Below are 110,817 nucleotides of genomic sequence, written 5' to 3' on the forward strand. Positions count from 1 at the left end.
TGATTTCAATGGGACATAAGTGCCTAACCTGCTTCAGCACCTTTGAATGGGGGCGTCTAAAGACTTCTGAAAATCTGATCCAAAGTTATTAGGGGACGTGTGTGTGTGGTGGTGGTGGTGCTGTTTTTAGAATTTACAAATGCTAACACTAGAGATCTTTTCATGAAGTAAAAAGAAAAAACAGCAAAAACTGTTTTCATTCCACTCGCCAAAAAATTTCTCCTGCTGGGTTTGCAATCCAAATATTCCAGCATTGTGCCAGTGCTTCAGAACCAGACATCGAAAACTGTTGAGAAACAGAAGTGAAACGGACTAGTTGAATTGCTGAATGAATGTGTATAGATCAAGCACACAGCATAAACAGTGAAAACCGAGGGCTTGTCTACACTTAAAACACTGCAGTGGTGCAGCTACACCACTTCAGTGAAGACACTACTTACACTGACAGGAGGGGTTCTCCCATGGGCATAGGTACATAACCTTCCAGAGATGCGGTAGCTAAGTGACAGAATTCTCCCATCAACTAGTGCTGTCTACAAGTGTGGTTAGGTTGGTTTAATTGTGGGTACGTCTACACTACCCGCCGGATCAGCAGGTAGTGATCAATTTATCGAGGATCGATTTCATCACATCTAGTGTAGATGCGATAAAATCGATCCCCCATTGCTCTGCCATCGACTCCGGAACTCCACTGTGGCAAGAGGCAGAAGCGGAGTCAATGGGGGAGCGGCAGCGGTCGACTGGCTGCCATCCTCACGGCCAGATAAATCGACCTAAGATATGCTGACTTCAGCTACGTTATTTGTGTAGCTAAAGTTGCGTATCTTAGGTTGACCTCCCTCCCCCAGTGTAGACCTAGCCTGTATTGCTCAGCGTGTAGATTTTTCACACTCCTCAGCAACATAGTTACATTGACCTAATTTCCTAGTGTAGACCAGGCCTAAGGCTGTATCAGGGGTGTGACTGCAGAATGTGTAGACATACCGGAGCTAACTTTGAGCTCTGTATCTCAAGTAACAGTAGCAGCGAAGCTCAGGCTAGTTGATCCCAGGATCCTGGATGGGCTTGTACAGTCTGTGCTGTGTTGCTGTGGTTTCATTGCTATTGTTAGTCAAGATACCTAAGCAAGCCTTGGTGTAGACATAGCTAAATCATGCTGCAGTCATACTTCTGATTGCAGTGTAGACCTACCCTAAGTCAAACCTGTGGTGTTAGTGACCTAGGTAAGGAGAGAGTTTTTCACCTGAGTGCCCCTTTAAATATTTAAAGAACATAATGTTCAAAAAGTTAAGACTACAGTGACTGAATAAACCAAACCTAAATGACTGAGATAGGGAAGGAAGCACTGTTTGATCCTGGCTAAACAACAGTTCATAGGGCACAGCTAGTCTCAGAGGTGCTTCAGTCAGACTGACAGCTGCATCCGAGACAACAGAGATCAAATTAAAGCTATTTGCTATCTTAGCTTGTTTTCAACTAAGGTTTAGATGGAGGGCCTGATCCTGCATTCCTTGTGCACGTTGGGCCTTATTCTTCTCACTCACTGCAACGTACCTGCATAGATTGCCTAGGGAATTACTCCTGGTTTTCACCAGTGCCAGGGAGAAGACAGCTGGTCTCCTAGAACTCCCATTGATGACAGGATCAGGCCCAGTGTGTTATAAAAACTGCATGTGGAAGGCTCAACAAGTGATATGAAATAAAGGCCCCAGAGATTGATTTCAATCACCTTCCAGTATTACTAGACGAACAATCAACAATGAAAAAGTAATAAGGGCCAAATCCTGAAGTCTGTAACTTAGTCACAGTTCTCAGTGAAGCCAACAGGCATTTTGCCCAAGTAAAACCAGAGTAGTAAAGGGCTCAGGATGACAGCCCATGTAGAAACAGATGAACTGCTGTAACCAGCTGTCAACTGCTTATCAGCTGTTAATACAGTAACAAAACACACACCTAAACAGAAGTATACAGAAAAAATATTCTGAAGTACAATTCCCTCCTATCTGTCAACATACCAGGAAAGTAATCTCTAGGCATTCTCTATAGGAGTGACAAAGAATAACATCAATGAACGGGGCTGTATGCAAGATATTCATATTAACTCACTCAAATCCTAAAATGGTGTAAAGGGGCACAGCCTCTTTGATGTTAATGGATAGATCAAGCTCTGAGAAATCAGTGCAGGTCTGATGGAGCTATGGTGAATTGTACCAGCTTTTGTTTTGTTTAAAATGGCTGAAACCCTGGAGCTTGGCCGTACGCTTCCCACAGCAGTTTAACAGCAAAGCAGCAAGCATATGCTTTGCACAGGAGCCTTCACTATGAAGAACACATCCCTGGAGACCCATTTCCTGGTGTCTCTCTATAGTCCATACAGATGGCAGTGGGAGAGGGATTTCCTGTCTGGTGGTAGCTCCCTAGAGCTGTGAGCATCAGCATGAGGTTGCTAATGCTACAAGCCATCCAGAGGCAGCATTTCTAGCTCTCACTATTTCCAAGTGGTGTATCCAGGTCTCTCACATTTTAAACACATAGTTTAAGCCAGTGCATTTACAGACAACTTCTTGAAATGCTCTTGGGAAAATAACTGGTATGAAGCCAATTAATTTTCAGTTAGCATCTCTAAGACACAGACAGATTCTCAGGAGTAAATCCATCGATGCCAATGGTGTTAAACTGGTATGAGATCACAACCAGGTTTTTTCTCTCGTGGACACACAGAGGACACGGCTGTCAGTCTGTTCAGGGAAGGAAGTTTCATAATGGTTTTATACAAATATTCTTTTGTTTCTGCATAATATCAGACTAGGTACAGTATGTTGTTTCCAAATGTTTTTGCTCAGATCTATGACAGGTTTGGTAAACTCTTATTTTTAATGACTTTGGGCAATATCTGTTTTTAAACGTTTTTCAGTGTTTATCAATTTAAATTTGTACAGTTGCAGGAAATTATGGACTGGGGATCAGACAATAACTGACAGACACTGAGATTAAAAAATGTAACCTTTATAATCACTAAAACACAAATTGTCAGCATCACATGTCAAAATATCATCAGAGCAAACTAAGTTCTCAGGCAAAGAAAATTGCTGCTTATTTATAAATGTCAATTATTGATGGAAATATTTTTTCATCAAGGGTTGTGTGTGCATGGTGAAACTGACATCTGCCAATACACATCTAATCATTCCAAGCCTACACCCTTTGTAAAGATATCTGCCTAGGCTTGTGCACTCCATATCCTGTTTGTTACAGTAAATGGGACTTACAGGTATTGGCAAAAGTATAAAAGGGATAGGTCTCAGTGTGAGGACACTGTTCAGCTGTGCTGGGGGTGCAGGTAAGTTAGGCAGCCTTGGTTGCTGGCAATCTTAGATGATGCAGAGATAAGGGCTTGGTATCCAGATGGTGGCGGTGGTGGTAGAGAGCCTTGTCATGATAGGCCACGCTTACAAACTCTCATTGAATAGCATCACATTCCGTGAATAGCCCTATGGAAATAAATGGGAGCTACTTGAGTAGTAAGATTCACTGAATATGAAGGTAGCAGGATCTAGCTTTGTATAAGTCAGGGTCAGAGTATGGAGAGACCTTAAGGCAGGTTCGGAGAAGGGCATGGTCACAGGGTGAGCTTTAGGATAACAGCAACAGTTGGAACTGGAGAACAAGTCCACTAACCACCAGAGTCACCGCTCAGATGCTGGGAAGGAAGTTCAATACGTATGTGAAATTCATGCTGGAGTCCAAGGGCAGGAGAGAAGATGTAATGGGTGGTTTTGCAGTTTAAGTGGGAGGCTCAAGGAAGGATTGACCTTTCCTGAGGCAGAGCTGTCTCTACTCAGAGCAGGCGCTAAATGCTACATGGTGCCCTCTGCTAAAAGACACAGCAAAACCAAACAAACAGCTTGCTCACCCCTCCCTTAGCTCCAAATATCAGGCCCTATGATTTCATCACATTCTGTTTTAAGAGAAATTGGAGGACATCATCTGACAGTCCCGGTGTTCGCTTTCCTTCTTCCAGTGCAACTTCTCCATTAGCTGGTCCCGAGAAACAAGCTTTGCTGGAGTGGTTTGGAAAGACCTTACATCCATCTCTGTTCAAAACCATCTGGGCCATGTAGAGACTGCACAAGGAATATTTTCCTCCTTCCTTGTTTGCCAGGTCCTGAATTTTGAGAGAGAGCCATTCTGAAGCTGCATTGTATGTGGGATCCCCTCTGCTGGGCTGCTGCTGACAACATGTTTCATAGAAGCTGTCTAGAGACTTTCTAATGCTGATGTCTTCTGTACCCTCTTGCTCATATGTCCAAGAGAATGGAATCCCACTAGGTTCAGCAGGTTGAAATGGCTCTGCAGTTGGATGATGTCTAGGATTTGCTTCCTCACAGTGTCCATGCGAAACGCTCATGCTAGCTGCATGCTGAGCTTCTTCAGGATCTGGGCTACTAGCACCTGCAAGCAGAGAAACATTTTAATATGTTAGACCTTCAGGAAACAGAGAAACTAGCCACAGGCTGAAGCTGATTAATAGAATTGTCCTTGTGGCCTCAGATTCAAAGCCTCTCTGATTCACTGTTGTCAGCTAGTGATCTCAGAGCAAGGGCTCCCTAAGGCATGGCCCTATAGATCCTAAAATGGAATAGGTGCATACATCCCTGGGGGCAGGAAAGCGTTAAACACTGACCAGGCCTCCACAACAGGCTGACTGAACAGGTTCCTCAGGAGATTTGCTGAATTAGAACTCACAGGAGTCCTGGCCTCCCCCCATCTCCATCTGGCCCAGTCCACTTTATGGTCTATGCTGGCTGGATCTTGCCCCCTAATACTCCTAGAAAGATGAGGGTTGCAGGTAACTTGTGGACTTTCTGCTGCCAATGGCCATAGCCAGGACTGCCTCACTGGAAAGTGAGGGGAACTCAGGATTGCTGCCCTACGCACAGAGGTGCAGACTTTCTGATTTCCCAGGGGGTGCTTGACCCCCACTCTGCCTCTTCCCACCTCCAGTCCACCCCCTTCCCCCAAGTACCCTGCCCTTGCTCCATCTTTTTCTGCCCCATTCTACCCCTCCCCTCCCCCCAGTGCCTCCTGCCTGCTGCTGAACAGCTACCCTCCTTCGGTGGGCAGCACTGGTGGGGGGCTGGGGGGAGCTCACTGGCGGGACCCACTGTTTCCCCTTCTCTCCCTACCCCAGGTGCTCCAGCCCCGGAGCACCCATGGAGTCGGTGCCTATGCCTAGGCATCTTCATGGCCTAATCTTCTCCACAGCTCACTTTGTTTTTACTACCCCTTTCTGTTGTTAGCTTTAAAACCGTGTTCTTCATCTTACCGTTCCCACTTTGTGTAAAGAGTCCTCTTCCCCAGCCTTCTACCAGCACCTTATCCGAGTGTCTTACTACGGGGTTAGGCGGTGTGTAGGGTTACCATGCTCCTCCATCCCGAGCCCCATTTTTCCTGTTCGTTCAAACTAAATTCTCCCACACTGCCTTCATGTGTGACTTTTAATTTGCTTAAGCTCTTGATTAAGTCTAATCTAGCTCTTGCCACACTTCCTTACTGATCAACATTCCTGATGTCATTCAGTTACACGGATCCACTCCTCCTCCCACTGAAATCAATAGGAGTGATCTGCAACCAGGCACCTATTTATTAGTAATGCAGTGTTGACAGTGTTACAGGCACTCTGCAGTGTGTGTGAAAACAGGAGAGTTTACAACAGGGCAAATACATCTCACAGCCTAAATAGCCTTCACAGACACATGGAGACAACAGGCTCTTCTACTGACACCTCTAACTGCATTCTCCCCTCCATCCTTCCTTTAAGCTAAATGGCAGAACACCTAAGGCACTGAAAGGAAGGAATTTCTAAGGGCTGGCCTAGGTCAGCTGACTTGGGCTCACAGGGCTTGGGTGCTGGGACCAAAGAATTGCTGTGTAGATGTTTGGGCTCAGGCTGGAGCCTGAGTTCTAGGACCCCATGAGACTGAATGTTGACACAGCAATTTTTTAGCCCTGCAAGCTCAAGCCCCACTAGCGTGGGCCGGTCAGTGGTCTTTTATCCCTGTGTAGACATTAGCCTAAGGGCTCCTTTCTGCTCTCCACTCAGAGGCGGTGCCAGTGGCTTCAGATCACATGAACAGTGTGCAGAAAGTCAGCAAATATCTGGGCCTTTTATAATTCATTGGCATGTGAAGTGGCGCACAGCCCTTCATTTAAATTAGCAATCTTGTTCAAAGGGAACGTCAGCTCTAACCATAAAGAGCTTTCTTAATATGGGGACACAAAGCGTTGTATCCCCAGTTTGTGTTCAGAGATGCATTAAAATTAAGATGAGGGAGTATCTATACTGTATATTGCTTCAAGAGTGCTTCCTCCCCTTACGTTTCACCTTTTGATCTTTCCTTTCAAACTGACTTCACCCTCAATTCTGAGTTGAAATAACTTAGCCCTGTCCTGCACAAAGGCATTTCTAATACAGTACAAAGAGAAGCTTATGCGGCTTCCTTTTTACATCAATATATGCCATCACAGTAGCAAATCACAGCTAATCAAAGACAGCAGGTCCATTTTCCCTTAATAATCCATCAGCCTCGGTGTGCGTTAGGTCTGCATTGAATCAGGCATCTCCAGTAACTCAGTCAGATGTCACTGAACTCAGACTCCTGTGGCAGCCTGCAACTCCTCATGCTGCCATCCCCTCGCTACCTATTACATGTAGCTTGGAGTTACACTTTGTGAAAAAGCAACAGTTGTCACTACCTGCAAATATAGAAACCCTGCATGATCCTGTTGGTAAGAGCAAAGTCCCATTAGCTTCGCATGATCAGAAAAGACTTCTGCTGTTATTCCTCTCTCCTATTTCTAAACAAGCATGATCATATTTGCTGCCTCCTCTTCTTACTTACAACCCGGTGGAGAAGTGACCAGCAAATATTTAAAGGATTTTTTTTGACGGAGGCAGAAAAGACTCATATAGAGTTACAAGGAGTAACTATACTTTTAGTAGGAGGCCTCTATCCTCACAATAGTACTCAATGTTGGCCTGATCCAAAGCTCCCTACAGTCAGTGGGAATCACTTAATTGGCTTAAGTAGGAATCTTTCCATTGATTTCAATAGGCTTTGGAGCTGACCTTATGAGACCCCAGCTCAGCACTGGAGTTGCTGCTGACCATGAATGTACAGAATTGTCAACCATGATGTTAGCACTGAGCTGATGGTCACTAGCATGACTGTACCTACCACACATATGTGACATTACCAGTTAAGTACAGAAGTGACCTCTACATAATTGTGATTACCTCATTCAAGTCTCTGCTCCAGCCTATAGTGTCTTTTTGCACAACAGAAACCTCTACTCATACATAAGTCCCATCAAAATAACCTTTAGCATCTTCCCCCTTCTCTGGACCATTTCACTGCAAGGAGGTGATCACACTCGGAGACGGAACTCCAAGGGCCAGACCCAAACCTCAGCGAAGCTAACAAGAAATTTTTCCAAATGAGGATACATGGTTGCTGACTGTATCCATACCTTCCATGTTATCTTCTTAACTTTCTCTAGCGAGTCCCACCTCAAATTACAGCACAAATAATTCCCTTCCCTTAATGCACTGAACCAGCCTGAGTGCTATTGCTTTTCAGAATCCACACTGGACAAGTGTCTGCCTGAGCTCCCACAATCACTCTTAAGTACTCTCCTGACAGAGTCGCAGCTTAGACGATCTTTAACAATATGCCTGGGCCTTGCACGTCTCCAAAACTAAATTCAATCTGCTATTATGCCACACAACCCCCTCTGTGGGTTTAAATCCAGCTGGGCAAATGTTGCCCCCTTCCCTCCTGGGAAGCTCTAGTAAACTGGCTTCCGACAGGTGCCTTGCTTAGGAGGTGAGCGAAGGAGTCTCTCGGGTGAAAGGCACATGTGAACACTCTGCAATGGCTCATGAGCTGTATCAATTGCTGGGACTCCTGTGCCACCCCCCTCCCGGAGGGGGCGGGAGGGGAGGGTATGAGGCCCGTGGAACTGAGCCAGCATAAACCCATCCTCTGCCTTCCCTGATAAGTCACCCTCTCAGTGAGGCTCCAGAGATGAGAGTGCAGGGCTACAGAACCCCTGACAACACGGCTGTATCACAGTGGCTCTGTGGTGCCTAAGCCTCCCGGGGCTGCTCTTGGGGGCAAGGTTTCAACCACCTAGAGTTTCTCAGGTCTTCCACAGAGAAGCTCAATGATCATATGGATGTTACAAGGCTTCAAGGCAGTGGGGAGCAACCTGCAGCCCGTGGGCCACAGGCGGCCCATCAGGGTAATCTGCTGGCGGGCCACCAGACAGTTTGTTTACATCTGCAAGGCCACCCGCAGCTCCCAGTGGCCACAGTTCGGTGTTCCCGGCCAATGGGAGCTGCAGGAAGAGGCACAGGCTGCAGGGACATGCTGGCCACTGGGAACTACAAGCAACTGTGTAAATGTAAACAAACTGTCTGGCGGCCTGCCAGTGGATTACCCTGACGGGGCGCAGGTTGCCCACCACTGCTTCAAGGGATCTGACCCAAAGCCCACCAAAACCAATGGACAGGTCAGTCAGGTTTCAGCAGATATAGGAGGCTTGGTTCTCTGCTGGGGTAATCCCTGTATCTCCATTTGTCTTCAGCTGAGCTGCACAGACTTGCACTGCCTGAGGATCTTGCCCAAACTGTCTTTAAGTATCTTCACACTTCTATTTATACTGCAGACTGCATGTGAAAACCCATTCCATTACTCATTGTGCTTTCACCCTTGTGACAGATAATCATCAGTAAGAAAGTATATTACTTGTTCCGCCTCCACAGTAACTGGAGATGGGCCTTTGTAACTTATTTGCACAAAATGTGGGGGCTGATAACGGGATATTCTGTATGTTTATAAACCCAACTGATAATTTTAAGTCTTCATCTCTTACAACTGAGTCTCTGCATGTGAAAAATTGCTTTGGACTTGGGACTCCTTTCAGAGATACAACAGCACTTCATTATTTTCACTTCCCCAAATAAGCTTGTGCCACCATTTGAGAGTTTATAGCTGGGCTAATGGCTCTACTGAGTAAATATAGTTGGGGTGTAAAATTAGATATTCATCAACAGGGAACAGCAGCAGGAGACAGCTGAATTGCTGGAGAGAGAGCCTTTTCAGTTAGGGTCACCTGTGCCTCTTGCGGTTGCTGCTAAAATATCAGGGAAGCTGTAGAGTCTATTGCTGTGGTGTCCACGTTCTGTCGATGCAGAGTTTTGGCTGGTGGATCTATGTAGCTGCTGATGCTGCTATGCCTCTTCTGCAGCTCAGCCTCTCCCATTACTCTCCTTAATGCTAGTGCAGCTGGAACTCCCAGAGAACACAGCATGCCTGGCACATAGTTCCCCTGCAAGGGTCTTCCACGTTCTGTCTCCTTCCCTATGTAACAGAAATGTTTTCCAGTCCTACTGATGCAGGGCTTTCAATGGCCTGGAACAGGGGCAGACAATCTATGGCACGGGTGCCAAAGGTGGCACGCAAGCTGATTTTCAGTGGCACTCAAACTGCCCAGGTCCTGGCCACCAGTCCGGGGGGGGGGGTCTGCATTTTAATTTAATTTTAAAAGCAGCTTCTTAAACATTCTGAAACCTTCTTTACTTTACATACAACAATAGTTTAGTTGTATATTATAGACTTACAGAAAGAGACCTTCTAAAAAGGTTTAAAATACATTATTGGCATGTGAAACCTTAAATTAAAGTGAATAAACGAAGACTTGGCACACCGCTTCTGAAAGGTTGCTGACCCCTGGCCTGGAAGATGGTCCCATTGTTCTGAAAGTACCCAAAGTTAAATACTGTAGCAAGGTTTTTGTAAAGAACTGAGTAACGTTGTTATCATAAGAAGCATGTTACACATTCTATGATATAATCTCATGCTTCAGAATAGAAACTCTGAGCCTGGTGGCAATTAGAGAAATCTGCCTAGGAACAGCAGTGCAGAAATGGCCTGGTGCATTATGGGCCTATTCTAAAGTCCTTTGAAGTCAGTAGGGATCTTTTCACTGACATCTATGATCAAGCCCAAAAGGAGGTTTTAGATGCTAGTATAGTGTCCACTATTAGCGACTAATGGAGGAAGGATTCAGGACATGATGGAGCAGTGGTCCTAGATAATAGAGCAAATCTTGTGTTTCCAAACTATATAAACACAGGGAATTGCAACACTGCATGTGAATTCCAGGGCTAAATTTGAGTATAGCATCACTGAGCTCCATCTATGTATGCTTTCTTTTTGAGGGGAAGGGAGAAGGGGCAGGCTAGATGCATCAGCACAAGCTCAGGGCTAGCAAAGTGAACCCCCATTACACGTGCTATGGCAGTACGGCCCAGGAAGGATAACTTTAAAATCCAGCTAGGAACTGCACTGTCTGAGGTGCTGAATCAAGGTGGCCTCCTCCTCACCTCTATCTGGGGTAGGATTGACTGGATCCAAGTGCCCTGGCTCCGGTCTGAAGTGGGACTGTGGACAGCTCAGTGACTTTTCCCCTAGGACTGCTGGTAGATATTACTATTGCCAAGTGCCTGCTATAGTTAAAAACTGGTGCAGAGGATGTCATTTGCAATGCACAACTAGTTTTATTGGTCCTACAAAACCCAGGAATTATGCTATATATTCTTAAGTGCCCTCTACCAGCACTTTGTCTATGAACTGTTTACATTATCTATATAGAGACAGATAGACCGACCGACCCTAGGAATATGCTGAGTCCTCTTTCTTCATAAATATGTAAAAGCAGAGTGGAATGTACCTGCAAAGGATGATTTTCAAAGGCAGTGGGAGTTAGGTGCCCATGAAAATCTCCTCCTTGGTTATACCCCTTACCTCAGCCTCTGTCTAACTGTCTGCCTGCCCTTCAGTAGTCGGCTCTTCAGAGCAGGGACTGTCATTGATGGAGGGTTTGCAAAATGCAATGTGCATAATGTGTAAATAATCATTATGGGATTAAGATGTGTCAGAAAGACTAAAGTGCTAGACTACTGAGGGTAGGCTGTCCACTGAGGCAAGGTTTATCAGTAATGCAAATTGTATTTCACAAGCAATCTTTGCACTTTTCTCAATATAAAACAAGGACTGCAACATAGTCACAGTAGGCTCTTTTTCTGACCATCGTCCAGCAATTTTCCAAATAACTAGTCCTCTGCCCAGTAAGTCTGGACAAAACGTTTTCAAAAAAGACTGCATTTCTGCATCAAAAGGGAAATGGAAATTTCTCTCTGAATGCAGCAAATCTATCTTCTTGTTATCTGCCCTTAGTGTTTTGCTGCATTCCATTAGCCATTAATTTCAAAGCTGGAACTACAGAAAACCGCAAACAGTCCATCTTTAGCACAGGGAGATTTACAGTTTTCCTGCTGCTGACCCATTGGCCATAAGTGTTGATCAGCATGGCAGGCGAGTGCAACAATGTTCCAGCTGTCAAAGCATCTGAATAGGAAAGGTGTGCTGAAGATGTTATCTGGACCCATAGTTAAGATAGGGGGTAGGCTAGTTTCTCTGTATCACTCTAGAGGTCACTGCCCCATTGTTCCTATACAGCACATAGAAAGTGGTAACTGCTCTCTCTGGTTAAAGATACTAACTATACTGGAGGCAGACCGGGCATCCAAAGCACAGGTATGAATTTTAGAGGTTTTAAGGCACTTATTTGCAAACCATGTGCCACAAAACTCTATCGTTTTAAAAGCGGGGCCTTAAATTAGGAACAAGGAAAGAAAACTGCTGGAGAAACCGAGTTTGCTAGTTAAAGATTTTTTTTAATGTAATGAATCTGGAACCACAGAAACTGCCTCATCTTCAGTACGATGATATAAGGTAACTAGATGGCACAAGGGCGCACTCATATGTGGCTTTTGGATCATAAACGTCTTCATAGTTAGTGTGCTGGCATAAAAGACCATTTAGGCACACAGCAATGCTGTCGCTTGGTCCCGATGATGGTACTTAACATGGGGCTGTTTCAAATAGAAGCCTGCCTGTTTTGCACTATAACAAGCTTGTCTAGTCTTCATAGAGATTTAGACCAGAATGGACCATTAAGATCATCTAGTCTGACCTCTTGCCTAACACGTGACATAGCTGCTCAACTATTAAGTCAGGCTCTGTGTAACCATATGCTCCCTGACTGATGTGAGTGCTACACTAATGGATGAGGGTGCCAAGCTTTATTGCCCTTTAACCCTCCCAGCCTACTTAGCTGTTTCATGGCACTGGGGCCCGAGCCCTGCTCTGCCTTTTGTCAAGGGTGAGAGGAGTAACTGAGACATGCAATATGGTGGAATGAAGCAGTACAGGGAAAGGAAGGGATACTACTGCTGGAGAACAGTGAAGCCAGGAGGCGAGCATTTAGGTCGGGAGAGTGCAGGCTTTAGCTGGCCACGGTTGCCTCCTGGGTCTGAGTTCAGTACGCGGCTGTATTCGCTATGATCTGAGACACTGCCATGACGCTGCGCCAAATTCAAAAGCCAGAGGGACGGCAAACAGCGGGAGGGCGATGCATGTGTAGGGGCCATCAGCCCACTGCAGTACAATGCAGCAGTCTTTCCAAACTCCATCCGAGGAAAGAGAAGACCATCTATTGCTGCCCAGCTCCTAACAGTTGTGGTGGACAGTGACAGCAGGAGCCCCATGGCCCAGAGCACTCTGGAAGGTGGTTCTCTCCGGCTCTTGCCTCCCCAGTCTTAAACTACTCCCCATTTCCAGGCTTCCCTTTTCTCACTGAGCCCACCTCAAACTGTGGGTATTTTTGTTAGTCATAGCTTCACTAAACTAAAAATCCTCCCTGCACGAATTTCTGAGAACCCGTTCACAGTAGCGATCAAAAGGAACAAACAAGGAGAAGTTACGGGTCCCAAAAAGGATTCTTGGTTTCCCCATAAAGAATGATCCGACCCCTATTAGCTCTTCTACCCACATACAGAAATATGTACCTCTCCCTCCCATTTCTCTTTCTCACACACACCAACCCACCCCAGGGCCAGGCAATTTGGCATAGCTTCAAATTGACAATAGAGTTGTACCAAATTTCAGCAGCTGAGGATCTTGCTCTATTCCTACTAACACAAGAGGTAAGAACAGATCCCATAACCTACTGGAATTCCCAAGACAACTGTACAATTTATAGTTACGCATGTCAAACGCTTAAGACAAAGCTGCTTTTAATTCATTCCAATAGGTTGTTTTGACTTGCTCATTTCCAGGGGGGAAAATGTGGCAATGTGGTGGTGGTATTATTTTGGCACTGCTATGAGAAAATACAGCAAACTCGGTGCCAGAATTTAGCATGACAGGACTAGCTGAAGATACCCCTCTTATATTAAGCAGCACCTTGCTGTGTGAGTCGTCTCATTGATGAAGTGCTCCGCAACGTGTGTAAGAGCTACATAACTGGGCTCGCAGGGCCACATTTTTACTCACTTTGGCTGGTACTTTACTCCAGAGGGACCGCCATTGATTTTTAAACAGCTGAAAGTGTGTGCGATTTGAGCATCCCTTTAAAAAAAGCAAAGGCAGTGGTTCTAAACTTTTTGTATGGGCAACCCCTTTTATGCAGCAAGCCTCTGAGTGTGACCCCTCCCCGCCTTATAAATTAAAAATGGTTTTTAATGTAATTTTAATTTCATGAGTACTCAGGACTGTCAACTACTGGTAGCTTAGGTACAAGTAATTATGACTTGATTACATTTGGTATGTACAAAACAATAGATCCTAGACCAGTAATGTATATTCTTGCGGTGGGATCCATAAAGAGACTTAGGGGTTGCAATGCTATGTCACAGGACCTAACTCTTAGGTACTTAAAAAATAATGGGAACAACACTGCAATCCACAAAGCCTGACTTAGGTGCCTAGGCTCCCTATGCAATGAATGGGGAGAGAGGCACCTTAGACTCTGATACGCAGAGTCAGCGCACTAGCCACTGGGAGATGCCAACCAGAGCAGCATGTGCTAACCCTCACCCCCTCTGAGTTAGGCACTGAAGTCTGGGATGACGGGGCAGACACAACTCTGCAATCCATGAACCAGGGGAAGATAGGAACTCAGCCACCTAAGTTATATGTGGGGTCAAAATAAAATGCCGGGGGGGGGCCAGAAGGAGTGGGGAGGACCTTTATAAACCTTTAGCCTAGTGGTTAGGATACTCACCCAGTATGTAGGAGACCCCAGGTTTAAGTTCCTCTGCTGCTTGAGGTGGAGAAGGGACCTCAACAGCATGCAATTTAGGTGACTGTACACCTGTCCTTCCTGGCTTGTGAATCCCACTGGGGCTTACTCAGTAGATGGACATCCAGATGCCTATCGTGAGACAACAGTGTTCCTGATCAGGCAGGGCCTAGACTGAGGCAGCAGTGAGCATGCCTTGAGGCAAAAACTTAAGCACCAAGTGATTTTACGTGCCTACAGAGTTAGGCGGCAGTTGAGTGGCAGCTTTACAGATCACCAGGATGTACCATGGATTGCACCCTCAGTGCTTTTAAAGGGACAGAGACAGAGAAGTGGGAACCACCTAAGAACATTTTACTAGATGTCCAAAAAGCCATAACTGAGAGAAGGCCACACTGGCCAAAGAACAAACCTAGCTTACAGGGGAAGTGAAAAGAGCTATTTAAAAAAAAATCATATTGAATAGATGGAAGGAAGGGGCAGCTGATAGCAAGGAATATAAATCAGAAGTTAGATGCTGCAGAAAAATGATAATCATAGAACTGGAAAGGACCTCGAGAGGTCATCTAGTTCAGTCTCCTGCACTCATGGCAAGACTAATTATCTAGACCATCCCTGACAGGTGTTTGTCTAACCGGCTCTTAAAAATCTCCAATGATGGAGATTTCACAACCTCCCTAGGCAATTTATTCCAGTGCTTAACCACCCTGACGATTAGGAAGTTTTTCCTAATGTCCAACCTAAACCTTCCTTCCTGCAATTTAAGCCCATTGCTTCTTGTCCTATCCTCAGAGGTTAAGAAAAACAATTTTTCTTCCTCCTCCTTATAACAACCTTTTACATACTTGAAAACTGTTGTCTCCTTTGTCTTCTTCTATTTTCCAGACTAAACAAACCCGAGTTTTTCCAATCTTCTCTCATAGGTCATGTTTTCTAGACCTTTAAACATTTTTGTTGCTCTTCTTGGGACTGACTGTGATTTGTTCACATCCTTCCTGAAATGTGGTGCCCAGAACTGCACACACTACTCCAGTTGAATCCTAATCAGAGCAGAGAAGAGCAGAAGAATTACTTCTTGTGTCTTGCTTACAACACTCTTGCTAGTACATCCCAGAACAGGAGTTGGCAACCTTTGAGAAGCAGTGTGCCAAGTCTTCATTTATTTACTGTAATTTCAGGTTGTGTGTGCCAGTAATACATTTTACATATACAGGGGCCGGCGGATGGAACCTCGGGCCGGCAGCAGGGGCGGCAGCCAGGACCCCACACCGGCAGACGGGGCAGCAGATGGAACCCTAAACTGGAAGCAGGCTGAGCTGCTGCTGGTCTGGGGTTCCATCCGCCGGCCCCCGTCAGCCGGGGTGCTGGCTGCCGGCCCCGCTCAGCCTGCTACCGGCCCAGGGTTCTGTCCATCCAGGTCAGCAGTTTGCAGATGATACCAAACTGGGACTCAACTCGTTATGCCCTTCCAGCATGACTCTGAACCATCAATAACTACTCTCTGGGAACAGTTTTCAAACCACTTTTGCGCCCACCTTATAGTAGGTCCACCTAGGTTGCATTTCCCTAGTTTATTTATGAGAAGGTCATGCTGGACAGTATCAAAATGGAAACAAAGGGACACAAGGAGAAATCTATGGCTAGCACAGTTAGAGAATAAGATGTTTTTAAGTAGAGAAGGAACAGAAAGAAGGTACTGCTCCATTACTAGATGGAAATAGTTGAATTGTCAGTGCAGAAGTGTTCAATAAATATTTCTGTTGTGCATTTTGGGAAAAAGTCAGATGAGGCAGTCATAGGATGTGGAGGATATTTTCAGTTCAAATGGTAACTGAGGATGTTACATAACAGCTAATAAAGGTGAACACTTCAAAATCAGCAGGCCCGGATAACTTGAATCCACAAGTTTAAAAGAACTGCCAAAGAGCTTTCTGAACTATTAAAGCTACTTTTCAGGAATTCCTGAAGAGTGAAAGAAAGCGGAAGCAGGATGATCAGGGTAATTATAATCCTGTTAGCTTGACCCTGATGCTGGGCAAAATGGAATGACTGATACAGGACTCTATTAATAAAGAATTAAAGGAGGGTAACATAATATAATGCCAGTTAGCATGGGTTTATGTAAAATAGATCTTGCCAAACTACCTATCTTTTTTTAATGATACTGCAAGCTTGAGAAAGGTAACTACATATATGTAATATACTAGGACTTCTATAAGGCAATTAACTTGGTAACATATGACATTTTGATTGAGAAACTAGAAAGATACAAAATCAGCATGGTACTCATTAACTTGACTAAGATGGGCCAGCTGATATCCAAATGTAATTGCAAAGGGGGAATTACCATGTGGTTGTGTTTCTAGTGGGGTTCCAGAGGGACTGATTCTTGGCCCTATGCGATTTAACACTTATCAAAAACTGGGAAAAAACGCAATCATTACTTAAAATTTACCGAGGACATGCAAATTGGGGGAATGGTAAATAATTAAGAAGATAGGTCACTGATAGAGTGATCAAGATCATGTAGTAAACTGGGCACAAGCAAACATGAATGAATTTTAATATGGCCAAATATAAAGTCTTATATCTAAGAACAGAGAACGTAGGGGAGCTGTATCCTGGGAAGTAGTGACTCTGAAAAAGACTTTGAGGATAGAGGGGGGTGAACATGATAGACAGATGAACAGGTTGGATGTTAGGAAACACTACTGCAATAGGAGGGTGGTGAAGCACTGGAATGGATTACCTAGGGAGGTGGTGGAATCTCCATCGTTAGAGGGTTTTAAGGCCACACTTGACAAAGCCCTGGCTGGGATAATTTAGTAAGTGTTGGTCCTACTTTGAGCAGAGGGTTGGATTAGATGAACTTCTGAGGTCTCTTCCAACTCTGATCTTCTATGATTCTATGAGCTCCCAGTGAGATGATGTGGCCAAGAGGACTAATGCAATTCTTGGATGTATACAGGGAAAGATATAGAGTAGGAAGATTAGTACCTCTATATTTGGCACTGGTGAAACCACCTCTGGAATATTTCAAGAAGGATGTTGCTAGACTGGAGAGGGTTCAGAGGAGAGCCACAAGAATGATTAAAGGATTAGACAACTTGCCTTACAGCGATAAGCAGATTGAGCTCCTGGAGTCTAACTTAAAGAGACAGCTGAAAGATGTCTTGTAAGTTCCCACATGGGGAACAGAAATCTGATGATAAAAGATCTTCAACTTAAGAGACAAAGGTATAACACGATCCAATGGCTGGAAGTTAACAATGGCAATGGAAATTGAAGCTAGACAAATTCAGCCTATCAATAAGACACAAATTTTTAACTTGGGTAATTAACAATTGGAAAGGTGTTCTCATAAATCAGAAACTGATTAAAAGATAGGAAACAAAGAATAGTAAAAAAATGGTCAGTGCCCACAGTAGAGAGAGGCAAATAGCAGAGTCCCCCAAGGATCTGTATTGGGACCTGTGATGTTCAAAATATCCATAAATGATCTGGAAAAGAGGATTAACAGTGAGGTGGCAAAATTGGCAGGATACAAAATTACTCAATATAGCTAAATTCAAAGCTGACTGTGAAGAGTTACAAAAGCATCTCTTAGAAGTGTGTGACTGGGCAACAAAATGGCAGATGAAATACAATGTTGCTAAATGTGAAGTAATGCACATGGGGTCTAAATTAGCTGTTTTCACTCAAGAAAGATCTTGGAGTCATGAGGAATACTTCTTTGAAACATCTGCTCAATGTTCAGTGGCAGTCAAAAAAGCTACAAGAATGTTAGGAACCATTAGGAAAGGGATAAAGATATGACAGAAAATATCATAATGCCACTATGTCAGTGGTGGGCAACGGTCAGAGTAATCTGCTGGCTGGTCGCCAGACAGTTTGTTTACATTTGCATGGCCACCCGCAGCTCCCAGTGGCTGTAATTTGCTGTTCCCGGCCAATGGGAGCTGCGGGAAACGGCGTGGGCCACAGGGATGTTATGTGAAGCATCTGTCACTGGCCACTGTCAGAAGACAGGGTACTGGGCTAGAGGAACCGTTGGTCTGACCCAGTATGGCTGTTCTTATGTGTTAGATGATGTTAACAGCAAAAGAAGGCTGCTAGAATGCAAACTGTTGCAAATAAAGATCCCTCCTGGTTTTCTGAACTCCAGCACATTTATACCCATTTGGTCTCAAGAATCTGTCTCTAATGCACGTAACCATCATGGTATGTGATGATGGAGACATGCTGGAGTGGTGGTAACTGAGGTCTAAATGACCGTCTTTTTCCAATTATTTCCAAAATTAAAAACCCTGGAATTAGCATGTACCCAATCACCTACTACAGTGACAAGCATGGTATAAGAACCACTTAAAATAACTGCTTTAAATACAGAGGAAACTTACAAGTGAGTTTTCCTAGTGATGTTCCTGGTTTATTTTTAGTTGTATTGATGCTGTACATTATATTCACAGCTTGAAGGCGGCTGTTTGTATTTTAAAACATTTAAAAAGATTTAAAATGGTGCACTATACAGTTTGTGCATTTGCAGCCAATAAAAATAAAATTATGAAGGATTCTTTTAATCACATTCTTAAACCAGTAATTATTAAAAGCTACCAAGTATCAGATAGGGATTCTGTTATGAAACATAGGCTTTGTCTGAAACAAAAATAATAAAATGCAAATTGCCTGCTTCAAGCATTCACTGTAGATTAAAGTTATTGTGGCCTGGTATCATCTTAGCCAGCAGATGAGGTAATTTCAAAAGCTGTATTAAAACTATATCTATTTCTTTCATATTTAGATATAGTATCAATAACTGTGAGCTCCAATCACTTCCATCTACAAAATGCTGATGAAAGTAATAACTGTCGCAATAATTTACTCCTGATAAGACTGCTTCAGCTAATTATCTGGAGTCTAAGTGAAAACTGATGCTGATATTAAGAGGTCAGGGAAATGTTCCCAGTGACAACCAGGGGTAGTGTCACAAAAATATGTGCTTGGCAAAGTTTTCTATAAGACCAAATTCTTATTAGCCACAACTATATATCCTGATGCACTTTCATTCATGAACAGCCATAATCCAGGAAGAATTTCACAGCTACCCTTAAGTTTACCATTAGATCGTTTTATTGATTTTAGGTGACAGTTTATTCAATTTTTTTTCATTGCCATTTACTAAAATTCCATTTAATACATCCATCCCATACAGATGGGAACACGTTTATGTTTCATCCGCAAGGATTACAGAGCACTTCCTGAACTATTGGTTGAATGTTGTTTTGCATCGAAGTCAATAGCAAAACTCTCACTGACTTCCATGGGACTAGAATTTGCCCAGATATATGCAGGAATAATTTCAGCCACTGAAGAACCACCATCAAAACCAACTGAAATTGCAGGTGGGAATGTAGCTAGAAAGCTAAGCTGCCAACCTTGGAAACCAGGGACAAAATTCTATCCTGTTTTAGCGCCAGTGGGATTGCCTGGGGTGTACAAGAAAGCAGAATCTGGGTCATATTGGTGGTAGCATGTGGTGAAGGATAGATAGAGGAGTGTGTCATCTACCCCTCTGATACTAGATAGAGTTGTGTGTCATCTGCATATTGCTGGCAGTTGAGTCCATACTGTCTGACCAGTTCACCTACTGGGCTGTGTGTAGCTATTGAATAGGGCCAGAGAGATAATTGACCCTGGTGGGACTTCACAAATGAGGGGCCCAGTGGTGGAGGTGCACTGATCCCTTCCTGGGAGGATGTACCCAAACCATGTTAGTGCATTACCCTTAATCCCAGCCACTTCTCTCTGGTGAGACAGCAGTATCAGTAGCGTCAAATGCTGCGGAAAGGTCCAGCAGAGTGAGAATGCATGTCTATCCTCTACTGCGCTGAGAGGAAGAGATCATCCATCAGTACCACTAAGGCAGTTTCAGTTCTGTGGGTTGGTGTGAGTTCAGACTGTGCCAGGTCTAGGATATTGGCTTCAATTAGCTGAACTTGTAGCTGGCATTTAGCTAGCTTCACTCAGGGCTTGCTCTGGAATAGGAGGCTTGACATGGGCAGTAATTGTCTAAAACCTGCATATCCAGGCTAGAACCAATGTATCCAAGGTGTGTTTCTTCACTGTCAGTCACAATGCTCGAAGGAGAAAGTGAAGATTCCTTCCCTGATAAGGCATTTGTTATCTTGATCATGAGTGGCAACAGTTACTCGTGACTGTCTTTCACCATCCAGGAAAGCCATGGGGTGGAGTCAGAGGTTGTTGGGCAGTGCCAACTAAGGAATGTGCTTCCAGGACGGGAGGTGGGCTGTTTGGTGGATGTCATGGGGGAATGGACTGATGCAGTTTGGGACGCCTTCCCAAATGTGCATGAACTCTTCAGCAAAGTAGGAAGTAGCTCTTCACAACACTTCAGTCTAGGTTGAGGCCTTTTGCTGCTACTGTGATACAAATAAGAACCACCTCTGGATATTTAACATCTCAGTACTGACCAAGTTTGATTTTTTTCTCTTGCAGACCTTCTTTTAAAAAAAAATAATTAAATATTAACGTCTGGATTTTTTTTTATTGTTTTTGGTAAATAGCTTTAAATTTTGCTTTCTCAGATAGAAATTTCCAACACATCCATACATTTTTTTGAACAGACAGTGAAGTTTATAGCTAGACCCTCTTAGACTTCAAGCTACCTGTATTTTATAATAAAAATAAAAGCTGAGCTCCAGACAGTTTAGCATAAGAGCTGGGTTCCTGGCTTTTACTGCATAAATGTAAAGGTGGCCTGTAAAGTAAAATTTGTGTGTATCTTTTATGATGCATAAAGAAGCCCTTTTGCTTAGCTACGTTGCACAGAAAAGGCTGAAGAGATTTAAGGTTTTTGAAGCATTTCTTCTGCTTGTTTTTACAATTAGAAATTCAGGTCTTGCCTAGTCTCATTTTCCCAGCAGATTCCACAGGCAGTTGATGAACTAGCAGGGTTCTGACATAAAAGAAATCTTGACCCTGAACCCCAATTAACTGAAAGGAAAAGGAATTTTTATTCTGACTCTTTTAAAAACTCTGAATTTGGTTAATACCTATTTAACTTAGGCAGTTGGGAGAAAAAATAAATATTCAGCATGCCCACGCTTTCAGCTAAGAGGTGAGAAAGTTTGCAGGGATATCTCCAAGTCAACTATGGTGTCGTCTAACACCCTTCCCCCTCCAAAAAAAAATAGTCGAAAGACTTTCTTGATACTCAAGTTAAAAAGACATGCAGCAGAGAAAAGGACACCCCTCCTTTTTTTCCCTTTTGCCAAGTCAGTTTGCACTCCTGTGATACAAAAGCAAAGAGACAGTCAATGAAATTAAAAGTTGGCAAACTCAAAGCTGATTTAAAAACAATATTTTTTCACAAAACATGGAGTTAGACTGTGGAACTCACTGCCACAGGAAGTCATTGAATCCAGGAGCTTAGCAAGATTCATAAAGGGGATTGGACATTTATGAAGACAGCAAGAATATCCAGTGTGATCATAGTTAATAACAGTTGTGAAAGGGATATGAAACCTCATGCTTCAGGGTTTAAGCCAATCTCTAACTAGTCGATCATTATGAATCCCAATGTGAGGGTCAGATTATCCCATATCTACCTGATGAGGGTTCTTACACCTTTCTTTGCAGCATCTGAGGCTGGCCACTGTCAGAGACAGAACACTGGATGAGATGGTCCTTTGATCCTGTTTGGCACCTCCTATGTACTCAAAGATACTTAAAAAATAAAGCAGCCACCAATGCATTTTACTAGGCAGCTCAAATTCCCAGACATGCACCAAAATTTGCCCACTTTCCAATATTCCAAAAGAAGCCGACAGTTCTTCCTGGAGGCATCCTACTGAATGTGATAAGCAGCCACACCACGTGCTAGCAATCAGTTATTCAGGTTTGTATTCTTGTTCCGTGTACTTCCGTATCAATCTCAGATGACAAAAGCTGCAGATCGCTGCACAAATGAGATTTCTGTGACATTTGGTCCAGAAGAACAAGGCATGTCATATTGTTCAGAAGTCAGAACTGTCACAAGACAAGAACTGAGCACCTAGAGATTTTTTCCAATGAAACATGAGAAGCCAAAGAGGGAAAGGTTCACTCTGAAGTACCTCAATAATGCATAAAATTCAGCAAGGGATTCTTAATACCAGCTAGCTCTGTGACCTTGAGGAAGTCGTTCAGCAGTGACCTGTAAAGGAGACAAATGGATTTGTGACCTCTTTTGCTTGCTTTTGATGTATAAAGAGCTCATTCATCTCAGTGCTGACCCCCACATTTCTGTGCCAGTGGGCGATGGGGTGTGTACCCTGCACAGGCAATGAAAGGGACTAATTATGCCCCTGGCTGTACCTGGAGAGCACATCAGGCTTAATTAAAGGTGAAGCCCAGCTGGGGAAGGAACTGGGTGATGACTACAAGGAAAGGAAGCCCAGATTAGAAGGAGCCTGAAGTAGAGGAACACTGCAGTGCCTCTCTTGAGTAAAGAGCAGGGGAGTTTCAGCAGGAAGCTTATGATTTGTGACTGGCCCTCATGAGACAGAGCAGCAGGGATGAAGGAGCCTCTTGGAGTGGGCCTGAGAAGGCCAACCCACAGGCAGCTACCTTGGCGGTAGATCAGAGCTGAGGATCCAGTCTCTCTCTGGAAGGGGAGAGACTTCAAAATGAGCTGGCTGGAGGGCTGAGAAGAGGCAGCTGTTCCTAGGCTATTGGCAGGGGGCACTAGAGCAGGAGCACTTGCTACACCATGACCAGCCACAGGGGGGCATGCCAGAGGTGAGTCTACCCTTCCGAACTGTAGATGCATAGAAGTTACACATCTAACACTATCTAACTTGCATGTTCAGACGTGGACACTCAATCAGTGTCCACAAACTACACCTGTTGGCAGAGAAGCAGTCTCCACCTGCCTGACAACACTTCCCTAAGAATGTAGGCTGATCGAGGAGAACATCCAGACAGTTTTTTGGGTTGCTGCTACGGTTCAGGGTTCCCTAGCATGGTACATCTTAATTTCAACCAGAGCTGGTACAAAATATTTTCCCTGCTCTTAATAACTGGCTAGTGCATTAGGGATGGACATATGGCTCTGCTCCCTTCCTCCCCCCTCCCCCCCCCCCCCCCGCCCCAGCGTGTTTTGGAGACAAGACACAATAGCAGACCCAAGGTTCAGTGAGGCCCTACAAGGGTGCGTGTGAGAGTCTGGGGATTCACTCTTCCTTATATTCCCATGTGGGCATGTAAGCAAGTTGGTGATCCAGCTTTATGATAGCTTTTATATCTGCACACAGGGGTGCTAGATGATGTCCCAGGAGCAGAACAAAATCAGCGAGAGGCACTCTCTTTTGTGCGAGTATTAAGAAGAGGAAGGATGACCCAGTGGTTGGGGCTGAGACTCAGGAAACCTAGATTAAATTCCCTGCTCCACCACAGACTTCCTGCATGACCTTGAGCAAGTCACTTAGTCTGTCTGCCTGCCTCAGGTCCCTACCTGTAAAATGGGGATAGCTACACTTCAGTGCCTTACAGGGGTGTTGAGAGGATAAAAACATGAGATTATGAGGGGTTCAGATACACTGATAACAGCGGCCTTAGAAAGATTAAACTTTCAAATGAGTGACTTGTCATCTTTTAATCTTTTTTTAAACTCCCCAAAGTCATGGGAGGGTAGGAATCACTTTTTTGGCTTGCTTTTTATCTGTGCGCCAAGAGAAAAATTGTGTCATTCCTTCCTCTCAATCACAGCAGTTGATCAAGAAATGAGATACCAACCATAGACAAGAACTGGAGGCCCTCTGTATATAACAGAGATAGCTATCTGTCTTTGTTCCAGCCAATGAAGGGAACACCTTGTTACTAAAGAAAGTGAAGGCTCAAATATTATTAAACAGTTGTCAAGGAAACTTCTGAAAAACTGAGAGAAAAAAATCCATCTTCCATATAGGACAATGAAAAGCCAGACAGATATAAAAGTTTACTGTCTAGGAGATGTTTGTCACTTTTTAAACTCCTTGTCATTTTTGGTTTGCTTATTTCAATGAATTTTTAACAAGCATTTGATTCCAATAAGCTCTGGTACAGTATTACATTAAGGTAAGTAATGACTAGAAAAATTATTGGAGCAGAGTGATGGACAAATTTACAGATGATACTCATACCTTGGAGGCTTAGGAACAGCTACAATTTGTTTGTTATTTTTACTCATGTTTAGGACTGACATTTTCCACAGATACTTCTTAAATGTAAAACTGGATGTCCACTTAAATTAAATGAAATCTTTCATGTAAACTGTCTGCTTTCTGCAGAAAATTCTGACTCTTCGTTGAAAAAACAAATACTCCCAAAACCAACTGTTTTATTTGGAAATACAGAGGCTCCCCAGGCTATGCAAACCTGATTTACGGAAATCCGCACTTATGGAAAAAGTTCTGTAAGCTTTTTTTTGGGGGGGAGGGGCGCGGGGGAGCGGGGGGAGAGGCATAATTGTCAGGTATACGTTCCTGACTTATGCAAAATTCGATTTACACAAGGCATTCTGGTACGGAACACTTGCATAAATCGAGGAGCGTCTGTGCAGCCACAGTGCCTCATGGGAGTTGTAGTTTGGGGCCTTCAACTCTCTGCCCTATAGGGACCCATCTCCTGAGCTGCACTACATCTCCAATGATGCACTTTGGCCATGGGACTCTACAGCGTCTCAGCAAGAGGGGAAAACATGGGGCATCCTTAGTATGATTCGGACATGGGCAGCAGCAAGGCCTCATCCTTGACCTGAAGGGACCGCTTCTTGGGTAAGAGATGAGTTTAGTCTCCTTGCCTATTCAGTCCTTGGTCCCTCAGCTAGGTGCCAATACATATGAAAGTTGCTGGGGTGGTTTGTCTTCTGTAGACACTTATGCAGCATGAATGGAACTGAGATCCAACTTATTTCACCAAGTGCAAACAGTAACAGCTTTTGGTCCCTACCAATCTGGTATGCTAGGTGTTACAGATTGCATCTTGTTACCGATGTCCTTAGCCCTGCATTTTTAAACAGAATCAGCCATGAGTGGAGTCAGATGCACTAATCATAGCAAACAACTTACAGGAAGAATTCTCTGTTTGACTATCCATGAAGATGACTTTGGGTGAAATTCTGATCCCACTTAAGTAAACGGGACTTCTGTCAGTGACTTCAGTGGAGCCAGGATTTCACCTTTTGAATTAATATTTTTTTTAATAAATCTGATTTATTCAGAAATTGTTTAGTGAATGTTTTGGACAGAGGTGTTACAATTGTGGTTTTAAAACTTTTTCTTTTTCGTTTGCGAACCCCTAAAATTTTTCAAATGTAAGTGCAGACCGCTTTCGGTGGTCTGTGGAAGTCTTAGACTGAAAATTGACTGAATTCAAATATAAATGTTGCACATGCTCAGTCCGCATTTGATGCAGAGTGAGAGAGCACTAAACTATGGGTGTCTATGGTAACGACAACACATCCCAATTTAGACCAGTACATGGTACTCACATACTTTTGATTGATCAGAAAAACAGAATGCCTCTTCTGGGATCTGAAACTGTTTTCATAGTCATCTTTCGTGGACCCCTTAGACATAGTGTGTAGACTTCCAAGGGTCCGTGGACCACAGGTTGAAAACCACTGTGCTATACTAACTTACTCCAGCTAAGGATTTAACCCTTTCTGTGAATCTATTAACCTGTAAGCGAATTGGACAATTAACTTCAATTACCTCTGACATTCACTATTTCAGTAGATAGCCATGGGGTAAATTGTGAGGAAAGCCTATAAGTCTGTCGATTACAGGGCAGATTTTCAGAAGTGGGTAGCTCTTGCTTAGCATCTAGCAACTCCCGTTGTTCTCACTTGGTAACTAAATGGGAACGTAGTTCTTCTGAAATCCACCCACTCACCCCTGCTTACCTGAGAAATATAAGAAGAGAACTAAGACTTTGTCTACACTACCACTTTTGTTGGTAAAACTTTCTTCACACCCCAAACAACAAAACACCCTCTTCCCGACTAACGTAAGTTTCACTGGCAAAAGCGCTGGTGTGGACAACGTTATGTCAGCAGGAAGAACAGGAGTACTTGTGGCACCTTAGAGACTAACAAATTTATTTGAGCATAAGCCCACGAAAGCTTATGCTCAAATAAATTTGTTAGTCTCTAATGTGCTACAAGTACTCCTGTTCTTTTTGTGGATACAGACTAACACGGCTGCTACTCTGAAACATGTTAGCAGGAGAGGCTCTCCTGGTGACATAGCTAACACCACTTTTTGGGGGTGGTTTAATTATACTGGCAGGAGAGTTCTTTCCTGCCAGCAAAGAGCGGCTGTACAGGAGACCTTACAATGGCACAGCTGTAGTGATACAGCTGCACTGCTCTAAGGTCCATAGTGTAGACAAAGCCTAAGGAATGAAAGTCACAGTATAGACAAAAAAGAGAGAAAATATAACAAAGCTATATAAACAGCTAGCACCCATTTACAGAGGGAAACATGTAGTCAAACAGGTGCGGTGCTTACAAGAGTAGACCCCTATTTAGGACAGATTAGTGGCCAGAATGTAAATGCAAATTCATCAAAAGGAAGTTTCTGCAACCTTGCACTGAGCTGGAGGAATTCTGTTCTCTGCCAGCAACAGGCTGAGCTGATGTCTCTGGCCTGGCCAACCAAAGAGCCAAGGCTTTCTGCAGGAGGCATGCTGTATTAGCTGGGCCAGTAGGGACCCTTTGGAAAAGTTGAAGGAGCCAGGTAGTAGGTTGTTTGTTTGTTTTTTAAAGGGGCAAAAAGTTCCTCTTAACAGAGTGGTATAGCTTACAGTTCTTTTCCTCTCTGCACTTGCAACCCACCAGATCTACTCCAGTATCTTGCTAGTTGAACGCATGCTTTTATGGACAAATTTTTTTGAACGGGAAGATGGGGAAGCATATGTGGATACTGCTCTGCTTACTTAAGAAGATGTGTTGGTGGAAGTAATTAAAGACGTGTGAGGAGATTTTTTTTTCAGAATTGCTGTAAGTTGAAATGGGAATGAAAAGCTCATTTAAATCAAACCATCAAGATGAAATTCAGTTACTTTTAGCACTCTGGGAGCCAATTAAGTAGACAAGACGAAAGGCAAAAAGCTATTATAATGTGGAATGTCTGTTTCCCAGATATGGAGCTTCTGAACACAGCATCATTATTCACTGAAACATGGGGTCTTATGGTTACATAACACTAGGAACTTGATTTAATTAACAAAATAGCTTCAAAACATGACACTCACCATTCCTAGGTAAGCAACGCCAAGTCTGTCCTTAAGATGGGTGTATGTGACTTTCAGTGGGAGGGGTGCCTGCGGAGCCAAGTGCCCAGCTACACAATGTGTATTTATAGGTAGAGGTGATGAGCCAGATTCTCAGCTTGTATAAATCTATAGAGCTAGGAGGATTTTCATCAGTTGAGGATCTGGCCTGATGTGTTTATGGTTTTCTATGGCCACTCCTATCTGCAGCACACAGGAAATTAGATGTGGCTGTAACTAGAGGGCCTGTGCACTGTGCAGAATGCTGGTGCTGCTCCTTCTCCAACATAAATGACAGATAGGCTTGTTAAACTAAAAGTTGGGCTGCTGCCGCTGTTTCCTGTTGCTCCAGACCCCATTTCACATCCTCCCCTGCTTTGTGAAAAGGGTTTTCAATCCTATTGTGACACCGTGTTAGCAGGCGGTGTACTGACCCGCTCCTAACACAGCACACGCACACATGGGCTAGGATATAAACATTTCCCCCTTCCTGGTGCTTCCTTCACCATGACTTTGTGGGGGACTTTTCTGCAGAGGCTGCACTAATATCAACGCATTCCCCACCCCTCTGCTGTTCCAGGCAAGCACCACTCACTCACTTGGTCTGAGCTGGCCCACAACCTCTGCTCACCGCCAGTGGTCTGCACCTGGGTTTCCAACGGCAGAATCTCAGGCTTTGTCTGGTCCTGTGACTGAACTGCCCAATTTATGTATATTAGGCTCATATTTTCAAAGGGGCTTCAGGGAGTTAGGCACCCGGAGCACACTGGGAGCAGCCTCGCTAACCTGTAACATCAGATGTTAATGTGTGAATTATATAACTGCATCCATCTACATGACACACTGAAGGAAACCCACCATAGGATTTTCAAGAGTGCCCAGGTGATTTAGGAGCACAGACCAGGATTTTCAAAGGGGCTACCAGGAGATAGGTGTTTACCTCTCCAGGCATTTCACTGATATTTGGATCCCTAGTTCCCTTATGCGCCTTTGAAAATCCCACCTCTACCTTGTCGGTCACTATGAAACCTCCCTGGCCACACAACAGCAGATCTTAAGGTGGCCATACCGCAGCAAAAAAACTTCAGGATCAGATTTCAAAGAAAAACTGCTGAGCTTCAGTTCATCTGCAAATTTGACACCATCAGCTCAGGATTAAACAAAGACTGTGAATGGCTAGCCAACTACAAAATCAGTTTCTCCTCCCTTGGTTTTCATACCTCAACTGCTAGAAGAGGGCCGCATCCTCCCTGATTGAACTAACCTCGTTATCTCTAGCTTGCTTCTTGCTTGCATATATATATATACACACACACACACACACACACACCTGCCCCTGGAAATTTCCACTACATGCATCCGACGAAGTGGGTATTCACCCACGAAAACTCATGCTCCAAAACGTCTGTTAGTCTATAAGGTGCCACAGGATTCTTTGCTGCTTTTACAGATCCAGACTAACATGACTACCCCTCTGATACTGGTCACTATGAAGTGCTCAATCCCTACACACATGAGGATGCTTGTCTTTTACCCTATTCGACACAGCGAAATCCCAATTTACATCTGCCCCAGTTGACACAACATATACATGTGGGCATATTTCATAACAGCTTTGCAGCTTCATGACAGAATTTGCTCCAATCTAGTGCATTTACCTTCCCAATTATTTTTATAATAGACAGCAAAGCACTCAAGAATGTGTTTAAGTCCTTCCCTAGTCAACAAAACACTGAAGTCGACAGGACTTAAATGCAAGCTTAGTTTTTAGCATGTGTTTTAGTGGTTTGCTGAATCAGGGCCAATGGCAATTCTTTGTTTGCTTTAAAATCACTTACACAAAGTTGTTTGTTTCTTTTAAAAGGAGAAAAAGACATTGTACTCTTCAACAAAAACAGCCCAAGGAACTGAAAGAAGGTGATTGAAAATAAAATTACATTCTAGATACAGGTAAATTATGTTAGAGAGAGCATGTTTAACAAGAACACTTTGGACTATAATACACATCAAACTAAAATTAAATTACTCTCAAAAGCAGAGCACCTGTAAATTTATCAAAAAAATAAAAATAGGAGTGTTGAGCTTTTAATTGTTTTTACTGCAGACACAAACCAAAAACACTGATTAACCTAATGGGCAAAAGAGGTAATTAGTCTGCAGCAGATGTACCCGTAAAAGCAATGCTGTGACTGTGCTCCCGATTTAATCTGCCTTCGTTTTATGAAGACAACTGGCACATTAATTTTTTTCCCCCTCTAGGGTTTAGGTCTTGAGAACTGCTCAGGCCACTCAACCTAATTACCCAGATATCAGTACTGCCTGCTGTATAGTGTATGCCGCTAAGCCTAATCAAAGCTCCCTATCTGAAAAGAGAGTTTAATTTCCTTTTTAAAAAGTTTTGTGAAAATATTAAAGATTAGGAAAATTGAGATGAACAGATTACTGAGCAATATGAATGGAATCATATCAAAGAGGTGTTTACATGGAGGGGAGCCAGCATGTATTTGCATAAAATAATCTTTCACAGTTTTTGTGGTGTTTCAGTCATTTTCTATAGGAAATTACCTACAGAGTTTCAGATATGGGCAGAATATTGCTATAAGATTGTGACTCCACACCCTTTATAAAATGCTTAATAGGAGAAGGTCACAGCCACACACACCAAGTTTCCAAAGATATGAGAGAGAGCGATTTCTTACCGTCATTTACTGTAGTGCCTAGATGTCCTAACTGAGATTGGGGACCCATTGTGCTAGGGTTGGGCATACATAGTCAGAGATGTCCCAGCTCCAAAGAACTCACAATCTAAACCGGGGGTGGACAAACCATGGCTCGCGAACTGCATGCAGCTTTTTTACACTTAAAGGGCGGCTCGTTGAGCCTCCCATGATCCCACCCCCACATTCTGAACCTACCAGATGGAGCGAGGGAAGCTCAGGACTTCTGCCTTGCAGCAGAGTGCAGGGGTAGGGGCTTCCACCTAGCAAGGAAAGCGGTCTCAGGCTTCAGCCCCACAGGGTGCACCTGCCGGGGCTTGGGACTTCAGCAGCAGTGAGGCTAAAGCCCCAAGTCCTGGCAGGTGCCTCTCACACGGCAGAAGCTCTGAGTCCTGGCTCTCAAACTTCTGAAGATTGTTGTCTGCGGCTCGGAGAGTCAATATGTTTGGCCACCCTGATCTAAATGGAAGAGGAGAAAGGGAAATAGAGAGGAAGTGAGTTGGCGAAGATCACCCAACAGGTTGGTGTCAGAACAGGAGCAGAACCCAGCTCTCCTGAGCCCCAGTCCATAACCTCACCATGCTTACACAAGTTTTTTTTTTGTTCTGGTGCACACTGCTGCTGGTGCATTTCTGCTGGCTGGGACAGTGTCGACTGCCCACGCCTGGCTGTATTTCAACCACTAGGTAGGCTAGAGATGCTTGGATGCCGGTCTGATGAGAGTGGCTAAAACAGCTGAATAGCCAGTGGTGCTCCCATATAATGAGGGGCTGGGCTGGTATCAGTTTGAAGGAAAATGCCAGGCTTACTGCAGAGAATAGCAGCAACCTCAAAAGGAAGTGGGAGAATTCATTATTGGGGTAGTGATTTGAAGAAGTAAAGCACTAAATGTTTTCTGCCCCCATCTGAACATGCTGATAATCATTCTCAACCCAATGGTGAATGCTACAGTAATAGTTATTCATAGAATCACACCCTTAAAGCCACAAGGGACCATCAGATCATCTACTATGAACTCCCCTTGATCACAAGCAGCAGAGTTCCACCTGTTTACTCCTGTATTGAGCCCGATAACTCACTGATAAGGTCAATATAGCTGCCATCCAGCCATTAGTATAAAACTCTCTGAATATGATGTCCATTAAACCCTGGAGATGTTCGCAGGGCCAGATACAGGCAGATCATGTGCTGTGAGTTGGGCCTGCAAGATCTACGTTATGTCCAAAGTAGAGGTAGGAAAAGGATTTTTTACCTTCCAACAATACTACATAAAATATGGAGTCCAAGTCAAACCTTTTTGCAGCGACAATGAGTAATCCCTTATGTTGTGAGTAAACCCATTGATTTTAATGGGATTATTCACAAGCAAGGCACTGCTTACCCTGAGTAAGGGTGGCAAAATCTGAGACTAAGTGATCAAAGGTTGCTTCCACCCTCTACTTCGACTGAACGTGCTCTGCAGATTAAAAGTCACCTCCTGTATTTCTTATATTTCCCGAGTGCTTTTGTTACAAGGATAATACCGTTGTACTAAGGATGGTTTAGTGTACTGCTCGCTTCTCGTTTAATTTTTTGCCTGTAACCAAGAGCGCTGAGGCACATTTGTGGCACTGACATTTTTCCAATCCTGCATGGAGCTTTTGGGAATATTCACACTGAACATTAAACAGAGCACTGACATTCCTGCAGCCATTGCCCAAAGCCAGCAAAGTACTTCTACGAAAAAGTCCTATAAAAAGAACTTACGGATGAAACCAACAGTGTTCTATAGATATCACTCCAAAAGACTACGAGAGAGAGAGAATGATATCCTTCTATAGGTTATTTAAGCCAATCTGTAGAACAGCAGGGATGTAACTATTAAATTCTGCAGGGGCCTACGGAACAGTTTTCACTTTCTATTACATTCTGCAGAGCTTTTCCTTAAGGATGCACACTACATGCAATGACTTCATCCTTCGTAGAGGCTCGTTCAAACTCTTGGTGGCCCTCCCCTAATTCACTAATGCTAATATGACAGCTAGCATGGAATGCAAGCCTAGAGGTCCACAACTGCAACCCAGGGTTCACTGTGTAAATAGAGAGGTGAAAAAGATCCTTAGTCAGCTGCCTCCTTTCTTTTTTTGTTGCTAATCCTACTGTCACAGCTTTAGGACTGGATCACGGGCATGCCAAAACATGCCAATATTATGGGAAGGTGTACTTGGAGCATCAGAATGTGCATATATGTATGGCCTGGCAGGCACATTCAACATTGAATGCTGGGACGAAATTGTCCTTAAAGTAAAGATGGACCCCAACTAAATCTCCAGATCTCAGCTACCCTGAACTTTCTAGCCTATGGTACTTATTTGGCCCTCCATGACTGTAGTATCTAAGCACCAGACAGTCTTTAATGTATTTGTCCTCACAACAACCTTGTGAGATAGGACAGTGCCGTTATCCCCATTTTACAGATAAGAAACTGAGGCATAGAGAAACTAAGTGATTTGCTGAAAGTCTAGCCACTGGGCCATCCTTCCTTTCGTTGGACAACCCTTCTACTCTTGAGGGAGTTTAGAGCTGGTTCTGATCCTTGCTGCTGACCCCTGTCACTAAAATGGGTTTAATCAAAATCTCGGAACTAACCAAACTTTGGGGAAATGAAGATCCAGATCCAAGCATTGTAGCTCATGTTTCTCTCTACCTGAAAGTGACCAGATTCTGCCAAGTCCACTGGCCACATCTGCTGTTGCTTCAGCTGCTGGTGGACAAGCCCTGTGACACTATTAATACCACGAAGAGAGTGAAGCAAAGGGATACACGCTGGTTCCACCAAAGCTAAACCGAGAAGCGCTAGTTTTCTCATCAGTTTTCAAATAGAGGACACTTCTGGTGGGGGGAAAAGCTGGAGGTGGTATTTGAGTGGTATGGGAGAGGTGTGTGTGTGTGTACTGGGAGGGGTGTGTAAGGGGGCATTTGAGGGATGCTGGAGGGGTGTACGTGTACTGGACAGGGTGTTTGGGGGAGGTGGAGGGGTGAGTGTGTATTGAGACAGGGTATTTGGGATTGTACCTGTTTGGAGTGGGTACCTGCGGCCTCATACTTGAGGTGGGGGCAGAGACATGCTCCCTGTCACGGTGGCAGCGTGGCTGGTACAGGCCTGGGACACTGCGCCAGCCTGTCAGTCAGCGCCTCCCTGTGGGTCTCTCCCTCTCCCCAGGGCAGGGAGCCAGGGCCTGGCCCTGTCACTCCTCCTGGCTGGGCTTTGAGGCCCTGCAGAGGGGTGGGCGGGCGGCCGGCCCAGCCAGGAGGCACTTGCCAACTCTGCTTATCTGGCAGGTCAGGCTTGGCAGGATTTGGCAGCTGTGGATGCAGGGAAGGGATCAATCAGGGCACAGAGACGGTTTTCCTGGACATTTCCTCTTATTTGAAAATTCCTCCCAGCTGGAGGATTGAAAAAGAGGTTATGTCTGGTAACCCTACCCATCCCTGTTCTGTCTGACACAGCATTTACTGAAGTCAATGCAAAGATTCCTACTGACTTCAAGGGGAGTTGGAGTGGCCTCTTGATGCATGCTGAATTAATCTATTTCCAAGGGGCCAAATTCTCCCAGCTCCACTAGTGCAACTCAATTCTATTTCATTGACTTCCAAGTTGCAAGCCCACTGACTTCACAGGTGTAGCTCCAAGAACTTGGCCTTAGCAGTTTAATTATTGTGTACCAAGTTGGTATTGCTGCTGGAGGGCAAGTTCTGTTTTGATTGCATAGGGGATTCCTACAGGAAATATCAACAATTTCTTCATGGTTTAAAGAAATGAATTTGGTACAAAGACTCAGATCAGCTGATCTCAGAAAGAAAATTACCATGGTCTCAAGAGAGCTTGCAAACACAAGAGGCTCCGTCTGTTACATCAACTTCAAGTTTTAAACCAGACCCAATAAAGATTTTTTGGGGAAACTAGCTACATATTTTCTGAATCATAACCAGGCATCTGTTAAAGGCCAGCAGTGGGCAAATCAGTATGAGAGAGTGTTTTCTGTGGACCCCCAAAAAGCAGACTTTTACTTTTAAAAAAAGCCATTGAAGCAGCATGATGCCCTCAATGCTTTTAGGCAAGTTACCAGCCTGGAGTGGTCAAAACTATCCATATGCTTTTGCGGCTATAATCAGTTACAAATGGATGATGCATGAGTGACAGAAAACATGCCATTTTAAATTTGTTTGTTGCAGTGGGGGGAAGTATTTAGCTTTCCCTATGTAGGACCAAATCTTTTACTGAGAACTCAGGGCCAGATCCTTAGCTGGTATCTCTCCATCCACAGCAATGGAGAGATGCACTTTAACACCAGCCCATGATCTTCCCTGTGCTCAAGTATCCCAGCTTCATAGTTGAAACTGCTGGAGCTGAAGAGCAGATTGTGGCCAATTTAAATTTTCCCCGATATTTCCTTCCACTCTGTTGTAACATAGGAATGAAATCCATTAGCACGAGCTCACAGGCAGCAACATTCCCCATTGAATTGAACTTTGTTTCTGGAATGCTGCCACTGACTCTATGCATGACTCACTCATATTATTAAACAAGCAGCAATACCAAATCTCCTCCTCCAAAGCCTTGGTGCAGTACGAAATGGATTCGCTCGCACTGTTTATGCTTCACGTCTCATGCTATCTTTATTATCTTTAATTAACACTGCATCAGGAGAAAAATTTAACTACCGATAACCCCATTTGGCAGCCACAGAGGAAGCCAAGCAGTCATTTATTTTTGTGTGTTTAGTTTTGTATTAATATTCATCGAGAGACATAACATACAAAAAGGTAAACAACGTAGAGTTTGTCTATGTCACCGAATACTGCACATTTCACGTGATATGGTGCATAATTGCATTGGCTATTATATATATAAAATCAGAACATTACATAGACATCACTTGTTAGGGTGGGAGTAACAACAAAAAAAGGCAGTGGAGAGGGACAGGATGACATTCACAATTAAGCAAAAAAGGGGGGAAGGGAGTGGAAAGGTGAAGAGTTCAGGGGTAATGGAAGACTAACGTTATTTGAGCTATCTCAGGCCAGGGCTACACTAAAAAGTTAAGTAAACCCAGCTATGTCGCCCAAAGGTGTCAAAAATCCACCTGACGTTGTTAAGCCAGCATAGCCTGCAGTGTAGACAGATTTATGTCAACAGAAGAGTTCTTCTGCCTCTCAGGGAGGTAATAATGGATACATAGCTGACTGGGACCTGGGGAGTTTATGAAGCATTTTCAAGGTTTCCAGTAACTCTAGGGCCTCTGGCAGTCCTAGGGCATCTGGACCAAACAGATACATTAGCAAGTGTTTTCGTTGTTAAGTATTGCCACTCCGCTGTCACAGCACTACTTTAGTGTTAGAAAGAGACAAAGCTCTCATCCCTGACTAATTGGAAAATCCATATGATGTCTTTGCTCAGCTAGTTCTTCCAAATTATAGTTCCCCTCCGCCCCGTTTGCTAGTCTGGGTTACCCCAGCTAGGAGCATTTTCCATGACAGCGAGGATGAAATTGGTATCTCTTCGCTAGGCTACCCCAAACCCTTTGCGGAGAAGCATTGTAATATTGATTTCAACAGGGAGTACAGATTTGATAATCATGTTTTGTTCCAATTTAGCACTTTAAAAGAAAGGAGTTTGAGGTGTCAAGAAATTACTGCTAAATTGCACGGCAGCAGTGAACAAATCCCACTTGTTTCACACCTTAAACTAGAAAAAATAAACCAGTTATATGCTCTAAAGGCTAAATGAAAAATTTCATCAGCAGTTTTCTATAAATTGCTATAAAATTGTTTCAAATACAGGTAGGCACTGGATTAGGACTCAGAAGATCTGGGTTCAATACTTAGGTCTATCACAAATCACAATTTCTCTGTTCTTTAGTTTCTCATTTGTAAAAATGGGAATAATACTGCTTCCTTTTGGCCCAGAAAACATAGGAATTGTCAGACTTGATCAGATCTGAAGTCCATGATCTAGTCCAGTGTTTTGTCTCTAACAGTGGCCAGAACCAGATACTTCAGAGAAAGTACAAGAATCCCACAGTAGGTAGATGTCAGGTAATCTACCCAACACAATAGGTCTCATCTTGATCTCTAATAGTCAGAGACTGGCTTAAACCATGAAGCTTAATACTTCAAACTTTTTGTTACCATTAACTATTAGCACCCTGGATATTCTTTTAGCCATCTGTCCAAACCCTTTTTTAATTTCGCTAAATTGTAAACCTCAATAACTTCTCGTGGAAGGGAGTTCCACAGTCTAATTATACATTCTTTGAAAAAGTATTTCCCATTATTGGTTTTCAATTTGCCACCTTTTAATGTGGATAGTTGTCCTCGTGTTCTTATGCTATGAGACAGGAAGAACAGTAGCTCCTGATATACCGTCTTTAGACCATTCACCATGTTTTACACTTTTATCATGGACCTTTTCCTTGATCTCTTTTCTAAAGGTAAACAGTCCCACCCATTTCAACCTCTCTTCATATGAGGGTATTTCCCTGCCCCCAATCATGTTTACTGCCCTTCTTGGAGCCCCCTCGAGTTCTGCAATACTCTTTGAGATTGGGTACTAGTACTGCACAGATTCTATAAATCACTGGCTTCATTTGAAATAAAGGGATTGTAATATTTTCTGCTTTATTCTCCATCCCGCATTTCCACCTTTACCCTGTCTTGTCTACTTAGATTGTAAATTCTTCTGGACAGGGACAATGTGTATGGACAGTGTAGCCCAATGGGGCCCTGATTTCAGCAGGGGTCTCTAGGTGGTAAAATAATACACAAACTAATAGCACAGAAACATCCCTGCAGAGATTTCTGGGAGTGAGACTGTCAGGGGCTTGTCTTCAGGTGTACCCCAGAGATTATTGGCACAGTAAGAAGCACCGTCTCATGGATGTTAATTTTAAAAGAGACAATCGGTTAATGTATTGCCCGCATGGGAACAAAAGCCAAAGTCTACTGTGCAAAGCAAAATGACAACCCCACTCAGCGAACATAAATAATGGAACCCAGCAAGAAATCCCTCAACGTGCTGAAAAGAACAGCGCAGAGCAGAAAACACTGTCATTTGCTTGCCAGTGCTTATTACAGCAATAAATAACCAGCTGCCAGTTATCGTTAGTGGGTAACCGTAGAGCGAAGGCTCAGTGTCAACACAGAAGCACTGCTCAGCCTGGCAGATTTCCATCCATCTCCGGAGATTTTTTTTTTTTTAAGGTAACCAAGAGGCTCAGCTACACAAAATCTAGAACATGTTTTACAATGAAAAAAGTATTAACCCTTTCTGACTGGTATGCCTCATGCCACATCCACAGCCCTAGCCTATCTCATAGAACTGAAAGGGACCCTGAAAGGTCATTGAGTCCAGCCCCCTGCCTTCTAGTACTAGCAGGACCAAGTACTGATTTTGCCCCAGATCCCAAAGTGGCCCCCTCAAGGGCTGAACTCACAACCCTGGGTTTACCAGGCCAATGCTCAAACCACTGAGCTATCCCTCCCCCAAGAGCTGGGCTGCCCCTGTGAGCACCTCCCCCCCCAGCCCTGCAAGACCACGGACTGGGTGCCTAACTGCTCCATAGAAGCTACTTCAAGCGTTAAAGAGGAGCACCCATGTAGTGGCAGATTCCACCGCCCTAATGCACTGTCATGCTAAGAGCCGCCCCGGAGTTCTTTCCTTAATGGGTAATTTAGGGCTCAGTGGTAACAGTGTTGTTACTCATGTTATGGTTGCATCTAGAGGCTGCTACTGAGATTGGCACAAACAAAGGAAGTGTTACCCATTTCCACATGCAGAACCAAGGCACAGAGATTAAGGGATTTGCACATAGCAGAGCCAGGCACTGAGAGCAAATTTCCCACAGCCTATTCTACTGCTTTAACCACAAGGCCATCCTTCCTTTCAAACGAGACTAGTTCCGCAATGATTACCAACACAAGTAAAGCTTTCACACCTGGGCTACTGAGATATATGTTCAAGACGCTCCTCATGAGAGGATCTTCCATCACAAGAAAAAGCTTTTCTTGCTTGTTGTTTTATATGTTTCACGAAAATACCAGACAACTCAAGTTCTTCCAAAGTTCCCATCTAGCCAAGATGCAGTTAGAACGTTCGCACTTTGCGTGAACCAAGCCATAGATGTAAGTGGCAAGTGTGAAAGAAACTGGATCAATTCTACCAAACAGATTGGCATTCTGACAAAATTATTGACAGGTGGACATGACTATACTACAGTTGCTTTAGGTCTTATGTGCCGGTGCATATTTCTTACTCTGATTTTTCAGCTGTGTGTGTGAAATACCTCAGTCTTTTAAAACCAGATATTTTATTTACACACACATTTTCTGCAAATCATGATCTTTTAGGACCAGATTATTTTTAGATATACTAATGCTAATGTTTAAAATCAAATTTACACAAGTTAAGAAGGAAGGTACTGTACATCTGGGGTCAGGCTTGACTTATGAAAAGTTACAAGTATCGGTTACAAGTTCACCAAATACATACACAGCACATAACCAGCACAGACCCAGACTGGGGTGCGGGAGTTTCTAAAGCATCAGTGAATAAGTGATCTCAGGTATGCCACTCATAGAATGTATTTAGAGTTCAAGTCAACATTGTTGTAGCGAATAGGTACATGGGTGGGGTTTGTCAGGAGAGGAAGTGGGTTATTTTCCCTGACTAGTAGTCTTGTTTGGTCCTAAAAGATTGTTAGCTGCTGAAAATGTCTACTTGTCTACCTTCACTTCCCCATCTTAATAAACAGTCAGTCTGCGTTCACACATCACTAAACTCTACTAAAATAAAGAGAGGGAAGCTGGAACCAATGTCCTGGATCACAGCATCCCCTGAAATTTTGGTGGGATTCAGATGCAGCTCCAGATCCCAATTCATGTCAGGCTTTTACCTTTAAAATAGGACATTTATTTCAGCTTAACTCCCAATCTTTGGGAATGCTCAAGCTGGACCTGAACTTTGTGGCTCTGGCCAATCTCAAAGTAAAATGAAGAGACATTTAGAGCTATATTCAAACACAAAACATTATGTGGTTGAGACTGATCAAGGCTCCTCTATACAGAGGAAGCAGGCAGTATCGTCAGCTGTCTCAGAATGCAGCCCAGTTGCAGTGTTCCCTTAGCAGCGATGGTACTTGCACCACAGCCTAACAAGGAAGATTATCCTGTTGAGAAAAATCCTAAACCTGTTTAGCAGGGGCCCATACTTTGGGGATTTTGTAATTCAAGTGACTCAAAGGGTAAAGAATTCTCAAACTAGATCTGTCTGAGCAGTGAAGCCGATTGCCCACCTGCAGCTACAATTTCTTTTTAACGATTGTTCAGGCAGGGAAAGAGGGGAGTGAAGACATGAGGATATGAGTAGTTTCTTTAAATTGATAGCAGGAAGTCAGCAAAAGGGGCCGGGAAGGTTCAAGGCAGTGGTTCTAAAGAGAGAAAATAATATTGCTTTCCTTATTCGTATAGTTCTTTGTTCAATGTTAGGAGAAAGCAAGCCTGTGATTTATTTTTCCCCCCTTTGCATGACACAGGGCACATGTGGTTACATGCTGTGCTGCTTGCCAGATTCTTTCACCACCACATACCTTCCCTGCAGTTGTATTTTTATGATTCGTATTGCATTTGTTTCTCTGCTGACCCCTTTGAATTCTCTTTCACTTCTCTGTAACATTAATGTTACTTGTGGGGTTGGAGAGAGGAAGGGGTTGGCCACACAGATCAGTCGTTATGGAACAAATACAATTCAAAATGGGGGAAATGGTAAGGGGAGAAGATTTGTGCTAGTCTGAGGCATTGCAGACGCCATGATCTCCATTGCCAAACAATGCTGCACTAAAGAGGGACTGGCCAGGGTTCACTCACACCAGGACTCGCTGCCATTGTTAGATTACAGGGCAGCCAAAGGGAGTGAGAAAAGATGGTGCCCAGGTGAACATAGCTTCTAGTGGACATGTTTAAACAACAGAGACTGTCAGTCGAGCAGCTAACCGAGGGAGAAAAGGCATGAAATATTTGCAGTGGCTCGTGTGGACAATACAAGCAAATTCGATATTATGCCAGCCCAGAGAGGGCTCCCATAGGAAAAACATTTTAGCAACTTTAACAACAAAAGGAACCAGAAGTGAAAGTTGCTAGGGCACTAGTCTTACGCTTGGAATGCAATACTACAGGCCAGCTTTCCCTCACAGCATGCTGGCAGGTCGGACAGATGCCCCAGGCAAAGGCTTGTTTGGGACAATTACAAGAATTAAGAGAAAAGCTCTAGCTGAAAACTTCATATCCAGAGTCACCCTCAAGATCAGAGCTTTTGGTTTGAGTCAGCTCCCCTCTGTGCTGCTGGATAGCCTCCACATCTACCTGAAGCCACTCAGACAACATACAGTAGCCTGCAAGAACAGGGAGGAAGTATGGTCTAAAGGTAAGGCACTGTACTGGGAATCAGGAGACCTGGGTTTTAGTCCCGGCCTGCCAGGTGACCACTCTGTCTCCGTTTTCCCATCTGTAAAATGGGAATAACAATACTGACCTCTTTGTAAAGCACACTGAGATCTACTGATGAAAAGTGCTATGTAAAAGCTAGGTATTATTAATATCCATTAACTCAGTGAGAGGTATCCTGATTCCACATGCTAGGGCACTCAGGACTGCAGAGGCCTCCTAGGAGCAGTAAGATGGGGGAGCCGTGACCAGCTCCCCCCATTATTTCCCCACTCAAATTACATATGCACTCCCATACAATGATTGATCAGGCATAAACTCTTCTCCTGCACAGGAATGAGTGGCTTCCCCCCACAACCTCATTTCCACCACTGATGTAACAGTGCAACATGGCTGCAGCCAACGAGTTACTCTTGCAGTGGTGTCAGACCCAGTGCTGTTACTCAGGTGGGTCTGAAGGAGCCCTCCCCATCCATTAAGCAGAATCTAAGAAGTTCTGCCTATTAGAAGTTCAGTTCTGAGGAGCTCTGCAAAGAAGCTTAATGAGAATCACTGCTTCTCACTCCACCATTGTCAGGTTCCCTCTATCAATGTCTGGTTCACCCCACCCCTGATAGGGGATTCATTTTCCAGTGCCACCACGAAGCAAATCCCAGAGAAACCGTGCAGTGAAGCAATGGGTCAGAAGACGATCTGAGGCCAGGGGAGCATCTGAACAGAGGCTTCTCTTTGCTACTTTCTCCTTTGCTGAAAATATGATGGCTGCTTCCTAATGCAGTCCTGCTGCTGCAATATGTTATAGTTGTCTCATAGCACACAGACACCTCACCTGAAGTAACTCACAGAGAAAGGGCTGGAATTATAGAAAGAGAAACGGTCTGGGCTGCAGTGAAACACTTCCTTTAAGGAGGCTAAATGGCATGTTTCAGCACCCGAGACCCAGAACGGAGCGAACCTTACACAGATTTGTGCCTTTGAAAATCAACCCTTAAGTGACTTGGGTAAGAGCCAAGAACAGAACACACAAGACCCATCTCCCAGTCCACTGCTATAATTATTGAGCAACACTCCCTAGCTTGTAAACTGCAGACTTCTTCCAAGCACCATATACACAGGCTCAGAAAAGCGAATGAAATATTTAAAAGACAACACGAACTGAACCTCACAGCTTAGGATTTGAGATTATTTTGAAATACCAGGTTCATGCAGTTCTTGGTCCTAATGACATTCAGATATACACAAGACATGAAGATATCTCAGGACTGTATGCCCTGGCATACGCTAGTTACATAAAACATGCCCACAGATCTGTAATACAGAATGTCTTATTTACATGAATAAGTAATCAGAGCGACACTATCTGCCACATCAGCAGTAACTATACCGAATTACATAAGAGAATACAAAATAGAGTGGGAGGGAGAGACATGTACATACACACGCTCCAATGAGATGGTGTTGATCGACATAAAATAATCTGTTCCTTGGATTATTCTAGAGGACAAAACTTTTTGGTGTGGATCTGCTGGATAGATTTCACACAGCGCGTGATGCAGGATGAAGGCGCCCTAGGTAAGCCTGTGCCCCAACCCCCTGCCCTAGCCCCCTAGAAACCCAGACCCCCCTCCTATACCCCAAGCCCTTCATCCCAGGCCCCAGCCCAGAGCCTGCACCCCAGCTCAGAGCTCTGACCCCCTCGCGCATCCCAACCCCCTGCCAAAGCCCAGAGCCCCCTCCCATACCCTGAACCCCTCATTCCCGGCCCCACACCACAGCTCTCACCACCCCTGCACCCCAACCCCCTGCCCCAACCCTGAGCCCCTCATCCCCAGCTCCGCTGGGTCACGAGCATCAACAATTTTCTTCAATTGGGTCACCAGGAAAAAAGTTTGAAAACCACTGATCTAGTCTGATCTCCTGCACATCGCAGGCCACAGAACCCTTATCCACCCACTCCTGTAATAGACCCCTAACCTCTGGCTGAGTTACTGAGTTGCAAAAAATACACCAGTGGCCTGTGTCCCACGCTGCAAAGGAAGGTGAAAACTCCCCAGGGTCTCTGCCAATCTGACCTGGGGGAAAATTCCTTTCCAACTCCAAATATGAGTATCAATCAGTTAGACCCTGAGCATGTGGGTGAGCCCCACCAGACAGACACCTGGGAAAGAATTCTCTGTAATAACTCAGAGCCCTCCCCATGTAGTGTCTCATCCCTGGCCGCTGGAGATTTTTGCTAACAGCCATTGTAAGCAATCTCATCAACCTCATCACACTATCCCCCCTGTAAACTTATTAAACTGAGTCTTGAAACACGTTAGGTTTTTTTTACCCCCTTCTCCCATTACTCCCCTTGGAAGGCTGTTCCAGAACTTCACTCTTCTGATGGTTGGAAACCTTTGTCTAAATTTCAAGCCTAAATTTATTGATGACCAGTTTATATCCATTTGTTCTTTTGTCCCCATTAGCCCTTAACCTATGTAACTTCTCTCCCTTCCTGGTGTTTATCTCTCTGATGCATTTGTGGAAAGCAATCGTATCTCCCCTCAGCCTTCATTCTGTTAGGCTAAACAAACTTTAAATCGCCTCTCGTAAAATAGGTTTTCCATTCCCCTGATCATCCTGGCAGCTCTTCTCTGAACCTGATCCAGTTTGCATTTGTCTTTCTTAAACATGGGAAACCAGAACTGCCCACAGTATTCCAGATGAAGTCCCACCAGTGCCTTGTATAACAGTACTAACACTTCTATTTCGCCATTGGAAATACTTCATCTGTTACATTCTAGGATTGCATTACCCTTTTCATGGCCACATCATAATGGAGGCTCATAGTCATCTGTGATTGACTAGTACTCCCAGGTCTTTCTCCTCATCTGTCAGTTCCAACTGATACATCCCCAGTTTACAGCAGACATACTTCTTGTTAATCCCTTCCACTACTAATTTCAGGGTCATCCAAATCTTCTTCTATGATATTCTGGGCTTCCTCCATATTGGCAATATCTCCCCAACTTTGTGTCATCCGCAAATTTTAATAGCACATTCACATTTTTTGTGCCATGGTCATTAATGAAAATGTTAAATAAAACTGGTCCCAAGACTGATCCTTGAGAAACCCCACTAGTAACATCCCTCTAGCCTACCAGTTCACTTTTCAGTACGAACCACTGTAGTCTTCCCTTTAACCAGTTATTTACCCATCTTTCAATTCTCATATTAATACCTATCTTCTCCAATGTAACTAATAATTTCTCACGTAAACTGAAATCCAGATAGATTATATCTACTGCATTTCCTTTGTGTAGGAAATTGGTTTTCTTTTTAGAGAAAAAGATCAGGTTAGGCTGGCACGATCTACCTTTTGTAAAACCATGTTGTATTTTATCCCAATTAATTACCATTTACCTCTATATCCTTAACTACGCTCTCTTTCAAAGTTTGTTCTAAGACTTTGCATACAACTGAGATCAAACTATGGGCCTAAAGTTCCCAGATCCCTACCCTCACCCCTTTTCTTAAGTACAGGTTCTATATTTGCAATTATCAGCCACGGGGTACAAACCCCAAGTTTACAGATTCATTAAAAATCCTTCCTATTGGGCTTGAAATTTCATGTGCCAGTTCCTTTAATATTCTTGGATGGAGATTAGCCAGGCCCCACAATTTGGTCCCATTAAACTGTTTGATTACTCAATGCAGCCATCTGTGTACTATAATATTCTGCAACTAATCTTGCACTTAAGCAATTTTTCCACAGAGGAAACCAATTAAACACACAGAACACTTAGGTTCAAATTAAAAAGGTCCTTTCATTTGACAACTCCCCATAGCAGAGTTGTACAGCCATGGCCGGCTCCAGGCACCAGCCGACCAAGCACGTGCTTGGGGCAGCACCTTGTAAGGGGCAGCCAATCTTCGGGTGGCGGGGCGGCGCTTGGGGTTTTTTTGGTTCGACGGGGTGGCGCCTGAAGTTTTGTTTGTTTGTTTGTTTCGGCCAGGCGGCGCTCGGAGGGGTTGTTAGAGCAAGGCGGCGCGGTGCTCCGGGGGGGTTGTTATGGCGGGCAGTGCGGCGCTGGAGGGGTTGTTACAGTGCGGCAGGGCGGTGCTGGGGGGGGTTGTTACGGCAAGGCGGAGCACCGCTCGGGGGGATGTTTTGGCGGGGCAGGGCGGCACTCGGGGGGGCGTTTTGGCGGGGCAGGGCGGCGCTCGGGGGGGCGTTTTGGCGGGGCAGGGCGGCGCTCGGGGGGGTTGTTACGGCAAGGCGGGGCGCCACTCGGGGGGGTTGTTACGGCAAGGCAGCGCGGCACTCGGGGGGGGTGTTTCGGCAAGGCAGCGCGGCGCTGGGGAGGGTTGTTACAGTGCGGCAGGGTGGCGCTTGGGAAGGATTGTTACAGCAGGGCGGCACAGCGCTGGGGGGGGTTGTTTCGGCAGAACGGGGTTCGGGGGGGTTACGGCGGGGCTCAGGGGGGGATGTTTCAGTGGAGCGGTGCCTCTTTTTTCTTTTTTTTTTTTGCTTGGGGCGGCAAAAAAGTTAGAGCTGGCCCTGTGTACAGCACAGTTCAACTTACATTGAGATGTCTGGCTGCAATTACATATTTGGGACTAGGAATTTGATAGAGATCTGATCTTGCTCTGTGAGTAGTCCTGCTAATTCAATAGCATTTGTACAAGTAAGAACTATTCAGAACAGTAATCACTACAGGATCGGACCCAAAATGTGCAATCAGTGCTTCATGGCTCTGAGCCAACCCCTATTGACTCCAGTTGGCACTGAATATCACCCTATGTCAGGTTACTCCTTATTCAGGAGTTCTCAACCTGGAGGGATCACAAACAGGTGTCAGGGCTCCCCCTTCCCATGCCACTAAATGGGAGAGGGGTCCTGGCCAGCTAGAACAGAGGGTTCCCAGTATGGAAAGGAGGGGTCTTCAAGCATGCACATGGTTGAGACGCACTGCCCTTTTTCACTGGGCCGCCACAGCAGCCATTCTTCACCTTCACAATATTGTGGCTTAAAAATTAGTTCTATTTCTAACAGAACTTTACAAGCTACTTTTCAATGGCCCAGCTGACACAATTTAAACACTGAAATATTAATGGAAATTTAAAAGCTGCAGGAAAAGGTAACATCCATTTTATCCAGCAAGGTTATCTTGGCAATTTTATGTTTTATAATTTGCTGGCTTCTCAGCACTGATATAACCCATTCTGGGTCATTTCCGTAGAATATGCATTGTCACAAGACTGAGAGAAGAACATAATGCAAAGCTACAGGGAGCAGCTTTATTATACAAAAAGTATAAAACATATGACACCTTGGCAGTCCCAGACAATGCCATCTAACACACTAATGAGAGAATCCACCAACAGCATGCCAGGAACGAATGTCAATGTAATGTGAACATTCACACTCCTACGGTGTTTCCTTCAGTTACTTGAATAACACGGGGATTTAGCGCATGCATTTATTTTTTTCTTTTTAGAACAAAAAAAGCAAAAGAAAAACTAGGATACTGGACTAGATGGGCTTTGGGTCTGATCTGGCAATTCCTGCATTCAATAAAATCCCTATGGTCTACCAAGAAAAAGAAAATACAAGGAGACAGAGCAGAGTGTAGTTCATGTGACAGCCTAAATCGCCCCATTTGTAAAATGGTGATACTATTTACTTGCCTCACCAGAGTGATTTGAGGGTACGGTCAGATTTGTGGAACATGCTGAAGAAGTGGTTCATTTATGAAGCATTCTGTAACAGAAGTCCACCTTAGACCAACCCGAATGACTGGTCAAAAATTTCCCATCAAAACTGTTTTTCAATGGAAAATGGGGTTTTGAGGAAACTTGTTCTGTGGAAAGTTGTTTTTATTGACAGAGGGGTCAAAAACCCAAATGGCTAAAAACACAGCTATTCCAACGTGGATATATGCTCCCGCAGCACCGCAGCCGAGGTCTAGTTTAGTTGCTTCATGTCCCCATTCTCTATTGGCCAGGTTCCCCAGCCAGCCTACATCTCCCATGATACACCTAGGCCAGGGAGGCCTATGATACATTGACTCTGTGATAGGGTATAAACCCCACACTGGCACTGAAAGGGGAGCTGGCTGCGGTGGGCCAGGCCCAAGTGAAGATAAGTCCCAGCTGGGGGAGGAGCTGAAGGGTTAGCATAAAGGGAGGAAGCCCAGATAAGAAGGCGGCTACAGGAAGAGAGGGGAAGAACTCTGCAGGTGTAACCCACACACCTTCTGTCCCATCTAGTGGCACAGAGACCACTTAGAGAGAGAGATAAAATGCAGTAAGCTACCGAGGTCCCAGGTTCAATCCCACCCACTGATCACTGGGGTCTGTCAGTGTTACACAGGCACTCTCTGGTGCAAGACAGTGGAGAAAATGCCTCGAGGGATGCAGATGCACAGTAAGCCCAGGAGAAGGCTGAGGAAGGAAAAAGCCCAGGGAGGTGGCAGTGGGGTGGGAGACTGGACAGACAGCCCTTGTACGCTCATTACAGGTTCCCTCTGCTAGAACCCACAGGAACGGGAGGGCCTGTGTTCCCCTGTCTGTTCCACTGGAAGAGGTGGTGAGGAAACACCCTGACGGGGAGAAGGACTATTGACTTTACAGCTTGGGCTCCAGGGAGGTGTTATTCTGCATCAAAGTGGGAGGACAACTCTGCTGAGCCTGGGAAGGGTGCAGAGTCTGGAGAAGAGTAAACCAGGGGTGAGGAGTTACGTTGATGTGACTTTAGTTTATTAGACCCTTTGTCTTCCCCAGACAGGGTGGAACTAAATATGACCTGGCTGGAAGGAGGAGTCATGAGAAGCAGCAGACCACAGCAAGGATAAAGCAGCTGTCAGCAGGGGTTGCTGGAAAAGGAGAACCTGCTATGCTACCCCCAGCCACAAGGGGTGCACCAGTGGTGAGTCCACTCTGACAGCCTCCCTCCATCAGTTTTTTAAATTTTGCACAAAACACATTAATGGAAAATTTAGACAAAAATTTTCAAGGGGGGTGAGGGGGCATAGGGGACATTTTCTAGTTCGCTGTACCTCCAATGGTACAGACATGTGTCTAAAGCAGCTTTGTAAGCATTTGAATCACTTAATGGGTCAAATTCTGCTCTCATTTACGCTCGTGTAAATCCAGAGTAACTCCAGTGATTGATATGGCTGAGAGCAGAATTTGATCCATTGTATTTTCTTTAGAACAAAGTTACCTTCTTCCATAGCCCCTGTTGATATAGGATTTACTGTAATTTGTACTGAGTGAGGTCACTTGTGCAAAGAAGTATCTGGCGGATTTGGAGGGCTGACATTTTAAAGCGATAGAGGGATTTAGACACGTCTGCCATTGGAATTAATGGAAAATGCTTCTAAATCCCCTAGATGGCTTTGAAAATCTCAGAGAACTTTTAGAGTAAGAGAAAAGTTCCTGAAGGCTCTTTGAACAAAGACCAAGCTTTAGCTACAAAGACAGAGCCTAGACGAGAATAGGAGGAAATAAGCCAGGCTCTCTCAGAACGAGAACGAAAACTAACTGCTTTGACTACATTTTCCAAAGGGCCTTCTTCACTGGGTGAGAGAGAATACTTGAGATGCAAGATCAAAGCAGGCTCCTCTGTCTCAGCTGAACTTAAGGAAGGACTGTCCCTTCCAAACTGCCAAAGGCGGCAGTCAACCTTGGATCTGCCGGAGATGGAAATGCTGCAATTGCAAGGGGGAAAAACCCTTGCAATCTTAGCTGTAACTCGGATTCTCACTCAGCCTTATTTCCTTCCTGGATCTTATTATATCTTCAGGCATTCATTCAAAAGCTCCGTGTAATGAACTGTTTTTAGTTTCAAACAGTCAGTGCTATAACTAACATCTGCATTTAAACCTTCTGGGCTGTAGCAGCGTTAACATGAAAATCCAGCCCAGTTTATACAGGGACATCAGAAGGGGGCAGTATGGCAAGAATATAGGGAGGTCACTCTTGTTGACTTTCCTGCCAAAAGGAGGGGTGGGAGGAGATGCTGGGATAAGGCCTACAAACACTAGATCCACACAAGGAAAGAAACTTTCCTGCCCAGCAGGAGTTGCCCTCCCCGGGTCACTGTCCCCGTTGTACGGCTGCATTACCCCAGGTAAAACTCCAGGCACACCTACAGCACTGGCACTACGCAAGTGGGCCAAGTTGCTCCCTCTGCCAGATCTCTGCTTGGTGGGGAAGGGAAATGGATGAGGGAGAAAGCCACTTCCGTGGCATCATTTACCTCCCGTTTTTCTAATCTTACAGGCTTGGTGGGATGCTCCTTAAAGCATAATCCCCCTTCTGGTCCCATAGGAAATCTGGGAGGTGGGGGGGAGGAACCACGATGCTGACCCCATCAGCATGAACTTATTCTGTTTCCCTTCTGCAGAATGCACCCAGCCCCTGGAAGTAGACTTCCAGCTCCAGCAGCCAGAACTGTAGCCCCAAGCAGCATAGAACAGAACCTCTGTCCATCCCTGTACCTCTGCAAACCTTGGGGATCTCCAAATACCACAATGCCTTTGGGTGGGTCATCAGCCACGGGATTGAATCCTGGACTCTCTGGACCTAAAAGCAGGAGCCTGTACAGCCTGAGCTAAAAGACCCAGATGTATGAGCCCAAACGCTGTAGCAGATTCAGAAACCTCCTTGTGGTCCTGCCATGAGAGGGGGACAGAGCAAACCTGGGCTACACCTGGGCATGGGGACCAAATTTTCTGATACCTCTGAACACCTTGCTGGCAGAAGGGTACAATGGAAATTCCACCAGCCCTGTCCCCTAGCTGGGAGCTATGTGCACAGAAAAGACTATGGCACTATGTTTGTAAAGCACGTTTCCACTATGGATGGAAGATACATGAAAAATATTTACTAACAGTCACACATCAGTGCTGGAAAGCAATTACGTTAAAAGTTACATAGGAAATCAGCATCTAAAATGTAACATAGCTGTAGAGGAGATGATATATTTCAGCTAAAACAACGTATATCCTACCTAAGGTCTTGATTGAGATGGAACTTCTATCCATGCTCAGTGTACATGGAAAATATTTCCTATAATCATTGTTTTTACTAATAACCAGAAAAAAAATGAAAGAAGTAGACAGCACCTAAATAACATTGGCAATTGTTCCTTAAGTTACTTGGTTTTGTAAATATCATCTAATTAGTTTTGATTCATTTTATTATTGAGGTTTTTTAGCTTCTACAGTAGGACATTGTACTAGCGATTTTAATTTCCTGTTTCCCTTCCCCAAATTCTATGTTTCCATCCCATCTAGTTCCTTTATATTGATGCTTGAACTCTTTCCCTCAAGCAACAATATTGTTGAAGGATAAGGAGCCATGTTACCAATTGGATTTCTTAGAGAAGTCTCCCTGCAAGAACATCCTGTCCTTTAGAGTATAATCACATGAAGTAAATGGCTTTCTTGGTTCCCATTCATCTGCACTTGGATGAGGAGCTGCTGGCTAAAGCTCTACCCAGGCGAGATTGAGGTGATGTTGCTAGGGAGACAAAACACTTCAAAGGATTTGCCTCTTTTATAAAATCCACCACAATTTGGGAGCATCTGCCCCAGAATAGTTCACTTGGTCTTCAGCCTTGGGGTCCTTTAGGCCTCCTCATTGTTATCAGGCACGCAAGTAGTTCTGGCAGCAAAAATACACTTGTTTCCACCTGCGACCAGCCACAATACGGCACCTTATCTTACCAGATACACCAGGCTATGGGGATCCATGCACTCGGGCTTCCAGGCCTAGTTGTTGTGACTCGTATCTAGAAAGAAAGCCACATACCCTGGAAGAGTCTCCAGATGGTTCAAAACACCAATAACAACCTCGACTGCCTTTGGATAAAACTTATTAGAGCCATACTCTAGAAGAAACAGAATCAACTACATTTACTAAGCCAAATGATAGCCTTAAGTTATTATTTATTCACGTATCAACCAACTAGGGATATAGGCCTTGCCCTGAGGAGTTTATAATCCAATTAAAATGATTTAAAAACAAAAACAACTTGCAGACAAGGGTCCCGATGCTGCACAGGGGATCACTGTGGGTGGGCCCTTCCATCTGCAGAGAGTCTCGTTGAGTTCAGTTGATTCTCTGCTCCTTTTGTCAGAGGTAAGTTCCCTTCTGGGATCTACCATACTTTAAAGGCCAGCCACGACCAATCAGAAGAGGAAATTTGCAACCTTTTACTTCAGATTATTAGAATCACAGGATGTTCAGCATACACAAAAAAGGACAAGGGCAGTGTGGAAATGCAGTGCAAAGGAAAAAGGAACAAAAGATTTAAAATAGAGCCTAAAAAGCAGAACTACAGTAGAAACTTCCTACTCTAAACACGAAATAAGAATTCTATTTACAAAATGGTGTAACCCAGGGAACAGTTTCTAAGGCTGATCCAGGGCAGGGATTGCGTCTTTGGCCATTTCTGTACTGAGTATGAGGAGGTGGTGTTGCACCTGAAGAGCTACAGTAATGCAATCCCCCAACATTTTACTGTCATTAATTATTTGTGTTGCGATAGCATCTAGGAGTCCTTGTCATGGACCAGTACTCTGTTGTGCGAGAGACTCGACAGACACAGAACAAAAGGATGATCATACCTGCTCTGCACTGATATAAGACCAAACTCTTGGGAGACGCATACTAAATTCTTGAGGCCTTCTTACGTTCTCCTTTGCCTTCTGTAATATCTAACAACGGCGGGTCAAGGAGACATGGGCGTACTGATATGAGGACTTTACGTATACTGAAAACTCATGCATTAATCTTCTGTAAACAAACATTTTTAACTGCTTTAATGTTCCTTCCCTATTACTTTCCATCTCCACTAGTGCTCTGGAGGTGGGAGAGCGGCCCATAAAGAACTGAACAAAGTCATGTTCTCCATCATTTATTTACAGTATTTATTCCTCCTTACACAGACAGCCAGTGCTCACTCAACGGTCTGGAGAGAGAAACTAATGTTGGCATATACTTGTACAAAATCGCCTCACAGCCACATTAAAAGCAATCACCATAATGGAATCATGGCAGTCTAAATTACATTAGGGTGCTGAAATTGTACTGTGTGGCACAAACACAGACAGCTTATAATGAGAGGTGCTGGAGTGACAGGTCAAATAAATATAAAGAAGAAATGGCCTGAAGGGTCTGTTGCACCCATACCATGAATGCAAAATAAGATTAAAAGATCCAGAACATACCCAATGGCAGACACAGTGCTGTATACCTATTACAGGGTAGAAAATTTGGCAGTATATATACATATCTACTGTACCCCAGCTCCTGGCATTACATGCAGGTGTCCTCTGTGTTGTTAATCTCAAGCATTCAAAAAAATCATGAGTCAGATCCACTAAAAATCAGGAGATTTGCGGTTTTAAATATAATAAATTGGAGGTCTGTATTTGCCTTCTGGTTTTTGAGCATTTAACAGTCACATTTTTCAGCTTTTCTTTGCAACCTGAGGGCTAGAAGTATATATACCTCTACCCCAATATAACACGACCCGATATAACATGAATTCAGATATAACATGGTAAAGCAGTGCTCCGGGGCAGGGCAGGGCTTCGCACTCCAGCAGATCAAAGCAAGTTCGATATAATGCGGTTTCACCTATAACACGGTAAGATTTTTTGGCTCCCAAGGACAGCGTTATATCGGGGTAGAGGTGTATATATAAAATAAATTAAAGCTACAATTCTCACAGTCACATAACTCCTGGAGCTGGGCTTTAAGACCCCCCCACACACACACACACACAAACATTGTGAGTGTCACAACAAAATCACGAGATTTGGCCACACTGTATCCTAAAAGCTTCTAGGAGCATTTGCACAGGTTTTACTTTCTTTTTTCAATGAACTCTAACTGCAGTTTTATATCTTGACACTTTATGGAGACAATTAATTCCCACTATGGGACATTCACTAATCCTTTCGCTCCCTACTAATCGTGATCTCATATATTTTCTTCTTTCTCCGCCTCCCTTTTATGGTCGTTTGACCTTTTCCCAGCATTAAAGGATTTTGTTCACATATTAACTCTGCCATTTCAGAATTCATAACCTCTAGCTAAATATTCATAACCCAGAGCTACCTGCAACAGATCCACTTTTGAAAATATGACAAACAGCATATACGAAAGGCTAGAACTGAACTGAACACCAGTCGCAAACTCAGATAAGACACAACCCATGTTTTGTTGAAAATGCCTTATTCAGTGCAGCAGATCTTTAAAAGCAAAGACAATGAAACTCTGGCGTTTCCTTAAACACAAAATAAATAATAGTTGAAAACTTGGGAATCGGCTCAGAGATCCAGCACAAATACAATATAGTACAATGCCGGAGACAAATTACATCTAGGATTTCTAGTGTATATTTTTTTGGCAAACGATGTAAATAGATACATGCTGTTTTTGAGAGCCCGTTAGTGGAAGTTCCCACACTACCCAGAAGCCATAACAGGAAGGTTGATGTGTTTGGAAAATCGATGAAGTGTGAACAAAAGGATAGAGCTGGAGACAAGACAATGAAAACTGCAAAGGAAAGGAATTCTGCAGGGAAAGGGAAAAGATAGCAGCAAAAATGACCCCCAAAGGCAGAGTTATAGAAAAAGAAAACAGCAAAGACTTGGAACCCTATCTGCAGTGGTTGGCATACTAAAGGACTGTTTCCCCTGTCAGTTACATCACTAGCAACCAACAGTGCTCCTAGTAGTAAGAGATCTCCAAGCTTATGGGTTTCTAAAGACCTTAGAAATGCCTAATCCAAAGCTCAGCAAAGTCAATGGAAGTACTTCCACTGTCTCCAATCATGGCCCAACAGGGAAAATCAAACGTTGAGCTCATTGGGATGTTCACGAGCTACTTTGACCCAAATCATAGATTCTGTTCAGTGTTCCCAATTTTGGCATCGAAATCAGAAAGAAGCTCAAGCGCCTTCATATTCCATGGTGCATGAATTACAGCTGGTGTAAACCAGCATTGTTCCATTGAAATCAATTAAGTGTACAAGAGCCTGTTAATCAATGGAGCTATGCTGACTCACGCTAACTGGAGATTTGGCTCACTAGCTGCAAATTATGAGTGTGGAATGTTTATCAGTGAAGCTCCCAGAAACAGAAGTGTGTGTAGATTGCTAAACAAAATTAGTCCAAAAACCATTATCTAGGAAAAAAAGACTAGACTTACCAGTCTGCCCAAGGAAAATTCTTTGGCGCCAGTAGGGAAAAATCACCATGCAACCTGGTGTGGATAGGATACAGTGAAACTAAAAACTTTTGCTAAAAATCCTTTAGCAATGGAGACCCGAGATATGCTCTTATGATATGTGAGACCTAAATGATTCAATAAGGCCCCTGGATTCTAGGAAACGCTGGAAATTGTGTCACCTTCATTTAAATTGTAAAGTTTGTGTTTTACTGAATTTATTATTGAAATGAATAGTACATCCAATACAGAACCTCTGCCCCATGTTATTTATTCTGGTGATAAATTCCATTTATTTCACACTGTCCTCACGTTTTCAGCTGCCCATGTGTTGCAGACTTTTGAACTGACAGTGCATGACTCGCAATTCATTGATTCTAAATACAACCAGAATCTGAACCAGGGCTTTGTCACATCCTTAAAAACTAGTGTGAACATTACATTGTACTAGCCTAGACCATGAGAGTTATGTTAGAGTATTTACTACTCCTATTCCCAACCCAACATCCTATCAGCTTTCCTCTGGCCAAGGAGGGCTTGATAAAGAGCCAACAAAGTGCTTTAAGAAATTGGCCAAAGAGTTCATCAGAGAAAAGTGCAAGGTGCTGATATCTGTATTCCAGAAGCACCCAGAGATGGCATTCTGCTAGGTGCTGTTCAGCCAAAGAGAGACTGGAAGCTCTCTGTGGCAGGGACTAACTGCACAAAGCACCGGGAGAGGAAAAAGACACCTTATCAGCTAGACCACAGCCCATGATCAACCTCAAAAGTCTCCTTTCTACTGGGCACTCTCCTCACCCAGCCCCCTCTCCCCTCAGGAGAAGGGAAGTCAAGCTTGTGGTCTACACAGGGAGATCACTTTACATTAGCATGATGTGCTGCTAAAGGTCAGTCAACCTTCTTTTAAATCACTGACCATCCATTTAGCAGCCCCAAAAAAGTATCCTCAGGAAGGGGATGCTTGTGACAGACACACCTCCATTCTGGGTCACCTGTTCTGTCGCAGTTCAACTGAAATCAGTGGAACTGCATCAGCATAACATCAGTGTCACTGAGTGAAGAATCAGGCCCAGGAAACCACTGAAGGACCTGTCCTCGCTGGGACACCATCTTGTAATGCTTTTTTGTGGGGTGGAGAAACAGGAGGAAGAGACAGAAGGTCTCTCTGTGAAAGCAGCTGGCAGACATCCTCCTCCTGTTGGATGTACAGCACAATTCCAGCAGCACAGCACAACTGCAGGCCTGTAAACGTAATTAATCCCTGCTGTAGCTCAGTAAAAAACACGGCACCTTTCAAAATCAGAGCCGGGGCATGCATGGAGGATGGAAAGGTACAAAGCTAAGTTACAGGGGTGGGGGGATACTGCAAGTTACCAGGCTGTGAGCCTTGCCCCTGGGCTCAGAGGCAGAGCACAGGAGGTTTTCACCTTTCAATTATTCAGCAGCTAGGCTAAGATTGGAGCTGGTCGGGAGCCACAAGTTCTGTTCCATGGAAATTCCAACATTGCACAGTTTGCACCGGGGACTGCAATGACTGGATTTTTATAACCCCAATGCTACAATCTAACTATAAACACACACAAAACATGCTCTTCTAGAGTATGAATTCTGTGCCACGCCTCTCTTCACATCCAAAGGAAATTATGAATGCAAATCAAGAGCTTTCAGTGTATTGGCTATGCTTTCATTATTGGGAATAACGACTACTGTGAATCAGAGTAACAGTCTGGTTCCTGGCTTCCCCTTCCTGCGGGATGGGAGGGGAATAGTCTGAGCCAGCTATGCGGCTGGCTTGGATTACCTCCCATAGCAGAGCAGCACAACTGCACAGGCTGCTGCAAAAGGATGGCAGAGCAAAGGCTCCACACACTTCTCACCCCTGTGTGGAAAGAAGAGTTGATGCCCACAATGTAGGGAATCCATGCCAAGGAACAAAGGGGATTGTTACACCTATTTACTCCCATGCACAGGAGCAGAATGCAGGTGACAATCTGGCCCGACCGGAGCAGACCATTGGCCCCAAAATATGTATTTGAAAATCAGAGCCATAAAAGGCCAAATGAAGCGCTCTGCAAGAGGCCAAGGGGCTGAGCCCATATTCCTGTTGCATCCAGAACTCTTACTGGCTTCAGTGGGAGTTCGGAATGTGCAAAAAATTAATTATGCAGATATACCTAGCCACAGTCCTCTTGTGCCATTAGAATAAAAAGTCTGTGTTTAGTACTTGGAAACTGATTCATTTTCCTGGAGTAGGAACACAGGCAGTTTGAATGCAGTGTGCAGTAAGTGCTCAGTCCTGGGAGGAGCCAAGCCCTCCCAAGCTCCAGTGAAATTAAATGGGAACTGTGGGTGCTCAGCAGCCTTACTGGATTGGGCTCCATGAACCTGATCCATGTCAAGAGTAAGTACAGTGAAGGAAAAATCTTCGGAACACGCTCTAAATCTCATTCTCATTTTTAAAAACAATCCATGACGACTTTTCTTCCTTAGAATGCATCTAGAATAAGATATCTGCTTCTCTTTCTCTGGGTTTATTTTCAGTTGAATGTTCTGTAGAACACATTTGTCATAAACAGATAGTTAAGGGTTAACGTCTCTTTTACCTGTAAAGGGTTACAAGCAGTGAACCTGGACCACCTGACCAGAGGACCAATCAGAAGACAAGATACTTTCAAATCTCGGTGGAGGGAAGTCTTTGTTTTGTGTTGTTTGTCTGTTGTTCTCTCTGGGATCTGAGAGTAACCAGACGTACCTACAGGCTCTCTAATTTTCTGTTCAAATAGTGAGTACAAGTAGAAAGGCGGCTTAGTCTTTTTGATTGTTTTCTTTATTTGCAAATGTGTATTTTGCTGGAAGGATTTTAATTTGTATTTGTGCTGCGGGGAAGGCTTCTCTCTAGTGTCTATAAGCTGAAAGACCCTGTAACATTTACCATTTAAATTACAGAGACAACTTTTACTCTTTTCTTTCTTTTATTAAAAGTTTTTCTTTTTAAGACCTGATTGATTTTTTCCCCTTGTTGAGGCTCAAGGGAATTGAGTCTGTACTCACCAGGGAATTGGTGGGAGACAGGGAGAGAGAAGGGATGGGGGAAGGTGGAATTTCCTCTGTTTTAGATTCACGGAGCTTGAATCTGTATTACCTCTTAGGGAGGGGGAAAGAGGAGGGGGCAAGGTGATTCAAGGAGTTTGAATCACAGTGATCTTCCAGGGTAACCCAGGGAGGGAAAGCCTCGGAGAAGCAACAGTGGAGGAAAGGGTTTACTTTCCTTGTGTAAGATCCAGGGGGTCTGGGTCTTGGGGTCCTCTGGGAAGGTTTTGGGGGGACCTGAGTGTACCAGGCACTGCAAGTCCTGGTTGGTGGCAGCACTACAAGATCTAAGCTGGTAATTAAGCTTAGGGGGATTCATGCTGGTACCCCATCTTTTGGACGCTAAGGTTCAGAGTGGGGATTTATACCATGACATGGTATCAGCGGTGGGATAGATGGAATCCAAAAGCCAGTAGGATTATTATTTTTCTTTTTTCTCTGCTAGTTGCTTATAAGCAGAGAGAAGGGGGGGTTTAAAAGCAAGTCTGCAGGGTTTTTTTTTCTCTCTTCCTTCTGAGTACTCTGAAGGCAGACATTAAGTTTAATGAGGGTCTTTTGTTAAACAAAGCAGGCTTAAGCTGTGAACAGCAGAGATAAGCAAAACATATTTGCAAATCAAAGAGTTTCTTTTTTTTTATCTCTATCGGAAAAAACTAGTTAGGAAGTGTTAAAAAGTCTGTTGCCAAGCAACCCTGAGCTGCAGCATTTCAGGTACTGAGCAGCAGGGGGCAACCAGCACAAGAAAGCAGGAACCATGACTACCAAGGACACACTGAAACAGGAACGGGCAAGACTGGATGCAGAGGAATAAATCAAAGACGCAGACCACAAGCGAGACATGAAAAGAAAACAAAAAGAAATAAAAATAAGAGAAAAAGAGGTGGAGCTAAGAGAAAGAGAAAAAAAAAACCAAACAGGCAGCCCACAAAAGAGAACAAGAGGCCAAAGATGCGGCCCACCAACGAGAGATGGAGAAACACCAACGAGAAATGGAAAAAACAATCAAAAAGACTAAACCGCCTTTCTACTTGTATTCACTATTTGAACAGAAAATTAGAGAGCCTGTAGGTACGTCTGGTTACTCTCAGAACCCAAAGAGAACAACAGACAAACAACACAAAACAAAGACTTCCCTCCACCAAGATTTGAAAGTATCTTGTCTTCTGATTGGTCCTCTGGTCAGGTGGTCCAGGGTCACTGCTTGTAACCCTTTACAGGTAAAAGAGACATTAACCCGTAACTATCTGTTTATGACAACATTCTTGAAAAATTAATTACAGATGGCTACAAGGACACGCAGCCCCTCATCTAGCTGGCGATCTCAGGTTTTCTGTGTCGCACAGCTTAATTTACTTGTATTAATTTTATATAAGCCATAATTTAGCTTTGCTACTTCATTTAATATTTCATGCAATTGCACCACTTCGCTAAGAGACACTACAAAACACAACTGGCCAGAGCTTCCATAGCTGTGAAGCCCGTGTGGCTTTATTAATCTCATCATAGCAATGCTAATTTACTCCAGCTGAGGATCTGGCCCATTGTACCAAGGTGTGTATGTGCCGCATTAAGATTTGAAATATTTCAGAATCACTCCAACTAGCTTTGAAGAGAGAGGTTTTTTTTAAATTGTACTTGAGGGATGATTTGGTTGACGATGGAGTGAGTGCACTTGGAATAAAAATAATAATGAATAATTGGAAGCACAATTTCACATCAAGCCTGAAACCTGAAAATCAGCACACTCATCTTAAAATAAAACAAACAAACAAACAAAAACCCCAGCTGTGTGAATATTTTCTTTTTCCTGGAAAACGACTAACACAACCACCTCGAACACTGACGTAAGGAATAGCCAGAGATCTAATTATTCTAAAAATTCTCAAGGAATTTTGACTCTCATGCTTCAGAATTTAAGCCAGTCTCTGACTGGCAGAGATCAGGCTGAGACCTAACGTGGGGGGCAGATTATCTCACATCTGGAGAGGGTATTTATACTTTTATCTGGAGAATTAGATGCTAGTCGCTGTCAGAAACGGACTATGGACTAGATCAGGGGTAGGCAACCTATGGCACAGGTGCCGAAGGCGGCACGTGAGCTGATTTTCAGTGGCACTCACACTGCCCAAGTCCTGACCACTGGTCTGGGGGGCTCTGCATTTTAATTTAATTTTAAATGGAGCTTCTTAAACATTTTAAAAGCCTTATTTACTTTACATACAACAATAGTTTAGTTATATATTATAGACTTATAGAAAGAGGCCTTCTAAAAACGTTAAAATGTATTACTGGCATGCGAAACCTTAAATTAGAGTGAATAAATGAAGACTCGGCACAGCACTTCTGAAAGGTTACCGACCCCTGGACTAGATGGACCTTGGATCTGATCCAGTCTGTTCTGCTATGGAACATAGCAATTGCCAGATTAGAGTCCATGCTCCCAGCTCCACTACAACTGTGTCAGATAACTCACTTACAACAACACAAGGACCTACAATTGCAGTCCCCAATTTTTAAAATGGGTAGAAAAAATGGGTAGAAAAAAAATGAACAGAAAAAGAAGGGTAGCAGGTGGGGCGAAGGGGAAAGAGTGCCTGGTACTCCTAGGATGCAGTGGGTGGGCCCAGGGGTGGGGGTGGGGGGTGTAACCTGCAATATTGCGGCGGAGGAAGTCATCTTCTCCCTGCAGCCCTGCTGCTGCTGCAGTTGGGCAGTTTTGGCTGCCAGGAAAAGGTTCCTTTCCTGTCTCACTCCCCATGGTGCAGAGAAGGGATGGGGCTATGCTCAGGAGGGGAAAAGGAAGCTGCCCCTCAGCCAGACAGCCCCTTGCTGACTCTCTGCAGCACAGCTCCATTTGCTTCGCCAGTAAAAAATTCCCCATTACCAAAAAAGACAAAATCTGGAGGGGGAGGGAGAGGGAACAGTGAAACCCAAATCCTGGCTTTTCCAAAACCCAGAATTTTTCAGACTAAAAATAAAAATAAAAGATCAGCAAATCCCAGTAATGAAAGGCCTTACAACAGCGCTAATCACCAGATATTCTTCGTATTCAAAGGCTTGGCCCAGTTCAGGGGTAGGTACAGTCATGTCTACGCTCAAACAACATAATCAATCTCTATAGCAGTGGTTTTCAACCCTAAAAAGTTTTGAATGGAGATGGGGACTCCTTTGGAAATCATAGGGACAGTCTGTGGACTCCAGGGGTCCACAGGCTACAGGTTGAAAACCACAGTTCTAAAGCATTGTTGTTCTCACTGGATCTGCTGACACGGCTGTAATGTAGACACAGACTAAAACTCTGTTCCAAAAACCACAAAAATACTTCACCGGCATTTGACAGGAACATTATGTAGAAAACTACACACTATAAGCTAAGCAGTGAACAACCAAGTCTCCTTTGGCAACATTTCCAGATCAGGATCTTCAGTTGGAGTAAACTGATGCGGCTCCACTGAAATCAGTTGAGCTCCACAGATTTGCAACAGCTGAGGACCTGGGCCTTGTGTCAGAAATGTAGAGATGCTAATTTTCCTCCACTACCACCACTACCTGAAGTTTAATTGTACCTCCATTTGATACATTTCTAATATATCAGAAGTCAGTAATATTGATCACTAGAGGGCAGCAGATATCAAACTCCTATTCCTTAGTATTCTAAACGCTAACATCCCATACTGGGTTATTTCAGTGGGACTCTTCGGAGTTCTCTTATGAAAAAAAAATAGAGAGTACACAGTGTATGTATATAAATCCTTCCCGATCAAGCCAAACATCTGAACGTGTGTGGCAGGCAGATATTTTGATTATTATTTTTTATTAATTTTTGCACGCACAAGTGTGCATCTACCTTTGCACACAGGAACAATGATTGTGCATATGCATGGGCATTTAGGCTTCTAAATTCCCATTTGCACATCTTAGCTCTGCATGGAACTGTGGAAATCGTGCATGTAAGTGGGCCTCCTATTTTAGCTAAAATTTGGCTCTGCGTGGATAACATGACTGGAGAAAACCTTTTTTAGACTTACAGGGTATGTACAGACTCATCTAATGCACTTTTATATAATGCCTGTGGTCTTTGATGTTACACTTCCTCCTTAATGAATGCAGCGAGTTAAAATGTGTTCTAGAAGTTCCATTTCTCCTGGTAGTTAGGTAACCAAGCTGGGTTTTTCTTTAATGTACAGGATAAAGAATGAATACATTGAATTTTATATTGCCATGAACTACTGAGTGGCATCTCAAGTGCTAGCACTGCCCCAAACGGCTTGACGATATTAAAAGTACACCGTTTCTTTAATGCCCAACATTCCACAACAGCACGCATGCATAACACAAGTACAAGAAAAAACTACGGCATGTAAAAGCATTTCTTCTCATCACATATATGACACAGCTCTACTGGAAAAGATGGAAGAGGCTCTTAAAAGGGAAAGAGAGCAGTAAACAGAACAGTTAGGGACTAGTCAGAATAAATCTGCATCGATATGGACATGTTTCATTTCAGATACTAATTAAAAAAAATATTGTAACCAGTGCAAAACAGAGCAGGGAGAGGCAGGGAACTGAAGAGTGCTGTCTACACAGCTATTTTCAGCATGGTAACATGAGCCCAAGTCTGTGGACCTGGTCTTGGAGACTGACTGCCGCAGGCTGTGTAGACATTCCTTGGTGGGCAGGGAGGGAAGCTTCTGGGGTAGCCTGTGAAGGGTCTTGTTCCCAGGCACAGTTCTCAGATTCTCAGCCTCCTTACATCACAGGGTGCATCTGTGCCTGGGGTCAGAGCCTTAGCAGGTATCCAACTACACTGCTCCTTTGAAGCCAAATTTAAACCAGATGATGATCCAGCCCTTAAGACTCTTTTGGACTCTGACCTCTGCTCCGGTCACATCACCAACATCCCCCTTCTTCCTCCCCTTCCTAATTCCCTCCTCTCCTACTCCCTTGCTCCACTGACATCATCTCTTCCCTACAATGTCTCCTTTCCTTTCCCCTTTTTCCCCACCTACCCACCCCAACCCTCCAAAGTCATCACTTGTAACAATTTTCATAAACCCTTCACAGAATGAATTAGAGATGAGTAAGGCTAAGTTTTGTCACCAAGGTTGCAGAAGTCACGGAATCCATGACTTCCAAAGACCTCTGTGACTTCAGCCTTAGTGGCTGGGAGCTGCAGAGTCCTGCCACCTCCAGCAGGAGGGAGCTGCAAGGTACCCCCATCGCCTGAGGCAGCAGACCCCCAAGCTCTCAGCCAGCATGGGCAGCAGGGTACCCCACAGTTCCCAGCCACTGCAGGTAGGGAGGGTACCCCGCAGCTCCCCAGCCACTGACATGGGGGGAGCAGGGGGACCCCTGCAGCTGCTGGCCACCGCAGGCAGCAAGGGGAGCCCTGCAGCTCCCCACTGCAGTGGTGGCAGGGGGACTCCCATAGCTCCATGCCACTAAGAAGGAGGCAGGGGGACCCTGCAGCTCCACTCCATCGCTGGAGGCAGGGGGACTCTGGAGCTCTGAGCCCCCATGGGTGGTAGGGGCCCCAGAGCTCCCAGCCACCCTACAGCTGCCTGCTCCCTTCCTATTATCATAGATATTTTTAATAGAAGTCAGGGACAGATCATGGGCTTCCGTGAATTTTTCTTTACTGTGCGTGACCTGTCCCTGACTTTTACTAAAAATAGCCATGACAAAACCTTAGCTTTAGAGAGGAGCCAACTTTCCCCATGATCCTTGGCTTGGATGCTGTATCCCCTTCCTCACACCCTTTATTGTTTAAGGCTGCACGGCTCTTAAGGGCAAGATCCACGTTTTCCTCTGTGTCTGGACAGCACCCAGTGCATGTTGGATGCTACCATAACGCAGACAACAGCAGCAAATAAAGGAACAGAATATAGGTTTCGTTGAAAAAACCTCAGCAAAATCGAAATATGAGTTTAAATATTTTAAGACCTTTTTAAAAAACTTGAAATGACAAAACAATTTGCCTGGATTTAAAACAGTCCCCAACAGAGCCAGTATTCCAAACCCTGCAATGTTGTGCTAGGATGCGAGTAATGCAGATTAGGAATGTTATAAAAACAGGCTACGTCTTCACTACCCGCCGTATCGGCGGGTAGCAATCAATTTCTCGGGGATCGATATATCGCGTCTCATCTAGACGTGATATATCGATCCCCGAACGAGCTCCTATCGATCCCGGAACTCCACCAACCTGAACGGCGGTAGTGGAGTCGACATGGGGAGCCGCGGACATCGATCCCACGCCGTGAAGACGGTAGGTAATTCGCTCTAAGATACTTCGACTTCAGCTACGTGGAAGTTGCGTATCTTAGATCGATTTCCCCCCATAATATAGACCAGCCCACAGTCATTTTGTTTTATTTTCTAAACAAGAGCAGAAATATTTTTAAAAAAGCAAAAAGATGCAAAGTACCATTTTCATCAGCTTTAATATCCTAAGGTCCGTTGCTGTATAAACAAGGAAATTTTGAGCGTGTGTCCCTTTTACTTCATTACAAAATTCAGCTTACTGCTGGATATGCTGTGTCGTTGTTACAGCAGGAGAACTCTCATTCGCACATACATGTAGTGTTTATTAGCGTTTCCATGCGACTGGAAGCACTGTTTTGCTAATGGAGTTACCCAACAGTCTAATGGAGTTACCCAACTACATTTCCCTTCCAACAAAATGATATATCCTCCCTATGTTATACATGCTTTTAATTGTTCCTAGGTTACACTAAGGATACATAAATATTTATTCGGGATGCCTGAAGGCTCGATGACATGCCTTCTGGTCAATATCAATCCAGGACAGGAGGAATGCCAGAAAAATATTACTTTGTTTCCATCTACATCTCCACTAAGAAAATTATGTTCTGAGAGACAGTGACTCCTGCTGGCTGTACTGCTGTGTGCCGAAAAATTAACATTTAGCAAGCAAGACCACTGTCCTTGTGCAACTACAAATGGCATTTAAAACAGAGTTCGAACAATTACCTGTCATTCCCACTGCCTAAACCATAGGAGCCAGTCTCCAAGTCAAAACGCTTTATAGTACAGGTCAGAGCAAATCGCTGCTCTTAACTTCAATCATACAAGCTGGAGTCCTACCACTGCTTATTATGCTGACCAATTGTTTCCTTCCGCTCCCCCATTTCTCTGGCTGTGTCCATCTGTTGTCTCTTGTCTCATACTTAGATTGTAAGCTCACTGGGGCAGGGACTATTTTTTTGTTCTGTGTTTGTACAGCACCTAACACAGTGGGGTCATGGTCCATGACTGGGGCCTCTAGGTGCCTTTGCAATACAAATAAATTAATCATAAGTCACTGGAACACTTTTCACTAGTTCATGAGAGGAGGAAACAAGAGCTTGGATTGTAACTCGAAGATTCTTTGGTATGATTTAATTCTCTAAGAAAGTTCCCCTTAGATGTAGGGTTTGGTTTTCAGTGCAGTTATGTTTTCTGCAGCCAAGATGACTGAGAGTACGACTACACTGCAAAAAAGCCAACCAAGCAAACCCCGATTCAGGGCTAAAAATAGCAGTGTAGACGTTCCTGCTTGGGCTGGACCCCCGGCTATGAAACCCAGCGAGGGGGTTGGTCTCAGAGCGTGGGCTCCAGGCTAAGTGGGAACATCTGCACTGCTATTTTTAGCCCTGTTGTACTGCAAAGGTATACAGCTCAAGTCAGTTGACTTGGGCTCTGAGACTTGCTGCCGCGGGTTGTTTTTTTGCAGGGCTGACTCACAAAGGACTTATGTAAGCTTAAACCACCTAGATTAGAAAGCAGATGTCTCCTTTTAAAATAAAAGACGTTAATGATTTTATAGATGTGCATAGGCGAATGTGCATGTAAAATGTTGACACTGTTCCATACAGCACGCACTCAGATATTTGGAGCAGCATTGTTTTATATAGACGCAATTGTATAGAAAACTACCCTCAAGTAAGTATTTGTTTAGATTGCAAGTTCTTCGGATCAGGGCTGTCTTATTATGCATAGTCAGGGTCCATCACAGTTTGGCTCTAGTCAGGGCTTCCAAGTGCAATTGTAATGTGAACAAAAGAAGAAGAATCTGGGGCCTGATCTTTCATTCTTTGCAAAACCCGAAGTGCCCACTGAAGTCAGAGGGTGTTGTACATGAACAAAGATGCAGGATCTGGCTTCTACTGCCATAAAACACAACATGAAGTTTCATGCTTGAGCAGTTTGTCTTTGTTTTTTCATGTGTCATAGCAGGCTGAATAGCTGTAAACGCCTTGCTCCTCAAACCAGTCTAGGAACTGCAGAGTAATCACACGTTCCTCCCATACCCCAACATTAATCACCAACACAATTAACTCAAATAGCACCAATCCTTGCTGGAGAAGAACAAGACCTGAGCAAATAGCTTACAATACACACACCCAGGGATTGCCCACAAATCCCAGCACTTGTGGATACATCTATAAAGGCTCACAGAAAACCTGTGACACATTGTCTGTCTAAAACAAACAAACCCCAGCCTATCATATTGTCAGAGGAATTCCTCTACTAAAGCAGAGAGAGAGATTCATTTGGCATATTTTCACTAGCAACAAGGAAATACATCACGACACTATGACGCACAAGTGGACACTTTACAATTACCAAGATCTGAAATTAATCAAGGCTCAAATTAGAACAGGAATATCAACTGGACAAATCTACTATAATCACTAGGTCACGTAGCCTCCTCCAGTGCTCCTACTCTCAACAGACAAAACACAGCAATGGCTGGAATCCCTATCACAGGTGAATGCTATTTTACTTGAGACATAATCCTGGAGTTGTCAGACTGGAAACTGAAGGAAACTGCCCAGGCCTCATAAGCTAGTAACACCACAGGCTAGGTTCATTGGGTGCTTATCCTCTGTCTGTGCAATATAGTGAACAACCAGTAGGGGTGCTGATGTCTAAACGTTACCATCCATGGTAGTTTGCTCAGTCCTTAAGCAAGTACACCTCTACCACAATATAACACGACCTGATATAACAGGAATTTGGATACAATGGGGTAAAGCAGTGCTCCGGGGGGGGGGAGTGGGGGTGTGCACTCCGGTGGATCAAAGCAAGTTCGATATAACACGGTTTCACCTATAACGCAGTGTAGTGAGCCGGTGTGGCTCCCCACTGCCCGGGAGGGGGAACAGCCTGTCCGGAGGCCGGAGTGGGCGGAGCTAGGGAGCTCTGAGCCCGCCCCTTAGAGGGTCAGGCGGCGAGCTGGAAGTATAAAGACCGGCCCTCAGAGCTCAGTAAGGCCCCAGCCACCGGAAAGACCAGACGTCTCCAGCCTAGCCCGCGACTGGGAAAACCCCACAGGCCAAGGCGGCTGGCCGGGCCTGCCCTGCGCTCGCTACCCGGAGGAGCGCTGGCCGGGCCTGCCCTGCGCTCGCTACCCGGAGGAGCGCTGGCCGGGCCTGCCGCTCGCCCACTACCCAGAGGAACCTATGGTGCTGGACCCCCCCAGAGGACAACAGGTACTACCCGAGGGGGAGGCTGGAGGTAGCCCGGGGGCAGCCGACCCTAGTGTGGCTGCAGCACACCCAGAGCCGACGTCGGTGTGTTGCGGCCAGGATCCCCACTGACACCAGCGAGTCTGCCGCTGCTAGGGCCCCGGGCTGGGACGCAGTGGAGTGGGAGGGCCTGCGTCCCCCCTGCCACCCAACTCGTGAGTGACCGTCTCCCCCTCTCAGAGGCCTGAGGAGGCTGGGGCCTATCGCTACTGCTCAGCCCTGTCTGAGGGCCTGACCCAGGGCCTGGGCTCCCAACCATCTGTACTTACTGCTCAGCCCTTCCTGAGGGCCTGACTCCTGACTCAGCATTCGTTGCCCTGCCCTGACCTAATTGCTACTGTTTATAGTGCCAGTGCTCAGCTCCGGCCCGAGGGCCGGAGCACTTGACCCAGTTTTGCCCTGCCCTGACCCATTGCCTGGGCTTACAGTATTTGGTCCTGTTACAGCAAGGGCTACCGAGGGAGACCCCGCAGTCAGACTAATTCCCCGACATCAACTGTGTGTAGGGAGCCGGTGTGGCTCCCCGGCGCCCTGGAGAGGGTCGAGCCCCGGCTAACCCTTGTACACATGGGAAAATGTTTTGGCTCCCGAGTACAGCGTTATATTGAGGTAGTGGTGTATCATGTGTCAGCAAACATGAGGAAGAGGAGTTCAACACCTCCTTTTAACTATTTAAATCTCCAGAGTGAACAGAAATTTCACAGGGGGTTTGCTAGCTTTGCCTGCAAACAGAAGAAATATTTTTTCTTTTAAAAAAATATTCGCAAACCTCTTTGCAAATGACTTCCCAACCTCACCTAGCTTTATTTTAAGCGAGGTTTTTTAATGCAACTGCCACAAACCTTCTTAACCCTCGGTGAATCAGGACTGAATAGGTGATGAAAGTGGTGGGTTCAATGCAGTTTGGATTCAAAATTCCAGAAAGGAGCGAAGGCTGAATACAACCATATCCAGCTTTGCCCCATGTCCAATGCACTGTCTATGCAGTCACTGATGATGACAGCAGCAGCAAAAGCCGTGCAAAAAGAGATACTGTACTAGTGGGTCTTAAATCAAAAAATTATTTTAACTGGAAATATTTAAAAGTAGCAAACAACATAGTAGCAACACTTAGTTCATAAGTAAAGTGATTCCTCCATCACAAACTTCCCCTCAAACTTTTAAGTCAGAGGGGATGGGTGTATGTGTGTGTGTGGGGGGATCTTGGATCACATGAATCAATAACATCAGGCTGGATCACATGCTGTAACATATAACTGCCCATTCTTCTGACAACAGCATCTTGTTCTAACATCAGTGCTCCCCCTCCGCCGTAACATAGCAATTGACAGGGGCTGGCAAGTTGGATTCGCAGTGGTGGAGAAATCAGTGAGGCGAATCTGGGGATAGTCTACGCGGGTCAAAAAATGGGTTTGTTGTTTTTTTCCCCAGTGGAAAATTCCAACTTTTCAGCAAGAATACTGGAAACCAAAAATTCTCAGCCAAATAATAAAGAGAAAACTGAAAATTTTGATTCAGAAATGTTGCCATGCTGCCTCATGGTAGTCGTAATTCAGGTACCTCATAACACCATTCTTCTTTATGGGTTTGAGCTCCCTGGCTGGACTACATCTCCCATGATGCACACATTCTCCCTTCTTGCTGAGATACCACAGTGCACCATGAGACATTTAGTCCCTTGGGGAGCCTGGCACATAGAGGTGAATGAGACATTACATACCCAAAAAGTACAACCAACTCCCATTAAGGCACAACGGCAGTATTTCAAAATAAAAATGTTCAGCCAAAATCAAAATTTTTTTGGCTTTTGGATATTTGGGGTTTTTTTATGAAAAGTCTAAATTTTCTGTGGAAAGCTGACACTTTTTGTAGAAAACTTAATTCAGGCCAAAACCCAATTTCCCATTGAAAAACAGCTTTGACAGAAAAATTTCAACCAGGCTTCAAGAGCTGAAGGTAATCAGAGCCCCAGGCAGAGAGCAAATTCTCCTGCTGCTCACATAGCTCCAATCTCATAATCTTGTATAACCAAAACCACCACAAAACCTTTCTTCTCATAACTGAACATTTGAGCCCTTGTTAAGAACTTAGAAGACTGTGTGTAACAGAGCCACCTAGTGACACCTACAATTACTATATTAATATTGAATTTTAATGCACCCTCTCAAAGGCACTCCGACCACTGTAGAATAATTCATCCCTACAAACACACGAAGGTAGTGGAAACTGGCCAGAGTCGCTCTTAGAAAGTACAAGCAGAACAATACCTGTATACATATCACATCCACAACAGTTACATTAAATGAACTTTCAGGTTGTAAAGTCACATTTTCAAAAATTAGAAAATACCAGAATTAAAGTTGTTGATACAACCTCAGTTCATCTCCCTTGTGGATAAATACAACAGTGCAGCTTAGAAAGTGGGAACTGGCCCAAAGCTTAGTTTCTTGATCATTTTTGCAGAAATCCCCCCCTCTAAGAAACAAAACAAGGCAAGAAAGTTAACCATTGTCTCCTAGTTGCTGCGCATAATTGGATCCTACAGCAAGCTTATTATTAATCCACAAGAAATGCAGCACAACCAGCCTTTCAGTTGCCTATTTCTATAACCTTTTATAAACAGAACACTTGTCCTGCACTGGTATATTGAGGACATGTTGCAGATGGGGGAAAGGAAAGTAGAAGGATTTGCAGAGTAGATGTTTTCTTGCTGGTTGTAATTGTACAAAGCAACATTTTTCCTGATGCCTACCAGTGCTTTAGGATTGTTTCTGTTAGTTGGCTTCAGGTAACTCCCTCCTCCATGAGCAGTGACACCAGAAAGCAGCAACCCTCTCGACTGCTCTCACATGTATCGGCAATCCACAGCGCACGTTGTATTTACTAGGAAGCACAGAACCATATTGCACTTCCAATAAGCCACACTTTGCACTAAGACAGATGCACTTGCTTTGAACTTCAGCAAGCTGCTTGCTGCCTATTCAAACAACACTCTGCCTGAAGCAATAAATATTGACCCGACATGTCTGTCTAAAGTGTGTGTGTGAGAGAGAGAGCGGGAATATTTACATTCATTGTTAGTTTAGTCTTTACCTAAGCATGCTGATGAGGCAAAAGTATCCACAGAACTACAAGGCTCGTCACTGGTCCCAGTGCTGTGTTCTGGCAGGAAGCTTGTTATATCATAAGCAGAGGGAAGGTCCAGTATGCTGCTGTCCTCTGAGGGGTGGCTCGATGCGATTTCATCTCCCTCCATGGCCCCACTGCAGTGAAGACACAACTGTTACTGAGATCCAAATTTCAGAGTAGCAGCCGTGTTAGTCTATATCAGCAAAAAAAACGAGGAGTACTTGTGGAATCTTAGAGACTCAGAAGTTTATTTGGGCATAAGCTTTCGTGGGCTAAAACCCATTTCATCTGATGCATGCAGTGGAAAATAGAGCAGGAAGATATATATATATACACACACACACAGAACATGAAAAAATGGGTGTTGCCATGCCAACTATAACGAGACTAACCAATTAAGGTGGGCTATTATCAGGAGGAAAAAAAAGCTTTTCTAGTGATAATCAGGATGGCCCGTTGACAAGAAGGTGTGAGTAACAGTAGGGGAAAACATTAGCATGGGGAAATAGTTTTACTTTGTGTAATGACCCATCCACTCCCAGTCTTTATTCAAGCCTAATTTAATGGTGTTCAGTTTGCAAATTAATTCCAATTCAGCAGTTTCTCGTTGGAGTCTGTTTTTAAAGTTTTTTGTTGGAGTATTGAGACTTTTAGGTCTGTAATTGAGTGACCAGGAAGGCTGAAGTGTTCTCCAACTGGTGTTTTAATTCTTGACATCTGATTTGTGTCCAAATGCTATTTTGTAGCATGAAAATCCAAAAGAAAGCAACTCCGAAGAGCTCGTCTGGTCATGCTCTTCATCATCACACAACAGAATTTTGGTTTCAGCATTTAGTCATTGATTAAACTAAGGGAGAGTGGGTCTCAGAAGAGGAAGGCAGCATGAAAGAAGTAGATTTTGGTGTTCTTGGGCAGAGGGGATAACTTCGAAGTCTAAGCATCAAGGCTGACATACCTGGACTCCCTGGAAACACATGGAGTCCAGGAAAATACTGGGGCACGTGCTAAACACTGAGCACATGACCCGAGTTAGACTGCTCATTTAATTAAAATTAAGGACATGCTTGGAGTCCTTTTTCCAGATTGAGGCCTCTAGCAGTAGCTGGGTCAGCTCATCCCTTCATTCTCCTTACATAGATAAACTGAAGCTGCTGCAGCTCGCTGGCGGACAGGATGGTGTCTTCTCAGCATGGACATTAATACTCTTACGCTACATGTCAAAACACTGGAACTATGCCTGGGAATCCCTGGCCAAAATTCCATCTCTGCACCACATGCCGTGCACCCCACTTCAGCTATCCTCCACCCTAGTCATATTAGTTACAAGTAGAGTTTTCAACAGTCTAGTTGCTGTACAGGCATAAAGACACAGCAAAAAGAGGGAAGGGAGGGCAAAGGGGAAAAACACACAAACTAGGTGGTGATTGGCCACATCCTTATAACATCATAATGGGTTTCTAGAAGCTGTACAGCCAGTCTCCAGTTAACTTGCTCCCAGGCCTTCAGTGGAGAGGCTGATCTCAGAGGGAAAGTAATGGTGTGACTGAACCTGTGAGTTCTCAAATGTGCAAGAGGGGGACACATCATTTCACTTGCATTGTACCTGTGAATGGATCACTGATGATTGAGTAACTCTTTGGGCAGTGTCCAGGAGTAAACAGGTTGCCAGTGTTTGTGGTCATCTGTCATGCAGCTTTCCCTTGTAGGAAGTCTGTCAGCTGCAGCCTTCTGGAAGGAAAAATAGGTCATTAGATTCCTTGCATCAGCTGATCATTCTGCCAAAATGGTCTGACCTTCAAAAAGTGTGTGTCACTTGAAGTCAACACATTCCCCACTGTTTGTCAGGACTGACACAGGAGTGGATCTTCCCTGGGAAATAAAAACAGCACATTTTATGAAATAATTTCCTTCAATCTTTTTACAGTGATGCCAGCCTCAGTGAGAAGTTAACACCTTCCATACTTGTATTAGTATGTTGATGCCATGTGAGCTCTCATTTATTCAAAAACTTTGAAGCAGAAAACTAAAAATCAAACAGTCTCTGTGCTTAGCCCATGCCCACCCGTGCCTGAAACATGCAAACACTGCACTGAAAATTGTGCCGCTGAAACTTGGTTTCCCCTTCTGTAAAAAGGTGATGATGATGCATGCCCACCTTAGTAACGCACTCCCAGATCCTATGATCCAAGGTGTAACCCCAAATATCATTATTCCTAATTTTACTTGGAAGACAGACCAAGTTGGAGATCAGACTTTTTGAATCTAAACACAACCTGGTTAGAACAAGTTCTCAGTGTATGACTGAAAAATAATGAATAGTAAACAAACCAAAAACTGGACTAGCCATCTCACAAAGCATAGGCCAAGATTTTCAAAGGGAGCTGATGGTTTTAGGTGTCCAGCTAGAGACCACTTAAAGGGACCTGTTTACTGAAGATCCCCTCTCTCACAATCAAGCTCCTTTAAGGTATCTCAGGTTGGACACCTACAATCACAAGTCACTTACAAAACCAGCCCCAATGACTGCACAAATCTAAACTTAATGTATGACAAACACGAGGAGAGGAAAGGAAAGACAAGGGCGACAATAATAAGATGAGGAAGTATGTCATGGACCTGTCTGGACTTTGAGGAGGGATTTGAATGAGAGGGAAATGACTTGGGAAGGGCAATCCAGACAAAAAGGGCACCATGGCAGAAGGCACAAAGATGTTTATGCTAGGTGATAAAGCAGGTGTAGATGGGTGGAAAAGTGAAAAGAAACTCAGTGAAAGGAGCACGCAGGGTCTGTGTGATGCAGAACCAGCGCTGGGGCATTCAAGATGGACTGGAGGGGGCTGAAGTTGGTATCAAAACGATCTGATGAGGGGTAGACTGGAGCAATGAAGTAGGATGATTAGAGACCAGTGATTTCACCCCTGGTGAAGAGTTGTTTGAAATGTTATGGACAGAAAAGCTCCAGGATTTGGAGACAACCTGGGTGGGACAGGAGAAGGACAAGTTGAAGGTGGCCCCCAGGTTATAGGTCTGGTGGAGTTAGAAGCCATGATACAGAGATAGAGGAAAGAGCTTGGAAGAGAGTAGGAGCTTGGTTATGAGATGAGGGTGAGCGATCCAAAATGAAACCGTGAGAGACACAAGGTAAACCCTCAGTGCTAAATTCAGAGCAGAGAAGTTTTATATGTGAGTGTCATTAGCATTGAAGTGGTTGTTAAACCCATGCAAGTGGAGGAGGTCACCCAAGAACACCACTGCCAGGGCCATAAGCACAGCCCTGAAGGGATTCTGACAGCACATGGGAGCTGAGAGGAGAAAGAGTTGCCAAAAGAGCCATGGAAAGGGTGGCCAGAGAGGCAGGAAGAGACCCAGAAGCTCCATGAAACGAGGGACAGGTGGGATTAGAGGATGAGGGAACGATCAACTTGGTCAAAGGCAGAGGAAAGCGCAAGGGAGGAGGTAGTCTGGGACAGACCTGAGATTTAGCCAAGAAGAGATTGGTCAAGACTTTGAGAGCAGTTTCTATGGGGCTTTGCACTTCCACAACATGACCTGAAGTGAGGGCAGAGCTGGGAGGTGCTGAGCACGCTGCAAGATGCAAAGGCCCCAAGTTGGATGTTTTACAGTTCAGCTGTTTCTCTGTTATTCCCACAAAATAGAAGGAAATAGCAGAACTGTACATTTTTCCCATAGTAAAAAATAAAATTATTTTACCTCCTCAAAACTCTGAAGTCACTGCTAGGATTTTGCTCAAACTAAGGAAGACAGAAAGAAAGAAGTCCACCTTCAGACAAAAGCTAAGCATGGAAAACTCCAATACCAAACAGGAATATTTCAGAACATTATGAGCATGTGCATACAGAGGTTAATACTAAAACTGTTATAACTTTAGTAGAGCTGAGAGTGGGCACATGAATGCAAGACTGGGGCCTAAGACTATCATATTTCTGCCTCTCTTTCTCTTCAAGACACTCTCCTTATATGTTTCTGCCTTTCTACTCTCAGCTGATTTTAAAAAACTGTATTGTGATGGATATTAAGATATGTATGCAGATAATGACAAATGTTAAAAATCTGAATTCCCTTCTTTTAAGTGTGGATTATCATAGATGTGTAGGAACACTGATATCAGATGCAGTGGTTGTCATATCTCAGTATATTATTATTTATATTATTGTAGGGCCTATGAGTCTTAGCTGGGGACTAGGACCCTGCTGTGCTAGGCAATGTAAACACAGAACACAAAGGCAGTCCCTGCCCTAAAGAGCAAAATTCACAGGCATGTGGTACAGCACTGTAACATACACATCTATTCAAATGTATTTGGTGTAATGTTTTTACATACTGCAAGGTCCACAAGCAGCTGGTGTCGACTGATATAAAACTCATTGGCCTTCCAGAGTCTGTTTCCCTGATTTAGTTATTCTACTTAACCTCGTATAATTCCCCTCCTCTCAACGGAGATGCAATGCTGTTAACAGAATCAGGGGGGTCAAATGTAACACCCATGGGCTGGATCTAGCCTGCAGAACAGTTTCATCCAGACTCTGGACTTCTCATGAATATTCAGGTTTGTCTTCGCAACCCCAGAGTCCACACTACCAGGGTGTGATATGTAGAGCACACCAGCGTGCTGTGCTCTAAAAATCCTGCGTAGACCTTGCTAGTGTGCACTGATGAAGTCCTGATAAAAACAGGGCAACGACAACACACGCTAAAGAACATTTAGCATGCAGCAGCAGAGTCCACGTGGGGGAGTTGGTCCACAATCCAGACTCTGGTGCAGCAATCCAGCAAAACCTTGTGTACAGGTGTTGAACCACGTGGAAGCATGTAAGAGGCTCTGGAGAAGTGTAAAATAAATGTAGGTCATTACCGACATGGCTTATCTTTGGCTATTTCTATTTTAATAACTTTTGCTGTGTGGCCTGCACAAGTGGCAGAGTATCAGATCACCCCTACTCTAGATCCTCCCATCCTCAGAGGTCTGACTGTCCCAGCAGTGCTTACCCCTGTCCTGTCTGCACTCACACACACTGATTCAGAGCACCATGAAAGCCAACCAGGAAGTAGTTGGAGGTCCTTGTAACACTGAAACAAGCAAGCCAAATTAAAGACCCACCCACCCCTTTAATTATTAACATAATTTACAGCTAGCCCAGCGGTAAGTGAGCTGGAAGGGAATGCCTTGTAAATATTATGATGGGATCAGTCTCTGCTATTAGTATTTGTTAGAGCCAGTAAAACAAACATTTTTCTAAAATTTATGAAACCCGGGTCCGTTTTTTGTGAGGGAAAAAGGTTGGCCCAGCTCCATTATTTATCAGTCCTCCAGCACTGCGTGTAAGCCAGAGGCTGTATTTTGACAGATGCTTTCCCTAGCTTTGTTTTTTAACGTTAATTTTCAGTTTAAGGGCTCCCCTGCTTATAATAAAAGCAAAACAGAGAAGAGCTCCCAGGGATAGGTAACAAGGGACACCAAAAATGCGCAAAAAGGCCTTCATATCAAGCCATTTGTTCCAAGCAGGGATGTGCAGCCCCCACTGATGGTACAAAGCCCTGTGTGGCCAGCCCCACACTGTTATTTACAAAGCCTGGCTTTCTGGCACAGCCAGGGTGGAGGAGGGATAAGAACAGCCATAGTGGATCAGACCAAAGGTCCATCCAGCCCAGTATCCTGTCTTCCAAGAGTGGCCAATGCCAGGTGCCCCAGAGAGAATGAACAGAACAGGGAATCATCAAGTCATCCATCCCCTGTTGCCCATTCCCAGTTTCTGGCAAGCAGAGGCTCTAGGGACATTCAAGAACATGGTTTTGCATGGGACAAGTAGCCACGGCCCCAATCCTGAAAGCAGGTAGCGGGGACCCTGCGCCCACACTAGTCTATGCATGCAGACAGGCTTGGGGCCCCCAGCACTACTTGGTGTGACTGCATGCTGGTTGGGGGCCCTTAGGAGAGGTCTGTCCGCCTCCTGGCTGCAAGAAGCAGCTGTGACAGTCTGGGGGCAGCAGGGCTGATGTGTTGTCAGAGGGCAGGTGAACAGCACCCAGACCCCACTAACTGCCAGCTGCACCCACATGCTCCCTGAAAAGGGCTTGCTAACAGCTCCCCACGGGCAGGGGAACCCTTCCCCCTTCAGCCACCCATTTCTCCGGCTTGCCCCAGTGCTGCTCTACCAGACCCGTCCCCAACCACACACGGACACCCACCCCCATCAGCCTCCCGTCCCCAACCACACAATGACATGCCCCAGCCTCTAGCTAACACCCCGCTGCAGCCGCTGGCCACTCACTAGCACCCTCAGATTCCCCAACTCCTTGCCCCCCCGCAGACAGGACAAAGCTGAGTGGAGAGGTGTTAACGGGCCACTCTATTCTGCATGGCCCCTTACAATATGCAATCTGTCCCACCTTGCATTTAGCTGTGAGGCCTGGAAGGAGTCCCTTTCCCAGACCTGAAGAAGAGCTCTGTCTCTATAAGCACAAAAGCTTGTCTCTTTCACCAACTGAAGCCAGTCCAATAAAATATATTACCTCCCCCACCTTGTTTCCCAAACCTTCACATCACCCCAAATCCACTGGCACCCCCATGCAGCACCCCACCTGACCCCATTAAAGCAGCATGTAATCCTCAGACACCACCCCACAGAGACAGCCTGCAAGGGGAAAGGGAGCAGACCCTGATTAGCTTGTCGTTGCGATACTCACACAGCTGAAGCGGAAAAAACTGGGAGCTGCAGCTCCTGAACTGGAAGTGCCTGAGCCATCTTTCTTGAGGGCATGAAAGCCGACCAGGAAGTAGTTGGAGGTTCATGTTTGCTAATGATAAATGTGATACCAGCGGATGGTTGGAAACCATTTTTGTTGTGGGTAAAAGCAAACGGTTCTGAAACGAATCAAAAGAGGCGCAGTTAAATAACAACTCTCCATCGATGAGAACAGGAGGAGGGGAAGTTAAATGAAAAGAAACTTTAAAAAAAAATCCCAGTTTAAAGAAAATACAAATGCTAAAATCAAAAGCATGGGACCTGCAAATGCTATACTGCCAGCATCTCACATCCAGGAGACAAACACACAAACCTTGTGTGAACATTTAGATCTGACTAGCAGGGAGACATGGTTTATAATTAAAGCAGTGAATGCACTGATCCTATTAGCTCCAGAATATTGTGCAAAACCTGGAGCAATTTCCTGCATGTAGAATATTAGTGCATTTCAAAAAACCGCCAGACACAAAGACTAAAACAAATTATTTCTCAGGCATTCTGGAAGTCTAATTCTCTAGTTTCGTTTGCTGTAAAAATTCTAGAAAAACAAATTTTTTAACTCTTCTCAGAGCCGAAACCCACATGGACAACTTCACGGGGGGACCCCGGGCCTCCATAGACCCCACTGTTGCCCCAGAAATAAATCCCCAGCATTCTAGGGAAATAGATTTATGTTTTGTGTGTCTCAAATCTTTGTTATGAGATGTTTAAAGTCTTCTGAATGCAGGAAAATGCATCAGGTTCATCAGAATATTGAGGGGGGACCCAAGCACCTACTGTTTTGATTATTTTCTGGTGTCAGTGAGGCTGAAAGTGGGCAAAGGGGCACACCCATGCAGGTCAATATGTAGACCTAACCTTCTTCCCCCTCCCCCCAGTTTCTTGCATCACATACTTCTTCCTAACCCTATATTTCTTATATCTCTCCTTTCTCTTCAAAACACCCTTCTTTTCTTTCTGCTTCTTTCCTCTCAGCTGATGTTTTAAAAACCAAATATAGTTTCTCCTATGCATATTTACAGTTAAGTTTGCAGATGATGACACATGTTAAATACAAAGACAATTATATAGATTTGAAATGTGGATTATTATAGATGTGTGGGAACACTGATCTTTGGTGCAATGTTGCTATACTCTAGAAAAGTCACAGGTACTTGGTGTAGCATTGTGATACACATGTATATACAACCGTATTTGGTGCAATGTTTTCATTCAGCCCTAGGTCTGCTAGCAGTTGGTGTAGATTTTTTTATGCATCAGTAAGTACATGGGTGCTTTGTGCAGAACTGTTGTAGGTAGGCAGGTATTATATATTTAGAGTGAAATTCCCCCCTCCCTCCTACCTTAGCCAGGCACAAAGCTAAAATGATCGAGCTTTGCATGGATATCTCCATGGGCTCAGAGGGTTGGAATTCAGTCCACATCCCATAGGTATATGCCCCAGGACTGTAATGTAGCCTCTCGTGCACTAGAATAATGGCTACTATCTCTCCACAGAAATTCTTGGCCACAGGATTCATGTTAATTAAAGATTCTATTACCCAGTCTTCAAGCTTATTCAGGGCTGGCAAGAGACCACGCCATACCCCTTAGCAGCACATGGGTGGAGAGATCCCCCCTGTGCTACACAAATGCTCCATTTGCTGCCTCTGTGCACATCTGCACACTTAAACAATGAATAGAGCCTACCTCAGTTGAATATGTACATTATTTCATTGATAAACCACACCCTATGTGCAATATGAACACACAAACAAAACTTAGAGGCCAGATACTTCAGTGGTGAGGGCATTATAAGAATATAGATAGGACTGGATAGTACACAGAATTGACAGCATAATCCAATGTCAATATCATTTTTTAAAATCTCTTGCACACCCGTCCAACCCCTAGAACTAATCACTTCCACCTCCTCAGTTGCCTTTGCCCACCTTGACCCATTCCCTTGTCAAAAGCCTAGGAGCACAAACACCCAGGGTTGTGCAACACCAAGAGGGCATATGAACTCCACAGTCAAAGGACCCCTCACTGAAATTGCCCAGCCAGCAGCCCTCACCCAGTTACACTGGATAGGAGGCAACTCGGCAGAGTCCCCTGAGGAGAGAGGCAATCTCTAAAGGTAGGCCACATGATCCACGGCTTATAAAGGCTTTATAAGTCTAACACAAGCCTTGAGTTGCACCAGGAGATAAAATGGAAGCCGGAGCAGATCACGGCACAGGCATGTAATGTGTTACATGAGAGAAGCTTGACTAAACAAGTAGAGAGCTGCACTCTGCAGTAGCTGAAGTACTCTGGAATGGCAGCCCCACACGAGTACTCACACTAATGCACAAGTGCTCACATATGTAAAGCTGCTCACGTGTGTAAGTGTTTGCAGGATCAGGCCCACATTGTGCACCAATCCACTCCTGTGGTGACAATCGGAGAAAAAAGGTTGCTACCTTCTCTCCAGTGCGGGGAAAAAAACCCACTCTGCACTACTTTGTTACCTTAATATCCAGAAGCAGCAGGGCTCTGACTAATGCCCCAAACTGTGAAAGGAAAGAAGATAGGAAGGTGCCCTTAAAGTACATGATCAAATATCAAACTCATTTCTGTTTTATTTTTTTGTCGGATTGAAAGTACTGTTATCAATTATGCTAATTAAAAGACATTCATAACAAGGCATGACATGGAAATACAAAGATCCATTGTACATTCGCTTAGGGGTTTTCTCCTGTGCACATTAATGTACAAACTCTGCTTGCTCAGAAGTTAGAACTCAGTCCACAGCTATTCCTGGGGCAGGAGGCAGAGCCAGATCTGAGACGTTCTTAGGAGAAGTGGGTTTGAGGCTTAGTCAGGGAATCAGGACTGGATCCTCAGCTAGTGTAAATCAGGAGCCGTGGTAACTTGCACCAGCTGTGGATTATTATTAACCGTTATTTAACACTTACCTTGTAGTGGCACATAGAAACCAGCAAGGTCCAGGCCCCATTGTGTGAAGTGCTATACAAATATAAAAAGCCATAGTCCTTGCCCCAAAGACTGTAAAAGCTAAAAGATATGTGGAGAGGACTAATGTATGGAGGCGGGGCTGTAACAGGCTGTCTGCAATTCTTAGCCAATTGGTTGTTATGATTACAACTGGATCTGGCTCTGAATCTCTGCCACAAGCCTCTTGGCACAGAAATCAGAGGGACCGGTTGTGACGAACTGGGAATGTTCTTAATGTTTTCTCTGAATACTGTGTTGGTGCCTCAGTGTCCCCATGGCAGTTCTTAAGTATCTGGCAGAGCAAAGGGCCAGTGCGCCTAAATGCCTGACGCTCTGTCTCCTAGCAACTGATGGCCTGGGCCCCTTCTCTGCAAAGGTGCCAACTGAAGGTGTTGGAGCCAAAGAGTTCAGGTAACCTCCTGGCCCGGGAAAGGGGCTGAGCAGAGGAGGAGGGGCTGGAGGGGGTTGTTAGTCTGGAGCTGCCTGGGGACGAGGAGTGAAGTGCAGACGTGGGGGTCTGGCTCACTGACCCCCAGAATGGACCAAGCCAGGGGGTCTGGTTCACTGTACCTACAAGCTCTGTTTTAGACCCTGTTCCTGTCATCGAATAAACCTCTGTTTTACTGGCTGGCTGAGAGTCACGTCTGACTGCAAAGTGGGGGTGCAGGACCCTTTGGCTTTCCCAGGACCCCGCTGGGTGGACTCACTGTGGAAAGTGCACGGAGGGGCAGAGGATGCTGAATGCTCCAAGGAGAGACCCAGGAGATGAAGGCATGTGAGCTTCTTGCCCTGAACAAGTCTGCTCCAAGGGAGAGGAGGCTCCGCAAAGTCCTGCCTGGCTTTGTGGGGAGCAGTTCCAGAGCATCGCCTGGGGACTCCGTGACACCGCTGAATATGGAATTGGGTTCACTGAGAAACAAGCGGAGGGAAGTCCCTGGAAGCATAAGGAGCCTGTGCAGTCATATAGGTCACAAAGGCTTAAGGGAGCTATTGCTTGTTAAACAAGGTCTTCTCAGGCCCCACTTACTACCATTCATTGTAGCCAGATGATGTGAAAGACCAAATGAGGTTCTCATATTTCTCTTCGTTTTCTGCTGAAAGTGAAACACACCCTTGCGCCCTCAGTGCAGTAGCACTTTTCTTATACCCTGCCTTGTCAGCGTGAACTGTGATCCTGTTACCTTTGCTTCTCGCAAACTGCACTGACAACCATCAGCACAACAGGAAAAAAGTTACATAGAACAATTAGGTCAAGTGCTGCAATCTGTAGGTTCTTATTGTGCCTCTATGTCTTAATAATGCACTAAAAACAACACACCCATAAAATGGACCCACAAGTTATATTCAGACTGGGCTAGAGGGCAACACACACTTAAGACAGGAAATGAAAAATTAAGACTCACGCTTGATGAAGGCCACTATGGAGAAAGCATGATCCTGTGACGCAAGTATGGGGATTGTGAAATAACTTTGTTTTCTGGCTATTGCTGGATTGTGTCATAATTCAGTGCTTCTCAAAGCCAGTCCGCCGCTTGTTCAGGGAAAGCCCCTGGCGGGCCAGGCCAGTTTGTTTACCTGCTGCGTCGCAGGTTCAGCCAATCGTGGCACCCACTGGCTGCAGTTCGTCGCTGCAGGCCAAAGGGGGCTGGAGGAAGTGGTGCGGGCTGAGGGATGTGCCGGCTGCCCTTCCCACAGCCCCCATTAGCCTGGAGCGGCAAACCGCGGCCGGTGGGAACTGCGATCAGCCGAACCTGCAGACCGTCAGGGGCTTTCCCTGAACAAGCGGCAGACTGGCTTTGAGAAGCACTGTCATCATTAATATTACTGTTCTTCGAAACGCTGAAATTATGGAGCCAGAACCGCCACTGGTGTAAATCAGTTTAGCTCCAGTGAGTTCAACTAGAGGAGCAGCAACCCCTAAACTAGTAATCCAGTAAGGCTGGTAAATGCCACAAGCCCAATAACTTCTATTCAAGGACCCTCTAAGATGCACTTGCAATTGTAAAAATCAGCACAGAAAAGGCAGATATTATCATCAGCAATTGCCTTCCCTCATCATCATTTCCTTACGGTAAGACCGTATCAAGGAAAAACAAACCGTTGTTTCAAACATGCCCACTTCCAGTTTTCAAAACCTGAGCATGTCCTCTGCCCAAACCACCGGCCCTCAGAAAATGTGCTATGTTAGAGCTGGAGATTTATTTTCGATTGCCTGGTAACTTCTGGTTCTTCAGAAAACAACTAGAGATGTTCCTGGAGGATAGGTCTACCAACGGCTATTACCCAGGATGGGCAGGGATGCTGTCCCCAGCCTCTGTTTGCCAGTAGCTGGGAATGGGCGACAGGGGATGGATCACTTGATGATTCTCTGTTCTGTTCATTCCCTCTGGGGCACCTGGCATTGGTCACTGTCGGAAGACAGGATACTGGGCTGGATGGACCTAGGGTGACCAGATGTCCCAATTTTATAGGGACAGTCCTGATATTTGGGGCTTTTGCTTATATAGGCACCTATTACCCCCAACCCCTGTCCCGATTTTTCACATCTGCTATCTGGTCACTCTGGATGGACCTTTGGTCTGTCCCAGTATGGCCATTCTTGTGTAACTTCTGAATCTCTGCCCTATAAGTTCACCCTCTTCTTGGAACCGTTCCCATCATGCTAGCTCCATTTAGCTCCTTTAAATTTTGGAGACAAGCAGCTGTAGCTATTCTGCATCTGGGTACCCTGTCCTAGTTCAAAGGGAAGGAGAATAACAATAGTCACTAGAATCCCAAGCAGCATGAAGGGTTGGAGAGAGCTGACTGGAAAACTGATAGGGGCCCTGCAGTTTCAGTGCTTCCTGTTCCCCTTCTCCTGCATGAGCTAGGCTCTCCAGTTGGACTACATCATCCATGATGAACCAGAGTCTGCCTTCCTGGTGAGGGGAGGTGGTTGCATCATTTCAGCCCCTGGCCATGCTCATGGGTGATGTAGTCCAGCTAAGGCAGTGGTTCTCAAACTTTTGTACTGGTGACCCCTTTCACAAGCAAGTCGCTGTGTGTGACCCCTCCTTACAAATTAAAAATACATTTTTATATATTTAACACCATTATAAATGCTGGAGGCAAAGTGGGGTTTGGGGTGGAGTCTGACAGCTTGTGACCCCCCATGTAATAACCTTGTGATCCCCTGAGGGGTCCTGACTCCAGTTTGAGCTAGGGATTACCTTCCCATAGAGGAGAATGGGTATATGAGGATGTGGAATTACAATTCCCCTGAGGCACCATGGTAGGCTATTCAAGTACAAAAATTTCAGTTCTCGGGCATTGGGGTTTGGGATTGAAAAATCAAAAATTTTGTCTATAAGTTGACCCTTTTTGAGAAATTTGTTTAGCTGAAAACCCAATTCTCCAGGATCATGTATAAAATGTGATCCATTTTACAAAGTGTCTACCAAGTGTGACTATTTGAAAAAGTTTTCTTTCTAAAGCATTTATGCTCTTTGTAGAACTAAAATATTCCTGGTTGTCGTACTCTCTGTTTTCCACCAGAGCATTAAATAGGTGGCTAGCACAGTTTAGTCTGGTTCTCTCTAAAATAAAACTTGATTGGAGTTTACTTGGAGTGATTACTGATGACTTAGACTCTTGGCTAATATTCTGAGGTCAATGTTTAATAATACTCAGCTCTGTTTGAGGAGGTCTTTATTAGGTTAGCTACCACTTCAAATGCTGCCCCTAATTGTACCTTTGTTGAGTGTCTAAGAGTACTTCCTGTTAGTAAGCATACTTATACATTGCAAAAAATGAGACAGCCAGCTGCTGGGAAAACTCATAGCCACTGAAAGCCACATTGAGCTGGATTTATTTTCCCCAGCTGTAAAATATTTATTACTTCTGTTCTTTCTGCTTTAAATGACTGGATGTTTAAGCTTGGTGGGTATTTTCATATGAAAGTGTCTTTTTTCATTTGAACAAACCAAAACATTATTTAATTCCATTGGGCCTTTTGGTGATGCAGTTTATTAAGGCTGGATTTTATTTCTGCAGTGTCAGGTGTCACAGAGCCAACAGGGTAGCAGTAGCAGGAATGGAGGTAGAACCAGTATGTTTATATTACCATAGTGGCTAGAGGCCCTAGCTGAGATCAGGATCCCCTTGTATGAGGTGCTGTATGTGAGATAGTGTTGCCAGGTCTCATGATTTTATCGAAGGCTTTTCATATTGTTTTCTCAGTGCCCCTCGGTTCTGGAATCGTGTTTCAAGTCCTCATGGTTGTGAGGAAAAGCTTGAAAATATGAGCACTAAAGGTTCTGGCACCAGAAGGCAAATAAAAATAACCCTGCACTTGTTTCTGAAATCTCATGATTTTGAGGGGCCTGGCTTATGTTTTTTGAACACTAGGGAGCAATATTAAAGAGTCCCTGCCCTGGAGAGCTCACTATCTAAATAGAAAAGACAGACAGCTCTGCTTTTCCCACTTAACTGAATTCCATGTCCCCAATCCCAGCCACCTTTGAGTCACTCCTCCAGCTACTGCCCCATCTCCCTTTTGTGGGACATGCTATTTACAGTCACTGGAATTCCTCTCCTCCAGTTCCATCCTAGAGCCTCTCCAGTCTGGCTTGCACTTCATTGAAACAGCTGTCAACAAAGTCTCTAATGATTTCCTCCTAACCAAAGTTCAGATGCAATACTCCACCCTCCTCCTCTTTGACCTGTCAGCAGCCTTTGACATAGTCAGCTACATTTTTCTTGTCCTCTCTTGGTTTCCTTGACTCTGTTCTCCCCTACTTCTCCCCCTACCTTTCTCATTGCTCCTTCAGCTTGCTCTTCAGAGGATCCTCCTCATCCCTCTCCCCTCCAGCTTTCTGTCGGGGTTCCACGGGGCTCTGTCCTTGGGCCCCTTCTCTTCTTCCTCTATACCTTATCTCTGGGTAACCTCATCTGCAAACACAAATTCAGCTACCATCTCTATGCTGACTCACATTTCTACCTCACGACTACAGACCTGCCACCTTCCGTCCACTTTCAAGGCCCTTCATCACCTATCCCCTCCCAACCTTTCATCTCTCCTTCGCTAGTGATGTTGACTCCTGCCTCCAATAGGCCCATGATGCCAACCCTCATTGCCACTCTTTAACATTTCAGAAAAGCAATTTTTGTGCTTTACCCCCTGACTGCCCTTCCTGCTTGGCAGGTGCTCTCCAGAAACATCTACAGCAGTTACCTCTATCATCCTCAAAATTCTCCTTTGATGTGTTGCCTATACAATTTGACAATGAATTAGGCCATTGGTGTGCTGAAGCCACTGCCTGTCGTACAGACTGGTGTTGTTTCCTTGTACTCCCCATTTGCTCAGTCTGTATCCCTCTGTCTCTTGTCTTTGGATCAGAGACTGTCTTTGTTCTGTGTTTGTACAGCACCTAGCACAACAGCATCCAGGTCCATGACTCGGGCCCCTCGGCCAGGAAGTCAGTGGTAGAGTTAGGAGTTCAGTACCTCATCTTTTTTAAGTATCCAGGATATTTTCATCTGATGGCTCAAAAGCTCTTTGCTTAGCTTTCAGAAACATCTGTTCAGTAGGCCTGCTGCTTATCTCATTTGGTATTTCTAATTATCTTATCTCAGCAAATAATAAAAGGCAAGGTTCACAAGTTGTCATATCCTCACCCCGTGAGGCCAAACAGAAGATTGCCTTAGCGGTTAAGCTGACATCATCATCGGGCTGAAATATGAGCCTTGATATGACGCAGTCCTGTTGCTATGTGTGGGTGTGAAGGAGGAAGCAGATGGGAAAAGAGCAGTGGCATTTGAAAGGTGATATTGCTGCCAGATATTGGCTGTGTCAAGAACACCCAAAGACCATTAGCAGGGACAAAATCATCAGGCTGGTGGGAGTGTGGGGGAGAAGGGTTGGTGCTGAAACAAAAAAATAAGTTCTGCCACTAAATATACACAACAATAATTAAAGTTGAGGGGAGCCATGTGCATGGCAGATGGCAGGATTCAGCCCAGAATACACGGACCATGTACTGTATCAACAAATCCAGCCTGTCTGCATGCTAGCTTGTGTAAGGGTCCACTTCTGAGTCCCATCCTATCCCCACATACTTCCCATTTCCATCCTTCTGAGTCAGACGTCAGGCTGCCTATTCTTCTTTTTGGCCATTGTCATTCTGTCAACCAGTTGGCAGGGGGTGCTGTCTTAGCTTATTCTTATTTTCCCTTTGGGCAAGGGGCGGAGTGTGCCACAACTTGCAAGTTCTGCATTTCTCTGGGAGTTAGACAGACCACTCTGGACATGGATATCTTCTGATGTCTTCTCCCAGCCTCTTTAGGGAATTTTTCATGGATACTTCTGGTCTCTACTTCAGCACAAGCTGTTAGTGACCTTAGCCTTGCCTTTCATTCTAAAGACTGATCTGCAATCTGTGGAGTTAAGCTGAAAACCATAGAGGTCTTGGTCCTCCAGCTCCTAGAGAGAAGGAAATGTACATGAAACTTAATAAAATGAGGGACTTCTGCGTAGTAGGACATTCCCTCTCTGCTCCCTCAATGTGATGTCTGTGCCTCATTTTCCTGTGCTCCCACGACTAGTCTCTGCAATTGCCGGTCTTGATGTCCTGGCATATTCCTTTGAATGAAACAAATAGTCTTTTTTTTTTTTTTAATTCTGACATCTGAGGCCTTGAAGGTCACTTGCCCAAGTAACAGTGCAGTGATCCCTGCAGGGAGCTTTCTTTGTACTCTGGGTTATAGATTATGATCAGAACATTGTTCAGTGCTCTCTGTCGTGAGCAGAACGGGCTCCTAGCTGCCAGGCTTCCAAGCTGTAGCACACCTGGCTGAATCCTGGTCCCTCTATTCTGGCTGTATTACAGCTCCAGAGCTGAACCTCTTCAAACCTTTATGTAAGGGGAATCCCTGGATACCATACACTGGCACAGTGGTTTTGATCCAGTCTCCCTAGTCCCCAGCACTGGAGGTCTTGCCAGTGGAGAGATGGTATGGCCAGAGTGCCTTTCGACTCTGGCTCTTCCCAGCTGCCTCTGGGCTGCTCTAATTTGCCAGGGAGGAGACCGGTTCCCAGCCAGTCCCAGCATCTGGTGTTGCAAAGATGACATGAAGTCTCTCTTGTCTCCCCACTTGCCAGAGCCATGCCATACACAGCTCAGACTGGGACCAGAGTCTCACTTACCTACTCAGGACACAGTACAGCTTGATTTAAAAGGATGTGCAACAGCTCTGCTTCACTCTAGTCTTCTACTCAATAAACTCTCATCCCTTTCCCTCTTTGATTGTAACCTGGTTCTCTTATTCAGGCCAGCAGCAGCTGCACAACAGACAGGCATCCTTCACCCTGGAGCCACAAGGAGAAGTGAAACTGAATGTGCCGACATTGGGATACAAATGACCATCCTCTCAGGACTTGTCTATGCTTACAGATATGCTTACTGGTGAAGCTGCGCCACTGTAGCATCTAATGGATTTTTCACACCCTGAGCTGCATAGTTGTACCAATATAGGTCTGTAGTGTAGACCAGCCTAAGAGGAAGCAAAGAGACAAATCTTCTTGGGCACAGAGCTTGTTGGAGCAGCAGATTTGGGGATTTGTGAGCAAGGAAACTGCCTTCTGTTTCTTCTCTGTTCAGGGAAGCAGGACTTTGTGTCCATATTTTTGTAAGATCACCTCAAGAATATTGTTGACTCATATTGTTTTCTGCTCCTAAGGGACACACGCCTGCAAGACCCCAATTATTGGCTAACAGTTCAGACCAAAGGGATGGCACTGTACATTAGTGACTACCTTACAGCTCAGTTCTTCACTCCTTTGTTTGCTGCTTTCAACACAGAAACTTGGGAAGTTTTTGCTGGTTGTTTTATTTATATATATCTATATATCAATTTAGAGTGTAGTTGGAATTAAAACAAAACTTGAAATTTCAATGAAAATTGTAGTGAAAAACTCACTATTCCTTTCCAACCAGCTCTCAAAGGATGACTTGAGTGTTGTGTGGGCAAAATTACTTTTGAAACATCCCCTAAGCGTCTGAAATTACAAGATCCAAAGCAGCTTCTGAAAAATGACCTTTGCCACTGAAATTACAGGATTACCCAACTGTAACAGACTACAGTTGTGAGAAAGAGAAAAGACTGTTTACAACCCAAGTAAATAATGTTCCTTAGAATTAGGGTAAGCAGTGCATGCTGTCACAGGACAGTAACTGACCACAACTGATCATCGCAGTGTTATGTCATGTCTGGAAAAATTCCAAACCAAAGTTTGTCTTCCACTATAGCTAACCTCATCGTAATGTTAGGAATCAGAATTTCTCTGATGCTGAGGCACTTTTGAAATGCTCTAAAGATGAAATGCCAGAGCAAAGGACCAACCAGTATTCTATGCATTCAAATACATACATTTCAGACGGCTACTAAGGCTTCAACTTATTCATTCACGCTTTAGTCCTTATGCTTCTAGCGGAAAGGGCTGGCGAGGATTTCCAAACGAGTGTGTCTTGGTTCATACTTTCAATATCTTTTTGTTCTGTGTTTGTAATGCACGTGGCACAATGGAATCCTGGCACCACAAGAGCTTCTAGGCTTGATGGTAATATAAATAAGTGTTGTTTCTTTTTACATTGGCTGGTTCAGGCTCCTTTCTCCGATTGTCTTAAAGTCTAGACACTTTCTTCAGATAGATAAACTACTTGTGTAGCTACAAAGCAGATCCTGTAAATCAGCATAGCTCAGCTGAGGTTAATGGAGATGTGCCAGTTTACACCAATTGATGATCTGGCTTTTGTTCCTAACTTGAATGTGCCACAGACTGAACTAAGGTCTCTTTCAGTGCCACGGGTTGTGCCCCATACAATGTAAGCAGGGGCGGCTCTAGGTATTTTGCCACCCCAAGCACAGCAGTTCCCTGGTCCTGCGGATTCGGCGGCAGCCTGCAGGAGGTCTGCTGAAGCCGCAGGACCAGCAGACCCTCCGCAGGCATGCCGCTGAAGGCAGCCTGCCTGCCACCCTCGCGGCAACCGGGAGACCGCTCTCCATGCCTTGCTGCCCCAGGCATGCGCTTGGTGTGCTGGTGCCTGGAGCCACCCCTGAATGTAAGCTGGCTTGTTGGCATCCTAGCTGAACATGCTTCCAGTGACCATCTGTGCTAGTTATGATATGAGTGTCGTGTCCTAAGCCTCATATTTGTTTGTAGCTCCAGCCTGGTCTACACCTAAAACTTTGTTAACCTAGCTGCATCACTCAGAACAGTGAAACATTGTGCACCTGTGCAACATAGTTAGGTCAACCTAACTCCCACTGTAGATTGACGGAAGAATTTTTCTGTCAACCTAGCTATCACCTCTTGGAAAGGTGGATTAACTACATGATGGGAAAAAAACTTTCTGTCAATGTAGTGTAGACCCAAGAGGAAGCAGAGAGACAAATCTAGTGGATTTTTCACACCCTGAGCGCATAGTTGTACCAATATAGGTAACAATCTATGTTAGAGTGACTCTGCTTTGATGCTGCTGCTGTAGCCACGGAAACTACGCAGATGTTTCCTCATTTATCTCTCACATAAGAAATGAGAACATTGTGATACAATTAACATTTGGCAGAATCTGTCATTGGATCTAGAAGATGTATAAAACAGCCATGCCTACGGCTGCATTCTACAGCCCCTTCGCACACTACTAGACCCTTTATTATTGAAGTAATCCCATTGTAATTAATGGGACTTCTCCAGGAGTAAAGTGGGACTAAATTGGTTTTTGAGTAGTGTAATCTGACCTTTACTGAGCTAGATTCTGCATGTCTCTTGTAGTTTACTAGGATCTGACCAAGAGTTAACTGAGCAGCAGCAAGAACTTTTCCTATGAAAACTCCATAATTTTAAGGACACTGAAAATAAAACCTAGGATGAATTGTACAGCAATGTTTTACAGTAGATTCAATCTGGTATAGAGTAATTTCAAAGCAGATTTATATGAGTAATGAATGCTTCCACCACCACCCATCACCCCAACAAATTCTTAAAGTAACAGGACAGAGCTTGCAAAACACTTTTGGATTCCTTTACCAGATATTCATGATTACTTTAAAAAGTTGCCTTGGTTCTTATGCATGTTGCCCACTGTGGCACATGATAGCAAATGTCATTCAACTATTTGGGGAAGTGAAAATTCAATACGAGTAGAAATACAAATAAAATGTATTTGAAGAATATTTGTGACCATGAAAATACTGTATGTTCAGTTTCAAAACTGTTTTACTATAATTTACTTGTAAAGAAATTCAAGCCTTTTGTTTATAAATATGAAGCCTCGAGTTCCTCTTATGCCTATACAAGGTTTCCATAGCAAAAGAGTGTCAAATGAGACCCACACGCTAAATTGGGTAACTGCTAAGCACTGAAATATCAGTGAATTTGACATGAAACTTTAAAAAAATGAGTAGTTCTATATGTAGCATCTTTGACATATCTGTTTAATATTAGGGCTTGTCTACACAGAGACTTAGGGTATGTCTGCGCTGCAACAAATGACCTTTGACTGGCCCAGGTCAGCTGATTGAGGCTCTTGAGCCTCATGCTGCAGAGCTATAAAATTGCATATTAGACTTTGGGTTCAGGCTGGAGTCTGGGCTCTCAGCCCCTGTGAGGTGGGAAGGTCTCAGAGCCCAGGCTCTAGCCCAAATATCGCCACTGCAATTGTTAGCCCTGCAGGCCAAGCCCAACAAGCCTGAGTCAATTGACCCGGGCTCAGAGACTCAGTGCCATGGGGTTTGGTACAACCGTCTAGATGTACCCTTGGCCTTAGCGGCCTTCAATCTACAGCACCTGCACCTGCCAAACACTAACTGTCCAAGAGCAGTGTGTCAAAGCACGCTACAGAACGTTTAGTGCAAAACAAGTTAGTACACTGGAGACTTTCCCCCAGCACACCATGCGTTAAGTCTCCATGGGGACCCTTGCACTCTCTTGGGACCTGTACATACAGTGAGATTGTACAGTAGTAATGGGGAACAGTGGGAGAATAGATCCTTAACTTTGTAGGGATTATTTTTTAAGTAAAAGGCATCCAGAAAATCTATGGGTCAGAACCTCAGCTAGGAACAGAAGAATTGCCAAACTAGATCATACCCAAGGTTCATCTAGCCCAGTACCGGGTCTCTGACAGTGGCCAGCACCAGATGCCTCAGAGCACAGAGTAAGAACCCTGCTGTACCAGATGTGTAATAGTCTGTCCCTAACATGAGGTTTCATCCTGATTTCTAATAGAGATTAGTGTAAACTCTGAAGCATAAGATTTATGTTGTCATCAAACATATCCAGAGTTATAATTAATCTATATATAGATCAAATTCCTGTTTGACTCTTATGAAAGCCTTAGCTGCTGTGAGCAGGATTTAAAGCTGCATGGGGAAACTCCATTGGATTTCAAGTCCAGTGCCTTAATCACTCAGCATCAGAGGCCCTGACAAATTATGTATTTGACACACACGTGTAATAAAAGACAGACCAGGCCCCAAGAAATTAGGTGCAGTACTAGAGTTGTATTATCCCTATTTTACAGATCAGGAGCAGAGACACAGAGAGATTAAGTAACTTGCCCATGGTCACACAAGAAGTTTGCTGCAAGGGTGGAAATTGAAACCTGGTCTTCTGAGTCCTAGTGCAGTGCCGTAACCACAAGATCATCCTTCTTCTACAAGACTGTGCTCCAACACCCAGTGCCATCAATAAGTCTTCCCATTAAGTTCAGTGGGCCTTAGCTCAGGTCCTAAATGAATTCAGATGAATGCATAATTCCTCCCTCCCAAAAAAATTAAATTCTCTGGAATAAAAACTTTCTCAGATCAATCAGCTAAGCAAAGACAGCTCCCTATCCCTGCATTCAAATAGTTCTGTGAAAAGATACATTACCTCATTCAGGACAACTGTGACTACTAATCACTAGCATTCATGCCTTTTAATGCTAATCGTATTAAAAGGAGTGCAGTGGATTTCTACATCAGTGCTACGAGCAGCTATCTATACCAATCCCTTGTGTGGCTATAAGATTCTAGAACTATTTGATTTTTTTTCCTTGAAAATAATTTTTTGTGCTGTAGCTTCTTTTAAAATCACTAATGTACTTCATTTTCATAGAATCAAGGGCTAGCAACCAATTACCTCCCCATAACACATGCCTATTTTATAAAGACCTCCAGTTCCTTAATCAGATAGTTTCTGATGCCTAACACACTTCTAAGCAAACGGGCTAAAACAAGCTAATCTAATAAACTGCTTACATGTACTCCTGTGTCTGAGTTGAATTAAAGCCTTTTAAGTTGAAGATGCTCTCTCTCTCACTTCTGCAGAAGTTTCCTGCTGACCCATTGTATAACACTTCACATTAAATGATTATTCACTGGTGCTGGCATTCAGTGTAAGGGGATCATCTGTGGTTGGTGTACTTTATTGTGTTGTGGCTAACATTTTAAAAAACATTTAATTACATGTTTAGTAAAAATAAATACAGGATAACAGACCAGAATACGTAGCAGATAATGCAACCTGTCTATGCCCAAATTTAGTATCATTCCCAGTATTGCTGCACCTTCTTCCAGCTATTCCAGGCATCGCAGAAGAAATGAAGACGTTAACAGTCAGCCATAATTTGGCTTAACCACACGCAAATGCACAGATTCAAGACACCATACAGGACAGCGGGACAAACACAGGGGGCAGATTTATATAAGATGCAGACAGGGGTACGCATTAATGAGAGGCTGATTTCTTTTAATAGGTAATCAGGCTTCAGACTTTGGCGTTCCTTCTCTACTCTAGCATAGTAGAAAAGGTCAAATTCCTTAGCCAGTCTGGCAACAAGCATCTTTAAGTTTGGTTATGTAGCCATGTCAGCAAGTAGAGAAATGAGCCATTTTTTTCTCTGCCTTTTCCCCACAGTGCCCCATACTACCCAGGAGTGCTCCAGAGGCAAAGATATCATGACAAGTTCTCTTGTCTTTTTCCTGTCTACATTAGAGAGCTGTCATGAGTCAGCACTGTTGTCCCTTCAACAAATTATCTAATTCTTGGGACATGCACAACGTACATCTCAGGCTTTGCTGGAGTCACTCTTTTGTGGATCTGTGGCCTTGCCTAGACATTTTGGGGAAATCCTCCACCATTTCACCACCAGTCTCAGGGCAGATTGATGATGGGAGCAGTGGTAACTAGTGCAAAGAGGGCCTTGGCATTAGCTGGAGATTTTACCATGTTGTACCTCCTTAACCTATTCAGCACACATCTAGATGACAAGTCCTTCTGCTCTTGGAGCTGCACCAGTGATGGGGAATGGTGCAGGATTTCCTAGACACATGAACATTGCAAGGGACAAACAGGTGGTATCTACAGTGGTTGTGGGCCATGGACCTGCTGTCAGACATGATTCCAGCTGGCAAAAGTTTCTGAGTTTCTATGGAATCCACAACAAGTCCACCTGTCAAAGTTCATCAGCATGTGTACTCTCCAAGCACTGTCTCTTGGCAAGTGTCAACAGGTGGAATCACATTTAAAGAAACATGCAGTACCAGAGCCTCAGTGCTGGCACAGAGGATGGAGCATTCTGCAAAAGAGAGGCTAATCGGGGTAGTGTCCCAGCTGCCTATCTGAATGTAGGGTCACTTGGCACCTTTGAACTGCAGTAGATTGTAACTAATATGTAAACAATCAGAATGCCAGTATAACAGATGGACATATGTGGATGAAACCAAGAGATCATCTGCATTGGATCAGGTGGCTAAGGGCCTGATTCGCTGCCAACACTATTTCAACAGCTGTCCAATCAATTCCTCTCCTTCTCTGTTGGAGCAGAGGGGTCAATTCTAATTTTACTCTGACAATATTAACTTTATAAAATAAAAAAAAATCCTATTTCTTTGATGGAGCCAAGAGGGAGCCCGGTCGGTTTGAATCAGATAGACAGACTATTAAAGAGTGGAGAGAAGCAATGTAACGTTCATCTCTTTGTCTCTAGCCACACTGACTGTCTCTAAGTAGGTCAGCAATATTCATAGATTTGTTCCATAGCTTTCTGGGCATGCCAGGAGTGTATAATATTGAGTGCGTCTATCTCCTAGCGAGCAGCTGGAGGCTAGCTGATCTCCCCAGCCAGCTGTGCGCTCTCAGGGCTGAGTGCTTCAGGAGCACTCCAGCTCTGGGCTTGCAGGAGGGGAATGCTTTTTGTCCCACGTATGCGGAGACTAGGCTGTTCCTCCTTATCTGTGGTGCTCCTGATTAACTTCCCAGGAGGCGGGAGAATAGGGAAGGTTGTTTCTCAGACAGGGATTTCTTCGTAAGTACAACCTGAAAACCCATAGTCTCTGGAGTGAAATCATAGCGTTGGCAGGTCTTCCGAGAACAGGGATAAGGTCTCTCTAAGGGCCTGTTTAGGAAGTGATAATTGCTACATCCCAAGGAGTTTAGCACTTCATATAATAAAGTGACTCTGCACTACAAGGCCTTGTCTGGGAAGTAAAGACACATCATTTGCCAACAGTCCAGGTCTGCTGGCAGCTGCAGTGGGCAAAGTTGCCAAGCAGAAAGGGCTCTTTACTCCCATGTCATCTAACCCTGCTCATTGTTAATGATGGTCGCCCAAAAGCTGAAGCATTTGAAAATTTAGGCATAAATCATTGAGGGCCCAATTCTGCTCCCCTTACTCCTGCTTAGTAGCACTTAACAGCGTCGTCCGATTGACCTTAATGAGGGCTTCTCACATGAGTACAAGTTAGTATGAACTAGGAGTCCAGAATCAGGTTCTACAAAATTGGCAAAGTCATATTTAAAAGTAAAGGATTTCATTGATTCCTCAGCAATATTGTAACTTAGATTTACAGCCAGTCCATGACAGAAAATTGCAAACATTTGGCACCTGATCATAAAGCTATAGTGGCCCAAATCCTGATATACCTGGTCATATTTAGAAAGGATAAAGTTTGAATAAAACAGAACAAAGGACTCATGACCTGAACCTTGTATAATTAAAATAAATGTGAAAAAATAAAGCAAAGAGTATATGGCAGTGGTCTGACTAATGCAGATGTGCAATTCAGTATTTTCAGACTGGTTCTGTAACATCTGCAGGCTTCCCACAGAGCACAAAATATTGTGAGCCCACAGCACTAAATAGATGAATAATAGGTTAGATTTCAAGCACTGATTCGATAAAGGTTCGTGCATGTGCTTGATTTAAGCTCCCCACTAGGGCCGCTGAACACTGAGGCCAACTACACCACTCTGGCAGTGTACTGCAGCCTTAAAGAGTGTGTGCATGCAATTTCATAGATTCATAGACTCTAGGACTGGAAGGGACCTCGAGAGGTCATCGAGTCCAGTCCCCTGCCCTCATCGCAGGACCAAATACTGTCTAGACCATCCCTGATAGACATTTATCTAACCTACCCTTAAATATCTCCAGCGATGGAGATTCCACAACCACTTGAGGGGCCCTTTACATTGCCTGAGCACCCAGAAAAGAGTGCTCAGGCAAAGAGAAGTAGGTTCAGTGTGATTCACTGTAAAGTTAAAGCTCAGCACATGCATAAATCTTTGCAGGATTTAGGTCCCAGTTCAACTGGGATGGTCTTTTGCCTTAAATTTAACTCTAATCTACTATTCCTGCTGTGCTTGAGGAAAGTCTTTTATTCACCTTTGAAATTGCTTCAATCTCCTTTCTTATTTTGAGTGTTTATTCGTTTCAGCTGGGCAGCTAATTTAAGTACAGCAGGTCACATGGGAGGTCTTTGCACTCAGGGCTATCCTCATTATATTACAGATGGTTCTGGGTACTGCTGGATCTATGATTGGCTGATGTTAGCTGTCCCCGTCTCAGTTTAAACAGCACCTTTAAGGTAGGACAGAGCTTTAATTAATGTTTTCCTATGAATTCTTCTCATTACCTCCTGTGTCCTGTTGGTTATTTAATTGAAATAGCTGCTAAGACAGCTGGTGAACGTTGTGGCAATATTAGCCTGCTTCCTCTCAGTGAAGAACTGCTAACAATTATCCGGGTTAGTGTGAATCAGCCATGCAGGTTGCTGCTTCTCAATTTTCAGCTGAGTTTTGGATCTTGTTAAATTTGATTTGCCTTCAAGAAAACATGCAGGAAGCCAGAAACTCATTAACCATCATCTTTGAGGTTCCTCCAGGGAAATAGGTTGCCTAAACAGGAGGGAAAAAATCCCAAGTGTGGAAACTGATCACTCCAGTTCCCCACTGCATATTCTCTTTAACTGCAAGTATCAGAGGGTAGCCGTGTTAGTCTGGATGTGTAAAAGCAGCAAAGAATCCTGTGGCACCTTATAGACTAACAGACGTTTTGGAGCATGAGCTTTCGTGGGTGAATACCCACTTCCTCAGATGCATGACATGCATCTGAGGAAGTGGGTATTCACCCACGAAAGCTCATGCTCCAAAACGTCTGTTAGTCTATAAGGTGCCACAGGATTCTTTGCTGCTTTCTCTTTAACTGGCCCCTTAAAAAGCACCCTGCAGTTCTCCCCATCTGGCTTCCAGTCAAGTTGGCAGATTTTGCCAGCTAAGCTCTTCCAACGCTTCTCACTGAAGACATCTTGCGGACTGATCCAGCCTCACAAGGTTCAGGGTGTGAGGTTAGCTCAAAGTTTAGACTATAGTAGGGCTCCTACACCATCCAGTACTCGATCGAGGTTTATTCCTCCCTAGTATCTGCCAAGCTCTGAAAATAAAACTTTTCTGAGATTGCTGAAAAGGACATCTACTGTCTGATACAACATCCATCACACTGTCTGTGGGAATGATGATCTGCTGCCTTTCCCTTTGTGTAGTCACTTACACCTGTGTAAAGTGTGAGTAAAACACTACTCTTCTGAGTTGGTAGTGACATACGCCCATGTTGCTGTCAGTGACTCAGCATTACTCTTCTTTGTTTTTGTGAAGTGAGTCTCTCTTGCACACAATATGGCCCTAGGAGACTGTGGCTGATATTCTTGGTCAGAGGAATAAAGTTTTGATCTTCCCTGGTAAATGCAAGGCAAAAAATACTACTAGTGCTCAGACAGAACCTTTTCCCATAATCACGGTGCCCTGTTCATCGTTATAAATCCCAGCTTGAACTACGTTGAAGTGGGACTGACAGTCCCCATTCCTTTCTTAAGGTCAGCAAATGAGGCTGTCATGCACTCTTCACTTTGTCAGGCTACCATGTGATCTCTTCTGAGACGTTCTAGGAGACAGACAGTCGGGACGGCCAAGTCAGTGTATAAAAATAGCTTTTTATTGCAACAGATTGGGTAATTGGATAACAGGGACAATCCAGCCTAATGAGTAGCTGTGTCACCCCTACCCTCTGACTTGGGGTGCCCATTACACTACTTTGCTGCTGTAGCCTCCAGCCTGGACTGTTCACAAACAGCCTCCAGCCTGCAAGTCATTCCCAGCTATGTCTGTGTATGCACTGCAGCCAGCCGGTCACACCTTGGCTCTTACCAGCCTTGGTTATACCGCAGGGTGACCCAATGCATCCCCAGTCTTAGAAATGTATGTCCTGTACTGCCCAGCCCTCTCCTGCACAGTACAAGTTTATATAAAGTCCGTTATTTCTTTAATAGAAATAATAGGCATACAATTTGCCACCCAAGTGGAGTTTCCCAAACACTTCAATTTAAACACACTGGAGTAGATAAAACAATAAAATGAGTGTATTAACTAGAAAGAAAGAGATTTTAAGTGAGTACAGGTAATGAGACATAAAAGTCAGAAATGGTTATAAGAAAATAAAGTTAAAACACTTCTGGTGCCTAACTTAACACACTATATCAGATTCAAGCAAGGTTTCTCATAACATGCTTTCAGCAATCTTACTGACCAAACCCTCTAGGTCAGGACCCATTCTCCCAAAATCCAACTAATGCTTCATTTGTTGCTTCATGTGCCATCAATGCAATGAGCAGGGTGTGTGTGTGGGGGGGTGCCTTGTGGGTTTTTGTCCCTCTTTTTATAGTTTCATTCCCCCCTTTCACAAAAATTTCCGGCTGGGTACCAGGACACAAAAAGTCGATGGGGGAAGGATGTTCCCTGCTGCTTTTTCCTTACCTGTTTGAGCCTCCTTTGCTTCCCTTCCTTCTTGATGACTCTGTTTACTGCTTACATGCAAACCAATCAGAGCACACATTCCTTTGTTTGAGACAGACCTGCCTGCCGACCTCAGTTTGAAGCACGTGTTGATAACACCATACAGTGGACTCATAACTTCACATAAAAGGTTACCACACATATTTTACCAGAACAATAATGACTAGCAAATTATGAGTTTTCAAATGATAGCTCACAAGGCATACTGTGCAAAGATCATTACAATAGCATGTAGGGTGTGGACTCGGGTACGTTTTGTCACAATGAGAAAATGTAAAAACCAAGACTGAGCTTTTCAATGCTGTTTCTAGGGTTTTAGACTGGGCATCCGAATCTCCAAGGCAGCATTGAAACTCTCAGGCCAAAGATTTCAAAAAAATAAAAATGACATTTTAGATCTTAACAACACCATAGCAGAAACCTTAAAATGTACACACAGGCAACAAAGCTACCGAGTATTTTTGTTAAGTAACTGTCACCCCTCCTTTCCACACCCACACCCTTCCTTACTTGAACCCTCCCTTACAGCAGATGTCTGATTTTTTTTTTTTTAGGCACTGAGCCCGTAAACCCTTAATTAGTCAATGAGACTACTCAGGTGAGTAAAGTAGAACATGCTTATTGTTTGCAATTATTTTGTTTCTCTGTAAAGTGGCCAGCACACTTTGGACACTTATCAATAATTAGTAATCAAAGCAATATAAATATGCGGAAAGTTTGGCAACATATTTAGAGGATGACAATTGTTCCTACTGGAGTCAATGGGTGACGGAATCCTTTAATTCATGGTCTTGTTCACCCCAGACAAGCTGATACTGTCTTCCCAAAATAGGGTCTCTTTTCTGAACCCAGGATTTTTACCTGCTATCTATAGATGGGCAATAAGGTGATATGTTAAGTTGACAAAACCTTTTGTGTTGGGGTTTGTTTTCCAAAACCTGAGAAGGGTTAGGATCTGGATTCTAAGGAAGTTCCAGTGGATTTGGATGAAGTTTCTTAGTTTAAACCCATCTCTACTACTATCCAACTCTTATTGGCCATCTAGAAAAATCTCTGATTTCCTCTGTGAGAAAGTTTCAACATCTTGGTTAGTTTCAGGAAATCCATGAAGGAGTGGTTCATCCTGACAATTTCTGGCTAACTACTTCCCACCCCACGCGCTTTGTTGATAACTGCTAAACATGAGGCAAGCCTATAAAGTTCAAAAGCCCATGAGAATCTCTAGTACAAGTGACTATGGCCCAGATCCTGGACTGCAATGTGCTGTGCCACTGGAGCAAAACAACTCTAAATCCCTTGAAGCCAGCACCTATGGCCACAACATGGGAGATTGTCTGGTGATATAGAACCCAGTGTAGCAGCTCAGTTGGTGGGAACAGGGACAAGTGAGCCAAGGGATGTGGGACAGTGACAAGCACACATGGGCTGGTGAGAGGTACTATGTGCTGGCAGGTGAAAGGGTGGCGATATGGGGCCTTACAACGGGAAGAAGAAAATGAAAGTAGCATGAAAACACAAAGGTCCCAAGGCACAGGAGAGTGATGACATGCAGCTGGTGGAATAGAGGGATCACTTCCAGTTCAACTTAAGCCTTTTGGAGCTGTGCATGGAGGGAGCTATATTTGTGTGATTCTCCCCAGCCCCACATAGAAAAGGGGTCAGATGAGCTGCCTCCATGCTAGCATTCTTGTTCTCCTGCTGTATTGTAACTGAAATCAATACATTTGAAAATGTAGAAAAACATCCAAAAATATTTAATAAATTTCAATTGATATTCTATTGTTTCACAGTGCGATTAATCACGATTACTTTTTTAAATCACAGTTAATTTTTTTGAGCTAATCTCATGAGTTAACTGCGATTAATCGACAGCTTTAGTATGTGCCACTCAGTAATACAATGCAGGTAGGACTCTGGAGTACTGATCTCCATTAAAAAAAGGAAAGGATCTCTGTTTCATGACTTTGGAATTACATGTTGCCATGGTATCTTGCTGCAATTAAGCAGTTTACTGGATACTGTTGCTTTGGTTGAAATTAATGAAGTGAGGGGATTTTAATCCCTGGCATTTGACAGTTTTACAAAAATAAGTATCAGAGGAATAGAAATAATCTTGATGTTTATGTGCCTGGTCTTTACACATGACTAGTGAACGCTTAAATCTTGAGTCACCGTTAGTGTGTGACAATCAATCTATAGGCTAAAATATGTGCTCCAGCTAGTTGTCCAAGACTTTTGCATAACAAATAAATGATTCTAAATTGCAGATGTTGTGCTGACAGAAAAGAGGAATTAATTCATCCCATGAATCATTTGCTGTAAATACTTTGCCCAGCTCTAATTACAAGGTGTTATACTGCCTGTGTGTCTTGGTTATTAACAATGGTCTGTAACAGGATGGCCTGTCTCTCCAGGAGCCAGAGGCCTGGGATCAGCCAGCCCTGTTCACTAATTAGATGCAGTTGAGACAGGAACAGGTGTTCCCTATAAAGAGCCGAGGAAAGGGAGCGGCTGCTCCTGTAGAAGTTCCTGGAGAAGGAAAGCTCCCGGTGGGAAGCCCTGGTGTCCTGGCTGGCTAGAAAGCCTCAGGTGGAAGTTTGTTTCCTTTTGCAAGTTTGCTGGTTGTTTGAACAATAAATGGAGCCCAGAGGCAAAGGCTAAAGACTGATCTGGGCATAGTTGATAATTCCCCAGGCTAGTCGGGAAGGTTGCCAGTTTACAGTGTCCATGCCCTTGGCAGGTAGATGTCAATGTTCCTTTAGAAGAAGAAAGCCTGCTGGACTGTCTTTGGGTAAGAACACAAGACCGAGTAGATAAAGGGCTCAAAACATGCTCCATTGGTCATTTCTGTTCCCCTCTCAAATACCTTGTGTCCATCCAACCTGAGATATCATGAAGAGCAGATGGTCGTAAATAAAAAAATGCATGTACATAAACAAATAAAGCCCATTGGGTGGGCGAGTGCGAGTCCCTCTGGGATTTATCAGCACTGCTTTGGGCAAAGCTGGGAGGAGCTGTTTAAGAATAAAGGCCATGATCCAGCAAAGCACTTAAGCATGTAAGTACACAAATAGTCCCATTGGCTTCAGTGGGGCTACGTGTGCTTTGCTGGACTGAGATTCTGCCTCCTGCCCAGTAGCTGAGCATGCTGCCTCCACAACATTCCCAGCCTTTGCCATCCCAGGAGCTGGAGGTACTCTGCTTAGAAGTCGTCCCTAGATCTGACATACAGCATTGTATAGCTTGCAAGGACACACCTCGCACTTGTGTTGGGAAAATTGGGGAATCCAACAGGATAGAGTTAAAGACAAATATTGTTGCATAAGAGGTAAGAAATTCAGTCAAAAGGAATGTTCAAATTAAATATTGTTCCTCAAAACAGAAGACTGACTGCAGAGCACATGTAAACAAAACACAGAGACTTATCTGAGCCCTTCTTTCAACAGCTCCAAATACAGACGCTGCTGGCATGTGGAGTGTATGACCCAAATATTTCCAAAAACCTCCGCACATAGCAGGTTTGTGATGCATTATTGGATAAAAAAGGATACGGTCAGCCCCTGCTTCACTGGGACATTTGTTCTTCACAAAACAATCTCCTCAATGTGTAGCCTAGGTCATATCGCTGGATTGCTGTGATCCCCTGCTGTGGTTATCAAATGCAGAAGGCCAGAATGGCCAGCAAACTCTTCATATTAGCCACTCATGTCCAGAAAATTCATCAGCTAGCCAGAACCATGGCCCAATTGATGTGTAACCCATGTGCTTTCACTGCAACATTTACTGGTATAAATAAGGGAAGAAACAGTGGGAAGGTTCCATGGTTCATTGCACAGCAGGTGGGAACTGTGCCAGAGCTGGGCAGGGTAACTCCATTAAAAGAGCAAGAAACTTCCAGTCTGGGGTGTAGCAGTCACTACACATGCTCAGTAGCTGAGTTGAAGCTATACAGGCAGCTTTTAATTGTAGACAAACTGCCTGACAGAACCTACTCATAGTCCCCATCTGAAGGCTGAGCCACCTGAAGCTCAGTGAGGCTATAAACAGGGGAAGTTGGAGACCACCTGTGGGAACTCAGCAGCTGAAGCCCACAGAATTAAAAGGTGCAGATGGCAAGGTCGGTGTCTCAAAGATTGTGCCAATCCATATGGATCCAGATAACCTGCTCCCTGTCTCACTGGGAGCTACAGGAGACTGTAAGTTACCACTGGTTATAAGAATTAAGACTGCTGTTGCTGAAGAGGTACAGGGGAGTTGGAAGAAGACCCTGGAATTACTCTAGCTGTAAGAGGCTCAAGGAACACATACACTTTGAATTACACACATTGTAAGAAGGGCTCACCTCATGAGAAACTTGGAGGGAAGTGAAGATACATGTGTGGGTCAAAGTAGACATTTCCTCAATATCTTGTAATAGCAGCAAGTATGGAAGTTTGTGAGCAAAACACCAAAGAGTTATCACCTAATAGTTGTTTATGGGAAATATTGACAACCAAGTCAGATATTGCATATAGATTATTTATACTTATTAAATGTTGGGGTGGTGGTGGTGTTTTTTAAGAAATTGTGTCTGACTCTTTCTCTCAAAAGCGTAATTATATAACAGTAAATCTCAGTCCTGAAAGGACTGATCTCTGACTTGTGCGTCAGCAGAAGAGTAGGTCAAAATGCAGGAAAGGGAAAGTAATCCTAGATAATATTATCTCTGTCCCCTTACCTGTTACATATGCACAAGTACCAGTACCTCATCTAATGCCCCTTGAACCCAGTAGGTCTTTCCACTACTTAAAAAGATGCTGAATCAAGCCCTTAATGAGTAACTTATTACAAGGAGTGGAGTAGAGCTTGCAGAGGGACTGGGATCCCGTGGGTCCCGCAGGACCCACTGCCATAATAGCAGGAGTGTGTACAATGTACTTTGTTGGTGGGATTGGGTGGGCAAAAAACCCAACCCAACAGACTGCAGAAATTTACAGGAGAACACTAAATCTCTTGTCAGCTGGTCATAGATAGAATTTCAGCAGTGTAAAACAAGATTTTCTTTTCTTTTCTTTTCTTTTCTTTTCTTTTCTTTTCTTTTCTTTTCTTTTCTTTTCTTTTCTTTTCTAAGTTTTAATACTTAAATTTAAGTGAGGGATAAAAAGAGATTTGATATCTATTATAACAGGAGTTAAAGTATGTTTTACAGGGTTTAAGATTTATTTTATTCTTTAATGGCAAATATTGTCTGAATTCCATGTATTTATATAATTAACCAACTGTAGTAGTTTTTTTTGTTTGTTTGTGTTTTACTGGCATGGAGGAATCTGTCGCTCTTGTGGAATTTGAAGGATCTTTTTGTGGGACAAAAATGCAAGAAACAGTGAGGGAGCAAGTGGGAATGGGAACTGCTGGGTGGACAGGATTAAAAAAATAGCCCCACATAGGATTGGAGCTCTTCTGTACTCATACAAATAGCCTTATTCATGTGAGTAAGCCTTAGTTATGTGCATAGTCCTACTGAAATCAAGGATTGCACATGTGGTTAAAGGTGAAGGATGAGGCCCTGAGATGAGATACTGTTTAAAAACAGCTAGATAATGAACTTTGGCCATGATTCAGGTGAGCGTATAATAAAAATGGTTTTAATGCCAAATTATGGTTGTGAATTTAAATATAGCTAATGTTGGGAAATTCTCAGTTAAGGTTCTAATATGCACTTTATGTGCATTTGCTAAGGTTAGAGATGAAAATAGAGTATTTCATTGAAGCCCTGGAGCCTTAAAAGCCCACCTGCACTGCAGGAAGAGAGTGAGGCCGCAGAGCTGTACAACGTGAACATCATCCCTCCTCCCAGCCTATGAGAGGAGGCTTTTCAAGGGCAGGAGCCTCCAGCCCATAGCAGCAGGGTGGATGGGTGGGGATAGGTAAGGACACTTGCAGTCCATGGCCCACATGTTGATGGAGGTGGTACATGGGAGTTTCCATCCCATATATGGAGAGCTGGTGTACACTGGGGTCTCTTGCTTGTACATGGAGGGATGGCAGAAGTATGAGTGGGTCTCCAGACAGTGGAGTTAAATGCAGAGTTCTAGGTCCTCCAGTTCCTAGAGAGGAATGAGATGTTGTAGGAAGTAATTTAATAAATTGCTGGATTTTCAGGTTGGGGGTCATTCTTTAGCTCACTGTTCTCTCTCCTCCCACAATCCACCCAGAAGGTGGAGGAGGTTGGACTGGAGAATATTTTCTGTCCATATATGTACAGAAAATCCAAATCTAACCCTGACTCCAAACCTAATTCCAGTTTAGGGAGCAGAGGCAGAGTTTACATTGGTATTGATTTTCCTGACTTCTTTGCATTTAATTTCTCAATATAGCCTTAGCCTTAATGGAATTTTTTGCTGTTGACATTTCCTAGGGCCAAATCTGCTACTGATGTAAACTGGTTCAGCATCAGTGGAGTCACAGAATTGCACCAGCATACAACAGCAGAGCATCGTGCCCCTTGCTTCAATTGCATGCTTTATTTAGAGTTCTGTTTCAACACTGCGGCTAAACATAAAAAAGGAGTAACACAACAGTGCAATTGCTTTGTCTAGCAGTTAGGACTGCAGTGAGGGTATGAGTTTGCCATTTCAAGACTTGGAAGAAAATTTTATAAAACAGTTTCTTTAATTATAAAGAAAGCAAATGTTTTTGTAAATGTCGGTCAAAAGGTCTAAGAAAAATCTGCTTTGTGCAAAGGTAACAAATCTTATTGACACTTTATGTATTTATAAATTGAAGTCTCAGTTTGGAGTATAGTATGCTACAAACCACACTGGAGTAAACATTGACAAACAGGAAATAGTTGGAAGGTTAGCAGTAATACCAATGGGATGGAGTCAGAAGTCTCCCAGTCTTTCAATTGTAATCTTTTCCATTTTCTATTTTTGATGGAGGTTTTGGAACTTTAGTTTCATACTTTCTCAGCTTTTCCATGTGTGTTTTAATGGAACACTCCCCTCTCTTATAAAGATTTTAAAAAACAGGAAACAACATACTTTCATCTCAGTGCCACAGTAGGAAAGTTCACCTCAGGAGACAGGATGCTTACAATGCATCTATCAGGACCTGCGTTTGAAAATTAAGTGTTTTGCTCTGATTCACTTGAACTTTTGTTACACTGGTGACTTCATTGGGCCAGATCCTTGGTGTCCTGTTCAGAACTCTGTGCACTGACTGCTCTGTGGCACAAAGGGGCCAGAAACCCGGCATATCCAATAACCCAATGCTGGTGGCATAGAGCCAGCATAGCCTGCTTTCCCCCTATTCCCTTCACACTTTCCTGCCCAGGTAGCATGTTGGGGGCATAGCTGAGAATGGACATATGAGTAATGTGCTCTGCTGTGCTCTGGTGATCCTCAGCTAGTGTAAGAGCCCCTTAGGGGCTGTTACTAGCTGGCACATGCTTGAATAGCCAAGACTACTCAGGGGCTGAACTCTACACAAAATTAGCCACTCATGCTGCATTCCTATATTCTGTGCCTCTGATCACTTGCTCTGTTAATTCAAGCCAGTGGCGTAGCCAGCATGGGACATTTGGGTGGCTTTGGGTGGGCAGGCAATGACGGTGGTAGGAAGGATCAGAGAAGTGATGGACATTCTGGCCAGGGGCCCCCTGCGTGCACTCAGCTCTGGAAGGAGACATCACTCTCCAGTGTGCATGGCTCCTGGCCAGCACTCATCCCCATCCCACGCTGGGCTCAGCTCCTTGAGGCGGCAGGCCTCTCTCTTTTTTGAGGATCGTCTCTGCCATGCCTCTCACCTGCCCTCCACCAGTTGCAGCGTGCTTGCATGACATACTCCTCCAGCACTGTGCTGCTGTCCCGCCCCCTCCAGTTGGGCCATGTGTGTGTGCACCCAGCGTGCGGTGTCCCCCATGTCTAGGTGGGGCTAGCGCTGGGGCCGGAGCAGAGGAGGGGGCGAGGGCCTGGATTTTAAGTGTGTGGGCCACAGCCCACCAAGGCAGACATGCCAAATCCACATAAAAGCCATAGAAATTGGGCTTGTTTTTGTCTTAATTGGCTTTTGAGTTTCTTGTTGACTAGTTTTTGGCTTGTAGCTTGTTTGACTTCTTTTTTTTGAACTGCCCCCAGCAAGCAGGGATGAGTGGCAAGCTGGGGTAAGGAGGAGAGAGAGTCAGAGGTGCACACAGCAGGCCCACTATAGTCCCAGACTGCAGGCCTGGGGGATCTAGTCACAGAGTGTTGGGATTCTTAGGGATTGTCTTGCTTTGGCCTTCTTTTGAAATAAGATTAGCTTGATTTTTGGCTTATTGTTAAAGTCGAGGTGCTTATTTACCCCATGAAAGTTGGCAACTGTGCACGCAGACTCACTTGTGGCTACGTCCCTGATACGCCACAGAGTTTTGACTCCAAAGGCCACATTTTTAAAGGTAGTTAGGTGCCTAATAATCTGGCCCTAAGAATATAAGTGGGTTGTGTTCCTATGCAAACAATAGTGGGCTGATCCAAAACCCACTGAAGCTAATGTGAGTCTTTCCACTTTATCAGTGACCTTTAGAGCAGTCCTTATCCCTGTTGTGTAATTATAGCCAGGCTTTTAAGCAGGATCTTGGGTTTTCAGCAAGCAGTTTTAGGAGTGTTTAGTTGCAAGGAAGTCTTTTTATTTAGTTATAATCCCATTAATATCACTTACCTTAACATTATCAAATATCCCCCAAGATGGACTATTGTCAAAGCTGCAGTTTGATTTCAACAAAATTAAAAACTAATTCATTTTAAGGAGACAAACATTCTAATTATTATTTGACTGTCTGTGTGTGGCGGAGGATCTATAATAATGGTTACTACTGCTCTGAAATAAAACTGTTACTATACCATGGAGATAAGTACTTTACTGACAGCTAGAACAGATAATGAGTGAATAAAGAATTCATTCTACTTATATGAATACACTTATTTTAAAAAAAGTACTTTAAAAGCGTAGGACTTTGTAACACAGCACATAAATGTCCAAAATTTGACATCTGAAAGGTTTTTAAAGCAAATGGTTTTCCACTCGTAGAATATGTGGGTGTTTACAAAACAGTAGACCCTACTACAGCATGCCATCTAAATTCAAGGTGCCTTTTAACAAAATCTGTGGGATTTTTATAATACGGATCAGAATGAGCAAAAATGTTTTTTAATAACAGGTTATTGTATGAAAAGTCATCTTCCATTTGCCTGAACAATCCTTTAGGATAACTCATGTGGGTATTTATGTAGTCAAATAAAATGACAGTAATATTGTAATGGCTACATCTCCCTGTTCTGTGCAAAGGAGACTCAAAGACATGTTTCCTTTGGCCTCAGCCCATTCCCACACTCAGCACAGGAACAGAAGTCCAAAACAGCCCCATCAAGAGAGAAATTTTCCAGAACACTAGTGCTTTTAGGGCTTTTTTTTTTTTTTTTTTAAACAGGAAAACAGCCTGATTGCTCCCCTAAAGGGCTCAGCTCCTTCCAGGCCATGACACCCAGGCCCAGTTCTGATCCCTCCCTCTTGGCCCTGGCTGAACCCCCTGCCTGCTGAGCTCCCTGCTGGCCCTAGCTGCATCTCCATCCTGTTGAGTTGCCTGCTGGCCTTAGCTGCATCCTCAGCTTCCTCCTGGCCCTGGCTGCATCCTGCTCCCCCTCTGCTCCACTCCCTGCTGGCCCTGGTTGTACCCTCAGCTCCCACCTGACCCCTGCAGCAGCCTGCCCAAAGCTCTGCACCCTCAATTCCCTAGCTCCCGGGGGCAGACAAGGTCCAGGTGTGGGGGCAAGAGGCGAGTGCAGGGCTTGGGGGGGGGGACCAGCAGAGGGGGCAGTTGGGGTCTGGATGTGGGGGCAAGAGGGGAGTGCAGGCTCCCAAGGTGGTGTTGGAAGAGGCAGATGGGATCCGGGTGTGGGGGACAGAAGGGGAGTGCAGGACTCTGGGGAGGGGGCAGGTGGGATCCGGGTGTGGGGTGCAGGAGCTCCCGGGGGGCACGGAGGGGGCTGGCAGGGTCAGGGTGTGGGGGGCCAGAGGGGAGTGCAGGGCTCGGGTGGGGGCAGGTGGGGTCCTGGTGTGGGGGCAAAAGGGGAGTGCAGGGCTCCCAGTGGGGGGCAGGAGGGGAATGCAGGGTTCCAGGGAGAGGTAGGCAGATGGTGTCCAGGTGTGGGGAGACCAGAGGGGAGTGCAAGGCTCTTGGGGGTCAGGTGGGAAATGCAGAGCTTGGGGCGGGGTGGGGGGAGGTGGACGGGGCAGGAGGGCAGTGCAGGGCTCTGGGGAGGGGGCAGGTGGGATTCGGGTGTGGGGGGGCAGGAGCTCCCGGCGGGCAGGGAGGGGGCTGGTGGGGTCTGGGTGTGGGGGCAGGAGTGGAGTGCAGGGCTCTGGGGGTGTGTGGAAGGGGCAGGTGGGGTCCGGGTGTAGGGGACCAGAGGGGACTGCAGGGCTCCGGGGGGGGGGGGTGGAGGGGCAGGAGGGGAGTGCAGGGTTCCGGGGGGGTGGAGAGGGCAGGTGGGGTCCGGGTGTGGGGGCAGGAGGGGAGTGCAGGGCTCCGGGGGTGTGTGGAAGGGGCAGGTGGGGTCCAGGTGTAGGGGACCAGAGGGGACTGCAGGGCTCCGGGGGTGGGTGGAGAGGGCAGGTGGGGGCAGGAGGGGAGTGCAGGGCTCCGGGGGGGTGGAGAGGGCAGGTGGGGTCCGGGTGTGGGGGCAGGAGGGGACTGCAGGGCTCCGGGGGGGTGGAGAGGGCAGGTGGGGGCAGGAGGGGAGTGCAGGGCTCCGGGGGGGGGTGGAGGGGCAGGAAGGGTCCGGGTGTGGGGGCAGGAGGGGAGTGTAGGGCTCCGGGGGGGGTGGAGGGGCAGAAAGGGTCCAGGTGTGGGGGCAGGAGGGAAGTGTAGGGCTCCGGGGGGGGGTGTGGAGGGGCAGGAAGGGTCCGGGTGTGGGGGCAGGAGGGGAGTGTAGGGATCCGGGGGGGGGTGGAGGGGCAGAAAGGGTCCGGGTGTGGGGGCAGGAGGGAAGTGTAGGGCTCCGGGGGGGGGTTGGAGGGGCAGGAAGAATCCAGGTGTGGGGGCAGGAGGGGAGTGTAGGGCTCCGGGGGGGTGGAGGGGCAGAAAGGGTCCGGGTGTGGGGGCAGGAGGGAAGTGTAGGGCTCCGGGGGGGGAGGGTGGAGGGGCAGGAAGGGTCCGGGTGTGCGGGCAGGAGGGGAGTGTAGGGCTCCGGGGGGGGTGGAGGGGCAGAAAGGGTCCGGGTGTGGGGGCAGGAGGGGACTGCAGGGCTCCGGGGGGGGGGGGGGGTGGAGGGGCAGGAAGGGTCCGGGTGTGGGGGCAGGAGGGGAGTGCAGGGCTCCGGGGGGGGTGGAGGGGCAGGAAGGGTCCGGGTGTGGGGGCAGGAGGGGAGTGCAGAGCTCCGGGGGGGGGTGGAGGGGCAGGAAGGGTCCGGGTGTGGGGGCAGGAGGGGAGTGCAGGGCTCCGGGGGGGTGGAGAGGGCAGGTGGGGTCCGGGTGTGGGGGCAGGAGGGGAGTGTAGGGCTCCGGGGGGGGGGGGTGGAGGGGCAGAAAGGGTCCGCGTGTGGGGGCAGGAGGGGACTGCAGGGCTCCGGGGGGGGGTGGAGGGGCAGGAAGGGTCCGGGTGTGGGGGCAGGAGGGGAGTGCAGGGCTCCGGGGGGGGGGTGGAGGGGCAGGAAGGGTCCGGGTGTGGGGGCAGGAGGGGAGTGCAGGGCTCGGGGGGGGGGTGGAGGGGCAGGAAGGGTCCGGGTGTGGGGGCAGGAGGGGAGTGCAGGGCTCCGGGGGGGGGGGTGGAGGGGCAGGAAGGGTCCGGGTGTGGGGGCAGGAGGGGAGTGCAGGGCTCCGGGGGGGGGGTGGAGGGGCAGGAGGGGACTGCAGGGTTCCGGGGGGGTGGAGGGGCAGGAAGGGTCCGGGTGTGGGGGCAGGAGGGGAGTGCAGGGCTCGGGGGGGGTGGAGGGGCAGGAAGGGTCCGGGTGTGGGGGCAGGAGGGGAGTGCAGGGCTCCGGGGGGGGGGTGGAGGGGCAGGAAGGGTCCGGGTGTGGGGGGCAGGAGGGGAGTGCAGGGCTCCGGGGGGGGGGGTGGAGGGGCAGGAGGGGACTGCAGGGTTCCGGGGGGGGTGGAGGGGCAGGAAGGGTCCGGGTGTGGGGGCAGGAGGGGAGTGCAGGGCTCGGGGGGGGGGTGGAGGGGCAGGAAGGGTCCGGGTGTGGGGGCAGGAGGGGAGTGCAGGGCTCCGGGGGGGGGTGGAGGGGCAGGTGGGGTCCGGGTGTGGGGGCAGGAGGGGAGTGCAGGGCTCCGGGGGGGGTGGAGGGACAGGAAGGGTCCGGGTGTGGGGGCAGGAGGGGACTGCAGGGCTCCGGGGGGATGGAGAGGGCAGGAGGGGAGTGCAGGGCTCCGGGGGGGGGGGTGGAGGGGCAGGAAGGGTCCGGGTGTGGGGGCAGGAGGGGAGTGCAGGGCTCCGGGGGGGGGGGTGGAGGGGCAGGAGGGGACTGCAGGGTTCCGGGGGGGGGTGGAGGGGCAGGAAGGGTCCGGGTGTGGGGGCAGGAGGGGAGTGCAGGGCTCGGGGGGGGGGTGGAGGGGCAGGAAGGGTCCGGGTGTGGGGGCAGGAGGGGAGTGCAGGGCTCCGGGGGGGGGGTGGAGGGGCAGGTGGGGTCCGGGTGTGGGGGCAGGAGGGGAGTGCAGGGCTCCGGGGGGGGTGGAGGGACAGGAAGGGTCCGGGTGTGGGGGCAGGAGGGGACTGCAGGGCTCCGGGGGGATGGAGAGGGCAGGAGGGGAGTGCAGGGCTCCGGGGGGGGGGGGGTGGAGGGGCAGGAAGGGTCCGGGTGTGGGGGCAGGAGGGGACTGCAGGGCTCTGGGGGGGTGGAGGGGCAGGAAGGGTCCGGGTGTGGGGGCAGGAGGGGAGTGCAGGGCTCCGGGGGGGTGGAGGGGCAGGAAGGGTCCGGGTGTGGGGGCAGGAGGGGAGTGCAGGGCTCCGGGGGGGTGGACAGGGCAGGTGGGGTCCGGGTGTGGGGGCAGGAGGGGAGTGCAGGGCTCCGGGGGGATGGAGAGGGCAGGAGGGGAGTGCAGGGCTCCGGGGGGGGGGGTGGAGGGGCAGGAAGGGTCCGGGTGTGGGGGCAGGAGGGGACTGCAGGGCTCTGGGGGGGCGGCCCTGGCCAATCCCCGCCCCGCCGCTTCCTCCCGGCGCTGGCACCCCAGCCAGAGTCATCACATCTGTCCCCGCCCCGGGCCGGCTGGGC

General features: G+C 45.2%; 1 protein-coding gene across 3 annotated transcripts; it reads right to left on the reverse strand.

Annotated features, from left to right (window-relative positions):
• Nucleotides 1-2,990: 2,990 nt before the first annotated feature.
• On the reverse strand, nucleotides 2,991-76,509 carry SHLD1 (shieldin complex subunit 1). 3 transcript variants are annotated; one of them, XM_030558039.1, is made up of 5 exons: nucleotides 76,409-76,509; nucleotides 71,307-71,431; nucleotides 69,668-69,837; nucleotides 53,934-53,987; nucleotides 2,991-4,452 (listed from the first exon to the last, which is right to left on the reverse strand). In XM_030558039.1, the coding sequence occupies exons 3-5, from the start codon at nucleotides 69,828-69,830 to the stop codon at nucleotides 3,941-3,943; spliced, it is 729 nt and encodes a 242-aa protein (XP_030413899.1). In that variant the 5' UTR covers nucleotides 69,831-69,837; nucleotides 71,307-71,431; nucleotides 76,409-76,509; the 3' UTR covers nucleotides 2,991-3,940. The 3 variants fall into 3 exon arrangements, with proteins under 3 accessions (XP_030413899.1, XP_030413901.1, XP_030413902.1); XM_030558041.1 differs by having other exon boundaries at nucleotides 71,307-71,428; nucleotides 76,409-76,508; XM_030558042.1 differs by lacking the exon at nucleotides 53,934-53,987.
• Nucleotides 76,510-110,817: the final 34,308 nt, after the last annotated feature.

The sequence above is a fragment of the Gopherus evgoodei genome, chromosome 3 (genome assembly GCF_007399415.2).
Source record: "Gopherus evgoodei ecotype Sinaloan lineage chromosome 3, rGopEvg1_v1.p, whole genome shotgun sequence".
Taxonomy (NCBI): domain Eukaryota; kingdom Metazoa; phylum Chordata; order Testudines; family Testudinidae; genus Gopherus; species Gopherus evgoodei.

Excerpts from the sequence above, each read along its gene's own strand:
- SHLD1 (XM_030558039.1), bottom strand. The coding sequence starts at position 69,830 with ATGGAGGGAGATGAAATCGCATCGAGCCACCCCTCAGAGGACAGCAGC. Across the intron at positions 53,988-69,667 it reads TGCCTCATCAGCATGCTTAG|GTTGCATGGTGATTTTTCCC; the intron begins GTAAAGACTAAA and ends TATCCACACCAG. Across the intron at positions 4,453-53,933 it reads AATTTTCCTTGGGCAGACTG|GTGCTAGTAGCCCAGATCCT; the intron begins GTAAGTCTAGTC and ends CTCTGCTTGCAG.